The sequence below is a fragment of the Canis lupus genome, chromosome 6 (genome assembly GCF_048164855.1).
Source record: "Canis lupus baileyi chromosome 6, mCanLup2.hap1, whole genome shotgun sequence".
NCBI lineage: Eukaryota > Metazoa > Chordata > Mammalia > Carnivora > Canidae > Canis > Canis lupus.
The window spans coordinates 39,613,689-39,749,663 of NC_132843.1; the positions used below are offsets into that span (position 1 = coordinate 39,613,689).

The 135,975-nt window shown below is 53.3% G+C and overlaps 7 protein-coding genes and 3 long non-coding RNA genes across 39 annotated transcripts; 5 read left to right on the plus strand and 5 right to left on the minus strand.

Moving 5' to 3' along the window:
* The first annotated feature begins 5,961 nt into the window (after positions 1–5,961).
* Positions 5,962–6,852, plus strand: LOC140635355 (uncharacterized). Its single transcript, XR_012032690.1, has 3 exons — positions 5,962–6,076; positions 6,519–6,628; positions 6,735–6,852. It is a non-coding gene; the product is annotated as an uncharacterized lncRNA (long non-coding RNA).
* A 7,620-nt stretch (positions 6,853–14,472) lies between these two features.
* LOC140635361 (uncharacterized) lies at positions 14,473–17,664 on the plus strand. The gene is made up of 2 exons (XR_012032691.1): positions 14,473–14,783; positions 15,159–17,664. It is a non-coding gene; the product is annotated as an uncharacterized lncRNA (long non-coding RNA).
* ARHGEF2 (Rho/Rac guanine nucleotide exchange factor 2) lies at positions 17,204–63,842 on the minus strand. Of its 13 annotated transcripts, none has more exons than XM_072829894.1 (27): positions 63,824–63,842; positions 56,121–56,401; positions 54,758–54,875; positions 46,623–46,740; positions 46,020–46,059; positions 44,579–44,672; positions 33,323–33,467; positions 31,217–31,284; positions 30,857–30,920; positions 30,152–30,281; positions 29,818–29,927; positions 29,567–29,713; positions 28,780–29,030; positions 28,501–28,626; positions 28,045–28,162; positions 27,601–27,849; positions 25,814–25,890; positions 25,096–25,265; positions 23,818–23,885; positions 21,272–21,469; positions 20,880–20,999; positions 20,721–20,788; positions 20,562–20,597; positions 20,340–20,390; positions 19,719–20,162; positions 19,302–19,485; positions 17,204–18,387 (listed from the first exon to the last, which is right to left on the minus strand). In XM_072829894.1, exons 2-27 carry the CDS (start codon positions 56,378–56,380, stop codon positions 18,314–18,316), a joined length of 3,528 nt encoding a protein of 1,175 aa, XP_072685995.1. In that variant the 5' UTR covers positions 56,381–56,401; positions 63,824–63,842; the 3' UTR covers positions 17,204–18,313. The 13 variants fall into 13 exon arrangements, with proteins under 13 accessions (XP_072685995.1, XP_072685996.1, XP_072685994.1 ...); XM_072829895.1 differs by lacking the exon at positions 63,824–63,842 and adding an exon at positions 61,750–61,766; XM_072829893.1 differs by lacking the exon at positions 63,824–63,842 and adding an exon at positions 56,558–56,575 and having other exon boundaries at positions 29,567–29,707.
* A 3,693-nt stretch (positions 63,843–67,535) lies between these two features.
* SSR2 (signal sequence receptor subunit 2) lies at positions 67,536–78,728 on the minus strand. Of its 8 annotated transcripts, none has more exons than XM_072829911.1 (7): positions 78,550–78,667; positions 73,267–73,421; positions 72,091–72,189; positions 70,960–71,068; positions 69,175–69,252; positions 68,636–68,722; positions 67,536–68,092 (listed from the first exon to the last, which is right to left on the minus strand). In XM_072829911.1, the coding sequence occupies exons 2-7, from the start codon at positions 73,419–73,421 to the stop codon at positions 67,982–67,984; spliced, it is 639 nt and encodes a 212-aa protein (XP_072686012.1). In that variant the 5' UTR covers positions 78,550–78,667; the 3' UTR covers positions 67,536–67,981. The 8 variants fall into 8 exon arrangements, with proteins under 8 accessions (XP_072686012.1, XP_072686010.1, XP_072686013.1 ...); XM_072829909.1 differs by lacking the exon at positions 78,550–78,667 and adding an exon at positions 73,913–74,033; XM_072829912.1 differs by lacking the exon at positions 78,550–78,667 and adding an exon at positions 73,790–73,814.
* Positions 74,089–80,932, plus strand: LOC140635358 (uncharacterized). Of its 3 annotated transcripts, XM_072829907.1 has the most exons (5): positions 74,089–74,600; positions 76,338–76,397; positions 78,367–78,566; positions 79,042–79,170; positions 80,516–80,932. In XM_072829907.1, the coding sequence occupies exons 3-5, from the start codon at positions 78,396–78,398 to the stop codon at positions 80,909–80,911; spliced, it is 696 nt and encodes a 231-aa protein (XP_072686008.1). In that variant the 5' UTR covers positions 74,089–74,600; positions 76,338–76,397; positions 78,367–78,395; the 3' UTR covers positions 80,912–80,932. The 3 variants fall into 3 exon arrangements, with proteins under 3 accessions (XP_072686008.1, XP_072686007.1, XP_072686009.1); XM_072829906.1 differs by lacking the exon at positions 76,338–76,397 and having other exon boundaries at positions 74,090–74,600; XM_072829908.1 differs by lacking the exons at positions 74,089–74,600; positions 76,338–76,397; positions 78,367–78,566 and adding an exon at positions 78,767–78,936.
* Positions 80,933–90,541: 9,609 nt separating this feature from the next.
* On the minus strand, positions 90,542–104,851 carry UBQLN4 (ubiquilin 4). Of its 4 annotated transcripts, none has more exons than XM_072829917.1 (11): positions 104,684–104,849; positions 103,126–103,277; positions 102,544–102,761; positions 101,704–101,966; positions 100,000–100,158; positions 95,940–96,165; positions 94,765–94,904; positions 94,240–94,323; positions 94,020–94,135; positions 93,629–93,815; positions 90,542–90,717 (listed from the first exon to the last, which is right to left on the minus strand). In XM_072829917.1, the coding sequence occupies exons 1-11, from the start codon at positions 104,789–104,791 to the stop codon at positions 90,559–90,561; spliced, it is 1,812 nt and encodes a 603-aa protein (XP_072686018.1). In that variant the 5' UTR covers positions 104,792–104,849; the 3' UTR covers positions 90,542–90,558. The 4 variants fall into 4 exon arrangements, with proteins under 4 accessions (XP_072686018.1, XP_072686019.1, XP_072686021.1 ...); XM_072829918.1 differs by having other exon boundaries at positions 90,542–92,250; positions 104,684–104,848; XM_072829920.1 differs by lacking the exon at positions 94,020–94,135 and having other exon boundaries at positions 104,684–104,851.
* A 760-nt stretch (positions 104,852–105,611) lies between these two features.
* Positions 105,612–108,357, plus strand: LAMTOR2 (late endosomal/lysosomal adaptor, MAPK and MTOR activator 2). Of its 3 annotated transcripts, XM_072829922.1 has the most exons (5): positions 105,630–105,838; positions 105,999–106,161; positions 106,435–106,501; positions 107,860–107,949; positions 108,174–108,357. In XM_072829922.1, the coding sequence occupies exons 1-5, from the start codon at positions 105,771–105,773 to the stop codon at positions 108,242–108,244; spliced, it is 459 nt and encodes a 152-aa protein (XP_072686023.1). In that variant the 5' UTR covers positions 105,630–105,770; the 3' UTR covers positions 108,245–108,357. The 3 variants fall into 3 exon arrangements, with proteins under 3 accessions (XP_072686025.1, XP_072686024.1, XP_072686023.1); XM_072829924.1 differs by lacking the exon at positions 106,435–106,501 and having other exon boundaries at positions 105,612–105,838; XM_072829923.1 differs by lacking the exons at positions 107,860–107,949; positions 108,174–108,357 and adding an exon at positions 106,853–106,987 and having other exon boundaries at positions 105,625–105,838.
* Positions 108,358–110,072: 1,715 nt separating this feature from the next.
* On the plus strand, positions 110,073–116,004 carry RAB25 (RAB25, member RAS oncogene family). 4 transcript variants are annotated; one of them, XM_072829928.1, is made up of 5 exons: positions 110,073–110,372; positions 113,026–113,221; positions 114,360–114,601; positions 115,167–115,247; positions 115,486–115,637. In XM_072829928.1, exons 1-5 carry the CDS (start codon positions 110,330–110,332, stop codon positions 115,491–115,493), a joined length of 570 nt encoding a protein of 189 aa, XP_072686029.1. In that variant the 5' UTR covers positions 110,073–110,329; the 3' UTR covers positions 115,494–115,637. The 4 variants fall into 4 exon arrangements, with proteins under 4 accessions (XP_072686029.1, XP_072686026.1, XP_072686027.1 ...); XM_072829925.1 differs by lacking the exon at positions 115,486–115,637 and adding an exon at positions 115,644–116,004 and having other exon boundaries at positions 110,075–110,372; XM_072829926.1 differs by lacking the exon at positions 115,486–115,637 and adding an exon at positions 115,644–116,004 and having other exon boundaries at positions 110,076–110,372; positions 114,384–114,601.
* A 3,218-nt stretch (positions 116,005–119,222) lies between these two features.
* On the minus strand, positions 119,223–126,890 carry MEX3A (mex-3 RNA binding family member A). The gene is made up of 2 exons (XM_072829930.1): positions 125,981–126,890; positions 119,223–122,458 (listed from the first exon to the last, which is right to left on the minus strand). The coding sequence occupies exons 1-2, from the start codon at positions 126,432–126,434 to the stop codon at positions 121,353–121,355; spliced, it is 1,560 nt and encodes a 519-aa protein (XP_072686031.1). The 5' UTR covers positions 126,435–126,890; the 3' UTR covers positions 119,223–121,352.
* Positions 126,891–127,682: 792 nt separating this feature from the next.
* Positions 127,683–128,185, minus strand: LOC140635367 (uncharacterized). The gene is made up of 2 exons (XR_012032692.1): positions 128,015–128,185; positions 127,683–127,898 (listed from the first exon to the last, which is right to left on the minus strand). It is a non-coding gene; the product is annotated as an uncharacterized lncRNA (long non-coding RNA).
* Positions 128,186–135,975: the final 7,790 nt, after the last annotated feature.

Below are 135,975 nucleotides of genomic sequence, written 5' to 3' on the forward strand. Positions count from 1 at the left end.
CTTTTCTTGTCAAAATTTAGGCCATACTGCATTCTTTGCCATGCTAGATTTTTGTGATACAGCTAATGCACTGATTGGCCACGGCTCTTGACCGTTGAGCATGGATTTCTGGGAGAGCGGAAGAGGTAGGGAGCCCCTACCATCTTGGCTGCTCAAAAACACTTCTCAGTGCAACACTCCCCCGCCAAATCATGACTTCTCATAGGGTTATAATGAGTAGGCTCAGAGGCGATATGTAAAATATAACAGTTCTTAAATGCAGTTTCTCATCAGAGCTGTGAGGAGAAGAGCAAGGGGGTGGGCAAAATTCAGGTATGTGTTCCTGCCAGGCAACAAATTCTCGCAGGACTAAATGTCCTAGAGAAATAACACCTGTCAGGAAAAAAAGCTATGGCTTTAACACCGCAGCATCAAAATCACCATTTGGCAACTATTACAGTAATGATTGATTCAGACAAGAATCATCAATGGATGCTAAAGATAGTGGGTCAGTGGACACCTGGGTGGCTCAGTGGTTGAGTGTCTGCCTTCAGCTCAGGTCATGATCCTGGGGTCCTGGGATCGAGTCCCGCATTGGGCTCCCCAGAGGGAGCCTGCTTCTCCCTCTGTCCATGTCTCTGCCTCTCTTTCTATGTGTCTCTCATGAATAAATAGATCCTAAAAAAAAATAAAAATAAAATAAAGGCTATTGGGTCAAGGTTAGAGGAGTAACAGGATGCTTACATAGTCTCAGAGCAGCTCCTCACAAGATATTTAGTTGCAAAAGGGAGAATGGTACAGTAAAGAAACCTCACAGATGCCACCTTAATGATGGAAGTTAACGTTACCAGTAATAGATGTCATGCGCCAAGTGATATATTACTCTTAAGTGAACATGGTGCCAAAAATATTATAACCCAAGTCTTTTTTTTTTTTTTTTCTGGAAAAACCCCACATCTTTAATTTTTCTCCTTGCCTGGTGCGGCCCAGACCCGAGACACCTGAGCTTCGCGATACAAACCAAGTCTAATCATAAGGAAATAGTAGACAAACCCAAGTTGAGGAATGTTATACAAAATAGCTGATCTAAAAAAAAACAAAAACAAAAACAAAATAGCTGATCTTTAGGGTGCCACTGGGTGGCACAGTCGTTTAAACTGCTGACTCTTGGTTTCAGCTCAGGTCATGATCTCTCAGGGTCGTGAGATTGAGCCCCACTCTGGACTCCAAGTTCAGTGGTGAGTCTGCTTTGGATTCTCTTTTTCCCTCTCTTTCTGCCCCTACCCCCTCCAAAATAAATCAATCTTTTTTTTTTTTAAGCAACTAATGTCTACTCTTTAAAGATATGTAACATTTTAAAATGTCATAAAAAAGAAAAAATTAAAAAAATAAAAATATCATGAAAGACAAAACTAGAGGAACTGTTCATCCCCAAGGAGACTGAAGAGATGCCAACTGAATGTCACACATCTGAGATTTCTTTTGCTACAAAAGACACTACAAGGGACATTTGGCAACATCTGAATGAGGTTTCTAGATTAGATAATATTATTGTAGCGTGTTAATTTACTGATTTTGATCATTGTACTGTGGTTATGTAAGAATATTCTTTTTGGAGATCCCTGGGTGGCTCAATGGTTTAGTGCCTGCCTTACGCCCAGGGCGTGATCCTGGAGTCCCGGAATCGAGTCCCACATCGGGCTCCCTGCATGGAGCCTGCTTCTCCCTTTGCCTTTGTCTCTGCCTCTCTCTCTCTCTTTCTCTCTCTCTCTGTCTGTGTGTGTGTGTCTCTCATGAATAAATAAATAAAATCTTTAAAAAAAATTTTTTTTTCCAAAGAATAGTCTTGGTTTTAAGAAACACACTGAATAATTTAGAAGTAAAAGAACATCATGCAGGGTACCTGGGTGGTTCAGTCAGTGTAATATCTGCCTTCAGCTCAGGTCATGATCTCAGGGTCCTGGGATAGAGTACCAAGTCTGGGGAGGTGGGGGGGGGGGGGGGTCTCTGCTCAGCGGGGAGTCTGTTTCTCCCTCTCCTTCTGTGTGCTCACTCTCTCAAATAAGTAAATCTTTTATTTTTTTATTTTGTTTTTAAAGATTTCATTTATTCATGAGAGACACAGAGAGAGAGAGAGAGGCAGAGACACAGGCAGAGGGAGAAGCAGATTCCATGCAGGGAGCCTGACATGGGACTCAATCTGGGTCTCCAGGATTAGGCTCTGGGCTGAAGGCAGCACTAAACCACTGAGCTACCAGGGTGGCCCATAAATAAATCTTTTAAAGAAGAACATCATGTCTGCAACTTTCAGCCTTCAGGGAAAAAAATATGTGCTTATATACAGAGAGAAAAGGACAAAGCAAATGTGAAAACAATGTTAACATTTGGGAAATCTGGGTAAAGGGGATACAGAGATTCTCTGTGGTATTTCTAAGTCTGAAATAATGTCAAAAGAAAAAATACTAAAAGTGAAAAAAAGAAAGACTGTAACAGTGGGATGCCTAGGTAGCTCAGCAGTTGAGCATCTGCCTTTGGCTCAGGGCATGACCCGGGGTCTGGGATCAAGTCCCACATTGGGCTTCTTGTGGAGATTGCTTCTCCCTCTGCCTATGTCTCTGCCTCTCTCTCTCAATCTGTGTGTGTGTGTCTCATGAATAAATAAATAAAATCTTAAAAAAAGACTATACAACAGTAAAAAAAAAAATAGGAACATATGAGGAATCCAATCAGCTTTATCAGAAGAACGCACAACTCTTGATCTCGGGGTCGTGAGCTCAAGCCCCACACTGGGTGTAGTGATTACTTAAAAACAAAATCTGTATTAAAAAAAAGAAAAACGGGATCCCTGGGTGGCTCAGTGGTTTAGCACCTGCCTTTGGCCCAGGGCGCAATCCTGGAGTCCTGGGATCGAGTCCCACGTTGGGCTCCCAGCATGGAGCCTGCTTCTCCCTCTGCCTGTGTCTGCCTCTCTCCCTCTCTCTATGTCTACCATGAGTAAATAAATAAATAAATCTCTAAAAAAATAAAAAGAAAAAAAGAAAAACATACAACAATTGTGCCCTTAAAAAGTACAAAGGAGGGATCCCTGGGTGGCGCAGCGGTTTGGCGCCTGCCTTTGGCCCAGGGCGCGATCCTGGAGACCCGGGATCGAATCCCACATCGGGCTCCCGGTGCATGGAGCCTGCTTCTCCCTCTGCCTGTGTCTCTGCCTCTCTCTCTCTCTCTCTCTGTGACTATCATAAATAAAAAAAAAAAAAAAAAGTACAAAGGAGCGGCAACCACTAAAGTTCTGTGGGGGGGGGAATCCCTGGGTGGCTTAGCGGTTTAATGCCTGCCTTCCATCCAGGGCATGATCCTGAAGACTCGGGATCGGATCCCATGTCAGGCTTCCTGCATGGAGCCTGCTTCTCCCTCTGCCTGTGTCTCTGCCTCTCTCTCTCTGTGTGTCTCTCATGAATAAATAAATAAATCTTTAAAAAATATATTTAAAAAAATAAAGTTCTGTGGGAATTGATTGCCAGAAAAACACACGGCCTGAACCATTGGGTCCTACGGTTGATTCAAATCAACACAGCAAGGCAGCCTCCCAACAATTCTTATTCCCGAATACAAAGATAATGGCAGAAAAGAACTGTTTTAGGAACTCAAGTCCTTGGTAGGGGCCGGGGCGGGGCAGATTTTTTAAATCAATGACCATCTCGGGGGATGATCTGAAGATGAGTGATAACAAGGCCGATTTGATGATTCTGCAGCCATGGTAACAAGTAGCCATCGGAACATATTTTAAACCTGCTGAATCAATCCAACAGCCTGTCTGAGTGAATGCCATGCAGCGTTAGCCTCTTGCTTCTCAGAGTCAGATGGTCTTCCTTAAGTACGCTAGCCTCAGAGTGCCAACCACAGGCTCACCAGAGTGGTCACTGTCTGTGGAGGATGTCCACCTGCTCATGCCTCTGAAAACCTGCCCATCCTGAACTCCAGCTTCCCCCCAAACTCTAGGTGGCTTTACAGTCTGTTCTGCTCAGAGGATTATGCCCGAGCAGCCTCTCTCTCTTACAACAGCAAGCAATACACTCAGTAAATATTTCTGCTTCCTTCTGCCCTAAAAAATACTATTCACCAATCTTGTATCCCCTTGAGTGAGGATGCTTCTCATAAGTAACAGTAAACCTACTGACAATGGCTCCAACAATAATAAATGTCTTCTCTCCTATAACTAGAAGTCCACGGATAGTGCATGCTCTGCTTTTCTACCCTGCCTGCCTGCTCAGGATGGTTTTCCTTGGGCTGGCCTCCTTTGCTGCCTTCAGAAGACTGCCAACACCCACTGGGGCACATGTTTCTGCATTTAGGTCCAATAGGAAGAAGAAATCTCTGCCCTTCCTAGAATCAAAATTCTTCTCTCACTTCAGTCTGATTGGACCAACCTGTGGGCTAATGACAATTACCAAGTGATGTCAGGTATTGATTAGCGTAGCTTAAGCCTTAGCTTTTGAGCCAATTGCTGTCCAGAAGGATGGTTGTATTGTGATTGGCCTTGATCTGGGGTGAAGTTAGCTTCCTCCAAGTCATCTGGACAATGTGGGGGGTGGGATACTGCAACAAAATGAGGTTCTTTAGAAAGCCGGAGCAGTGTGGATTCTGTGAAAACAACCCACGGGTCTTGCAGAGCTACTGGGCTTCTCTTCCCAGGGCTCACCCTTTGCCAGCTCCCATTGAAGAACCCTAAATCCAGACCTTCAAGACCAGGCCTCTTTCCAGACCCTGTGGTCAACTTCATGTTGGATCACTACACCTATATGGCTCACAGATTTTCAACCTGCTCTTCTCTGGTATTTGTAATTTTGGACATGGTACCATCCCAGCCATTGGTTCATGCAACTTCCATGCATTTAATTCCTCCAGCCTGTAAACTGGTGGCCATTAATTCCTCCCTCTCCTCAATCATTTTACATCCCAGTCATGGACTCTGTTTTCCAAATAAAATCAGAAATCAATAAATCAATAATAAATCAATAATCAAATAATAAATCAATAAATTCCTTCTCTCCTCTGCTTTCTGCCTATCCCACCCCCTGTTTACAAAACCCTTTAATTTATATTTCTTCTGCCCCTCTCAGCCCCCTTGAATGGTTCTTTGTATTGTCAACAAATAGATAATTCTAAAAAACAAATCTGATTCTGTCACTGCTTAGATGAAAAGCTTTTAGTAGTTTCTCCATTTTTTTTTTTAATTAAGTAGGCTCCACGTCCAGGAAGGGGCCTGACATGGGGCTTGAACTCAGAACCCTGAGATCAAGACCTGAGCCGAGATTAAGTCTGACACTTAACGGTCTGAGTCACCCAGGCACCCCTAGTGACTTCTCATTCTGAAGGATAAAATCCAAGCTTCTTTGCCTGTGCTGGGGTCCTCTGTGACCTCAGTTTTGCCTCTCCCCCATCTCTCCTGGTCCTTCCCTTGGCACACACACTACTGTGCCAGCCACACAGAAACGCTTGCATTTACTTCCCCAGATGTTATGTGTGGTCTCATGGCTCCATGTCTTTGATCATATTGTTCCCAAAGCCTGAAATGCTCTCTCTTTGGACAAACATCCACTGATTTTTTTTTCAGTTTTATACCTTTATTTGACAATCAGCGATTAGTTCTCATCCACATTAACAGTCTGTAGACTTTTGAAAGTAGTGACAGGTATGTAGGTAACAGCGTGTAGAGCTTGTTTGGTGAATCTTCATCCTCGTTATATTTTATGGACAACTGCACACGGATACAGTATGAAACATTCCTTATTCCTTTGGCCCAGACAGCTTTGTTCAGCCTGGTGGTAATGTGCACATCTGGAGTTCCCATCTCCTTCATGGCAAGTTTCCGGATCTCTTTGAGTGCCCAAGGGGCATGCTCCTTGAAACCCACTCCATGGATACGTTTGTGAATGTTGATGTGTATTCTCTGGTCACTACCTCGCTGATGGCAGAACGGCCCTTCTTCTCGCCAGCCTTCTTTGCGGGAGCCATTCTGCTGGGCCCTAGTTGGAAAGGAAGCCATCCACTGATTTTTGAAGGCTCAGTTCAGAAATGATCTCTTTGACCATAGCAGGTAAAATGAAACTCCCTCCTTCATACCCCTGCTGAACTCTCTTAAATCTTTAGTCTATGTTGGCAAATTGAACTCCAATTAAAAAATATAAATAAATAGGGATCCCTGGGTGGCGCAGCGGTTTGGTGCCTGCCTTTGGCTCAGGGCGCGATCCTGGAGACCCGGGATCGAATCCCACGTCGGGCTTCCGGTGCATGGAGCCTGCTTCTCCCTCTGCCTATGTCTCTGCCTCTCTCTCTGTGTGACTATCATAAATAAATAAATAAAAATTAAATAATAAATAAATAAATAAATAAATATCTTTAGTCTAACACCTTTCATGCTCAGTTTACAAGGATTATGTTTCCACTGCCCTTACTGAGAGTGAGCTCTTTGAGGGCAGGAACTGTGTCTGAGTCATCTTTGTGTACCCCATGCCTGCACAGTGCCTGCCACTTACCAGATGCCTGAGAAGTGCCTTTTAGATGAAGATGTGAAATATGAAGCTAGCTGAGGACATGCAAAAGGATTGCTGAGCATCACTGAAGCCTCACCTGAGCCGGACTGCAGACTGTAAGTTGTGGTACAGACCCCAACGTTAGTGTAGAATATAGCAGGGTGTCCCACTGAGGACTTAACTAGCAGTGTCAATTGCTGAAGACTTAAACACTCGTTTTAGGAGAGTGACCCAGGAAGAGCCTCTGCTTAACCCCATGGACAGGAAGCCATCTGCCCCTCCCCTCTTCTCAGGAAGCTGAACACCCGACATCTGAAATGGAAACTTACTCGTGTTTATGGCCTCCAGGCACTTAGAGCTGCAGCCTGGGCAGCCCGTGGAAACATTATAGAGTAAACCTGGGCCAGAGCAAATGCAGTTAGCACCCAGCAAGGGCCGGAGGCTGCGTCCGGAAGGACTTGGCTGCAGTGTGGACAGACCAGCAGTGCTCAACAGGTAGGGAAGAGGAATGGATGCTTCCATGAGGTGAACAGGGAGGGATGGCAGCCTTGGCTTGGCAGCCATCAGGACTCTTTCCTCCATGCTTGTTGGTGTGCGCAGCAGTAACATACCCTGTTTCAGTGTTGAGTGGCATTCCATTGTATGGATTCACCGTTATTTATCCATTCACGTGATGGATAAGTAGGTTATCCATTTGACTTATTGAGCACGTTAAGCTACGTCAAATAGAGAGGCTGTGCACATTGGTCTACAAGTCTTTATGTGAAGGTATATTTAATTTCTCTTGATAAATACCTAGGACTAGAATGGCTAGGACTTATGAAGTGTATGGTTGCTTTTTTTTTAAGAAACCACCGAATCATTTCACAAAGTGATTATATCATCTTATTTTATCACCAGCAGTGCATGTAAGTTATGCTACCGCATTTCCTGTCTAGCACCTGGTGTCATCAGTTCTTCATCTTAGGTGTTCTTTTTTTTTTAAGATTTTATTTATTTATTCATGAGAGACATAGAGAGAGAGAGGCAGAGACACAGGCAGAAGGAGAAGCAGGCTCCATGCAGGAAGCCCAATGTGGGACTCCATCCCCAGACTCCTGGGTCACACCCTGAGCCAAAGGCAGATGCTCAACTGCTGAGCCACCCAGGAATCCCTGTCTTAGGTGTTCTAATAGGAATGTTGTATTAGCTTGTTGTGGTTTGAATTTGCTCTTCTCTAATGGCTAATGACGTAGAGCATCTTCTCATGTGCTTATTTGGTATCTCCATATCTTCTTTGGTGACGGATCTGCTTAAATCTTTTGTCCATTTAAAAAATAAAGTTGTGTTATTACTGAATTTTGAGAGCTCTTTAGATGTTCTAGTAACATCCTTTATCAGATCCCTGGTTTGCAAATATTTTCTCTCGGTCTGTGGCTTGGCTTTCCATTCTCTTCACACTGTTTCTCAAAGAGCAGAAGTTCTTAATTTTGGTGAAGTCCAATTTATCAATTTTTACTCTTATACATTATGTTTTTGATGTGTGTAAGAAAATCTCTGCTTACTTAGCTCAAGGCCACACATTTTCTCCTTTGTTTTTTTCTAGAAGTTTTGGATTTTTAGCTTTTATATTTAGATCTATTATCTATTCTGAGTTCATTTTTGTGCATAGTGTGAGGTAAGGATTGAAAGTCTCTTGTACACACTCTTTTTTAAATGTGGATATTCTACTGTTTTTTTTTAAAGATTTTATTTATTCATCTCACACACACACACACACACACACACACACAGGCAGAGACACAGGCAGAGGGAGAAGCAGGCTCCATGCAGGGATTCGATCCTGGGTCTCCAGGATCATGCCCTGGGCCAAAGGCAGGCACCAAACCGCTGAGCCATCCAGGGATCCCCTATTCTACTGTTATTGAACCATTTGTTGAAAAGACTATGCAGGGGCACTTTAGTGGCTCAGTGGTTGAGCGTCTGCCTTTGGCTCAGGTTGTGATCCCAGGGTCCTGGGATCAAGTCCATCATTGGGCTCTCCATGGGGAGCCTGATTCTCCCTCTGCCTATGTCTGTTTCTCTGTGTCTCTCATGAATAAATATATGTGCTGCTGAAGCGAGCACCCTCATGAATAAATAACATCTTTTTTTAAAAAAAGGCTATGCATTCTTCAATGAATTTTCTTTGCACTTTTGTAAAAAAAATAAAAATAAAAATCTGACTTGTAAGAGTGCCTGGATGGCTCAGTCAATTGGGTGTCTGACTTTGGCTCAGGTCATGATCTCAGGATCCTGGGATTGAATCCTACATCGGGCTCCCTGCTCAGCGGGGAGTATGCTTGTCCCTCTTCTGTCTCCTTCTGTGCACTCCCCTCATGCCCTTTCTGTCTTTCAAATAAATAAAATCTTTAAAAACAAAACAACTGACTAGATGTGTGGGTCTATTTCAGGACTCTCAATTCTGCTGCATTAATATATGTCTGCCTTTTTGCCAATACCATACTGTCTTGACTACTTGCTTTTTATAGTAAGTCTTGAAATCAGGTAGTTTGAGCACACTAACTTTACCTTCTTGCAGAATTGTTTTGGCGAGTCTATGAAATTGTTTGGCTGTTTGTTTCCATATGAATTCCAGAATCTGCTTGTCAATTTCTATTTCTAAAACGCCTGCTACAGTTTTGATTAGGATTGAAATCTACAGGGCAGCCCTGGTGGCGCAGCAGTTTGGCGCCGCCTGCAGCCTGGGGTGTGATCCTGGAAACCCAGAATCGAGTCCCACATCAGGCTCCCTGCATGGAGCCTGTTTCTCCTTCTGCCTGTGTCTCTGCCTCTCTTTCTCTCTGTCTATGAGTAAATAAATAAAATATTTTTAAAAATAAATAAAATAAAACCTTTAAAAAAAAGGATTGGAATCTACAGACCAATAATAATGAGAACTGACATCTTGTTGAGTCCCTCGGTGCATGAACTCAGTATACCTCTTCATTTATTTCGGTCTTTTTTGATTCTTTATTTACTTAATTTCCGTACGTAAGCAGTCTCTACACCCAGAGTGGGGCTTGAACTCACAACCTGGAGATCGAGAATCAAATGCTCTACTGACTGAGCCAGGCAGGCACCCCGATTCAGGCCTTTAATTTCTTACAGTAGCAGTTTGTCATTTTCAATGTACCAGGATTGTACATTGTCACATTTATCTCTGTTTTTATTTTTTTTTTAATTTTTAAAGATTTTATTTATTTATTCATGAGAGACACAGAGAGAGAGAGGCAGAGACATAGGCAGAGGGAGAAGCAGGCTCCATGCAAGAAGCCCGACATGGGACTCGATTCCGGGACTCCGGGATCAGGCCCTGGGCCGAAGGCAGGTGCTAAACTGCTGAGCCACCCACAGATCCCCAAGATTTTTATTTTTAATGCTCGACCAGCTTTATTCTTTTTAAAAGATTTTATTTATATGACAGAGAAAGAGAAAACAGGAGCGGGAGAGAGGGGCAGGAGAGGGAGGAGCAGGGAGCCCAATGCAGGGCTCTATCCCAGGACCCCAAAAGCATGACCTGAGCCAAAGTCAGACAGAAGCTTCACCAACTGAGCCACCCAGGTGCCCCAACTGCCAGTTTTATTTTAATGTGGACAATGAAAGAGATGGGTGACAATCACTGCCTTTGTAATGTTTTGTAAGTCTAAACTATTCCAAAATATAAAATTGAGAGAAAGAGAGAGATTGATTTGGAACTTGCGCATGAGCACTGAAGCTACCCACACCCCTTATCGAGACCACAGGATTTTCTGCAGTGGGTCTCAGCAGACATGTGGAGGAGCGGGGAGGCAGCTGGCTGGGTTGATGTGAAGGGAGCATTTGGATTAGAGTCAGGTCTCCTGCTCCTACCATTTGTAGTCCCTGAACACCTGGAGGATCTGTCTCCACCACAAGTGCAAACACAAAGCTTCTTTCTCCTTCTCTCCAGGGTCCTTCCTGCCTCCCCAGTTCCTCTTTGCCGAGGTTTGGGAGTACAGGTGCAGGGATGCAGAGCTGGAGCCCCACAGAGACTAGGGGAAGGGGGGATAGTCAGGTGACCGAGGGGGAGGCCCAGCCATTATAAGTCCTTTTCCTGTTGGGCAGACACCATAATCTACCTCTACAGGTCCTAGGACTCTGAGAGAGAAAACCGGGCTGGTAAGGTTCTAGCTGCTCCTCTTGCCTAGTAGTTGTGAATGAAAACCAACTAGAGAGGAGTTGTCACTGTCCCTCTGGCCACATCCTGGTGCCGTTCCCCTTGGCAGCCTGGGAGCTTCCCAAGGGCAGGTACTGGCACTTGAGGCTGAAGGGAAGGGGGAAGAAATGCCTATGGAATTTTGCGATGTTGTGGAGAGAGCCAGATTCCAGGAGTCAATAGACCTTTATGTCAGATCTTGACTCTGCCGCCACTTCTCTGGGGGCCTTGGCCAACTTACTTTCCCTCCTTATAAACAGAGAAGTTGGGAATCCCTGAGTGGCTCAGCAGTTTAGCGCCTGCCTTTGTTCAGCCCAGGGCGTGATCCTGGGGTCCTGGGATTGAGTCCCACATCGGGCTCCCTGCATGGAGCCTGCTTCTCCGTCAGCCTGTGTCTCTGCCTCTCTCTCCGTGTGTCTCTCATGAATAAATAAATAAAATATTAAAAAAAAAAAACAGAGAAGTTGAACTAGATGACCTTAGAGATCCCAAGCATCTCAAAAAGCGTATTATACTTTATGAGAAGACCATATATTTGTGATTGTCTCCCCAGCATCTAGCACAGTGCCTGGCACATAATACAGGTTCAAGAAACGCTGGGGTTAGTGAATGATTGAATGAACAAACCTATGAACTAACAAAATTAGTAGAAAAAAGAAAAGGATCCAAAGTGGAGTTCTTGGACGAGCCAGCTGGTGGCATCACCTCTCTACATAACCGCAGGGGTGCAGCTAGTTTCAGACCAAGGAAAGGATTCAGATTAGAAATGAGTAAAGAGAACAAGAACAAATGGTCAGAGGACCTGATATTTCAGATAGATAGCAGACCCCTGGAATCCTTCCATTCTCAACCAAGAGAAAAATAAGTCCAGGGCATGAAATAGATGTCTTTGCTGCCAGACTGGTGAGGTGATGCTGGGCAGCTGGAAGAGTAAACACAGCCCTAACAGAGGGACTCACGGAGAGTCACACAGGAGCAGTCCCTAAGGCCAGGAGGGAGCCCGTGGAGCTTGGACGGGGCATTCCCCTTCTGCCACCCTCTGCACACCCATCCCTTGGTGGAAGACCCAAACATCCTGGCACCCAGTCCAGGTCTCTCCTACAGGGCTCATCAAACCCACTGCTGCTTGATTGTCCTGTAGGGCCCCTCTCCTCCCCCAGCACCCCAAGGAAATCTTTTTTTTTTTTTTTAATTTTTATTTATTTATGAGAGAGAGAGAGAGAGAGAGAGAGGCAGAGACACAGGCAGAGGGAGAAGCAGGCTCCATGCACCGGGAACCCGACGTGGGATTCGATCCCGGGTCTCCAGGATCGCGCCCTGGGCCAAAGGCAGGTGCCAAACCGCTGCGCCACCCAGGGATCCCCTAAAGATTTTATTTATTTATTCATGAGAGACAGAGACAGAGACAGAGATGGAGGGAGAAGCAGGCTCCATGCAGGGAGCCTGACGTGGGACTCAATCCCAGGACTCCAGGATCACGCCCTGGGCTGAAGGCGGCGCTAAACCGCTGAGCCACCCAGGCTGCCCAACCCCAGGGAAATCTTAATTAGCCGGCAGAGAGCCGGAAGGTTTTGAATATTTTGGAATCCTTGAAAAGGTCTCTCTCTCTCATCTCCGCGCCTCCCGCCTTCTCTTTTTTCCCCATCCCAGCACATTCTGCAAAGGGTTGGCATATGTGCACAAAAGGGGAAGACCCAGTATGGCGTTTTTTTCCAGTTAATACTGAGATCATGGGGAGACAGGATGAGGCATGGTGAGGGTATATCTCAGGACCCATACCTCTGACATGAGCTTGGGGATAGGAGGAGAGGGTGGGCGTGCCTAGGCCTCTGACTCCAGACTGGAGCAGGAAAGGATGACATGGCAGTGGGATGAAAGGCTGGCAGGACTGCTTCATACCCAGGAGCAGGCACAGAACTGAGGGCATGCCACTCAGCTCCCCAAAGGCTGTGCTGGGGGTGGAGGGGCAGGAAGCTGTGACTTCCTCTGCCCTTTCCCTCCCAGCCCTCACCCTCGAGGTCACTCGCTGCAGTGAATCCTGACCTGTGTTTTAGTTGGCACTCTTCCAGGGGCATGGTGACAATAGATATCTATGCATGCCCAGCTCCTTTCCACGATGGACACCCCAAACTTTCCCTTGGGAATAATCACCATTCATGCAAATAGCAGTGGACAATGTGCTTTTTTCACATCTTTTATCTCACAATTCACACCAATCCTGTAGAGCAGAGATTTTTTGTCTGAAAATTTTAAGAAAACTGAGGCTCAGGGGGGTAAAGTGACTTACCAAAGCCACACATGTAGTGAGGAGCAGACCTGGGACCCTGGAATCTCTGCTCTCTTTCGGATCCCATCCTGATTCCATGCTTCCGGGTCCCCCCACCCCTGCCCCCAGGCCCCAAGGGAGCACTTTCTGCAAAGAAAGGGGCCTCTGTCCATGGTCAGGAAGAGGGGGCTCCAGTTTGGTTCCTGGCATTCCTCAGACGGGGTATGTCTGGCCCCTCCCTGCGTGGAGGCCATGGGTGCCCCCCCACAGTGGGTAATTCCCCCTTGGCCCCTCCCACTCTATCAGGCAGGGCCCAGCCCCTGCGCAGGTGCACATGCACCCCGCAGCGGTCCTGCTCCCTGGCAGGGTGGGGCAGGGGCAGGGCTCACCATCACCCTGGCCCCCAGGGAGGCACCTGCACCCCAGCCCCCGACAGGGACACCAGGGCACCAGCTCTCACCCCTGGTGGTGCCCACCTCCAGCAGCTCTACCCTGTTGCCTGCAGCCTGGGGTGACGCCTCAGAATCAGTGTGCTGAGTACCGGCCATTGCTGAGCCTGTCCAGTTCCTATCCCTGAGGGTTGTGGTCGCCCTGGTCTGTGGGCCTGGTGGTGGGGCCAGCTTGCTGGGAACCTGACCACACTCTGGGTGCTGGGCAGTTGCGCTCGGGGAGCTCCCAGCCCCCTTCTGACACTTTTGTCTTCCACTTGATATGGTAGACAGGGCAGGCCATCGCTCTCCCCTTTGGGGCAGCTGAGTCCACCCAGGACTAATGCTGGCCCTTCAGAGGTGCCCTCTGTGACATGGTCCCGAGGGTCAACGTCCTCAACATCCATGCCAGCATCTTCCTCACTCCCGCTCGGTGTTGCCTGATACTGGCGATGGCCACAGCTGCAAAACCAGATGCCCACCCCTCACCCTTCCGGGCCTGTGTGACCCCCCAGGCAGTGTGGGTGGCAGCTCTCCTGGTGACAGTGCCCCCAGCTGTCTTTGGGGCCCTGAGCGGGGTGTCTACTAAGCTTCCCCAGTGGGTCCCATCTGGGGGCCCACCAGCTGCAGAGGACAGTGGGGGCCCTCACGGGTGCCCCCCTGAACGCCATCACCACCCCTGCTGCTGCCGGCCTTCCTGGGCGGAGCTGGGATAGGACAGCAGGTTTGTAGCCCATTCTGTCTGAACCCCGGAGGCCTCCTTCCTCTGCTGCTTCCCTGACCATGTGGCCCATTGCTGGATGTCCTGGTGACATTTGACCTGATGCCCTGGGATGGCATCTTTCTCCACTAGCCATGGCTACATCTGCCCTGTCACCACCTGCTGGCACACCTCCTGAGGCAGGAGGCTGATGGGCCCCAGCAGACGCCTTCAAGAATCTGCGAGCCAGGCTGTGGCCGTGGGGCCAGCGCAAGGTGGAACTGGGGCGCCCCAGGGACACAAGCAGGTGGTGGGTGGAGAGCGCACCCCCCACCCTCAGCAGAGGGGCCCTCCTCCCGTGGTCACCTGGTCACCCTGCTGCTCTGGGCTCTGCCAGCACCAGAACCATTCACCTGGGGAGGGTTGGCATCAAGGCGTGGGGGAGTGTGGTGGGCAGGTCCGGGTGGGGGCCCAGCTGAGCCTAGGTCTTCCTCCATGTGGTGGAGTGCATGGCAACGGGGAGGGGCTTGGAGAGGAAGCCTCTGATCACCCACGACGACGTGTGACCTGTCACGCTTCTACTGTCACTGCAGGGCGGATGAAAGGATTCTCTGTCCGGTTTCTGCCTCCTGTGAGAATTCTCAGGAAAATTTCCCAGGAGTTCCAGAATGACAGTCCAGAGGTTAGTGCCTGTTTCCCTCTGTCTGTCCCCTCACCCCCACCATCACCTTCATCATGGTATTCCCTTGCTCTTGGTGCCAGAGCCAAAAATTCCCCCGCCCTGGCATCTCCACCTCACGCACCTCAGTGGTGCCTGCAGACCTCAGCGGAGGCAGCTGGAGCCCCTGCAGGGACATGCCCGTGTGTAGCCCAGCCCCAAGTTAAGAGCTCTGCTTACCTATCCTTAGGTGGGGCTTAGAGAAGTGGAGAGAAGTCAAGGATTGGGGGCATAAGGAGGGGAGAGGTGGGCAGGGATTGGGGGAAGTGGGGCCACAGGTGTGTCCAGAGAATGGGAACCCAGGGTAGGAGACTGGTGTGCGCGTCCCTCCTTTCCTAGTGCGCAGCTCGGATCCGGAGCACCGGCTTCACGTCCCAGCTCCAGCACTAACCAGGGAGGGACCTCGGTGAGTCAATCCACTTCTCTGTCCCGGTTTTCTCATTGGTAAAATGTGTTGAGGACTCAACAGTGCCTGAAGTGGTGTGTTGGCTACTGTTCTTAAAACTGCACATAAAATGGAATCCAAGAGGAGAAATAGGGGACCTCTGGGAACCAGAGATGTCTCATCTGGAACGATGTGTATACTCTGGAGTGAAATCAAAGTTTTAAATCAAGAACTGAGGCATTGGCCCCTCGTGTCCCTCTTGAGGTGTGTTTTCCAGGGCAGCAGGTTCGCCTTTGGTTTCCAGATCCATGGAGACCCAGCAGTGATAAAGGAGAGTAATCAGAAGGGATTTTCTGGGGGTCAGCCCCTGGAAAAAGCTAGACGGGGCAGAGCTCCTGCTTCTGTGGCCCCCAACACCATCCACCAGGCCACCCCCCCCCAAGGGCCGCCTCTGCACCAGCTCCTTTGAGGCACCCAGCAGGAGAGACTCCCAACAGCCGCCCAATTCACAACACATTCAGCAATGTTAACAAGATCTAATTAGTTTCTTGATGTTTAATTTCCTCCCTTTCATGTTTAAACTAGTTCCCAAACAGTTCTGTTTCCAGCCAATTCAGGATGGAAAATCCTCCCTAAGTAACCTCCCTATTTCTGGCCACCCCCTGCAGCTCCTCTGCGGGCTCCCCTGGGGGGATCTCTGCAAATGGGGCCAGGAGGTAAATACTGACGAATTTAATCAGGTCTGAGTCCTAGATGAGTGACAGGCTGCACACCTCCCCATGGAGAGGAGAGGTGTAGGGGCAAGGGAGGCCCAGCAGAGGACCGGGCACCAGGCCAGGTGCTCCTGGGAGTGGAAGGCAAATGTTGGGGCACAAAGCTAGGCCCTGGCTCCCTGCAGTGAGTAGCCAAAGAGCTTTAAATCCCAGTGGGAAGGTTGCAGGCCAAGACTGGGGCTTCTGAAGGCTTAAGGAGGCACCTTGGCCTGAAAGGGGAATGCCACAAGAGACTCCTCCCCAGAAATAGCCACATCAAGAAAGGATGTCATGTCTCGGGTCAAGGAGTGGTAGAGGGACAGTGCTGCTGGGAGCCACCAGTGCTGACCCCTGAGCTTCTCCGCACCTACCCTGGGCCATGTCTCCACACGACCCCTTCTCTTCAGGCCAATATCCTTCACTGGATCTATGTGACAGTGTCAGAGAAGCCTGCCTTCCCCTTTCCTTGTCTGAGTGCTGGTATCAGCCACCCTGGCGGTCCCCTCTCCATTCCACCCTGCCAGGTTTGGGGTCCAGCTTCCAGCTGCTGAGCCACATGTCAGTGAGCTCAAAGCCCAGCATCCGGAGGGAAGTAGAAAGCTGCAGTGTGGAGGGCGGGGCCTGCCTGGCTCCAAGGCCCAGCCTTCCCATTTCCCCATCCACCTCATAGACCCCGTAATAGATGAGAAAGCACCTGCCGAAAGCCAGATACCGTGGACAAGTACAAGAGGGCAGTGCTGCAGCCCCCATGCCCACTCCCCAGGGGATTTCAGTTCCTTTCCCCCACGGATGTGTGTGCGTGTGTCCAGCGTGTTGCCAGCGCCAACCGCCCTCCCCCAGCTGCAGGGGGTAGTCACCAGAAACAGGAAGTAAAATGAAGCAAAACCCAGAAGTGAAACCAACCTAATCTCTCACCACATCTGGAAGAGGTGGCCTAGGGGCTCTGACACCACGAAGACCCAGGGCAACCTGGGGGCTGCATCTGAAGATGAAAGGCTCTGGGGAGAGGCTGGTAGGAACAGGTGGGGAGGGGGTGATAGGCTGATACCCCATCTGAACCAGGCATACAAATGAGACTAAGCAAAGTTCTCTAATTCTGGAATCCCCAAAGTGCCCTTCCAGTTGATCTCTGGATTTGTGCCCGTAGATGCCAACAAGGGCTTATGTTGGGGGAGGCAGCCTGCCCCTCCTCTGGGGTAGCACCCCCTCAGCAGCACCCTCAGTGCTTGAAGACACAGAGACAGCACTTCGTGGGGGTTCCAGGTCTTTAATTTTCCCTGCTTTATCGTTTTTTGTTTGTTTGTTTGTTTTTTTAAACAATCAAATTGGCAGAAAATGGCTGGGGCTGGTGGGCACTGGGGGTCCACCAGAAAGTCCCCCAAGTTCACACTGAGGCTTCAGTCATGGTTGCTGAGGTGGGGATGAGGTCAGGGTTCACAGAGATGGCCCAACTCACCCTACAACATATTTTTCAAATGGCTGGAGAAGAGGTCAGAGGAGGTCCCCCATTACTGCAGATGAGGCGACATGGATCCCCCTACCCCTCAAGCTCTTCTGATAAGTGGAGATAGAAGGCTGTGATTTCTAACTGCCTACAATCAGCTCTTAAAAATACAAAACACGTGCAGTTGGCTTTGGTACAAAAAAGAAAACAACAAAAAACATTCTGGTCCCATGGGATTTCCCCTCACACACACACACACACCCCCCCCCAACAGAGCCATTGCAGCCACCTCAACTTCTACTCCATCACCCCCCAACTCTGTAGGGCCAGATGGTTTCCCTGGGTCTCCACTGAGGATGGAGAGACAGGGGAACAGCAGTCAGCGGGGAAGAGGGACATGGCCCCATCCATGGCCCTGATAGAAGGGCCCAAGGTGCACGTGGCACAGCCTATCCTCAAAGACGGTGTTCTTGGGGAGGGGTGTCAGGGCTAGAACCCAGCAGCTGCCTGGTTAAGCCTGAATAAACCCCAGTAGTGTTACAGATCAAGGCCCTCTGATCCCTATGGCTTGGTTCCCATGTCCCTGGTCCTCTAAATCTCCCCCACTCCCTGGGTAACTAATAAACAATAAATAAATAAATTTTCCTAAAGTAGAGGGAAGAAGGCATGAAAAATTGGCATCTGTGGTGTAGCTCCTGGATGCCAGCTATACCAGCTACTCCTGGTGCAGCAGGGGGGCACTGTGGCCCAACTCCCCCAGCTTCCCAACTGGCCCCAGGTGTCCCAGGAGCCTGCCAGTTGGCAGGGACCATCAGCAGTTCTTGAGAATGTTCCCATTGGCAGGTTAGAGTCCCAAGTTTGCCTCCCTCGGTGTGTTCTTCCTGGGGGCGCAGGACGAGGGGTGGGGGCCCCCTTAGCTCTCTGAAACCATAGGCTCCCCGTCACGACTCTCTGTCTCTTCAGGGATGTCTTGCATTCGGGTGAAATCTGAAGGGGGATGGGGCAGAGTCAGGGGCAGAACACAGGCTCCCTCGAGCAGCGACCCCCACACTCCCGCTGCCCCATCTGGGCTGGAGCTGGAAGGAGGAGTCCTTGGGGACTAGCCCTAGGGCCAGCGAAACCATGGCTACATACTTTGTACCCTCCCTGAGGACAGAAAGATACAGTCTGGCTAATAAAATACAAAAATATTTTAAGATGACTACATAAAGTCACACCAACTTTTGGTTATTTTGTATTTCCTAAACCAACTATAAGAACTTTGAAGGTCAAAAAAAAAAAAAAAAAAAAAGAACTTTGAAGGTCTTAGAAAAATTTTACTTAGAAATCTATTTCTAGGGGGATCCCTGGGTGGCTCAGCGGTTTGGCGCCTGCCTTTGGCCCAGATCCTGGAGTCCCGGGATCGAGTTCCGCATGGGGCTCCCGGCATGAAGCCTGCTTCTCCCTCCTCCTGTGTCTCTGCCTCTCTCTCTCTCTCTCTCATGAATAAAGAAAAAAAAATCTATTTCTAGGGATGCCTCGGTGGCTCAGTGGTTGAGCATCTACCTTCAGCTCAGGTCATGATCTTGGGGTCCTGGGAGTGAGTCCCACATTGGGCTCCCTGCTCCGTGAAGACCCTGCTTCTTCTCCCTTTGCCCCTGCCTCTTCCCCCATGCATGCTCTCTCTCTCGCTCACTCCATCTCAAATAAAAATCTTAAATTTATTTCAGCTTGAAAAGGTTGGCATCACAGACTTACTGGAGAGGCTCCTACAGGCTTTGTTTCCTAGAGGTCCACTGCTGGATCACCATTGCAAGGCAGGAAGTGTGTCATCTGTGTCCCTCCCAAGAGCTCCCGAACCACCCCAAATATTGCCCCGAATGTCCTGTGCACACTGGGACACACTTCCATTCCAGCCTCACCTCGAGGACTGTGGGGTGGGGACAGGCGGCCGCCCCCTTCCTCCTCGCTGCCGGTATCAGGGTCACTGCTGTCCTGCAGCCGCTCCTCGGGGCTGCCCAGCTCCTGCCTCTCTCGGTCCTCAAAGGGTCGATGGACAGAGCGAATGGTCACAGACAAATCCAGACGGTCGTGGCCTCGGCTGGGCTGTGACGGGCCGGCAGGAAAGGCAGCAGGCCAGGGAGTGAGCTCGGCCAGGGGGTCAGGGGAAGGCTGCAGGGCTGGTGGCCCCCGGCCTGTAGCACCACCGATGGCTCTCAACCTCCCCTCCCATCTCTCCAACCACAGCTTCAGGCTTTAGGTGCAAACCCCAGATGGCCCCTGGGCTGTGTCCCAGACCCTCTCACCCACCGAGGTCAGCCCTCCTGAAGCCTCCTTACCTGTGGGGGCGTGAAGCTCAGGTACAGAGCATCGCCTGCAGGGAGGCTGCGCCGCCGAGGGTCCAAGGGCCTGCGGGCCCAGGGGGCCTCCGCCGGGGGCGGCTCACTCTGCCCCAAGATGGCCAGCTGCCTGCGGGCCTCCTCCGCCTCCCTCTCCAGCAGGGCCCGGGCCTGTTCACTCTCGCGGAGCCGGGCCTCCAGGTTGCCCGCCTCCGTGGCGCGCTCCTCGCCCAGCCGCCGGCAGCGCCGCAGCTCCTCCTGCAGCAGAGCATGTTGCCGCTGCAGGAGCGCCAGCTCGGTGGCCTGCTTGTCAGGTGCCACTGGGGCGGGCCCCACTCGGCCAGCCTCTCCATCCCTGGAGTTGGCTCTGGCCAGCTTCTCCCGCCGCTCAGGGCCCTCAGGGAACCGGGCTTCCATCAGGGTGTCCTGCTGGGCCACGGCCGCCTGTGGGTGTAGGGGGCACAGACAAGCGTGTCAGGACCCGTTTCCCTGACCCTTCACCCTCACCTCCCAAGACCTAGGTTCCAGGATGGCTCCGCCTGGGGAAAGGCCCAGAAGGCCGGTAAACGGGCAGCCCTGCTCTGGCTCCAATCTGCCAGCTCCAGCCCTGGGCCCACTGACCTGGAGGCCGTGGAGGAGTCCGTAGAGATTGACCAATCGCTGTAATGCTTCCTGCAGACAGAGGAGAGGGTAGGGGCAGAGCCCAGGCTTCAGGATGGGAGAGTTGCCCAGGAGGTGACCAAAGGCAGCCTCTTACACATAGACACCCCTCCAAATGGGGGTCCCGTTTCTCAGACACAACACCCTCCCTTCAGCCTGCTCCACCCCAGGTCCCCACCTCACCTCCTGGGGGGCTCTCAACTGATTCCCATTGCGGTCCTGCAGAAAGAGGCAAGGATAGGGAATCACAGGTGCCTGGCCCCTGCAGCTCCGTGTCAGGGATCCCCAGGCTAGTTGCCCCTTCCAGCCCTCTCTTGAGTCCTGACACCTCCCAGGACCCACCTTCTGACTGGAGTCAGAGTCCGTTCTGCAGAGCTCAATGGAGCCATTGAAGTTTCTGGCCTCACCATCTGTGGAGAAGGAAAAGGCAGGGCTGAGCTCTGGTCCCCAAGGCAGTTGGCCCCTCCCACCCTCTGCCATGGCCCCAGCCCAGGCACTCACTGGCTGTGACCCCAGGACTCGTGCTACCGCCACTGTCTGGGTCCACAAGCAAGGCCGGATCCCGCGGTGTCAGGAGCAGCTCTACTCCAGGCCCCACCAGGAGGTCTTTGAGGCCCTCCACTACAGGGAAGGGAGGAGGTCAGGGGATGGTGTCCAGGGGGGCCCCTGTGCAGGTGCTGGGGCCTCATTCATGCCACCCCCCACAAGGCAGAGGTCACTGAAAGGCACCAAAGGGACAGCACAAATGTATGTAGGACTCAAACAGTGACAGCGCCCATGCCTCATTTCTGCCCCCTACACCCCACACGCCAAGGCGTTTATGGGTACTGGGGCTGGCACCCCCCCAGTCTGTGTGCTTCCAGGCCTGGCCTCATCCCCAGGGGTTCCCTTACCCTCACGGATGGCATCCTGCAGCAGCCGCTCGCCACGAGGGCACTCCAAGGACTCGGAGCGGAAAAGACCCCTGGGTAGGGCGGGCAGGGCCACCCCGCCACTGTCCTCCTCCACTTGGAAATGGGTCATCTCGGCAAACAGTCCCACCTTCTCTCGCAGCAACTCCACCAACGCCTTGTCTTTCTGTTGCAGCTCCACTGGGGGTAAGGAACAGGTGAGCACATAGCAGGGGGCGCGGGGGTGGGGGGACCCCCCTAAGAGCCCACGGTGGGGTGGAGGGTGGCCAGATGGCTTAGGGGCCACATGGGGCTGTGTGGTAGTACTTAATTCTGGAGTATTGGCATTTATGAAAAAGAAAACACTTTTGGGGGGAAAAGTCATACATGCACTTTCCTTTTTATAAGTAAACTCCATGCCCACCATGGGGCTCAGAGTCACGACCCTGAGGATCAAGAGTTGTGTGCTCCACCGACATAAGTGGCACCTTTGTTTTGTTTGTTTATTTAAAGATTTTATTTATTCATGAGAGACACAGAGAGAAAGAGAGGCAGAGACACTGGCAGAGAGAGAAGGAGGCTCCATGCAGGGAGCCTGATGCAGGACTTGATCCCAGGACTCTGGGATCACACCCTGGGCCGAAGGCAGGCCCTAAACCGTTGAGCCAAAGGGATCCCCGGCACCTTTGTTTTAAAACAAAACCAGTGACGTCTGGGTGGCTCAGGGGTTGAGTGTCTGCCTTGGGCTCAGGTGTGATCCCATTCTGGGGATCGAGTTCCACATCAGGCTCCCTTCCAGGAGCCTGCTTCTCCCTCTGCCTCTCTCTGTGTGTCTCTAATGAATAAATAAAATTTTTTAAAAAATGAAAATAAAAACAAAACTAAAACAATCTGTGGCCGGGACTGCAGGTGGCCACCACTTTTCATTCTCCCATCTTCCTTAAATGTAGAATCCTCATAAATTTCATCTGGGCACCTGGCTGCCCATTTAAGACCATATTCCCAGGGCAGCCCAGGTGGCTCAGCGGTTTAGCGCCACCTTCAGCCCAGGGTGTGATCCTGGAGACCCAGGATTGAGTCCCACGTCGGGCTCCCTGCAAGGAGCCTGCTTCTCCCTCTGCCTGTGTCTCTGCCTCTCTCTCTAATAAATAAATAAATAAAATCTTTTTAAAAAATAAATAAAGTAGCCATCAACTGAGACCTCATATAATGCAACAGTCACCAGTAGATTCATGCTCTGTTACATTAAAAAAAAAAAAGACCATACTTCCCAGCCCGACATGAGGCCAGACATTGTCATGGGACCAGACTGTGGTCAATGGACATGAGTGTCTCTCTGGATCAGTCCTTAAAAGAAAGGGGTATACAGACGGGTGCCTCCCCAGCTCAGTCCATGGAGCATGTGAGTCTTGATCTCAGGGTTGTGAGTTCGAGCCCCACCTTGAGTGTAGAGATTACTTAAAAATAAAATCTTAAGGGGTGCCTTGCTGGTTTAGTCAGTAGAGCATGCAAGTCTTGATCTCAGAGTCATGAGTTCAAGCCCAACGATGGGCATAGAGCTCACTTAAATATATATATATATATGAATCTTTAAAAAAAAAAGATTTTATTTATTTATTCATGGGAAACAGAGAGAGGCAGAGAGACAGGCAGAGGGAGAAGCAGGCTCCATGTAGGGAGCTTGACGTGAGACTCAATCCTGGGTCTCCAGGATCACACTCTCAGCTGAAGGCAGCGCTAAACCACTGAGCCACCCAGGCTGCCCAAAATAAAATCTTAAGAAAAAAGAAAGGGGTGTAAACTCTCCCTGTTCCTTTCCACCTCCCTGCTAGCCAGGATACAGATGTGATAGCAGGAGCTAGAGTAGCCACTTTGGGCAGGTAAGTGGGGAATCTTTATGCTAAAGATGGCAGAGATGTACTGACACCCTGTACTTCCCACTTGTGGACTAAAGAGAAATAATCTTCTATCTTGCTTAAGAAACTGATTTTTGTTGGTCTTTTTGTATAGCAGTTAGTTCACACTCTAATAAAAGTAAAAAAAAAGTAGATTAATGTCTCAACCCTGGTCTTCCTAGCTCCTTTTCAGGAGATACTACACACACACACACACACACACACACACCACATGTGACACAGACCTATCCCCATTATTTTTACACCAGAGTTAGCATATACTCTACATTGTTTTAAACCTTGCTCTTTTTACTCAACAATACATTCTGGTTATGGATCTGCATTAGCCCTCATGAGCTTTCTAAACAGTTCCACAGGGGAATCCCTGGGTGGCTCAGTGGTTTAGCACCTGCCTTTGGCCCAGGGCGTGATCCTGGAGTCCCGGGATCGAGTCCCACATCGGGCTTCTCCCTGAGTGGAGCCTGCTTCTCCCTCTGCCTGTGTCTCTGCCTCTCTCTCTGTGTCTTTCATGAATAAATAAATAAAATCTTTAATAAATAAATAAATAAATAAACAAACAAACAAACAGTTCCACAGTATTCCATCTCGTGGGTGTATTATAAATTACTTAACCAGCTCTGGGGGTGGACTCACTCTTGATTCGGCGCAGGTAAGCCTCGTCCTCTGTCTCAATCAGGGGGAAGTCCTCTCTGGATGGGCATCTAGAGGGGTAACAAGTAGGGTGGGGTTGAGGGATCAGGAATCAGCCTCCTTCCCCCAAACACGCTCTGTGCTTCCCTATAAGACTCTCTAGCCCCATGCCCTGACTTCACTCCTGACCCCTATCATATTCTAGTGGACTATGCACCCTTCCATGGGCCACCTGCAGGGGTAGCACCGTGCAGATGGGCACTACAGGCTTTGGCGTGAAGCAGACTGGCCCAAATCCTGGTCCTGCCATTTACCAGGTGGCAGCTTGTCTATTTCTCATCTGAAAAATGGGTATGACATTTTTTCTCTTCACTGTTTTTTTTTTGTTAGAATTAAATAAAGAAATGTAACAATGCTTCAAGCATGGCAGAAGCTCAATAAATCGATGACAAAGAATATGAATTATGATTTTCACAATTACAAATATTAATACTGTTCACAGAGAGGCCACCATGGATCCATTGTCAATGGAACAGGTATTTTGCACTGTTTTCCTACAACAGGCAATGTCATACTTTTGTATGAATTTCTGAAAAATCTGTCCAAAAGTCTAAGTTGCAGAAATATAAAAAAGTTTACACATTACAGAGTGGAGAAAATCCATTTCTAAAAGCTAAAAAAAATTACAAATATCCTGACTGAGTTCATTTTTTTTTTGCATAATCTTCAAAAATCCATTTTGAATGTTTTACATGCATTTTTTTCCGTTGTTTTTTGTTTGTTTGTTTGTTTTTTTAATCACAAGAGACACATAGTCAATGGCCTCAAAGCTTATGCACATCCCACAGAAGCTCAAAGTCCACTGCCTTGGCAGACTGAACAGTTTACTTCTTGTCTCAACTGGGTGAGGTTTGGCTCTAGTGTCAATGCCTCATTCCCTCTTTCATTCATTTTTAGAAAATAAAGGTAAAATGCAATACAATCCAAATAATAGCCCACTGCCTCCAGACTGAGATGTTTCTGTGCCTGATACTGTCCTGTTGGCTGGCAGGCGTGCCCCCATGTGACAGCTCAGGGTACCCCTCTGCTTGCCAGCTCAGGCTCCTGAAAGATGCTCGGGGTTGTCACGGTATGTCTGACCATCCAGGATACGATGGCCCTTGCCTCAGGACACTGTGCTTCTCTCCCCCAGCCTCTGCCTCCTGCTCCGAACCCCAGGCTCTTTCCCCGGAGCCTGCTGTGGCCTGGCTGCAGACTCCCTGAGGCCATACACACACTCACACGCGCACACTCTGCTGAATGACCCGGATCCAGGTGCTCCGGTCATCCCGAGATGCGGTGTGGACCTCATACATCTCAGGGGGCGCCGCACTGATCAGAAACATCCCTTTCTCCTGGTTGGCGATGTCCCGTACAATCAGATTCTGCAGTGATACCACTGAGGGCTTGTCCTGCAAGTCAGAATGGAAGGACTCAGCCTGGGAACCTGACCCTGGGATCTCAGGGTCTTCAGTCTTGCCAGAGTACCTGAAGGACTGAAGAGCCAGCCAGCAATATAAATTTAGAGTCCCTGGTTTTGGTGCAGCCAGAGGGGACTTAGGAGTGCATGTGACCTCTGGTGGGTTAATTAACATTAAGGTTTACCAGGGAACTTGGCTGGTTGAGTTGGGGGAGCATGCGGCTACTTCAGGGTTGTGGGTTCAAGCCAAACATTGAATGTAGAGAGTACTAACAAAACAACAACAACAACAAAAAAAAACCACATAAAAAAAAACCCTTTAAGGTTTCCTCTCCTCATCTATAAGGAGGGATCCTAAGAGGCCCTCCTCACAGTCATAATAACCTGTTAGCTACTTCTATTCCTTATGATATTATAGCAATGGTCACAATAGCCATTTGACTCTGGAGGATTCTAGGGTTCCTTCCAGCTTGGGGAGAAAAGCAAGAAGAGGCTGTGATGCTTGTCCATGCCAGGAAAGGAGAAGGAGGAAGATCTCACCAGGGCAGGAAAGATGTACTTCTGGTCCTTCTCCTGGAGAAATACCAGCACGTCTGTCATCAGGAGCATGAGCACATCTGGCCGAGGGGACAAGTGGGAGAATGGTCAGCAGCAGAGGTCTGGGCAGCTGCCCACCTCTTTCTCAGGGTCCAGGCGTAACCTGTCCGTTCATGGCTCCTGAGGAGCCCCTTCCCGGCCTCTCTTCTCTCCAGGTGCTTCCTCTTACCTCTGTGGCCTCCACCTGCCCATTCTTACAGCTCAGAAATGCCAGGGGAAAAGATCCGTGTGCTACCAGACCAAAGAGCTTCTCGGCTAGAGAAGCTGCAGAGGGACACCCATGCATCTGAAGGAAATCCTCTTTGCCCAGCGGATGCCAATTTCTTAACCTGGGGCCTACAGACCCCTAGTATGTCCACTGCTGGGCTTCAAGGGCTCTGCAAACCTTCTGAAGTTGCAGAAGCAATTTTACATATTATTGTAACGCACACATGCGCTTTTCTGGGTGAAAGGGTCCAGAATTTTCATGAGAGTAAAATGTATTCCCGCAGCGGGAGGAGCCACCCTTTCAATTCTGTGCCTAGCAACTGACATAAGAGCTTTTCGGCTGTCTGACCTAAAATCCCCTGGCCCCCTGCAATGCCAGGGCTCAGGAGGCAGGAGACAGGCAGGCTTATCCACCCCTCCTGTCTTCTCAGACCCCAGAGGCACCTTGGCTGTCTTCTACACCCCCTTCCAGCCGCTCCAATCCTGAGTCCCACACTTTAACTTGACAAAGGTCAAGTCCCTAAAACTCAGATGGCACAGCCAAGAAAACACAGGCTCACCCTTTGCCCTTGGATATCTCACTCAACTGTGGGCACATAGAGGGGAGGGCTTTCACTAAATGCTTCAGAAATAAAGCTCTCCAGCCCTGCTATTTTTAACCCCCATGGTTTATATTCTTAGTTGCTGTGTGGGAGGAACAGAAAAGAGAAGGGGATGAAGGAAGGCGCCGGTAGGCACCGCCATCCCCCAGCCTGTAAAGGGGGATTTCACAACAGGGACACAGCGGTGGGGGGGGGGGCAGGCTCAGTCCCGGGGTACAGGCCTGCTGTAGCCAGCACTCCTCACACCCAAAGCAGGCTATTCCCTGTGTCTCACTTTAGGGAGGAAAGCTGCAGCCAGAGTGGTCTGGGGACAGGGGCTGGGCAAGTGTGACTCCCCACACACACCCCCACTGCTCTTTTCTCTCATCTCCATGCTGCCTGTCCTTCTGTCCTGCCCATCCTTCTGTCTGTCCTGCCTGTCCTCTCTGTCCTCCTTGTCCTCCCTGTCCTTCTGTCTGTCCTGCCCATCCTCCCATCCTGCCTGTCCTTCTGTCCTGTCCATCCTCCTCATCCTCCCTGTCCTTCCATCTGTCCTGCTCATCCTTCCATGCTCCCGTCCTGCCTATCTGCCACTGGGCCCTCTCTGGCTGTCTTCCTGAAGCACCTGCCTAATCTGCAGCCCGGCTAGCTGCCCCTCTCTTGCCCCCCGGTCCTGGAGATTCTCTGTCTTCCTCATCAAAACTGATAGCTCTCTGGGCATGCATGCAAGGACCCAAGAAAGAGGCAGATCCTGACAAGGAGCCCCTGTGTGGCCCATGAAATGAAATGAAGAACTGGGACTTTGCTGCAACAGAGACACACATTTCTCTTGCACTGGGCCCCCGGACGGTGTCTGCAGAATGTGGTCCTACAGGCTACCTGCTCGTTCCTCCCTCTCTCTGACTCTGGGCTCTTGCCCGGCCCGCCACACTGAACACTGACCTTTGAAGCGACCTGTCGCTGTCTTCCAGAGCAGGCAACCATCATGGATGAGCTTGCGCCGCAGAAGCTCCTCTCTGCCAAATGGGCCCTTGCTGGGCACTGGGGCCTGGGCCCGAGGGTCCATCCGGTGGTAGATCTCCTGCAGGCGAGCTCCTTTCTCCAGCTCATGCACGTCCTGGTCCACATTGGACAGGAGCTCCTTCACCAGCCCCAGTGCTGTGGTCAGGTCCTGGCGCTCCTCGTCGGTCCCTGGTGTCCAGGGTCGGCATGAGGCACAGTGGGTCCGCTTCAGTCCCACCCCAGCTCCCGCAGAATCCCGATCCCATCTGCAGAGGCCGCCCCAGGCCCCACAGCTTACCTCATCCTTTCCCTGGGTTACCCTGGAGAGCCCTCCTTGCACTCTCCCCGCCCTCCTTGTACTCTTCCCAGGGCCTGCCCCCTCACCATGGGAATGCTGTAGGATCCGGTTGATGAGTACCGGGTACTTGGTGATGCGCTGGGTCACCAGCAGGATGCACTCCTGCACCCCATGACGCTTCAACACAGCCGATCGGGTCACCTTCTAGAAGGGCAGAGTCAGGGCTCAGGGCCAGCCTGCGGACAGGGCCTGGCCACAGCAATGCTGGACTCGGACCCTGCACTCCAGTGATGGCCCCAGTATGGCCATCTACCTCCCATTGGCTTAGGTGACTGCATGTGGGACTGGGGAGCACGATGCCATGACGAGGACTGAGCAGATAAAGTGGGGAGAAGCACTTGCTGTAACATCCCCCTCCATGGGGGTCAGGGAGCACCTGGTCTCCATGTGGCCGCAGCACTTGATGCCCCCCAGGAAAGGGGAGGCCAGGCACAGGCCGCCAGAGGAGGCTCTGTGCATGAGTCTTGGAGAGGTGTGCTCACCCGGATGAACTGCTGGAACCTTTTGTCCCGGGCATACAGCTCCTTGTAAAGCTTTAAGGCCTTAGTGTGGCGGCTGCAGAACTCTGAGTAGGCCTTACGCATCCGCTCCGCACTGGGACCTGAGAACTACACGTCGGGGAGCCAGCCTCAGTCAGCATGTTCCTCAAAGCCACGGCCCATCCCCTGGATGCCCTCTGTCCTCCGCCCTCCAGCTCTCGTGGCTGTGCCCCCCAGACTTTGCAGGTGACAGCACCCACTCTGATCACACCTCTGCCCCACCTGGCTGATGAGCAGGTCTGCCAGGCGATGGATGACGAAGTTCCGGGTGCTTCCAGGGCACAGGGCTTGGCGTCGGCGTTCTAGGAGCTGGCTGAGGAAGCGTGTGTGGATGTCACTGAGCTCATCCACGCAGGGGAACAGACCCTGGACCACTCCGGGCTCCAGCTGCAGCTCCTCTAGCATCCCCGTGCGGAAGAGGCGGGTCATGATCTTCAGCGTCCGCACATGGTGCAGCTCCGTCTGGATGAGCTCTGCGGGCACAACAGTTCATGTGGACCTCATCCTGTCTTGGCCACAACTGACTCGGCTGGGCCCTCAGGGCTCAGTGGGATTTCTAAAGTCCCTTCCAGGTTGACATTCTGCATTGTTATGGTCTTAAGATTTTTTTCTAATCGTTTTCTGTCTTTATGCTCTGCTACATCAAGCTGTGAGCCATTTAGGGGCAAGAACCACATGTTCCCACATGTCCAGACTCCCCACAGGCCCCAGTGTGGTGCCAGGCATGGTACAGGCCAGGAGCAAAGGCAGAGAACCCACTTGAAGGAAGGGGTGTAAAAATGGGGCCTGGAGACCCAGAACCCCAAAAGGCAGGGGCCTTATAGCCACTTGTGGGCTGGGGGAAGGGTCTGGGGGGGGGCCCATGGACTAATAGGGTCAGGGGGCCTTTGGGCTAAAATGGTCAGGGGGGCCCACAGACTAACAGGGCCCATGGGTTAATGGTCTGGGGGGTGTGGGCTGGCAGAAGAAAGGCTACAGACAACAGGCCTGGGCAATCTTCTTGGCTCACCATAGATGACATCCTGCTGCTTCATCACCTCTTTCTTCTGCTGCTGCAGGAAGCTGCTGTCTACTGCCAAGCTCCATGAGTCGGCTGCAAAGTCCCTCTCATCTGTCTCAAAGTCACTCATGAGCTCACTGTAGATCACTTCTGCACCTGGACGCCAGCGGGCCAGACACTGAGCTCAACTCTCCCCATGGGGTCCTGGCCCCTCGGGCCCCTCCCACGCTGCCCCCACCTGTCCCGGGGCCAGCAGTAACCTTCGTCAATGAGGGACTCCACGGATAGGGCTCGGTTCCGCATGTTGAGGGAGTCTGTGGACTGGGACAGGATTCGGCGCAGCCCCAGGGGTGACTCGTCACTGAAGTGGCTGAGGGAAGAGGGCCTGCGTCACCCTGACTCGGGCGAGAGACCCCCCCGCTCCCCCGCTCTGCCAGACGGGGAACCAGGGCTGGGGTCTGAGGGGCACGCAGCCCGAGTCCTCCCTCCCTGTCTCTGGTTCTGAGTTCAGGGTTGGGAAGAAGCCCTCAGGCCTCCTGGTCCCCACTGCTGCTCTCACCCACCTACTGTTCCCTTCCCCAAGCAGAGGCTCACCCGGCAATGTTGGTGGTGGAGACACTCTTGGCTAATGACAAGGAGGAGCGGCCACGGCGGGAGCCGAGCAGGGACTGCCGGAAGCTGTCAGAGGGGTAGATGGCAGAGCTTGGCCGCTCCCGGGGGGTGGCTGCAGAGGGGTAGCCAGCAGGCAAGCGTCAAAGTTGCTGCTTCCCAGACTCCAGGCCTCCCAGGCTCCAGACTAGGAATGTGGCCTCCTCTCCCATCCCATCCTCCACCCAGCCCTGAGTCAAGGAAAGGTCATGGCAGCGCCTCCTCCCTTGGGCACTACTTCTAACGTTTGTCTTGTCTCCTCTCTTCCCCGAAACAAGCCTGTGAGCAAACCAAGGCTCAGGAAGGTTAAGAGACTGGTCCAGGGACTCAGACTCCGCTCTTACTGTGACACCAAAGCTGTCTGAATGGCACTTGACAGCTGCCTGCAATGCTCCCAAGTGCAGTGGAAATGCTCAAACCACCAGCCAAGCCTCACCCCCATTAGATTTCTGCCCTGCCCCTAAGACCAGGAGCCTGGACACCTCTTATGGCTCACCATCCACTTCCAGTGGGGGGTGGGGAAAGCACCATGCAGGAAATGAACCTCAAGGGGCAGGAGAGCCCACAGGCTGAGGGGCCTGGGGTCCCATTGAGGGTCCCGGGGAGAGGGGGGATCCTGCACGGGGTCTTCTGCGTGCCCCCACTACTCACTCTTACTGCGAAGGGAAACAGACTGCAAAGCAGTGCTGTTCTTCAGCAGAGCAGCCTTCTGTTGCTGTGAGACAGAGCAAGAGAGACACCAAGGACAGCTGTCACCAGGGGTTGCCCCCACAGGCTTGGGCAGGAGCTGGGCAGCTAGCACCTCGGGAGGAAGCCAGCACAGCGGTCATGGGCATGAGGGTGGCTGAGCCCCACGCTAGGGGGCAGGTGTCCAGAGCAGCGGGCTGGCCGCATGGGGCCTGGGGTGCAGGGTGTGGGCTGCCCCACAGTGAGGAACACAGAGTGAGGAGTGAATGGGAAGGGCACACTCACTACCCTCTCCCCAGCCCACTGCCCGCCCTGCCATCTCACCTTCTGCTTGACCTTGGTACAGTTGGCGAGCGTGTCTTTACAGCGGTTGTGGATAGTCACATTGCAGGCTGGGAGGGTGGGGTAGAGAGGGTGAAGGGGGGGCCGGGTGGTACAGGAGGGGACACACACCCACAAGCAGGCACCCGTCTCCCCCTGGCCACACAGCCGCTGAGGCACCTCTTCCCAGACCTCACAGCCACGACCAGACCCGTCCCTCCCCTCGCCACCTCTGCCCCCTTCCTTCCAGCAGGAAATCAGGTGAGGGGATAGAGGTGGCGACCACAAGGAAGCAATGCTGACTCAGAGGTGACCTGAGGGGTGGGCCAAAGGAATTGCTGGCTGCCAGAGATGAGCTCAAGGAGCACAGGGGTGGCTGAGAGTGACAGATGGAAGAGGACGCCCACGGGACAGGAGGTGGCATAGAGCAGCTGGGATGGGGGCCAGGGGCAGGGGGCGGTTAACATCCCCGGAGCACATAGCATGTGCTCCACAGTTACTTGATCCCAACGACCCTTTGGAGCAGATTCAATTTTCCTCATTTTGCAGATGAAGAGCCCGCCACCCCAAGAAGTCAAATCACCTGCCAGAGGCCAGGCAGCCAGCAGCACAGCTGGGCTTGAAACCCAGGTGTGCCTGGACCCAGAGGCCACGCTCCTGCTGTGCACCACACATGCACCCACGAACTATGGCCAGGCCCAAGCATTCAAAGGCTGGTGGACCCACTGCTGGAGCATGGACAGGCCCTGCCCCATCTGTCTCCAATGCCCACCAGCCTTCCCCACTGCTCCCCTCTGACTCCTATCTTCCCCTTCCAGGCCCGGGGCCTGTTCCCCACCCGGGGCAAGCCCGCAGTTCCCCACACTCCACTGGTTCCTGCCCCATCACCCACCCTGCCACAGGGGGAGGAGGGAAGAGAGGAGCGGTCAGGCCTTGGCAGCAGGACCGCTGGCTGTCTCTGTCCCCAACATGCCTCAGCCCTCTGCCCTATCTTGCTTCCTCCACCACGTCCAACAACACAGGAAACTCTGCCACCTTCTTCAGACAATACCCAGCACCAGGCTCACTTCCACAAATACAAGGCGAGCAGGGTGGGGTGGAAGGGAGGACCGGAGGGGGCTGGGGCTGCCCCACTCCCCTAGAGCTCCCTTCTACCCCCGGCACCCAGTGTCTCTGGATCAAACCTCCGCTTTCCACCTGCTCTCAAAATAGCGCTTGCTGCCTGCCTCCCCGGTTCCCCTGGCAACAAGCTTCCCGATAGGGAACTCTGTCAGGTCTGGAGGGATCTAGACCAGGCTTCCCTCCTCATTTCCCCAGTCTAAGGTGGCTAGTGAGGAAGCAGGAAGACCTTGCTGGTTTTTCCATAGGGAATGAGAGGCTAGGGCCCTGGTCCTACCATCAGCAGCAGGGCCAGAGGCAGCTCAGCTACAACCTGGGGCCGCAGGGGCCTTCTGCACCAGCACGTGGGCATCCCAGGGAAGAATGCCCCGTTCTGACTTCCTAAATACGGACGTGCTGAAGTCGGGAGCTCTGACCCCTCTCCCCCAACAGAACACATTCCTGGTATTTTCCCTCTTTCTCCCTGTCTGTTGGTCACACCAGAAATTTGAGACAGATGGTCCTCATCCCGTCCTCTACTTCAAACTGCAGAGACTAAGATATTTCAGGCTCTCCCCAGTTGATAGAAAGGGAGGAGCAAGGGGTCCCTGAAATCCTGACCGTCCAGTTCTGCCCAGGAAGACAGGCAGAAGCAGGTGCAAGGCTGGCTTGACATCCCCTCCTCCCCAGGACATTCCTGATCCTTCTTTAAGCAGTTCCCGGAACCCTCAGCAGCTGCTCAGTAAGCCAGGGGACACCCAGTGGACGACAGCTGCAAGGGGAGCCACCCCAGCACCACCCCCCGGGCTCCCAGAGAGCCCAGCTTGAGCCCCAGTCCAACCCACCCCCACCCCCCGCCCCTCGGAGGCAAGAGGCACAAGGGATCAAGCATCTGGCCCTGCCAGGGCTCTAAGAGAATGACCCAGGGAATCCAGGGCAGAAAGGACAGATGGCAAGGTTAGGGTCAGTGGGCACCGAGTCAGAATGACAGTCAGGATCCCAACAACTTACTTGGGCAGATAAGGGCTTCCTTGGCTGTGATGCTCTTGTTACAGGCATAGCACATGGTCATGCCCGAGACGGAGATGGTGGTAAAGAGGTGCCCGTTGGTGTAGCGGGCGTCCTTGGCTTCCTTCATCTTCTCCTTTTCCCGATTCTGCAGAAGGGGTGAGAGACAAGAAGTGAGGCTCAAGATGGCAGGTGCCCAGCGGTGCCCCAGAGACAGGTAGAGGGCAGAGGCCAGGTAGCGATGCCTGACTGGGATTGCCGCAAGGACGGCACTTCCCAGAGAAGGGCCTGCTGCAGAGTGTCACAGGCAGCTGTCCAAGGGTGCCCGGGGCCAGCCCCAAGGGCCTGGCTGGCCCTCACCTACCTGACCCCTGCGGCTAGGCTGCCTCCTGTGGCCACTCATCTCCCCGGCTCTGGCCCTCACGTCCTCCCTGCACTTCCCAGCCCTGCTCTGCTCGCCCCCGGGCTGCTGTACGCTCTCCTCTGAGCTGGGGGAAGATGCGCAGAGAGGAGGGGAGAGCAGGCGAAGCAGAGGGTGCCAGCTCACCAGCGCTTTCAAATCTATGGGAGTTAGCTGCTCTTATAACCATGACAACCAGCATTGGAGCCCAGGCTCCGCCGTCATAGTGGGGGGCAGGAGGGCCCTTAGTAGATTGGCTGGAGGCCAGAATGCCTCCGTGGCCACCCCCAACCCAGAGGTCAGATCCCAAAAGCCAGGGCCTCTGTGAGAGGCTGGAGCCTGGCTTTGGCCTCTTTGAGGAAGGAAACTCAGCCCACGGGTCTCCTTGCTTCCGGCAGGAAGTCTGACTTTTATTCCTTATGCTCCCCTCTGAAACCTGGGAGAGCTCTTGCTCCCCCCACTCTCCCTGCTCCCCCATCTCCCATCTTGAGTCCTTTCTGGCATCTACCCTCCATCCTCTGGCTGCAATGCCATTCTCTGGGCTCTAGCAAGATGGGGCACAGTGTATGGTCCCCAGAACCTCAAAGGCTGGTGGCTCTCATCCCTGCTGCACCAGCCACTGCAGGTCAAGCCACACTCTCCCAGTACTCTCTGGCCCTCAAATCCCTGAGCTTCCCCAAGAGCCTGAGAAGATGTGCGATGCCTTCCTTCTCTCCTATTGCAGGACCTTCCTAGGTGGTCACCTCAGACCCCCAATATCCCTCTGAGATGGTGGCAAACAGGACAGGGCTGGCGAAACCACTCCCCTCTCCTCGACTTCTGAGCTCCTCAGGAAGAGAGCAAATTCCACACTGCTGAGGCCAAGGGCAGGTGCCCAAGGTGGGGGACACTGACTGGCTGGGGCCCTGAGACACAGAATGGAGAGCCAGGGGACAGCCCTTGGCCTGAGCCTGACTTGGCTCCCACACACCAGCAGCTGAGAGGCTGGGGGGGAACCACACTGGGCTGGTGCTGGGCAGGCGCTCTGCTGGGACAGAAAAAGGAAGTGTGCAGGAGCTGAGTCAACAGTGTGGGGGCCAGAGGGCGCTGGGCCATGGTACCCTGAGCCTCCAGGCCAGGGTCCTCTGTCCCCTGGCTCCCTGCAGAAGCACCAGCTTTGTGTGCAGAGCCTGGAGCTCTTAGGGTCCTTCCCCACCTCCCCTACTTCTCCCGTCTCCGTCTCCTCCTCTTCCTATTTCCAGGTCTCCCCGCCACCCCCACCCCACGGCTTCCCCACTGCCCTTGGCTTCTCCCTCCTGACCTTCCCCCCTCCTGCCCCCATACCCCAGGCCTTGTTAGGGAAGCCTACCTTCCAACCCGAGCCTCCAGTATTCTGGTCTCTGTTCTGCTCTGATACCTACCTATAAGACCACTAGAAAATTCTCCCTCTGCTCTAAATTCCATCTGTCTTGCTCCAAATCACAGCTCTTTAGAAGATCAAATCCTCCTCTGAATGAGGGAAGGCCTCAAAGACCAAGTCCCAAGGTCTCTCCTCATGCCATACACCCTCCCTCCTCTCCTGTACTCCTGGCCTCCTCTGGGACACAAATAAGTTTGAGTACTCACTACGCTTGAATTGAAAGCAGTGAGCCAGCAAACAGAAAAATCACATGAAAAAGACCATGTCTGGATCAGGATGAATGCCTGAGGAGGGAGGGCTGCTCCTAGTCCCTCTGCCCTCTGCCTTCCTGGAGACTCACCTGGGAAAGAGGTGGGAGGAGGGAGGGGACTGGGCAGCCAGAGCACAGTGTCTCAGGCCCTTCCCTCCCTGGCACCAGTGCCCCACAGATGACCCCAGTGCTCCAGGCCGGCTTCCTCTGCTCCCTTCACTCACCCTCTCTCTGAGGGACCCCGTCTGGAGGTGAGCCAGCAGCGGGCAGCAGCCACAGCAGCACATCCCACCTCAGGCCCTGCCCAGCAGCAACGGCCCTGGCACTGCCTAGCGCTATTGTCCCAGGCGCAGTGTGTGCCCGCCCCAGGGCTCGGCCAGGAGGATGGAAGGATACAGCCTGGTCACTGGGGGTGGGGCAGGGGCTGCTCCAAGACGCGGGGACTGGGCTTTGCTCGGTTCTGTCCTACTTCCCCCAGGTATCCTTAAGATGGTCCCACTGGTCTCCCATTGACTTGCCTACCAGCAGGACAGCCCTTCACCTCCATGCCCCAAGTACCATGCAGAGACACAAGCCACTATATCCATCCATGCTGGCTACCCCCAACACTCAGAAGCCCTTCCTGCCAGGGCCAGCCCTCTACCAGCCAGTGTCCAGTCACTTCTGCTCACACAGCCTCAGGGAAGCCTCTCTGGCTGCTTGAGGAAAGGCACACAAAGGCACCTGGCTCAGTGGCCTACGTACAGGCAGGTAGGTGGTGTGCGCTCCTTAGGATGGGAGCTGAGTGGGCAGAAGGATGACAGACACGAACACATGGACATAGACACACAGGTCCCAGCAGCACCCTCGCCCTGCTTGGTCCAAGTCCTCCATCTCTCCATCCCATTCCTCCTCTGCTTCCTTTGAGCTTAGACCCTGCAGGGTTTCCTCCGGAGGCCAGAAAGGGCCAGGCCCAGCCTTTCCTCCATTGACCTTCTATTTCTTGGTCACTTTGAGGAAAGAAATTTCAGATGGGTCAAGGTCGGGGGCACTGCAGCTGGCCTCTCTAAAGCTCCAGGGCAGAGGCCGTCTTTCCCCATCTCGTCTCAGCACTTTGCCTCCCACGGTGACATAGGTGAGGGAGGCGATCCCATAGCTCAACTCCCTGGGCTCCCGACAGGTAGCAGGAGACGGCAGCACCCACCCAGGAGGGCAGCGCCTCTCCCAGCAAGGCCCAAGCGCTCAGCTGCGCTTGCCCCTCCATCAGGTAGGTCCATACTCAGACCTCCGGGGGGGTCACAGGGTGTTCGGAATCCCCTCTGCTCCAGCTGTGACTGGCAGCGGCCCCTTCCCAAGATGGTGAGGCCTCTGTATGGTGAGCACAGGGCCCCGGGGGTTCCACTGGGAGTCAAGTCACCTGCGGCTCAGCAGGCATAGGCTGTGAAGTGCACTGAGTCAGGGGGATGAGCTTTGGGCTGGGAACTGAGGAAACAGTGGGTCCCTGGTCACAGGACTGAGATGAGGGCTCGGGATGGCCTCCGCCAGGCTCCGCTCCCTCAGCTTCCAGGGACTAGATGAAGGGAGCAGGCAGAGGAGAAGGTGGCCAAACAGAAACACTAGTACCAAAGCCATAAACATAACACAAAAAGCCATCACGGCACACACAAAGGCACTTAATAAATGTTCACTTGATGAATGAGGATGAGCACTGGACAATGGGGGTGGACACGCTGGCAAGGAAGAGGCGCGTTGAGGGCCACAGAGAATAAAATCAGGCTGGGGACCCTGAGACGCAGGCATCCTGGACCCTGGCCTGCCCCCTGCCTGGCCACACCTGTCGGGTCAGGAGAGAGACAGCAGAGGGAGGGGAGTGAGGCAAAACAGACGGGCATTTGTGCAGGGGAACAATAGCTGTGCCAGGACTCCCTGCCCTCCTGGCACAGGGCAGGCCGGCTGACTTGGGAGGGGGCAGCTGCTGCCGGCACCCCCCCTTCAGGAGACACAAACAAACCCAGAAGGGTCCAGCCAGATCCTCTTGGCCATTTCTCTCCCCAGCTCCAGGAATCCTGACCAATCTGCTCACTCAGGGCCCTCACACCAGAGGCGGAAGCTAAAAATGGAACTAGTTCCAGAAAGCACGAGCCCCCTAATCTGGTGACCACCACTCAAAACAGTAACCTGGAGCACGTGGGACAGTGGGACACACATACCCAACACACGGGTCACATGTACACAACAGGAGTCACACACTCAGATCTGTCCCCTCCTGGATCCAAGGCCAGTTCCAGGGAAGCTAGGACTAAGCCCAGGCCCCTCTCTCTCAATCCTTCACTGAACCCAGTCGGCCTTTCCCCAGACAAAAACAGCCTCCTGCAGCACTGGTGACTTGACCCCCTCTTGCCAGCTCGGTCTCGAACCTTCATGACCCCCAGAATCTCTTTCTGTACCCCTAAAAGCCTCAACCTCCTAGGGTCCCTCTTAGGGACCCCCAATTCCTGCAAAACTTCCTTGTAAAACTGCCAACCCTGCCAGCCCCTCCCTGCTCACCCACCCCTCCGCTCCCAGTCCATCCTGCACACAAAGCCAGCCACCTCTCCTTACTCAGAACAAAGAAATCGCCTCTCCCTCTCTCCCACTCCACCTGCCCCACATACTCCAATGCTGGGGTCCTGCAGACTCCAAGGGGACCCCAGCCTCCAGAGCCTTCCTGAAGGCCCCTGCTCACTCCTAGACAGGAAAGGACCCTTTGTTCTGAGAGATTTGTAAAGGTTAGGATTTAGGGGAGGAGGGGGAGAACAGGGGGCCAGAGGGAAAGAGGCCTGTGGGGTTTGGGTCTGGGAAGGTGGGAAGCAGAGCAGAGAGGATGAGCAGTGGAGAGAAAGAGAAGATAAGACCAGAGGCTTGGGGAGGGGGCCACACAGCCCTGGGGAGGACTGGGAGAAGGGGCATGCTCCCCCGAAATTTCTCCTTCTCTAGGGAGGCTCATGGGTGTCAGACAAGGAACAGGGCAGGGGTGTGGGCTCAGGGCTTGGTCTGACCCATCCTTCCGAATAGGTAGCAGGGGAGACCATCTTCCTCAAATAATCTCATTTCCAACAGGGCCCCCTCTACTTCCCACCACAGTATAAAAAGAAAGGAGACAGCTGGTGTGCTGGGGGAGGGGGGAGAGGGGATCCAGGGTTTGTTGGCCAAGCACCAACTCCCCCCTTCTGTAACCACAGCTTTCCGGAGGCGGCCCTCCCCTTCCGACCAACCCAAACCGTCAACCACCCTCCTCCAGCAGCCGCTTTGCCCTCAGATCCACCCACTCAACCCCCCAGCCCCGCACTCCCCAAACCGGCCCCAGGACAGAAAGAGGCAAGCTGCCGGAGTTCCGGTCACCTCATACCAAAAAAGACCAAGGCCTGAGGACCCAGGTATCTGCACACACCCCCCTCCGGGCTTCTCGCAGTGAAAAAGGACCCAGTATCCACCCTTCCAGAGGCCCTCTCTCCAGCCATCTCCAGGTCTGCCCCCCACGGCTCCCTCCTGGCTTTCCTTTTCAGGGTGGAACCAAATTTCCGTGGATTTTAAAAACCTCTCCGCCCCCCCTGGCTCTACTCCAGGGTCTCAGCTCAAACGGTTGAAAAATAAACAGACTTTCAGGGCTGGGGCCTGGCCCAGGCAGGGTTGAGAGGAGCCCAGCTGCTACCCCTCCTGTTCCAGCACACTTCCTGTCTCAGGCCCCACTCAAATCCCCAGTTGCGTTCCTGTTGCAGGCTCTCACCCCAGCCCCTGAAGGAAAAGTTCCAGGATGGAATCTCTCCCAACTTAGCCTCAAGACAGGTAGCCAGGCTAGGAGCTAGGAGGTATGGGGAGGGCTTTCCACCATCTTCCAGGGCTCCCAAAGGTCACTGCCCTCCTGCCCAGTGTAACGGTGGTGGTGATGAGCACAGGCTGGGACTCGGGGCAGGGCACCAGAGTCAGAGGGAAGCCAGAGATTAAACCAGACATTGGTGGGGTCCTGGCCCTCCTGAAAATGGGTACAGGGTGTGTGTCCAGGGCAGCTGGGAGGTGCCCTGGGGCAGGTACCAATGCTCCCAGCTCTAACTTGTTCACCTACACCTCATTTCCTGGGGCCTGGGGTGTGCAGAGGTCATGGCCTTTGAGAGAGGGCCTGGGTACAAAGACAGGGATAAAGGATACTTGGGATGGAGTAAGGGCCAAGGGTAATTATACCCCAGACTCTGGAAATGGTAGGTGAATGGGTCCCAGGATGAACAGACAGAGCAGAGGAGAGGAGGAGAAAGAGGAGGAGGAGGGAAGGGGGCACAATGCCTGCTGCGGGGGTCAGCCAAAGAGTTTCACGCCAGGAGAGCAGGGGGCTCTTGGAAGCCTGGGGGCCAGACAGTCACGGGGACCTAGACCCCGAGTCCCAGAAACAGGTGTGCTCAGGGCCCCTAAGGGCGGAGGGAAGGGTCCCAACTACACAAAGACCTCTGCTCCCGGCGCCCGCGGGTGAAGTCTCGGAGAGGAAGTGCGCGGTGCCTCAGCCGCCCCGACCCCAGCCACCCGCCCACCCGAGGGGAGAAGTGAATCACAGCTGGAAAGTCCATCTCCGGGGGGAGGAGGGGCTGACTTTTGTCTCGGAGGGGGGGCGGAGGGGGGGAACCGGGAACCCGGCCCTGCCGGGCCCTGCGCCGGATGGCGGGGACAAAGGGGGCCGACCACGCCGGCGACCGCGGGGCGCGGGGCCGAGGGGTGACCCCCGGACACGCGCACCTCCCTCCGCCCGCCCGGCCCCTGCCCGGAGCAACTTTCTTCCGGGGCGGCCGGGCCGGGGGGCAAGGTGGCGTGATCGGCGCGCCCCCCCGCCCCGGGCCCCGGCGCTCCCCCGCCCCGGCGCTCCCCCCTGCACCCCCCCTCCCACCCCTCCCCGCCCCGCCGCCCGGAGCCCACCTTGCTCGCCAGCTCCCGGCTCCGCTCGGTCCGCGCGCGCGTGAGCGACTCGATCCGAGACATGGTCGGGGCGGCGGCGGCGGGCGGTCCCGGGACAGGAAGGCGGCTCGCGCGCGCGCCCCGCGCAGTTCCTCAAACGTGAGCCTGCCCGCGGGCCGGGGCGCAGGGGGGGGGGCCCGCCCCGCCGCCGCCGCCGCCCGCCGGTCCTGCGCGCCCTGCCCGCGCCCCGCCCGTGCCCGGCCCGCGCCCCGCCGACCTCGGCTCGGGAGCCCCGCGGCCCCCGCCCCGCGCGCTCTGCAGGGAGCCCCGCCGCCTGCGCCGCCTGCGCCGCCAGGCCCCGCTCGCCGCTGGGGGCTGGGCGGGGGGGGCGGGGAGCGCCAGGAGAAGCAAAAGGCTGGTCTCTACCGGGCGTGGAGGCGAGGGTGCTCGCCCGAGAGCTCTCCCGCCAGCCCCCCGCCCCGCCCCGCCCCGGCCCGGCCCCGGCCCCGCCCCCTCCTCCGGAGGCTGGGAGGCCGGGGAAGTCCTTCCTTGTGTCTAACCCCGCTCTCCAACGTTGCCGCTCAGGCGGGGTAGCAGTTGGGGTCTGGCCAGTCTCCCCGCAACCGGCAGGGTGGAGTGGGGCATTCTTTCAGGACCTTTTGCCGCAGCCTGAGCCAACCTCCACCTGTGTTGAGTTTCCTGATGCTGGACCCCTCCCCCTCCCTGCCCATAACCATCCAAATTGCAGTTCATTTCTGCCTCTCAGGCTGTCCATTTCTTTGGAGAGCCTTGGAACAGAGCATCCTATGTTCGCAGGGTCCTGCCTGAAGGAGGGAGAGGAGGTACAACCCAGCAGCAGCGCCAGGCAGCAGGTTCCCAGCCCAACTCAGCACTCTTGTAGGTGCCAATTTTAGCCTCAGCCACTATTTTGGGCTCAGTGCCTCACCACTGGCTGAGCTGGTTAGGCTCCTCACCCCCCAGCACCACCCCCACACTGCTCCAGTCTCCCTCCTGCTTCACAACTCCTTTATCACCTTCTTCACTGCTTCCACTGTTTAGGATCCGCGTATAGCAAAGACCAGAAAAAAGGAAAGGGGACGGACCCATTCTAGGCTGAATGGAAACTAGATAGCAAAAAGGACTTTCCACGGGCCAGGAGGGAGGCTGGTTCCTGCAGGCTCCTACCTGCAGGGGCAACCTTACAAGAAAGCCCTAGGAGCTCCCCAGAACCCCAGACTTAATCTCCCCCAGTGGGCAGGCAGGGCTGAAGAATGTACTAAATTTAAAAACAGACAACCAGAAGCTACAATCCTGGCCTCACTGCTCCGCCCACTGGGGACCCATAGGCCAGGGGTGGCTGGGATCTCAGCTTTTCTCCCAGGCCTGTGGTGGAAGAGTGCCACAGGCTAAGGGTAGAATCTTAAAAGGACATATTGCAGTCTGGGCACCCAGGGGCACAGCCATGTGGCCAGGACCAGGATCTCACAGTTTGGCAGGGCTTTCAGGCCCCAGACTCAGAAGGTCTCTGAAAGAAGCAGATCTAAATTCCAGCCTTTTTCTGCCTCTGCCCCCATCTTCAGGGGGCTTTGCATCCCAGCTGGCCCCTGACCCTACACACCCACATCTTCCCCTTGGGAGATGAGTGGCCAAGAAGGGGCTTAGGCATGAGTGTAGAAAACCTGTCTATCCTGGGAAACACCTGGGCTTTTACTGAGCTAGGCCTGCTGCCTGACTTAGTAGTCATCTTCTGTATCCCCGGGAACACTTCCAAAACCAAACCACTTGCATCCTAATCCCCCCAAGCCCATCCCACTTCTATCCAGTGATACTTCCCAGATTTTCAGAAACTATTTTTTTTAGATGGCCCAGAATGAAAGGCAACTCTAATTTCTGCCAGAATCTCAAAGTAGCCACCACCAGAGCATGTGACTCTTGATCTCGGGATCTGTGAGTTCAAGACCCACTGGGTGTAGAGATACTTAACAAATAAAATCCTAAGGGGCACCTGCATGGCTTAGTCCGTGGAGCATCCAACTCCTGGTTTTACCTGGGGTCATGATCTCGGAGTGGTGGGATCAAGCCCTGCCTGGAGACTTGCATTGGGCTCCATGCTCAAGGCAGAGTTTGCTCAAGATTCTTTCTCCCCCTCCTTCTCTCTCCCCCTTGTCCCTCCCCCAGTGGGCGCTTTCTCTCTCTCCCTCTAAAATAAATAAATAAAAATCTCAAAAATAAATAAAATCTTTAAAATGAATACAATAAAATAGCTCATTTAACTTGACAAATGTGTTCCCCACACTTCATGGGTGGGGAGGCTGTCCCAGGCAGGAGCTTCATGTCAGAGTCTAGGCCACCAGATGGATAGTCAGAGTCAGAAGGATTCCCCGGGCCCAAGTGCTACAGAGCCCACGAGTGTGTGTGGGTTCTTTTTATCGCTCCGGACCCTGTATATTCCAGGACAGGCTGACTGAGGCATAGCTGACTCCAGTGGCCATCCAGCTGGAGATGGTGGAAACAGGGAAGAGGGGGGAAAAGCAGGTTAGGGAAGTTTCCAGACAGAGGCAGAAGCATGGAGTCAACGCTCTGGCTCTGCAATACAGCTCTGCCTCATAATAACTGTGGGACCTCTAAGTTATCTTGTCTGCAAAATGGAGATTAAAATATTTCTCTTTAAAAATAAATAAATAAATAAATAAATAAATAAATAAATAAATAAATAAATAATTTTTCTTTGCCAGGGTGTTATAAGAATGAAATGAGATGACCTCTGGAGAAGTGTTTTGTTCACCATGATGACTCTGGTCAAATAGGAAGGAATAAGCCACTTCCTCTCTCATTGCTGGACTTCTCTCCAGCCCCACCCCCATGTTTACCTGCTCAGGAGCTATCCTAGGCTGGGAGGAGGGGCAGAGGAGGATTAGAGAGGCAGCCACACACATTCAGGAGGGTGGAAGAGGACTGGACCAGAAACCCTGGTGAGTAAGGGCCAGTAGGCCAGGTCTTGACTGCTCTGGCTCTTTCCTGCCACCTGTCTGGGCTCCATACAGCCCACATTCCCCTCCACCTAGTTATTTAACCCGCACCAAACTTGAGCCAAGCCTGGGCAGATGCAGGATCCTGAGGGCCCAGGGCAGTACCGACTCCCCCTGCCCATTCTGACCACAGGAAGAGAGGTGGTTCCACCAGCACACTCTCCTACCCTGAGCTGAGCTGGCAGGTTGGCCCTAGGCCCCAGGTCTCCCCATTTGCCTTGTTCCCAGAGAGCTTGGCCCCCACCATGGGAGAGAAGAAGCCTCCCTGCCCCACTGCCCTCACCCACCCCAAACTTGAAGATTCTCTGGTTGTTCCTCCGCTTCTCAGACCACCTGGTCCCATGCCTCAAACTCCCCACTGCAGCATGTGGTGAGAAGCTGCTAGCAAGCGGGTGTCATCTCTGCCTTCTCGGTGCACCCAGAGAAAGAGGAGCCCTGGCTATAAGGCTGGCAGAGGAGCAAGTCCTGGCACCGGGGGTGGGGCCAGGAGGAGCCCAGCAACCTTTCTGGGTGAGAATCCCATGCTCCCCAAGGTGAACAGGAGGATGTTTTCTCTGGCACTCCTCCCAGGGCTCAGAAGCCACCCCAGGCTGGAAAGTACTTGTATACCTGGGGAGGCTGTGAGAAGAAAAGGGGATGGCTCATTCTGCCAGTAAATGAAGAAAGTGGAAATGCATTCAAGCAGCAGGCAGAGCGCCTGGTTTCACGGAGCTGGGGTTGGTAATAGAGGAGAGAGCAGAATACCTGCTCCTTCCTGGGCTCCGAACTGGTCATGGCCCCACACACAGGGTGTGCATGTGTTTCCATAACCACATACTTTCCAGGCCTTCCATTCTGCCTGTGGTCTAATTTCACTCCGTCAGCTGCCACATCCACCCATACAATTAGAAGTGTAAAAGCACCTTGCAAACCCTAATACTCTGCAAAGTAAAAGGTATTGCTATAATTATTATCATGATTTTATCCAATGCTTAAGATCTCTGCTGCCCACCTCTGTAGCTACTGGAGGCCTTGAGGGAGGGAGGGCTGGGCCACAGCTTAGCTTCTGAGGCTCCTTCCCTACCCCCTCCTTCCAGCCGTCTGCACCAGGAGAGCTGAGGAAATGTGACTCCGGGGATGTGGGACAGAGACTGGAAGAACTGGCAGGTGGCCCCTCAAACTGAACCACTGCCTTGAGTGTCTGTCTCCCCAGGAAGCTGGGGAGGGGAGCGGATGGTGGGGTGAGGAGGAAGGGAAGCAGGGAGGGGAGGGGGGCCAGGCCTCCTACTTCCCCACCGACTCCTACCTTAGCCTTTCCGGTCATGCTCAGGAAGAAGCTGAAGGTACGCTGCAGCGGGGAGCTTACCCAGGTACCCAAGCCTCCTTCCAATTGGCCACAGCTGCAGAGAGAAAAAGAGGTGAAGAGGTGGAGATGGAGACGGGGAAGAGAAAGATGATGCTCCCATAGCCATGGCTGGTGAAGGTGCCGGGCCCAGGATGGGAGAAAGGAGGTCCAAGGACGGCCTGGAGAGAGACCCCTCAGCCCACCCTCACCTCCCAGACAGGACAGATGTGGACAGGACACTGTTGCTCAGGCCCTTCACCTGGGAGGGAAACTCCAGGCTCCTCCCAGATAAAGACAGACCACCCCCTTCCTACCTAACTCAGGCCAGATCTCTTCTTGCACTGCTCTCCCGTGAAAGATATGGGGTAAGGGCTCTCCGGGGGAGGGCATGTTCCCCTCAAAACACAAGAGCCCTGTGTACGACCCTCTGTGCTGTTTGGAAAGGGCCTCTGGGCCTGAAGCCAATGAGGAGTGGATTTCCTGGGATTTCATCAGCCCCATCCCATGAGCTAATCCCAAACGCAGAGCCAGCAGGATGTGTCAGCTAGAGATTTTCAGGACCACAAATCAGAGCTTGGCATCTTAAAGGGCCATGGCAAGCGCATCCAGCCACACTGTCCGGGGGCCCAGCGGCTCTCACCAGGCTTCAGCGCCAGGAGCCAAACAAACAGGTGCCGATTTTGTGTGCTTTATTTTCCTGGCTACAGAAATCTCCCAGACTCCTCCATGATTCCTGAGCTAGGCCCACAGCCCCTGCCCCCCACACAAACCCCCAGCCACCAGAGCTCTCCTTAGGGCCACTCTTCATTGGTCAATTATCTGAACCTCCGAAGCAGATCCATGGGGTCCTTGGTCCCTGTCTCTCCGTAAGACTGTCCAACAGCCAATCTGCCCACTCACCTTTCTGGCACTGACAATAACAAGCAACTCCCCCTGTCTTACTCATCTGTCCACCTGGGGTCTGGATGCTACTTTTCCTTTGGGGCTACTGGGAACCTTCTAAACCTTCCCTGGCCAATGAGGGAGAAGGCGGTGAATTCTTGTGTTGCTCAGGGAGAAAGATATCTGGAGGCTTTGATCAGAAGTGCTAAGGGGAGGGGCGCCTGGGTGGCTCAGTGGTGAGTCCCACTCTTGATTTTGGCTCAGCTCATGATCTCGGGGTTGCAAGATTGAGCACTCCACACTCAGCAAGGAGTCTGTTTGAGATTTTCTCTCCCTCTTTCCCTCCACCAGCTTGCACACCTGCTCTAAATACATACATACCAACATAAATACCTAAGGAAAACATTAAGTGGAACAAGATTTCAGAAAGCAGAGACCCCGGGAATCACAACATCCGTGGTCCAGTCCCATTGCCCCTCTTCTGGCTAGGCCTTTGAAGGGCTCTGGGTCTTGAACTCACCTTTGGCTAAGGTCAGTGGCAGAGGACTGGTATAAATTCCCTGCCAACACAAAAGGAGACAAGAGGTGTCCAGCTGAAGCTGGACGAAGTGATCCAGGCTTGCCTCCCCCACCCCCTCCACCTGGATCAGGGTCCCAAGCTGCAGGGCTGTGCTGCCTCAGAGGACTGGCGCTGGGTGGGGTGGGGGTGGGGGCAGGGAGGCATGGGGTAAAGGGTGGGGCCTGACCCCAGCAGAGTTGAAGAACTTAGGGGCCCGGGAACTGAGAGAGCGCAAGGGCTCCATGGAGCACAGGCCTCAGGGCCTGAGGTCTCAGCTGTGTTTCTGCAGAATGGAGAGAGCAGAGGTTTCACCACAGTGCCCAGTGCCTTGTCATGGGGACAAGGTACATCACAGGTAACTGTCCTCCATCACCCATGACAGAGGGAACTGCAGAGCCACAATCTCTCCTATGTCCTCCTTCATTGGAAGGAGAGTCTCAGAAGCCAAAGTCCTGAATTCAAAGGGTGTGTGGTTAACCAGAACCCAGGACATGCAGACTCAACAGCTGGCTCTGAGGGGTAATGGTGAGACAGATGGGGTGCCTCTCCCTCACCCCTACTCACCAGCTGGATCAGAGCTGCCCAAGAGGCAATTGATGCCACTCATGGATACAGACTTGGAAAGCATGCCAGTGGCCGAGTGGTCCAAAGGGTCAGCAGATGGATGACAGCAACTCTGACCCTAGAATCATGTCAAGAATCCTCACACAAAGTCAGGCCTCATCCCTCTCCTGCTCCCACTCTCCATGCTCCCACTTTTCCGCAGGGGGTCTGTCTTCAAGTCCTCAGGTCTACAGCCCTCTGCACTACCCACATCCTCAACATTCCACCTGAATCACTGGCAAGTCATTTCTGCCAGCTCTCAGCACTCTGCTGCAGTCTAAGCCCAATGCAGAAAATATCTTAGAAAATATGTAACCCTGAAGAGTTTCCAGGCATGACAAACTCAAACTATGGAAGCCAGTCAGGTAATAGAAAGGAAATGATAGACCTGGACAGTCTGGGTTTAAGACAAAAGGGAGCAGGAATATTCATGAGCCATACAACCAACCATTAGGAAAGAAAGATTTTTCTCAAGCCTACATGAAGCGTTACAAAAACTGGTCACATATCAGGCCATAAGGCATATTTTAACACATTTCAAATCATCCATATCAGAGAGATCACAGGTAACAAGCCAGAAATCCCTTCCTAATGGACTGGATAAGGAACTTGTGATATATTTATACACCAAAATACTAATCAGCAATGAAAATGAACACACCACAGCTCACCTGACAATATGGATGAATCTCACAAACATAATAGTGAGGGGAAGAATCAAGACACAAAAAATATATGTCCTCTATGGTCACATTCACGTAAACTTTAAATACGCAAAACTAGGGGTGCCTAGTTGGCTCAGTCAGGGGAGCATGTGATTCTTGATCTTGGGGTTGTGAGTTTGAGCCCCATGTTGGGTATACAAATTACTTAAAAATAAAATCTTAAAAAAAAAAGTCAAGAAAGTGGTCATTCCTGCCAGGAGAGAGAAGGTTATGAGTGGATTATGAGTGCGGAGGGACACAGGGCATCTAAGTTTTGGTGATGCTCTGGTTTTTCTTATGTAACCTGGAATGGTTACACAGCTATTTGCTTCCTAATTGTTCATTACTTTGTACATGTAAGTTTCATTTCCTTTTCTGTATGTTTGTTATATTCTTTCTTTTAAATATTTTATTTATTTATTTGAGAGGAGAGAGAGAGCACGTCCACAAGTAGGGGGAGAGACAGAAAGAGAGGCAGACTCCCCGCTGAATAGAGAGCCTAATACGGAGCTAGATCCCAGGACCCTGAGATCATGACCTGAGCTCAAGACAGATGCTACACCAACTGTGAGCCACCTGAGTATCCCTGTTTGTTATATTTTAAAAATGTGTTGTTTTAAAAAAAAATCTCTATAGATTTAGAAATGTTAAAATACTCTTCTAAGTAGGGACATCTGGGTGGCTCAGCGGTTGAGCATCTGCCTTTGGCTCAGGGCATAATCCCAGTCCAGGGATTGAGTCCCATATCAGGCTGTGAGGAGCCTGCTTCTCCCTCTGCCTATGTCTCTGCCTCTCTTCCTATGTCTCTCATGAAAAAATGGATAAATAAAATCTTTTTTAAAAAGGAATCTGTCCTCTTAAAAAAAAACTCTTCTGAATAGACTTACTAGACAAAGAAATTGTAATAGAAATTAAAAGATATTTTATGGGGCACCTGGCTGGCTCAATCAGTGGAGCATGTGACTCTTGACCTCAGGGCTATGAGTTCAAGCCCCATGTTGGGTGTAGAGAGTATTTAAAATCTTAAAAAAAAAAAAAAGTTATTTTATAACAACAATAGTGAAAATACTATAGAACTGTAGAACAAAAGTTGTGAGACATGGCCAAAGTGGTATTTCTGGGGTAATTTATAGCTTTAGAAATTAAAATGCTTACATTGAAAAATTTTAAAAGCTGAAAATTAATGAACTATGCCAACTTTAAAAAATTAGAAAGAGAACAACAGAACAATGTCCAAGAAAACAGAAGGAAGGATACAATAAGGAGGAAAGCAGAAATCAGGGCACCTGAGTTGGTGGAGGATGTGACTCATGATCTCGGGGTGGTGAGTTTGAGCCCCGTATTGGGCAGAGAGATTACTTTAAAATTTTTTTTTAATTAGGGGATCCCTGGGTGGCTCAGAGGTTTAGCACCTGCCTTTGGCCTGGGGAGTGATCCTGGAGTCCCAGGATCGAGTCCCACATCGGGCTCTCATGAGCAAATAAATTTTAAAAATAATAAAAATTTTTAAAAGAAATGGAATTGGTAATTTTTCTTTTTCTTTTTTTTTAAAGCTTTTATTTATTTATTCATTCATTAGAGACACAGAGAGAGAGGCAGAGACGTAGGCAGAGGGAGAAACAGGCTCCATGCAGGGAGCCCGATGTGGGACTTGATTCCGGAACCCTGGGATCGCGCCCTGAGTTGAAGGCAGATGCTCAACCGCTGAACCACCCAGGCAGCCCGGTAGTTAATTTTTCTATAAACAAAACAAGGACGCCTGGGTGGCTCAGTGGTTGGGTGAGTCTGTCTTCGGCTCAGGGCATAATCCTGGAGTGCCAGGATCGAATCCCATGTCGGGCTCCCTGTGTGGAGCCTGTTTCTCCCTCTGCCTATATTTCTGCCTCTCTCTCTCTCTGTGTGTCTCTCATGAATAAATAAATAAAAGCTTTAAAATAAAACAAAACAAAACAAAACAAAACAAAACAAAACTCACCAGGCCAAAAACATTTTACAGGCAAGGCACAGATATCTCAAGGACTAGAGAACAGAAATCCTATGTAAACTCTTCAAAGAATAGAAATGAAAACTCTCTAACTCTCCCTATAATGTGAGTATAACCTTGATTCTTAAACTGCACACAGACAGTGTGACCAAGATTTGGGTACAATTTCTCTTATTAACTTAAGTACAGAAATCACTAGCAAACCAAAGTAGATTTTCAATGTCTACAAAGCATTTGCTGCTGCCTCCACCAAGGAAGTATCCATCCACTCCTTGAACCTGGGCTGGCCGGTGACTCTACTAGACGAATAGAATGTGGTGGAAGGAAAAAAAAAAAAAAGAATGTGGTGGAAGGGGCTTAGATGATTTTTGAGCTTTAACCTCAAGAAACCTTAAAGGTTGGGGCACCTGGGTGGCTCAGTCGGTTAGGCGTCTGCATTTGGCTCAGGTGGTGATCTCAGGGTCCTGGGATCCAGCTCCACATCAAGCTCCCCTCTCAGCAGGGAGCCTGTTTCTCCCTCTCCCTCTGCCCCTCTCCCTGCTTGTTCTTTCTCTTTCTCTCTCTCTAAAAATAAATAAGCTCTAGGAAAAAAGAAAAGAAAAGAAACCCTGAAGCTTGCACTCTTGTCCACTTGCACTGCTATTTCCATGTGAACAAGTCTAAACCAAACTCTGGAGAGGCCATGTGAATGACAACCAAGGTATCGCAACTTTCAGCCTGACAAATGGCAGATGTGAGTATGGCCAGCCTTGGCCACCAGCCATATGCAAGCCACCAGCCACCTGCAGCCATGTGAGTCCAGGTGAAGTAAGCAGAATACTCAGCTGAGGTCAACCCAAATTATTCACCCACAGAATAGTGAGAGGGGGAAAAAAGTCATTTTAAGCCATTAAGTTTGGGGTTGTTTTGTTATGCGCTGTATAAAAAAGATAATCTGGGGGATCCCTGGGTGGCTCAGAGGTTTGGCACCTGCCTTTGGCCCAGGGCATGATCCTGGAGACCCAGGATCGAGTCCCACATCGGGCTCCCTGCATGGAGCCTGCTTCTCCCTCTGCCTGTGTCTCTGCCTCTCTCCCCCTCTCTCTGTGTATCTCATGAATAAATAAATAAAATCTTTAAATAAAAAAAAAGATAATCTGTCATGACAAAGTTGGATTCATTTTAAAAATAAAAGGGTGGCATATGAGAAAAGTCCTTACAGTTAATTTACCTCAGTAATATATTAAAGAAGAAAAACATATAACCATCTCCGTAAAAGCAAAAAGCATAGAATAAAATTCAATACCCACTTACTGTAAAGTGAAAGCCTTAGGAATCAAAGAAATCTTCCTTAACCTGATAAAAAAAAGTGTCCTTTATAAATGTACAGCCAAAAATCAATATCAATAAGATGTACTTCCTCTGAAGTCAAAGACAAGGATACTATACTCATGAAAAGAAGCATTAAAATAAACTGCACTGGTGCTATTTCATTAAAAAAAAAAAAGACAAGGATACCCGTAATCATATTTCTGCCCAACACTGCAGTAGGATCCCAGCCAGCAGAGAGGGCAAGAAAAAGAAAGAAAAGGAATAAATCTTGGAACAAAAGAAACAAAGCACATTTAAAGATGACATAATTGTCTACTCAGGAAAAAAAAATCACAGATAAATTTTTATAACAGAAAACAAGAGAGAGCTTAGCAAGATAAGTGAGTATAAGACAATTATACAAGGTCTAATTTATTCCATTTCTGTAAACGAAAAAAGTTTGGAAATGTAATTTAAAAATAAGAAAGAAAAAAAAAGCATTCATAATAGCAACAAAAACTGTAAGTTACCTAGAAATAAATATAATAAAAATTGACAAGACCAGTATGAAGAAAACTCATGCTTTGATAAAAGACATAGTTTTCTTTAGAATACCTAACTAAATAGAGACATATATTATTTTTCCTGGGTAAAAAGATTTAATATTAAAAAGATGTCAGGGGCACCTGGGTGGCTCAGTGGTTGAACATCTGTCTCCGGCTCAGGTAGTTGATCCCAGAGTCCTGGATCAAGTCCCACCCACATCGAGCTCCCTGCAAGGAGCCTACTTCTCCCTCCTCCTATGTCTCTGCCTCTCTCTGTGTGTCTCTCATGAACAAATAAATAAAATCTTTTTAAAAAAATGTTAATTTGTCCTAAATTAATTTTTGAACTCAGTATAATCTCAATAAAAATGCAACAAGAGGGGCACCTGGGTGGCTCAGTCAGTTAAGCAACTGCCTTTGGCTCAGGTTATGATCCCAGGGTCTTGGGATTGTGTCCCACATCAGACTGACTTCCTGCTCAGAGGGAGTCTGCTTCTCTCTGTGCCTTTCCCCTGGCTTGTGCTCATTCTGTCTCTCTCTCTCCCTCTATCTCTCCCTCTCAAAAATAAATAAAATATTTAAAAGTTTTTTAGGACAGCCCAGGTGGCTCAGCGGTTTAGCGCCACCTTAGGTCCAGGGTGTGATCCTGGAGTCCTAGGATCGAGTCCCTCGTCTGGCTCCCTGCATGGAGCCTGCTTCTCCCTCAGTGTGTGTCTCTGCCTCTCTCTCTCTCTCTGTGTCTCTCATGAATAAATACATTTAAAAGAATAATAATATGTTTTTTTAAAAAAGTTTTTTAGGGCAGCCCTGGTGGCGCAGCGGTTTGGCCCCGCATGCAGCCTGGGGTGTGATCCTGGAGACCCCGAATCGAGTCCCACATCGGGCTCCCTGAGGGGAGCCTCCTTCTCCCTCTGCCTGTGTCTCTGCCTCTCTCTCTGTGTCTATGAATAAATAAATAAAATCTTTTAAAAAAAGTTTTTTAAAAGAAATATAAAATAAAATTCACATGGAGATGCATAAGACCTAGAATAGATAATATGGTCGTAAAAGGAAATAACAAAATGGAGGATTTACACTACCACATGTTTAAGGTTAACAATAAAAGCTGCATTAATTAAGACAATGTGATACTGACATAGGGACACCATGGCAATTCGATGGGAAAGAAAGGTTTTTTAATGAAGCAACTGGATCTTTATATATAGGGGGGAAAAACACAAAACCTTGATTTCTACCACACTCAAGAATCTAGATAAATCATACAGCTAAATGTGAAAGCTAAGTCTATAAAGCTTCTAGATGAAAACACTAGAGAAAAATCTTCACATTCTTGGGATAAGCAGGATTTCTTTTTTTTTTTTTAGTCTTTATTTATTTATTTATTATTTTTGTTTACATTTGTTTTTATTTAAGTTTGATTTGCCAACATATGGGATAAGCAGGATTTCTTAAAAAGGACCCAAAGCACTAACCATTAAAAATTTAATAAATTGGGGATCAGGTGGGGAAAAATAAGTTGATATATTGGCAAAAAAATGTGATAAAAAAATGTGATAAAATTGATTTTATCTAAATGAAAACTTAGGCTTATTAAAATACACTATTAAAGTAAAAATGCAAGTCAGAGGCTGGAGGAAATATTGACAGTACTTATATCTGACAAAGGACACAAATCCAGAATATATAAAGACCTCTTGGGGCACCTGGGAGGCTCAGTCAGTTAAAGTCCATTAGGGCTCCAACTCTTGATCTCAGCTCAGGTCATCATCTGAAGGTTGTGGGATCCAGCCCCACCCAGGGCCCCGAGCTCAGCAGGGAGTCTGCTGCTCTCTCGCTCTATCCCTCTCCTCCCCACCCTGCCCCCTGCTTGTGCATGCACATGCGTTCACACTCTCTCAAATCAATCAATCAATCAATCAATCTGGGACACCTGGGTGGCTCAGTGGTTGAATATCTGCCTTTGGCTCAGGGAGTAATCCTAGGGCCCCAGGATCAAGTCCTGTATCAGACTCTTTGCATGGAGCCTGCTTCTCCTCCTTCTAGCTCTCTGTTTTTCTCTTTGTGTCTCTCATGAATAAATAAATAAAATCTTTAAAATAAATAAATAAATAAGTAAATATTTTTTTTAAAAAATAAAGAACTCTTACAAATCAATAAGAAAAAGAGAAGCTGTTAAAAAATGGGCAAAAGGTTGGGGTGCCTGGCCAGCTTAGTCAGAGGTGTTGAGACTCTTGGTCTCAGCAGTGGTTTGAGCCCCATATTGAGTACAGAGCTTAATTAGAAATAAAATCTTTTGGGGGCAGCCCCGGTGGCCCAGCAGTTTAGCACCGCCTTCGGCCTGGGGTGTGATCCTGGAGACCCGGAATCGAGTCCCATGTCAGGCTCCCTGCATGGAGCCTGCTTCTCCGTCTGCCTGTGTCTCTGCCTCTCTCCCTCTCTGTGTCTGTCATGAATAAATAAATAAAACCTTAAAAAAAAAAAAAAGAAATAAAATCTTTTAGGACGCCTTGGTGGCTCAGTGGTTGAACATCTGCCTTTGGCTCAGGTCATGATCCTGGGGTCCTGGATTGCACTGCATTGGGCTCCCTGCAGGGAGCCTGCTTCTCCCTCTACCTATGTCTCTGCCTCTCTCTCTATGTCTCTCATGAATAAATAAATAAAATCTTTGGAAAAAAAAAAAGAAAATCTTTTTAAAAAGTGAGCAAAGGGGATCCCTGGGTGGCGCAGCGGTTTAGCGCCTGCCTTTGGCCCAGGCCACGATCCTGGAGACCCGGGATCGAATCCCACCTCGGGCTCCCGGTGCATGGAGCCTGCTTCTCCCTCTGCCTGTGTCTCTGTCTCTCTCTCTCTCTCTCTCTCTCTGTGACTATCATAAATAAATAAAAATTAAAAAAAAAAAGTGAGCAAAGGCTTGAACAGATATTTCACAAAGGAAGATATGTACATGGCCAATAAGAATATGAATACATGGGGTGCCTAGGTGGCTCAGTCTGTTAAGCAACTGAGTTTTTTAAAAATATCGAGCAGGCCCAGGGGGGCCTCCAGAGGCCTTGTGTATCCTCAGGGGTCCCTAGGTCCTGGCTTGGGATCCCCCAGATGTGCTCCCTTAGGCCAGAAGCCTGGGCAGACTCTATACCCTTTCTCACCTGATAATTCTATGATTATATCCTTAGAAATCCACTGTTTTTCAGGGCACCAGATGCCTCATTTCATCCCACACATCGAAAGTTCAGCTCCAATGTTGAGAAACGTGGGGTCCACAGAAAGAAGTGGATGTCACAGTGAGGGGAACAGAAGCCTTTTCACATCAGCGCAGAGCTCAGACACAGAAAGATGGGGACAGAGAATCGTGGAGAAAGAGGCAGAGACAGGGCACAGAGACCAGGGAGGCAGACAGAGAAGTGCAGACAGTAGACATGGCTTCAGCCAGATGGAGTCAGAAGGATGCCTGGGCACAGACAGAGCCACAGCTGGCAGGACGGAAGAGGCACAGAGTAGTGGCGGAACAGGCAAGGGGGCAGGGGTGGGTGGGTGAGAGGAAGGCGCTGGCCTCCTTGGGGACTCTTGTCATACCCCGCAGGAGGGCTGGCCACCTTGGCGCTGCAATCCCAGAAAAGCGTCCAGCTCCTCTTGGCTCTGCGATGAGGGGGCCTCCTGGCAGCCCATACATCCCGAAGCCTGCAGTTCGCTCCTGAAACACACATCACCACCACTGCCCTCTGTACCTAGGGGCTAGTGCCAGGCACCAGAGAGGAACACCGCTCAGCCCAGCCCTTCCTGTCGGCATAGATGTGGCCCAGACCCGTACTGCCTGCCCGCAGGGCTGCACTGTGGCAAAGCTGCGGGCAAGGGTGGCCCCTGCTGGCCACGGGACAGAACTATCCTCCAGAAGGAAGCCAGACTTGGCAGAGGCCAAGGGCAAGGGCAAGCTGGAAACTCATTCCTTGCCTGGTTTCTGATGCCCAGCTTTGCCCTCCTCAGCCCAGGACTCCAAGGGGCAGAGTTAGTGCCTGGCGGTGAAAGGTGACCCCTCAAAGACCCTGAGATACAGCTGGCACTACATGAGGGGCACCCATGGCATCTCTGCCTTCAGCTGGCTGCTCTCGGAAAGGTTCCATGACCCCGGTGGACAAGACTTCCACCTGAGTTGCCACCCAGGTCAGTTCAGGGACACGGCACAGAGTCCTCCCCTTCCGCCCAGCTCAGCCAGCTGTGCCAGGAGTGACTCACCTGAGCTAAGGGAACCTTTCCGTGGGACCGCAGCCAGAGCAGAGAGTCAGTGCCCCTCCATGGCTGGCGAGCCCTCTCAATGACCACCCACACTGAGCTCTCCACATTGACCCCCAGATCTTCTCTTTCTGACTTCCTCTGTCTTTGGGGAAGTGGTCAGGGGTTTTCCAGAAGAGGAGGAGAGCTGGGCCCTGTCTTCTGCCAATCAGACGCACAGGCCTGTGAGCAAGAGTTGCTACTCCTCTACTGTGCAAGGGCTCTACTGTGATGTCCAAAACATCCCAGGGCTGCGTCAGCCTGGAACCAGCAATGCTCCCCCCTACCCCGGGGGCACTTCTCAGGAACCTCCCAGTTGTCTGTGCCTCGCTTTCCTCTGCTGTAAAGTGAGGAGTTTGGGCCACATAATACCTGCGTCCCTTCCAGCTCTGATTCCTTTTATGGTTCTATGAAACCCAGAGTGGGAGGTGGAGGCGATATCTCCCCAACCCCGTACCTTCCCACCAGCCCCTGAGACCAGGTGGAGGAACCAGGACCACAGGAAGAGCTGCACTTTTAAAGGCAGGTCATCCTCAACAAGAACCCCAGAGACACGGGGTCTGGACTGTCCAAGGAGTGCCCAGGTGTCCTCAGCTCCAGGCGTGCCTTCCCAATCACCTTCTCCTAGGTCTAGGTCTAGACAGGAGGCAGGAGGTCCCCCGTGGGTTACCTGCTCAGTGGATCCCGGAGCTCCCTGCCTGGCCCCCAACTGTGTCTCTTGAAGGGGTTGTGGTTGTGGGCGTGGGCGCGGAAGGCCCCCGATCTTCGGAGGGGCATGGGATGAAAGCCATTCCCCTCCTCCGTATTTCCCTCCTCCTCTTCTTCCTCCAGCTGCTCTCCAGACTCAACCACAGACAGGCAGCGGCGAGTGTGGCCTTGGGGCACCAGGTCTCCACCGGCGAGGAACACCTCTGGGATGTCTCCGTTCATGGGAGGCACACACAGGCCGGTCTGTGTCAAGAAGACAGAGATTGGGTGAGAGGAGTTCTAGAATCCTGGAACCTGGAACTGAGGAGTGTCATAGCCGGCTCTCCCTTTACAGAGGCACAGCACCGGACAGCGGCCGGCTCCAGGACACACGAGCGTCTAGATGCCAACTTCTCTGACCTGCAGTCTAGTGTTCTCTCTGGAGCGTGATGACATCCTCATTCACTCATTACCCTTCTAGCTCCTGGGCACCGCTATGGCAGAGAACCTAGCCAAGCAGAGAGAGAGATAGCATTCCTGTCCTCAAGGAATTCACAGTGATGTGTGTGCGTGCGTATGTGCATGTGCGCATACACAGAGACCAAAGCCCACATCACAAATGACTAAGTGGCCAGAGTGGCTTGTGCCACAAGAGAAGATGCAACAGAAGGCTTTGTGCATCCAAGGATGAGCCATTCGGAGAGCTCAGTGAGACAATGGAAGGAAGGCAGCAGCCCCTGAGGGCCTAGAGGGTGAGAGGTAGGATCTGGCCAAGCAGGGCAGGAAGAGCCTGGGTGGACTGAGGAGCAGCAGGAAGGCTCACAAGAAAGTGTTCTGGTTTCTTCCTTCCAAGGCTGGTCATATGGGAAGTGACAGAGCAAAAAGTCCTTTCTCCAGGGAGAGGAGAGAAGGCACTGCCAGCAGCTCACAATCTCTTCTCCCGTGCCTCCCCACATCACCCCAGGGGTTGTTCTGGTCACCCAGCACTCCTGGTGGCCCCCGCGGCCTGTCTCGGTGTGTCTCGGAGTTAAGAACCCTCAGGAACTCTCAGAGTTGAAGTGATAAGCCCCACTCCAGAGAGAAGTAACAAATACCTGAGTACAAAGGTGCTTGAGGGGGGCTGGGGCCTCTCCTCTATCATGGCAGGCATCCGTGCTGCTCACTCCTGGCCCCGTCTCTGGTGGCCTTTTGCAAATGAGGCTCCCCTTCTTCCTGGTCCCGGGGCACCCCCAGCTCCTGAGCTGTTGGCAGGGCCTAGAGGGCCCAGGAACCACTGAGCCAGAGCCTTCCACCTCCTCCCAGGCTTTCTGCCTTCCCCAGGTCCTGTATTGTTGGAAAGTTGATCCTTCAAGCCACTTTTCCTACTGTCACTGCCACCTGTCCACTGCTGAGAGGCGCTGCACCATCCCTGTCCGCCACAGGGAAGGAAGTGGCTGAGCAGATGGCCCCTGCGGCCCCACTATGGCTCTGAAGACAGACCAGGAGAGGCCTGGGAAATCAGTCCATGCTCCCCACACCTGGAGGCCACGTAGAGGGCCCCTCGGCTGACCACCAGGACAGGTGCCCTCTGTGTGTCTGTCTGTGACAAGGCCTTGTGCCATCTGATGTGCTCGGGGGAAATGGGAGCTCCTTGGGGAGCAAGCAGTTTGGAGGGCCAGAGCCCAGGCCTCCATCCAGTGGTCCCCAAAGCTGATACTCAGGGGCAGGGAGGGTGGAGTATTGTGAGAGCCTGGGGTGGAAGCCAGAGGAGGAACCGGGGTGCTCACCAGGAAAAGAAGAACAGAGGCTGGAAACAGGACAGAGACCTCACGGAAGTGGCAAACGCACTGGAGTTAGCCAACCCCAGCTTCTGCCTGCTGTTCCTGCCTAGTGGGGTCTGTGGGGCTGGATTGAGTGAGCTTAGTGAGATGCATGGACTGAAGCCTTGCCCTCTCCATCCCCAGGGATATTGCCGGCTGGAGAGAGTACTTGCTGCCCTGGCCTGCTGGGCACATATCTCTGATCCTGAAATCTTGCCCTTCTTCCTCTAGCTCAAACCAGCTGGAACTTGGCCTCTTCTGGGGACCCACCTTTTCCCAGCACTCATGTTGTTAATTCCTGGCCTCCGCCCTCTGTGCAAATGGAACCTGTGCGGCTCCTTCTGCCTCATATCTTCATGCCATTTCTCTCCATATGTCCTGTTCTCTAAACTCCACCCATCCCATCCATGCTGCAATATCAATAATTTCTATTCTGTCCTTCAAAGAGATGAAGTATAGCAAAGCTGCCTCAACCTCTCCCAGAGACATTCCTTGTCCACTTTCTGAAATGCAAGCTGGCTTCATGGTTGTGTTCTCTCCCTGACCTCTCTTCTACCAGCTCCCACCAGGGCCCACCTGTCTCCCCCAGCCTTCTGAGCTTAGGAAATGGTGCAGGGCAGCAGCCAGGGCTGGCTCTCACACAATGGCTTTATTTAGCACCCAGATGAGATCCCATCATGTCACATCACTGCTTCCACAGATCAGAGATCAGAGATTCTGAAATAGGTCTGGGGTCAGATGCTCGAGAGGAAGGCATGAGAGGAAAGCAAGGAGTCTTCTTATCTCTGGATTGAATGGCTTCCCTACCAGCATCTCCTGCCCCTGATCCGATCAGTGGATGGTTGGGCACGCCAGAGTGCTGGGGTCAGAGCACACAATACTTTAACAGAGAGAGAGGAGGGGCAGGGAAGAGACCTCCGTTATTCAAAATCCTGAGGCCATAATTTCCTCATGGTGCTATTGGGGCTCCAAAACCCATTGGGCTGGTTAGCTCTGCCACTTTCGTGAGCCACATGACCTGGGAAACTTGCTCAGCGCTTTCGAGCTTCAGAACCATCTGTACAATGGGAACGATACTGACTCTGCAAGTTGAGAGGCTTGATGATACTGTGTACAGAATGTGACTGACGTGGTGCTGAGTGTGTGCTGGGGAGGGACATCAGAAAGGCTGGTCTCATGGTTTTCATTTAGAGGCTGGGAATGGAGAATCAGAGAGCTAGGGACTGAAAGGCCCAGGGAGAAAGCAGAAATAGGCATCAAAAGATAGCCATCCCGCAGCTCTCTCTCAGAAAAAGGACAGCATGTTGTGGGCTGATGGTAATGCAGCTATGATGGGGACTCCTGGCCCTGAACAACTACTGATGGGAAGACCTGGAGCCACCCGCATCCAACACATCCAACGAGAAGGGCCGGGGACCCCCACCAATCAGCTCCTGATGGAGGGAGGGCTGCTCTGGTAAAGAGGTGGTGGCCTGCAGACTAGAGGACTGTGGGCCAAACCCATCCTGCGATCTTTTTTTTTTTTTTTTTTTTTAATGGCTGGGGAAAGAATCAAAGACAGAACACTACTTTGTGATACATAAAAATTACATGAAATTCAAATTTCAGTGTTCATAAATAAAGGTTGTTTTGGAACACAGCCATGCTCATTCACTTACATATGGTCTGTGGCTGTTTCTGCATTACGACAGCAAAGTTGTAGCTGCGACAGAGACCATATGGCCCACAAAGCCTAAAATATTTATTATCTGGGTCTTTACAGAAAAAGTTTGCAGACTCCTGATTTAAAGCAACTGGGTCTCAAAATCTCAGGAAGTACGAAGAAGAGACCACAGATGTTGAGGCTCAGTGCACACAAAGCAGGTGTTGGGTCACAGGCTGGAGACAGAGGCTTTGAGGTCCCCAATGTCCATTTCCTCCAGCATCTGGAGCCTGCAGGAGAGTGGGATCTTCACAGCCATCTCTTGAGATACACTATTATCCCCATTTTACACATGAAGGAACAGCACAGAGAGGTTCCCTAACTTGCTCAAGGTCACGGGGCCAGAGGAGGAGCCAAGTCCTCAAAGCACCTATGTCGGGATCCCTGGGTGGCGCAGCGGTTTGGCGCCTGCCTTTGGCCCAGGGCGTGATCCCGGAGACCCGGGATCGAATCCCACATCGGGCTCCCGGTGCATGGAGCCTGCTTCTCCCTCTGCCTGTGTCTCTGCCTCCCTCTCTCTCTCTCTCTCTCTGTAACTATCATAAATAAATAAAAAAATTAAAAAAATATTAAAAAAAAAAAAAAGCACCTATGTCACACTACAGAGCAGGAGCTCTTTCCTCACCCAGAAAACAAGCTCCTGAAGACAGTACACGGCTAGCTTTGAAAGAAATGGTGCAACACTGTTCTTCACCATCACCCCCATACCTGTCCCTCCACCAACACAGCCAAAGAAAGGAAGCAATTAGATGGGGGTCCTAGGGAAATTAAGTTTGTCCTTTTACTCCCTCTGCTGTCTTGGAAACCTGAGTGAGGTGCTGGGGCAGGTGGGGCTCTGCCAATGTGGGCTGTCAGCGAGCACTGGGGTAGGAACCACTCCCTGCAACCACCCCAGCTGCCCTGCTAGGCACAGCGACTGCCTGGGGGCTTCCTGGGGCTAGGCCTGGGGCCCTAGGTCTCCTAAAGGGGGACAACCAGAGGAAGATCCCCAAAGAGCCGGATAATAAAGAATGGGAAGAAACAAAATCTTTAAAAAAAAAAAAAAAAAAAAAGGATCCCTGGGTGGCTCAGAGGTTTAGCGCCGCCTTTGGCCTAGGGCGTGATCCTGGAGACCGGGGATCGAGTCCCGCATCGGGCTCCTGGCATGGAGCCTCCTTCTCTCTCTGCCTCTCTCTCTCTCGGTCTTTCATGAATAAATGAATAAACAAAATCTTTAAAAAAAAAAAAAAAAAAAAAGAATGGGAAGGAAGGAAGAGCCAGATACCCTGATCCGCTGCCTTCTCCCAGCCCTGGCGGGGACAGGGACACAGAAAACCCTTTGATGGTTCAAAATTTAACCTGCTTGCTCCTTCCCCCTGGAGAGTAAACCATTAATCCACCAGGGTCCTGCAGGCAGGGCTAGAGCTGGGCTTCTCCTAGCCTCAGATCAAGAAAGCCCTAGTAAGCACAGTTACTTCCCGCCCTACTCCCCAGACACCCCGTTCCATGGTAGGTACCCAACACCCCCGCCCCCTGATTCAGCTGTAGGGGCTCTGTCTCTCAGTGTGAGGCACAGGAGATTTCGCTGTGGGCAGAACAGGGGGGTCCTGAAACTCCCTCTCCTCCTCTGATCTGCTTGTCAATTGCCATAGACTAGCAGCCCAATTCCAAAAGTCGAAAGGCCAAACAAACAAAAAAAAGTCAAAAGGCCAAAGGCATAAGCAGAAGGCTAGTGGTCATTCAGCAGGCGTTGCTTGGGCACCTACCAGGTGTCGGGCATGGAGAAGAGGACCCAGGAGGGTCTATGCCGGGCACTGTCCCTTAGTGGCACAGGGGTGAGTACAGACAAAAGCCACCTATCTGTCCACGTCAGCTTCCAGGTTGGCATTTTTTTTTAATTAAAAAAAATTTTTTTAAGATTTTGTTTGAGAGAGAAGGAGCGCTTGCGCATGAGCTGGGGGAGGGGCAGAGGGAGAAGCGGACTCTGCTGAGCCGGGGTGGATGGGTGGGGACTGGGCTCCAGGCTCCATCTCAGGACCCCGGAGATCATGACCTGAGCCAAAATCAGCCGCGAAACCAACTGACCCCCCCCCCCAGGTACCCCCCCAGGTTGACTTCTGAGAAGGACCTACCTGCTTGCAGGACTCACAGGACAGAGTTACCGATTTTATTGCTAGTACTTAATTCCGGAAGTGCAAAGCCCAGGAGCCCAGCGTCCCTCTAAGGCAAGCACACCTCCCTGTACTTAAGACAGCAGTTAGGCATCTATCTCAAACACCCGCCCTAAGTCACTCCCTCCTCTTGGATATGCCAGGCTCACAAATCAGTCAGGAATTGTGCTGCTTTGGGCTTCTAAGTGTGACCACTTTTTAAAATTGGTTTGCCCCGCCCTCTTCCTTCCCACTGGGCCTGTAAACTCATCCTACCAGGGTCTCATCTGACTGCAGATGTGGGGCAGGGCCACCGTCCTCTTCCATCTCTGGCCCATTGGCTCCTTGGCATGCATTCAGGATATTGTGCCAGAAGGGTGGGGCGAGAGAGGGTCTGAGGTTCAGAGGGACACACCTGAGAAGACTTTGGCCACTGCGTCCCAGAGAATTAACCCATCAGATCTCAGGGAACAGCTACGGTGGCAGGTGGAGTGGGGAACCCCTCAGTTGCGGGGTGGGGTGACCTAGAATCTGGGCTTCCCTAGCTCTCAGGTGTGAGTCGGCAGCCCCTTAACCCTCACAGTTAATGCCCAAGGATAAAGGGAACCACATCAGACCCAGGAGGGAGAGGACCCTGGATGAATGAGGATCTCGAGGCTCTAAACTGGCGGCAGGGCCAGACTGCCTCCCATACCTCCTAAGAAAAAGAGATGAAACAACATCATAATGGACTTTGGTGTCAGATGGGCTTGTGTCTGAACCCCCAGGGCCACGGTTTACGTCTTCATTGTCTGGGGTTATTTAACTTCTCCAAACCTCTTTTTTTTTTTTTAAGATTTTATTTATTTATTCATGAGAGACACAGACTGAGAGAGAGGCAGAGACACAGGCAGAGGAGAAGCAGGCTCCATGCAGGGAGCCCGATGTGGGACTCAATCCTGGGACTCCAGGATCACACCCCGGGCCGAAGGCAGGCACTAAACCACTGAGCCACCCAGGGATCCCCAAACCTCATTTTTAACACAGGGATGACCATATATCAACCCCACAAAATCGTAAGGATGAAGAATGCACATAGAGGGTTTAGCATCACTTGTCACACGAGTAGTGTTAACTCTTGGCCGTGCTTGTGATTTGCTGTTTACACACTTGCACCCCCCCCACACACACACACACAACAATCTCTAATTAAAAGTGGGAGCTGAGGGATCGGCCTCCCTGCATGGAGTCTGCTTCTCCCTCTGCCCGTGTCTCTCTGCCTCTCTCTCATGAATAAATAAATAAAATCTTTTTTAAAAATGGGAGCTGGGGCAGCCTAGGTGGCTCAGCGGTTTAGCGCCACCTTCAGCCCAGAGCCTAATCCTGGAGATTCAGGATCGAGTCCCATGTGGGGCTCCCTGCATGGAGCCTGCCTCTCCCTCTGCCTGTGTCTCTGCCTCTCTCTCTCTCTTTCTGTGTCTCTCATGAATGAATAAATAAAATCTTAAAAAAAATAAAAAAATAAAAAATGGGAGCTGAATGCAGTAGGCTAGTGGAGAAGCTACAAATTGCTCTGCCACTTCCTGGGTGTTGAAGGGTTCTTTAAAAAAAAAAAAAAAGATTTTATTTATTTATTAGACACAGAGAGACAGAGACAGAGAGAAAGAGAGGCAGAGACACAGGCAGAGGAAGAAGCCGGCTCCATGCAGGGAGCCTGACATGGGTCTCGATCCCTGGTCTCCAGGATCACGCCCTGGGCTGAAGGCGGTACTAAACCGCTGAGCCACCCGGGCTGCCCCCCCCCCCTTTTTTTTTTTTAAGATTTTATTTATTTATTCATAGAGACACAGAGAGAGAGAGAAGCAGAGACACAGGCAGAGGGAGAAGCAGGCTCCATGCAGAGAGCCCGACGTGGGACTCGATCCAAAGTCTCCAGGATCACACCCTGGGCTGCAGGCAGTGCTAAACCGCTGCACCACCAGGGCTGCCCTTGTTGAAGGGTTCTTGAGGAACTTGCTTCCAGGGGTATCCCCGTTCTTGGGGTGAGGACCCAGGGAAAGTGAAGAGGGAAACTCACCGGATCTGGGAGATATCCCCGTGGGGGCCCTGCTCCTGCTCCCACTGGCAGCTCCAGTACAGGGAATAGTCTTCTTCAGGGAGCCCCTCTCAGAACCCAGTCCAGCACCTCAGTGGGGGCACCTCTGTCAGTCCTTTTAGGGTTACTGCTCATGATCCAGAAGTTTGCATAGGAGACAGGGGGCACTTCTTCCAGCCCAGACCAGCTGCCTCCTCAACTGCTCCAGCCCTTCCCTGCCCTGCCCTACTTCAAACACCCCAAGGATGGTGCTGGTGCTGTGCCCAGGCCTTTAACCCCTTGGATGCCATGGCAGGTGTCAAGGATCCCTGGTCCTCCTGTCCTCAGCACTGCCTGAACAAAGGGCAGGCACTGGCCTTAGGCCCATGTGAAAACAGGTACAAGAAGCCAAGATAGGGTCACCCTGAGACCCTGCAGACACCTGATACCCCAGGGAACCTCTACCCTCCCTCCAGCGGGACAGAGTGAGCTGAGGAGGGGAGAAGGAGAGCATCCTGGGAAGGCCCACAGCTGGAAACCTACTCAACCGCAGGGTCCTCCTGGGACCCTAGGAAGAAGGGAAGAACTTTGCCTGCTCTCGAATTTGTCTGCAAAATTGCTGTTGGTCCCTTTAAGGGGCAGATTACAGGGTAGGGGCGATTAACTGGGCAGCATCAATTACCTGGAAGATGGGCTTGGGCCCAGCCCCCCCAACCCCTTCCTCATCACAGCTTCTGGGGGGCTGAGTCCCCTCTCCGCTTCCCCGCTTCCCCAGCTGGCAGAGGACATCCTGACCTAGGGGCCCTCCTGGCCTCCTCCTGTGGCCTGGTGGCCAAGGACACATCACCATCCGCGAGCCGGGGCCTCAGAGCCACCTTGCAGCCTCTCTCCTAGTCTGCCCAGTGCGAACCTTGGAGGGGATAGGTGCCTACAGTGGGACACAGACATTTGGCGTGCAGCCCTTGTCAGGAAAGGTCAGCTGCCCCTCGCTGTCATGGGACCTGGGCGAGCCCTGCTGTCTCTGTGTTTCCTGGGCTAGGAAACCAGAGGATGGAGTTCAATGATCCACAGTGGATCCCTCCTCTAGGTGACAGGAGGGCAGTTGCTGCCCCACATGGAACCTGTGTCCTTCCTGCTGGCTGGCCCCCAGACCACAAGAGCGATGGTGGCTATTCCTGGCCTTGTAGGAACTCAGGGGGACACCACCTCATTTTACTGGTGTGGAGGCCTCGGAGATCCTCTAAACCTGGTAGCATTCAGATAAGGACACGGGCTCAAGGCAGGTGTGATTTACTGGCTGTCACAGCGTAAATCCCAGAGGACCCAGGGTGGCTGCCTGGCTCCCAGGGGATCAAGGCTTGAGGCTTCCCATCCTGCCAGCTTCTTGAGAATTCCTAGACCTGCTCCCCATGGACTTTCTTCAGCCAGAGTCCCAAGGCCTAGTATATAAAGTGGGTGGAAATCTGGGCACCTGGCTCCTCCAGGCACCAGGGAAGGGTGTGGATGCATGAGCCGGTGCCAGCTAGACATCTGTACGTCGTGGGAGGATAGAGGGCTGGTTTCCAGGGGGTGGAGGGCATCTGGACCACAGTGATAGCTAAGTCACTAATTGTACTGCCTTTTTGGGAGGAGGCTCTCTGTTTGGTACTCAATCTTCAGGAAAGGTATGGGACCAGCACTTCTCTCCATCTCCCTCACAGACCTGCAGGCAGTCTCCAGGTCGGGACCTCCCCAGGATGGTCTCCATTAGGGTGGAAGAGCGCTGTCTGCTACTCACTTCCCATGAAATCTCTTCGAGAAGCTCAGAGGGCTCAATCACAAAGCCAGCTATCCCAGCTCAGCCTGTCTATAGGTTTCACCGGCTCTTATATTCTCCAATACTCCATGACTTACGGGAGGCTCACATTCCACCCAGACTCCAGGGAACCTGATCTCTCCAGATGAAGTGTCTGGCTCTGGCCTTTGTTCAAGGTGCCTGTGACACCAACTGCCTTCACAATGCTTCTCTTGTCACCTGCATCAGACCTGGGTTCCCCCAGCTGCCTCCTCCACACTGAGTGCCAGGACAAACACTGCGGAGCTCTATGGAAGGAGGGCCCCAGCTTTTGGGAAAGGAGTACCTCCTCGAGTTCAGACTAGGAAGAAATCTCCCGGGGCACCTTCCACAATTAGCAATTTATCCCATCTTCTACCCAGAACCCCTCACACTGCAGGTGAACTCCTCATTGTTTCCAGTAGAGACTACAGACTACTCGGACATATTGTTCCCTCTTCCAAAGGCTGACATTCCAGCCCCAGATGATGCCTATCCAACCAGCCCCCTGCTCCTTCTCTGTGGAGCTTCCCCACTTTCCCCACTCTCCTGAGGAGGTCCCAGGTCTCCCCCAGAACACAGCGAATGAGCACAAATGTATGGTCCTCGTCCTCTGACCTGACCAGTCCTGGGGGGTCCGAGCCGCAGCCCCTGAAGCAGGGAGGTGAGCTGGTGGAGGGCTACTCCATTTGGAGCCTCCCGATGTCTCCATGTCCTTTTCATCCTTCCTGGGGCAGGCTCAGGCACTCAGGCGTGCTGGGCCCAGGAAAGGTTAAACCGGTTGGGCAGTCTCTCCCCTTCTCACCCCCCCCACCACAACCCCAAACAGCATCTAAACTGGGCAACTTGGTGGCAGGAACAAAGCCGGTGTTTGTTGGGTTTCCCTCCTGCCTGGGAGGCTGTTCTCGGACCACGGCATTCCTGGCCTGGACAGAGTCAGCTCAGAGTGGCTTCTCCCGCTGCTACAGCAACAATCACTCCTCTCCACAGGCCATGCCCAGGTCACAGCTCAGAGGGCTGCAGGTGCTCCCACATTAAAATGAATTTAAGTCAAGAAAAGCTAGTTCCTGGGATCCATGGGTGGCTCAGGGGTTAAGCGTCTGTCTTTGGCTTAAGGGCGTGATCCTGGAGTCCTGGGATCCAGTCCCACATCAGGCTCCTTGCATGGAGCCTGCTTCTCCCTCTGCCTAGGTCTCTGCCTCTCTCTCTGTGTGTCTCTCATGAATAAATAAAAATTAAAAAAAAAAAAAAAAAAAAGCTACTTCTTGAGATGCCCAGGTGGTTCAGCTGGTGGATCCTGCAACTCTTGATCTCAAGTCTGCACACTGAATGTAGAGATTACTTTAAAAAAAGCTACTTCTTAGGCAGAATAAGGCCTAGAACCAGGCGTCGACATAATAGCTTTTTCGGGACGCCTGGGTGGCTCAGCAGTTGAGCATCTGCCCTCAGCCCAGGGCGTGATCCTGGAGTCCTGGGATCGAGTCCCACATTGGGCTCCCTGCATGGACTCTGCTTCTCTCTCTACCTGTCTCTGACTCTCTCTCTCTCATGAATAAAGTCTTAAAAAACAAAAGACATAGCTTTTTCAAGGTCAGTGAATAAATCAGATCAGAAGGTCTCACAAGGCCTAAGAACAGCTGCACGTGCACCAACCTTCCCTCTTCTCATCTTGCATCCTCTAGCTGTGGAGAGGACTCATAGGCCAGGAAGGGTCAGGGCGAGATGAGCTGACTGGCCAGAGCAAAAAGGAAGGGATGGATGGAAGCAAACGTGTTCAGGGGCAGACGTCCCTTTGCGAACAGGACCACATGCCTGCAGCAAGGAGGCGGGAAGTCAGCTCACTTGCCCAGCACCTGGGTGCCCAGTGCCTGAGCTCACCCAAGTGACAGGAAGGCAGACAAGTCAGTGTGGCATGTTTTTATTAGAAAACTCCATTTGGTCAGAGCTCCCCTGACCCAGAACAGAGATTGGGTAGCCTCCGAGTCACTTGGCCTTCATCTGATCTTCCACCCTCTTCCGAGAGGGGAGAGCAGGGGATGGGGGTAGAGTCAGGCAGTTTCCTTAGTGCCCCCTCCTGGGCCCCTCAGTTCACACTGCAGCACCACAAGGCACACAGATGAGGTCCCGAGGCTTGTTGCTGGAGGCATTCCTGCTCGTTCTTGCTCATATGGCTTTGGGACAGAAGGAGGAGGCTTTCACAGACACCGAGGCCTGGTCCCCGACTCTGGTTGAGAGCAGGCAGGATCCTGGAGAAGGTGGCAGGGGCTGGGGATGAGAGACCGCACTCCAGAGGCCCTCCGGAGTCTGGAAAGCACCTGGATCTCCTAGGCAGCGGCCTCGGAAGCCCCTCAGTTCTTCTTGGACTTGGGAGTGTCATATTTCCTCTTGCTGGAGTACCACAGCAGCAGGGGGATGCCGATGGAGGGCAGGGTCATGACTCCGAAGGCTGCCCAGTCCAGCTGTGGAAGATGACACAGGCCCTGCTTACAAGTCTGGACGAGGCCTGGGAGGGCCAGAAAGGAGGCGTGTAACGAGGAAGGGAGCAGCACAGCCCAAACGTTCAGCAGAACCTCAGCAGAGAGGCTCCTCTGACCGCTCCTGATGGGAAGGCTCTCTACAGACCCCCCTATCTTCCAAGCTACAGAGCCCAAGGCCTTGTCCGACCTCACCCAGACTGGAAGAGAAATTCTCTCTTCCATTCTATCTTTGAGGGAGGTGATGCCCGGGTCCTGCCCTGACCGCCAAGCCTCCTGTGAGCCCAGTCCTGCCCATAGCCCAGCCCCCTCTTCAAGTCTTACACCTCCCTTTCTGCCTTTTTGCCTTGAGGTACTAGTTGCCGAGCCTTTTTCTCCCCCGAGCCACTCCCTCTCCCTAAGATGCCTGCCCTGACTTTACCTCCTCTGATTGGTTGAATGCCACCTCCCCCTGAAAGCCCTCCAGGTCAGAGGCTCCCCCAACAGCCTGTCTGTGGTCTCAGTCACGACACTTTTCTCCCCGCTGACCTGTCCTGAGGTCTCTACAAGCCCAAGATCTTTATGGGAAGGGAGTGTGTCTTGTTCACCTTTGTCTTCCTCAAGCAAAGCACAAGCCTGGACACAGAATAAGGAGCTTCATGGTTATTCACAGAACGAACACATGGATCTCCTTGGTTAGTACTTTAAGCAAATTTTCAAAGAATCCTCTCCCAGACTAGACCACAACAGTGCTCCTACCCAACCTCCCCAATGCTCTACAACTCTCGGAGTCTAAACACATATTCTGTTAAGATTCAAAATAGACCCAGGACTCCAACATGGGACTCAACTCAAGGCCATATAGTGAAAAGGGGCAGTTTTTTTGGTTCCCTGGTAATTGTGAGCTCATTGGCAACAGTCTGTCATCATGGGTAAATCAGGACATTTGGTGGCTGTGTCAGACCCCCAAAAAACCGATATGATGAGAACCAACAACAAACTAAACAAATCTAAAGAGGCGAAAAGTTCCCACAACCAAAACCCGTTATCATCCTGGGGGAAGGGGAAGAGAACACTGCGGAGCTTACAAAATGCGGGGAGAATCTCCTATCAAACTCCCGCTGGGCCAGGATCCCTCCCTGTCCAGGGGCGCTGGTAAAGCCAATCTGAAAGGAAGACAAGAATGATGTTAGGGCAAACCCAAGTCCTTCTCAGGTGAGGAAGGGCAGTCCCAACCGACCCAATTGGAAACATGACATTTTCAATTTTCAAAGGTGTAAGAGGCTTTAAGGAGACGCGCAAAAGCTTTTGAACTAGAAAGAGCTGGATGATTTTCAGCATGTCGTAAAGAGGAATAAACCAGAAACCAGAAGACACAGGAGGAGCTTTTTCTCAACAAGGGAGGCCAGGAGTGCAGGTGATGTTAAACCAGACCTTTCCTCTTTGCCTCAGGCTCTGGAAAGAGTGGCTCACACCCCAAGCCCCTCTGCAGGACCAGTGTGTGACAGAATGACTGTCCTTGGCAATCGTTTCCCTGTTCCTCCAGTGGAAATGCTCATCTACACCTCACAAATTGACACGAGGCTCCAACGACATAAGGAGCATTCTGAGAAGCACGAAGCCCCACCCAAAGGCACACACTAGAGGAGAGGCTGGGGCCGGCAGCATTCCTGCCCCAAGAGCAGGCCAGGAACTGGAGCACACTGCAAACAGCCTTGCTCTCAAGTGGCAGCTGGGCCTTTGATTTTGTGTCTTTTAACCTATCAACTACCAAGGAGAATCAGAGTTCTATAGTTGGTTCTGATATAGATGTGAAAACCTAACTAGGATTATAAGAATGCAGTTCCGTGTGGTTTACAAAAATAATCTGATAAGTGTGGTGAATGTCAGAGACTCCTTCAGCTGATGTGAGAGTCTTCCCTGCTGGGTACTCAGTATGCAGCCTACAGCCCACCTGAAGGTCTTGTCAGACGCCTTCATAAATTCATGGCCCCAGTGTCCCAATCTTCTCCCGGCACACTCTGGGGCTCAATGAATGTCTGTTGACCTTTTCAACAATCAACCAAAGGACTATTTACTATTGATTTTCTATAATATATGAGAAACAGAGAGACATCTAAGACAAAGTCCCCAGGCAGGAGGAGTTTATGATTAAACTGGGGAGGGGGGCATGTAAAGACCTACACAGAAGAAAAAGGGGGTACTGAGACAGCTCACAATGAAATGTTTGAGTGGCAGAGGCTGTCAGGGCTCTAGAAGTTTCGATGCAGTCAGCAAACGCTTGCTGAAAGAGGACAAAATCGTGAGGTGTAAAAGCAGAAGACAGAAATGAAGGCATGCAGTCCACAGCTCGGCCTGGAGAGGGGACACTTCTAATAGAGAAAGAATAAGAACGAGAGAGGATGGGGAGTGAGGAAAGAGTGCAAGGCCTCTGTGGGAGGAATGTGCCAGAAAGCTGGAGGTAGAGAACAGCTACCCCACCAGAGTGTCTGTGGCAGGAGTGGTCCAAGCCAGAGAAAGACACGGACACAGCGGAGACTGGGAATGAGCCAGTGGCGGTGCAGAGAATGGGGGGGTAGGGAGGTGGTAGTGGGCCGGGCAACCACATACTGGGTGGCAAGTGGTGAGGTCCAGATTAGAAGCAGAGCAGGAAGCAGGAAGAGGAGGGGAGGTTACAGTTCTCCCCTCCCACCATCTCAACTGCTTCATTCTGGATCTCTACAATTTGAAACCTCCTTCCTTCCTAAGGGCAGCATCCCAGCTTCTGGTCCTTCTCACCATTCTCAGAATTTAATGGGTGCCTTGGAAAGTTTCTGCAAGGTTCCAAAGACAAGCGGATCTTGGCCCATCCAGCTAAGGTTTGAGGAACTCACCACGACAGGCCCATCCTCCTGAGCCAGGTAAGTAACAGTAGCCGAAGTAAAGTTGAAATAGCCAGCCTTGAGCGGGCGCAGGACCACGGTGTGGGAGACATTGCTAGCACTGACCTAACAGTCAAGGAAGCTAGAAGAGGAAGCTGAAGTGGAAACATCCTTTCAATGTATACACTAAATGCACCATTCACAAAACAGGCAGCCCATACATGTGATTTAATGCCTGCCATCCTCTGCAGCAATAATAAATATATGCCATCCTCTAAGCCTGGTACTTCCCAGCCAAGAGGAAGGGGTCTCGGAGATACTCAAAATCCAGGCTCTTCACACTGTACTCAGGACTGAGGTTCTTCAAGTCAGCTTTCAAAGCAATACATGTTACAGATGAAAAATCCTTCTTACAGAAACTCTTTCATTGACTAAATGAAGGAAGACTGAAAATACAAAATGAAAACCAAAAATATGGGATCCCTGGGTGGCGCAGCGGTTTGGAGCCTGCCTTTGGCCCAGGGCACGATTCTGGAGACCCAGGATTGAATCCCACGTCGGGCTCCCGGTGCATGGAGCCTGCTTCTCCCTCTGCCTGTGTCTCTGCCTCTCTCTCTCTCTCTCTCTCTGTGTGACTATCATAAAAAACAAAACAAAACAAAACAAAAACAAAAATACCACTAAGAGAACACTGACCCTTCCCAGAAAATCTAAACATTTTAATTCACAGGGAGAAAAGTTTAATTCCAAACACTCAGGAAACAACTGGTGGATGCCAGTAAAAGACACACTGAGTGAGGAACACCTCCAGAGGCCACAGGGGCTGGGGGGCTCCACACTAGTGGCCAACAGACTTTCTTCCAAAAGCAGTCTATGTACCCTCGTCCAGCCACAAACAGCCTACTATGTGTCTACATCCTCCCCACACAGTGTGTCGTAGGGCCTTCTAATCTGAACTTGAGGAACCTCCTTCCTTTTTCTTAGGTCTACCCTCAATCACGCCCAATTCTCTCTTGTCCTATCTTATCCAGAGAGGTGACAGAAGAATGGCGGGCCACAGCCAGACTATGTGAAGTAACCTGCTGCTCTGAAGGCTGTGTGTCTTCCCCAACTTCAGGCTTTATCACCCACTGTCAAGGATACGGGGCAATCCGGTCCCATTTGACATTGAGCATTCCAGACACAATGCCAAAGTCCTCTGGGGGAAAGGAATCATCAGATAACTCCACGTCTAATGCAGCACTGCAAAATGGAGTGACAAACAGGTTAGTAAGTGGGGCACCAGGGTGGCTCAGTGGTCGAGGGTCTGCATTCAGCTCAGGTCATGATTCCAAGGTCCTGGGATTGAGTCCCACATAGGGGCTCCCTGCAGGGAGCCTGCTTCTCCCTTTGCCTGTGTCTCTGCCTCTCTGTGTCTCTCATGAATAAATAAATAAAATCTTAAAAAAAAAAAAAAAAAGGTTAGTAAGTAATGATGGGGGGCTCCTGGCTCGCTCAGTCAGGGAAGCAGGCAACTCTTGATCTTGGGGTTCTGAGTTTGAGCCCCACGCTGGGTGGGGAGAGGACTTAAAAATAAAAATAAAACCTTAAAAAAAAAGTAATCGGCAATTAAATCTGCCTGCTTGTACTAAAAAATCATCAGGGATACCTGGGTGGCTCAGCAGTTAAAGTGCCTGCCTTCAGCCCAGGGCGTGATCCTGGAGTCCCGGGATTGAGTCCCATGTCGGGCTCCCTGCATGGATCCTGCTTCTCCCTCTGCCTGTGTGTCTCTGCCCCTCTCTCTCTCTCTCTGTTCTCTCATGAATAAATAAAATCTTTAAAAAATAAAAAAATAAAAAATTTTTAAAAATAAAAAATCATCACGAGAGAGATAGAAGTCACATAGTAACAGGTTTGTTGCACTGAAGAATCTAGGTCAAGGACTGGATTCTATGGCTAAAAAGCACCAAGGAAGGAAAGAGCTTAAATTCTCTCTTGTCCCAATTTCTGTGTCTACGCGTGTAGGTACAGAGAGAGAGGATCAAGACACATATGGAAGAGAGAATGAGAGCGAATAAAATTAAAGAAAGGCAACACGCATGCTTACAGGTTGATGAAAGAAAGGAAGCTAAAACCTGCAAGCCCCATTGCTTCTTCCTCCTCAGAAACTCTTCCAGCTCCAGAAAGTGGGAGAGGTTTCTCCGAGCTTAGGTGAAAGCAGGTCCAGAAGGGCCGGCACTCACAATACCTGTTGCTGCAGGAACCCCAAAGCTCTCCGGTCCCGCTGGGAAATCTTAAGAATCGTTAAAGGGCCCAACCTGCAGCCCCCGGCCCCCTCACCTTGAGCCAACATTGTAGATGTTGTACTGCAAGGTCAGGTCTCGCCCCTCCACGGCGTATCTGTTCAGCAGTGACTTGGAGGCCAGAAGCCGGGCTCCTTCCTCCGCATGACTGACAGCAAACAGGGCCAACAGCACAGAAGCCAGAAGCCTCATCTTGGGGGGACGGGGGGGGGGGGGGTGGGGACGTCAAGTGGGCAGTCAACCCAAACATGGAAGCACTCGGCCACCTGCCTCGTAGCGCCCCCGCACCAAATCTAGCATTACTCTCTTAATCTCCTCAACACTGGGTCCTCCTTCCCCAACAGCCGGGAGGGCTGAGCCCCCGCCAGGACCTCCCACATGTCCTCCCCGCCGCCCTCTTCCTCGGCTGGTGGGGTCGACCGTCGCACCGGCCTCTTCTGCTCAGCCCCACAGGGTCCGCCCCACGCCCCCTGCCTGGGCCCCCACATCCCAGCCGTGGGCCCCTTAAGGGCTCAGTCCGCTCGGCCCTCCCCCTCTTGCCAGGAAGACACGTCCCCCACCGACGCGGCGCGCCTCTCCCGTCCCTGCCGCGGCTGAGCGGCTCCTCCGCCGCCACCGCTACCGTCGGGCGCCGTTCCGACCCTAGCGAACACCCGCCCGCGCCCCCAAGACTCAGCGCTCACCGCGCGCACCCCACAGTCCTTTCAGGGGACCACCGAGACCGGAAGAGAGCGTCAGCGGCCCAAAGGCCGGAAGTGAGGTCGGGTCGGAAACCCGGATGCTCCGCGCGATGCCTCCTGGGAATCGTAGTTCCCAGCCACACCCCACCCCCGGCTCTGCGGCGCCGGCACGCGGCCGGATGCCTCTGGCCTGCGCTTTCAGTTGCTGCCACCCGGGCCAGGTGCCCCGCGGACCCCATAGGAATAGAGACTGAGTGTGCAGTCTGCAGCGCCCGGTGCGCCCGCGGTCCTGGAACCAGGGGAAAGCTCTTTCTCTCAGGGCTACCGGCATCTTTTCTGCTTGCAGAGGACAAACGTGGTCCGCCCTACATCCAGGAAGCGCCAAGCCCGGAGCTTTGCTTACAAGCCCTTGGAGAGAAAAGCGGTCCTTTCTTTTCCGTCCAGCCTGTAACCGCTCTGGCTCAGGCACATCACTGTGTGCTGTGTTCTCTGCAGTGGGCGCCCTGTCTTGGCTCTTTCCCTGCCCTTTCCATCAGCTGCCAGACAGATGCCCACAAACAGCGAACTGGAAAAGGATGTCCGTGGGGTTCCGCGTTCGGTTCCGCGTTCGTGAATTCAGGTCTTAAGTCTGCTACTCGCTGGCTACCTAACCTTAAAACAGCTGTCACCACTGTAAAGCCTTGCTGCTCAGGTCCGTATAATGAGATGATTCTAACACTCTCCAAGTGTTGGAGGTCAGATAATGTTTTAGTGTAAAACACTAAGCATATTGTCTGGCACAAGTATGTGCTTGGCAAATGCTGACTACCAACATTATTATTCTGCACCTCCACTGCGGCATTTCTTCATCCGGTTGCGTTTATGGAGTCCGTAGCTTGTGCCTGCACTGTTATAGGTCATAAGAATATGGTGAGGAACAGGACACAGAAGATTTCTCCTTTCTAGGGACTTAGTTCCTATGGAATAATACACATTTCCTGTATTTGTTTTAGCGTGCCCTGCATTCCCAACCTCACACACTAGAGCTCCTTGAGGACAGGTTGTCTGTTTTGCTTTTGCTCAGAGTGACAACTCCTCTACACACACCCTCCAAGCGACTACTCTCTTCTTATTCACATCCAGCCCAGCGTTCAGGTCCCTGTCCCAGTCTCATCCCCCCTGGGAAGCCTACCATGGCTTTGCCAGACTACATTGCTCTGGTGTAGCGCTGGAGTTTACTATGTTTTTTCCCAGTTTCTGCCCTGAAAAAGCCACCTTAATGATTAGATGCTATTTCTCCAGTGTACACTTATCTAAAGGTCCTACAGTGATGCTGAGCACAAAGGGGGTGCTCAAGAAATACTGCTGATGGTGGTAGTTTTTATTTCTTTTTTTAGATTGATTTTATTTGTTTGTTTATTCATGAAAGACACAGAGAGACATGCAGACATAGGCAGAGGGAGAAGCAGGCTCCCAGCAGGGAGCCCAATGCGGGACTCAATCCCAGGACCCTGGGATCATGCCCTGAGCCAAAGGCAGATGCTCAACCACTGAGCCACTCAAGTGCCCCCCCCCTTTTAGATTTTATTTATTTATTTGAGAGAGAGTAAGCAAGACAGAGAATACGAGCTGGGGTGTGGGGGCACAGAAGGAGAAAGAGGAGCAGACTCCCACCTGAGAAGGGAGCCAGATGCAGGACTCAATCCCAGCACCCCGGGATCATGACCTGAGCCAAAGGTAGATGCTTAACCAACTGAGCCACCCAGGTATCCCTTTATTCCTTTCCAAAGCATTGTTTTCATAGCAATATCTCCAGACTTTGAAAGATATGAAGTGTGGATGTTCCTGTTCCTCAGACTCAGCTGCACACAAAAGGAATACATCTTCAGTGCACAAAGTACCCTACCAATAGTCACTCTGGATTCAGGAGAGAAGTGTCTCCATCCTTACTTTGCTCCTTTATACACTGACCCTTCTGCCTCTGCCCCTTTCAGTCAAGTCCCTTGTTCATTCATGGATACATTGAGTATCCATTTTTCTTTTTTAGATTAATTTTTTTGTGATAAGTATATGTGTAACATGGAATTTGCCATTTTAACCATTTAAAGTGTACAGTTCGGTAGCCTTAAGTACAATGGCATTGTTATACAATCATCATCACCATCTATCTCCAGAAAATTTTCAACCTCTTGAATTGAAACTCCATACCTGGGGATCCCTGGGTGGCGCAGTGGTTTGGCACCTGCCTTTGGCCCAGGGCGCGATCCTGGAGACCCGGGATCGAATCCCACATCAGGCTCCCGGTGCATGGAGCCTGCTTCTCCCTCTGCCTGTGTCTCTGCCTCTCTCTCTCTCTCTGTGACTATCATAAATAAATAAAATTTAAAAAAAAAAGAAAAAGAAACTCCATACCTATTAAACATTAATGCTCATTCTTGTTCCCCACCAGTCTTGGCAACCACTACTCTACTTCCTGTTTCTAGGAATTTGATGACTCTAGGTGCTTCATGTAAGTGGAATCATGCAATAAACTCACTTTACACAAATAATGCATACTTATATTCTCAGTGAAAAACAAATCAATGGGCAGCCTGGGTGGCTCAGTGGTTTAGCGCCACCTTCAGCCCAGGGCGTGACCCTGGAGACCCGAGATCGAGTCCTGTATCGGGTTCCTTGCGTGGAGCCTGCTTCTCCCTTTACCTGTGTCTCTGCTTCTCTCTCTGTCTCTCTCATGAATAAATAAATAAAATCTTTTTTAAAAAAATAAAAACAAATCAAGTACTGAAATAGTGACTATAAATGTCCAGATGCAAATTTAGATGGCCAAGAAATGTTAACTATTTTATTTTTCTGTAATCAAATCTAGTTTCTGTTTCCAGACTTCTCCATAGAGGAGCAGGGACTCACTAGCCATCTTCTCCAGAGGTGCCTCTAATTTTCTAGAGGGCTCCTGATGTGCCAGAGGCATGGGGCTTGGTTATCAATACTTTTTTTTTTTTTAATTTCTCTTAGCTATGGGAAGTCCTTAGTAATAATCAGATTTTTTAAAAGATTTTATTTATTTATTCATGAGAGACACAGAGAGAGAGAGAGGCAGAGACACAGACAGAGGGAGAAGCAGACTCCTCGCAGGATGCCTGATGCAGGACTTGATCCCGGGACCCCAGGATCATGCCCTGGGCTGAAGGCAGGCGCTAAACCGCTGAGCTACCCAGGTATCCCTAACCAGATTTTTAAAAAAGATTTTACTGGGATCCCTGGGTGGCTCAGAGGTTTAGGGCCTGCCTTCGGCCAAGGGCGTGATCCTGGAGTCCCGGGATCCAGTCCCGCGTCAGGCTCCCTGCGTGGAGCCTGCTTCTCCCTCTGCCTGTGTCTCTGCCTCTCTCTCCCTCTCTCTGTGTCTCTCATGAATGAATAAATAAAATTTAAAAAAAATAAAAATTAAAAAGATTTTACTTAATTATTTTAGAGGGAGGGAGAGAGAAAAGGAGGGGCAGAGGGAGAAGGAGAGAAACTCAAGAAGACTCCCTGCTGAGTGTGGATCCCGATGAGGAGCTCCATTTCAGGACCCTGAGATCATGACCTGAGCTGAAATCAAAAGTTGGTCGCTTAACTGACTGAGCCACCAGATGTCCTCTGGTTATCAATATTTCTCCTTTCTGGCATCCACTAAGACATTCAATCCTGTCTGCTTTCAGGTGTGGGTTCCATGGGAGCCTAGCCACACCCTCCCAGCCTTACCCAGATGCTCTGTAGGCACAGGGCCTCTTCCCCTTCCCCTTCTATGTTCCACCTCCTGGAGCCATGGGACACTTCACTTCTTCCTTGCTACTCGAGAGCATTCCTCAGTTCTGCCAACTGGATTGGGACTGGGGTGAGCAGAAATCTTAAAGAATGTCTTAGGCCACCTCCCCAGGCACGGCCCAGGGCTGGCCAAGAACAAGAACATTCTCTTCCATAACTACAAAAACATTATTATACCCATGAAGTTCAACATTAACATAATACATTATTTTCTTTTCTTTCAAGAACTTATTTATTTATTCATGAGAGACACACACAGAGAGAGAGAGAGAGAGGCAGAGACACAGGCAGAGGGAGAAGCAGGCTCCATGCAGGGAGCCTGAGGTGGGACTCCATCCTGGATCTCCAGGATTACGCCCTGGGCTGAAGGTGGCGCTAAACCGCTGAGCCACCCGGGCTGCCCCAATACACTATTTGCTGATGCAGTCCATATTCAGTTTTCTTCAAAATGCCATCTATGGGGATCCCTGGGCGATAAAATCGGGACGCCCTGGTGGCTCAGCAGTTGAGCGCCTGCCTTTGGCCCAGGGCGTGATCCTGGAGACCTGGGATCGAGTCCTGCATCAGGCTCCCTGCATGGGCCTGCTTCTCTCTCTGCCTCTCATTCTGTGTGTGTGTGTCTCTCATGAAGAAATAAAATCTTTAAAAAAAAATGCCGTCTATGATTTTCATAGAGAATCCAGGGTCCTACGAAGGGTTACATATGGCAGCATGGCATGCGAGGGAGAAGAGACGGGGAGAGAGGCCCAGCAGCTCGATCTCTTGGCACAGATGTCTGAGGGGCCCTTCTGAGTCCTTGGATCCCCCGAAAATCTCAGACACCCGAAGTTGTTGGTGGACTGTTATCTGCTTCTTACCAAATGTGGATTCCAAGGTAGATTCTGCAGTCTGCATCTGCCATGTCGTCATGATGCCCTTTGAGGGTCTGGGCCATGTTCAAAAGTAGATCATAGTCTACTCTTTTTTCTGCTCACCCAGGTGGGTAGGGGTTGGGGAGGCAGTGTCTCCAGCCTTCTCCTGATGAGAAGTGAAGCAGTGGGGATGTGTGCGGGTATCTGTAGACCGTGCCCCTTGGACCCCACCCTCCTATTGCTATGACAACCACTTCTGTGAGGACATGGGGACAAGAATTGTGAGTCTGCTGGGTGGGAAGCAGACATGCTGGAGGATCATCACATTAGTGATCATAGCACTTTATGATCATGAAGAAGAAAGAGAATGTGTCTTTATCTTCCATCGGCAAAGTAAGGGGGCAGGCTGGGGCATTGGCAGGAGCAAGGGTGCTGACCCTGAGGTCCTGCTTGCTGTGAGCTGCTCCCTCCCTCCTGACTTCTCTTTCTCTCTCTCAGGAGACCAACGGAGTGTGGGGACCCCCAGGGGCAGAAAATCCGTCCTTTAACACCTTTGACGCATCCTTGACATCCATCTACAGCTTCGCTGATGACCTGGGCTACCAGGGGAGCCAGGAGCTGACCAGTGTGAGTGCTTCCCACCCTGCAGGCCCCTCCCCTGGGGTCCCATGCCCCTTGCCCCACCACTATGTGGACACTTTTCCTCACTGACCTCCCCCAGGATGTCCTGCCGCGACCTTCTGTATCTTCTCTGCATCCTTCCAGTTCACATCTTCACTAAACATGGCTCCAGTTTACTGCTTCCAGAATAAAACACCAACAGTAGTAACAAACACAGCTTACATTTACTGAATACTTACCATATGCTGCTCTGGAAGGTAGAGACTATTATTACCTCTGTGTTTCCAGATAAAGAAACTGAGGCACAAACAAGTTAAATAACTCTCCCAAGAACACACTAGTAGGAAGCAGAGATGCTAGATGCTGAGGTGTGTGTCTGACCTCAGATCCCCCCCAACAACTGCCTCCCAGTTTGAGGCCCTCTCTTTACTGTCCTCCATGGCTTCCTTTCCTTTCAACATTTCTGGGCCGAGAAACACACCTGGTGTAGGAACCTAGCTGTTCCTGATCAGAGGGAGGGCTTAAGCGTTGGCTCTGTTCTTGTTAGTAGTCACTGACACAATACACTGCTCATATTTAAAAGGCATAGTTTTTTTTTTTAAGTTTTTTTTTAAATTTATTTATGATAGTCACAGAGAGAGAGAGAGAGAGAGAGAGAGAGAGAGAGAGGCAGAGACACAGGCAGAGGGAGAAGCAGGCTCCATGCACCGGGAGCCTGATGTGGGATTCGATCCCGGGTCTCCAGGATCACGCCCTGGGCCAAAGGCAGGCGCTAACCCGCTGCGCCACCCAGGGATCCCTTAAAAGGCATAGTTTAGCGTTTTGACATGTGTAGGGACTCATGAAACCATCACAATCAAGATAACAGACATATCCATCACCCCCAAGTATGAACAGCCAGGATTTCCACAACAGATCAGTTAGAGGGCTGGTGTCTGCCTCCCAGAATAAATCTGTATTTAACTGAAGTATTTGCATTGGGATCCTTTGAAAAGAACCACCTGTCTCCTGCTGAGTTCAGTTCAGACTAACCCTGAGCATGTGTGCAGGGGTTGTTTGGGGTCTTCCCTGCAGTCTTCTCAGTGAATGTCCCCTGGGAGGGGGCAGGTCTTCTGGAGGGCAGGCTTCCTGGGGGGACAGGCCTGGGGGGTGCAGGTCGCCTGATGGGGCAGGGCCCCAGCAGGGGCTGGCCCTCTGAGGGGAGCAGGCCCTGCTAAGGCCTGTGGCCTGAGTCTCCCCTCTGACTTCAGCCCCTCTCTGCCTCACTACCCCCCTCAGACACAAAGTCCCGTAGGTAACAGGCTGGGTCAGTGGAGAGCACACTTCATTCCTTGCTCTCGGATTCCCCAAGGAAGAAGACCCCAGCCTGCCGCAGTCCAAAAGGCAGAAGCGGAGCAAGGTGGCCAATGTGTGCATGAGGAAGGATAAGGTGAAGGAGGAGGAGGACGAGGAAGAGGCCGAGAGTGCCACTCTGCCCCGGCGATCCTTGAGGGTGAGACGCAAGCTGCCCCTGTACTCGCGGGCGTGCCAGCTGGGGCAGAAGAAACAACCTAGCACCCTGGGAAGCAGCCACAGCACGCCCACATCCAAGACCAAGTCCTCCCGCTGGAGCATAGCCGGCTTCCTCCAGTACCTGTGCAGCTGCTGTAGCTGGTGGTGCCTGAGGCCAGGGCAGGATGAGCAGGGTGACCCCTATGAGGAAGGTCCGGCCAGGAACCAGGAGAACCCCAACAGTAACCCTTTGTAAATAAAGCAGTTTATTTTTGAAGATGGCCTGTCCCAGCCCTGTGATTGCAGATTTGCCTCTGGATTGATTGGATGATTGGTGAGTGGGTTGATTTGGGATCCACACGTCCACTTTTGTCCTCCCCTTCTGCCTTGTGGTCCCAAACCCTTCCTCACCCTTCCCGGCTCCATCTGAATTCCTGTCTCTAGTGGTCCAGGCCTCAGAAAGGTGACCCTGAAGCCTGCAGCTGCCAGAAGCACAAAGGGCCAAGGGCCAAAGGCCTGGCTGGAGGGCACCTCGGGGAAGCAGCGAGGCCTCGCTCTTTAGGGCTCCCTTCTGAGCCGGGCTGACTCTCAGCTCAAAGCAAAGCTCCAGGCTTCTAACTTTGCAAATGATAAGCTGGGAACAAAAGCAGTTTGTCCAGTCAGGCAGCAGCCATACCTGTCTGGCCTTCTTCCTCTGGCTAAGGCCGAGAGGGTCCTCACCCTGCAGAACCTCACCCCTGCCCCTGCCCCACATGCTGACAGTTGGGAGAGCCTCTCTGTGATAGAGAAATGGGGAAATGCAGCCACCCTAGATCCATCTCCCTGCAGGCACTCCCTGAAGGTGGAGGCTGAGGCCAAGGTTCCTCCGAGAGAGGGCTCTGAGAAGGGCTGTGGGGGCCCAGGGCCCAGGGTGGGGCAGGGAGAGGGCTAGGGGGGCTGTGGCCTGGAGCCCTGGAGCAAGAGTCACCCCACAAAATAGGTCCCGCTTTTGAAGCATATCAATCACTGCGAGCTGCCCAAGGTTGGGAGGTAGGTACCTTCCCCAACAAGGCAGCCCCTTGTTGATCAAGGGTCACCCCAAAGGAGCTGGGAGTGAGGGTGTAGCCAGTAGAGGGATCCTCAAGGTGCCATGACAGCAGCCACTATAATTCATTGAGATCTCTTCTATTTTCCAGTATATATTTAGTTTTTGTAAATGCCTCCCGTGTGCTTGAAAAGTGTATTTCAGGGGCGCCTGGGTGGCTCAATCGGTGAAGTGTCTGCCTTCCTCTCAAGTCATGATCCTGGGGTCCTGGGATTGAGTCCGGTGTCTAGCTCCCTACTCTGCAGGGAGCCTGCTTCTCCCTCTGCCCCTCCTCTTGCCCTGACTCATGCTCATTCTCTCTCAAATAAATAAATAAAATCTTAAAAAAATAAAAAATTGAATAAATGCTCAGTTTAAGAACTTACAGTAACCACTGCTCAGGTCAATAAATGAGACATTATTATCACTCTTGTGTCCTTATTCTGAATCACAACTTCTGACTTCTCGTACAGGTGACCACTGTGATGACCTCTGTGGTAATCACTTCCTTGTTTTGCATCATGGATTTTCCTTCTAGATAGCCATCCCTAAAAAGTAAACTTTAGCTTTGGGGCACCTGGGTGGTTCAGCTGGTGGAAGCATCTGCCTTTGGCTCAAGTCATGATCCTGTGTTGGGCTATGATCCTATGTTGGGCTCCCTGCTCAGCAGGGTCTGCTTCTCCCTCTCCCACTGCTGCTCCCCCTGCCTGTGCTCTCTCTCTCTTTGTGTCAAATAAATAATCTTAAAAAAAAAAAAAGACACCCTGCTTTCAGTCCTTTTGGTGTATAGGTAGTAGTGGAAATGCTGGATCATGTGGTAAGTCTATTTTTCATTTTTTGAGAAACTGCCACCACCCTGTTTTCCACAGAGGCTCTACCATTTCACATTTTTGCGGACAGTGTAGACTTCCAATTTCTTCACATCTTCACCAACACTTGTTTTCTGTTTGTTTTTTTGTTTTTTTTTTTTTAATTTTTATTTATTTATGATAGTCACAGAGAGAGAGAGAGGCAGAGACACAGGCAGAGGGAGAAGCAGGCTCCATGCACCGGGAGCCCGACGTGGGATTCGATCCCGGGTCTCCAGGATCACGCCCTGGGCCAAAGGCAGGCGCCAAACCGCTGCGCCACCCAGGGATCCCCCTGTTTTTTTTTTTTTTAATTGCAGCCGTTATAATAGGTATGAAGTAGATCTCATTGTAGTTTTTTAATTAGGATTTTATTATGTATTTAGGGCAGCCCAGGTGGCTCAGCGGTTTAGCGCCGCTTTCAGCCCGGGATGTGATCCTGGAGACCCCGGATCAAGTCCCACGTCAGGCTCCCTTCATGGAGCCTGCTTCTCTCTCTGCCTGTGTCTCTGCCTCTTCTGTGTGTGTGTGTGTGTGTGTGTGTGTGTGTGTGTGTGTGTGTGTGATGAATAAATAAATAAAATCGTTAAAAAAGATTTTATTATGCACTTATTTTTTTAAAAGATTTTATTTATTTGTTCATGAGAGACACACAGAGAGAGAGGCGGAGGGAGAAGCGGGCTCCATGTAGGGAGCCCAACGTGGGACTTAGGTTCTCCAGGATCACACCCCAGGCTGCAGGCGGCGCTAAACCGCTGCCTCACCAGGGCTACCCAGGATCACGCCCTTAAGCCAAAAGCAGACTATCAACCGTTGAGCCACCCAGACGTCCCTATTATTTATTTATTTTAAAAATATTTTATTTATTTGAGAGAGAGAGAGCCACCCAGGGGCTCCCTATCCTTCTACATTTTTGGAGTATACTTTACTACTCTTTTTAAAAAACTTCTTGAGATGGTTACTTATGACTTTTCAACCTTTCAATTTTTCTAATATATGCATTTATGGCTACAAATTTTTTTCTATCTACAGCTTTAACTGTATTCTATCAGGAGCGCCTAGGTGGCTCAATGGTTAAGCCTTTGGCTTAGGGCGTGATCCCAGAGTCCCAGGATTGAGTCCCACATCGGGCTCCCTGCATGGAGCCTGCTTCTCCCTCTGCCTGTGTCTCTGCCTCTCTCTCTCTCTGTGTGTCTCTCATGAATGAATTAAAAAAAACAAACAAACAACAACAACTGTATTCCATCAGTGTGGGTAGATAATTTTGTATAATTGTTTACTTTTAAAATATTTTATAAAAAAATAAATAAATAAATAAAATAAAATATTTTATAATTTACATTATTGTCTCTTTTTATTTTATTTTTATTGTCTCTTTTTAAAAAAGATTTTATTTATTTATTCATGAGAGACTCAGAGAGAGAAAGGCAGAGAGAGAAGCAGAGAGAGAAGCAGGCTCCACGCAGGGAACCTGATGTGGGACTCAAACCTAGGACTCCAGGATCACGCCCTGGGCCAAAGAGTAGGTGCTCAACTGCTGAGCTACCCAGGCGTCCCTGTTGTCTCTTTTTTGACCATGGCTGCTTAGTAGTATATTTCCTTATTTCCAAAAATCTTTTTGAGTTCTAGAAAACTGCATTATGATTAGAGATCATACTTTGGATTATTTCTATCCTTTAAAATGCATTGAAGGGATCCCTGGGTGGCGCAGCGGTTTGGCGCCTGCCTTTGGCCCAGGGCGCGATCCTGGAGACCCGGGATCGAATCCCACATCAGGCTCCCGGTGCATGGAGCCTGCTTCTCCCTCTGCCTGTGTCTCTGCCTCTCTCTCTCTCTGTGATTATCATAAATAAATAAAAAAAATTAAAAAAAAATAAAATGCATTGAAAATTGTTGTACTTCCCAGTATATATTTAATTTTTGTAAATGCTTCTTGTATGTTTGAAAAATACATATATTCTATACTTCATTAGATGTGGCATTATATATATTGTATTTTATTGAACCTAAGGTGCACCCTTTGTCTGTTAGGACTGCGTTAACAAAGTACCCCAAACCCCAAACCAGGTAGCCTAAACAATAGAAGTTCATTGTCTCACAGTCCGGAGGTTAGGAGTCCAGGACAAAGGTGTGGGCAGGGTAGGTTCCTTCTGAGCACTGAGGGAAGAATCTGGGTCATGCCTCTAGCACCTGGAGGTTCGCCAGTAATCTTTGGTGTTGTCCAAATTGTACAAGCATCACCCTGATCTCTGCCTTCATCTTCACCTGACATGCTCTGTGTACCCGTCTGTGTCCAAATTTGCCCTTCTATTTTTTTTTAATTTTTATTTATTTATGATAGTCACAGAGAGAGAGAGAGAGAGAGAGGCAGAGACACAAGCAGAGGGAGAAGCAGTCTCCATGCACCGGGAGCCCAATGTGGGATTCGATCCCAGGTCTCCAGGATCGCGCCCTGGGCCAAAGGCAGGTGCCAAACCGCTGCGCCACCCAGGGATCCCAAATTTGCCCTTCTAATGAGGGCACCAGTCTAACTGGGTCGGGGGCCACCCCTACTCCAGCATGATCTCATCTTAATTAATTCCATCTGCAATGACTCTCTTTCCAAATAAGGTCACATTCTAAGGTCCTGGGGGGTTAGGACTTGAATATATGAATGTTTGAGGAACGCAATCCAACATATAACATGCTGTTACTTTATTTACCACCAAAAAGTTATAAAATGCTGCCAACTGAACTCTCACTCACTTCTAGGACACCAACAGTTATTTAAAAAAAAAAAAAAAGTCCTCCTTTCAGAGATGTTAAAATATGAAAAAATCTGTGTTTAAAAAAATATTTTATTTACTTATTTGACACAGAGAAAAAGAGAGCACAAGCAAGGGGAACAGCGGAGGGAGAGGGAGAAGCAGGCTCCTTGTAGGGAACCTGATGCGAGACTCAATCCCAGGACCCTGGGATCATGACCTGAGCTGAAGGGAGATGCTTCATTGACTGAGCTACCCAGGTGTCCCTCAATTTTTTTCTATTTATATATTGGGGCCATGTTATTAGATACACAAATACTTAGGATTACTCTATTTTTCTGGTAAATGTTACTTTTTATCATTATAAATTAACCCTCTTTATCTCTTAGAGGTGCTTTCTGCCTGAAATTGTCTGCCCTATTATTAATAAAGCTACTCTAGTTTTCTTCTGGCTTGTGTCTGTAGTTTATCTTTTCCCAGACTTTGACTTTCAATCTCTCTGTTTTCTTAGGTTCTATAAATGTCTGTGGTAACTCCCAGCCCCACCCACAGGGAATTCAGAGTGTTTCACATAAAAGGGATTGATTAAAACTAGTCCCTTGGAAAAAAAAAAAAAAAAAAACTAGTCCCTTGCCATGACACTCTGGGACCCCAGCGTCTCCTGGAGTCTGGGCTGAGTCCCTGCCTCCCTACTGTCTGCAGGCAGGGCTAGGACCCAGGAAGTGGTGAGGGATCAGAGGCTGCTCCTCCCGCCTGGCAGCTGTCCTGGGAGTCACCCACCCTGGGCTCTGTGAGGCTGCTCCCAGCCCCTGGAGTGTCTGAGTCTCTGCTCAGCATCAAGGATGGTTCTGTGCCCCCACCTCCTTTCAGAGGAGATCGCCAGGAGACCTGGGCCTTCTGGGCTTGGCCTCGGGTCCTCAGGAGGTGGGCTGAGGAACCCAGTGCCAGGGGGTGGTTCAGGCTGCCCTGCAGGCTCACATTGAAGCCTCCATGTGCAGGATCTTTTGGCCTTGTAGTTAGGCCAAAAGATTTTATTTTATTGACTCAGCCTGACAATCTTTGACTTTTAATTGAAGCATTTAAGCCATTTCCATTCAATAAAATTACTTCTATAACAGGATTTAAATCTGCCATATTGTGTGTACTTTATCCTATTTTCTCTCTTGTCTAAATAAACTTTTTATTTTGAACAAATTTAGATTTATAATAAAAATTGGAACGACAGTGAAGAGGGTTCTTATATACCACACACTCAGTTCCCCATCATTAACACCTTACATTAGTATAGTATATCTGTTACAATGAGTGAATCACTACTGATACATTACTATTAACTAAAGTCCAAACTTCATTCAGATTTCTTTAGTTTTTAGTTAATATCCTTTTTCTGTTTCAGGATCCCATCCAGGATGCTATGTTACATTTGATTGTCCTGTCTCCTTAGCTCCTCCTGACTGTGACCGTTCTTCAGACTTTCCTAGTTTCTGATGACCTTGACAGTTTCAAGGAGGATGGGACATGTGGAGTGTTTTCCTCGTGATTAGACTGGGGTTAGGAGTTTTGAGGAGAAGAGAACAGAGGTAAAATGCTGTTTTTATCACATCATCTCGAGAACATTCTGTGAACATGATTCATTGTTGACCTTGGCCACCTGGCTGAGGCAGTGTCCCCTCTAAAGTCACCCCCCATACCCGTGTTCTGGAAGGGAGACCTGTGCAGCCCACACCTGAGCAGGGAGTTATACTCCATCTCCTATTAGGCAGTATATTTATATAAGTTGTTTGGAACTATTCTGTACACGTTTGTCTTTTTTCACCCATTTTTCCCTTCAGTTACTTATTTGTATCAGTACAGAGTCACGAGCATTTACTTTACATTTGGTTAAGTTCTTTATCACTTTATTTGTTGGTCACCTTATTCCAGCCTTGGCCACTGGGATGTCTTTCAGGGGCTCCTGTGTCCCTTTGTCACACCTCTGTCGTGGTGGGTTTTCACTTCCTTACTTTCTGTACGGGATGCTGTGGGCTCATCTTGCACACCTCCTGCCCCAGTCCCAGCATCAGCCATCCCTCCAAGGACCTCTGGTTGCCTTCATTGGAGATGGTGTTAGAGACCAAGGCCTGGGCATCAGGTGTGCTTGATGCCATCAAACGTCATGACTCCAAGGCCCCCTCTGCGCTGAGAGTATGGACAGAGGTGTGTGCCAATTCACACATCCACAAATATCTCTATCTGTATCTGTATTAAGCCACACATGGGTTCATACTTATGTCTCTACCTCTAATTCATCACTATGTGGGTCGTCCTGGCCTCATCCCCTTGCTTATCTAGAAACTCCGTGGCAACAGTGAGAAACCTCATTTCTCGTGGAGGTCCACCATTTGATTAATTGTTCAATCCTAGCACCTGTGTATAGCAGTATCAGAACTATTAACAATATATCTATGGGACACGTATCAACTAGCACACATTGCTAGGCTTCTTTCGCCTTTGCTTTTACAGATTCCACTCATTTCCAAGTTATTGGGGTCCACGTCTATGCCCCTCCTCCATGAGAATATTTCATACATTCATAATATAGATTCTCAGGTTATATCTTCATCCGGTCCTAGGGTCCCCTGACCCCCTAGATGACATGTGTGCTTCCAGTTTGCATGTACTAAGGTTTACTTTGCTGGAAAGTTCTACGGGTTTCAGCAAACATGGCGTCACGTACCCACTAGTGTGGTATCGTGCACCATAGCTTCCCCATCAAGAAAAATCTGGACTGCTTCATGTGGTATTTTTTTCTTGTCTTGCTTTTGAGCCCTGACTTTATTTTCTCCTTCTGGCTATTTGGTAGGTCCATGCTGTGCTTCTGTCTGCCGGGTGAGAAGACACCCACCCCTGGCTTCCTAATGGCTACCGTCCCTAGGCACTTGGCCACCTTCCAACCCAAGGCGAGGACAGTAGCCACCCCAGCCCTTGTGGCCTGGCTCCTGAGCTGCCGCGTCACGAATCCTAATGCCATGAGACATTATCGTTTTTGTTTTATGGAATCAATGTTCCTTTAGATTGACACACATATTTAGCAATTTCAGTGTTCATCAGTCCATTCTCTTTTTTCTTTTTAAAAAAGATTTTCTTTATTTATTCATGAGAGACACACAGAGAGAGGCGGAGACACAGGCAGAGGGAGAAGCAGGTTCCCTGTGGGAAGTCTAACGTGCAGCTTATCCCAGGACCCCAGGATCATGATCTGAGTCAAAGGCAGACACTCAACCACTGAGCCACCCAGGAGCCCCTCTTTTTTTTTTCTTTTTATTACCATGAAAGATCACTCTAAGTGACTCGGCTGGTGGTGGTCTCAGGTTTGAATTGTCTAAAAATATCTTTATTTGACCTTCATTTTGGAAAGCTGTTTTCACTGGGACTGTATTCTGAGTGGGAGTTATCTCCTCCAAGTGCAGGGAGGTGGTGTTCCCTTTACCCAGCCCGGCCTCTGTACCATGGAGATGGCAGTGCTGACCTGCGGCTCCTCTCTGTGCCAACTGCCCTCATTCTCTGGTGGCTTTCACACTATTCGCTCTTGGCTTTTGCCTTTCTACAGACTGCAAGTTGATTGTAATTTGTTTGCCTTCTAAATCTGTGAATCATTGACTTGCATCAGTTCTAGGTAATGGTGATATTATTTCTTCAGGTTGTCCTGCTTCTCTCATCCCAGGGCTCGTTGAACACCTGCTGGCCCAGCTTCCCCATGTCCTCCTGTGCATTCTCCATTGCGGGAAATGGAATTCCAGTGCTCATCCTTGTGGTCTTGTCTCCAGAGGGCTCCCCTCAGCCATATGGAACCTGTTGGCACGTCTGTTCACTGACACCCTAATTTCATTTAGCCCATTTTCTTCACTCAACTCTCCACTTGGTCCTTTCACAATTGTGCCAGGTCCGTTTTTGTACAAAGTCTCCGGTGTCTGCTGAAATGTCCAAGTTCGGTTTCTGTCTGTGGTTCCAGCTGATGGAATCACTGTGGGTCCATCTATTGTCCCTCACTTCTGCTTGGTCTCGTGTGCAGCACCTTATCTCACTGGGGCTTCATTCACTTTTGCTGTAGTTGCCGTTACGTTCCTCAAGATTTCTACTGGCTTCTACTAAGCATCTGGAGATGCTAGCAACCTGGGATCATCTTACTCCAAGTTTGAGGTGTGAGAATTTCCAGACCACCCAGAATGGTGGCTGCACTGCAGAATATGTGAGTGGTTTGTTCCCAGTTCAACCTTTGGGGCCCTGGTCCATGTGCTGGATCTTTACCGCATCCCCAGACCCCATCTCCTGTTTCCTTATGGCTCTTTCCCTCAATGCTCTCAAAGCACAGCTCAGGCCCTTACCACGTCTTCTCAACAGGCAGAAGTCCCCAGGTCCGTGACGTCCCCGGCTCTGAGGCAGAGATTAGGGCCTTTCCTCCTCCCTGCCTGCCCCACCCGTCTTGTTGGCCTTTTGATGCTTTTTCGGTATTCTTTGGTTTTCACCCAGCTTTTAAAACTTCGAACGATGCGACACCTGGGTGGCTCAGTCATTGAGCAACTGCCTTTGGCTTGAATCATGATCCTGGGGTCCTAGGATCGAGTCCTGCATCAGGCTTCCCACGGAAAGCCTGTTTCTCCCTCTGCTTACGTCTCTGCATCTCACTCTTTCATGAAAAAATAAAATTTTAAAAAATAAAAAACTTTCAGTGAAAGTGTTGGTGTGGAAGATCCAATCCATGTTATCCGAAGCCAGGGCCTCCCACTCATGGTTCCCTTGTGTTGCACAGAGGCCTAGTCTATACCCTCATGCATAAGACAACGTCATCAACAGGCAATCTTCAGTTCACATGAGCAGTGGGATGAGCCAGCCCGGCTTGGCCTTAGAGCTCCTTAGAGCTCCTTAGACCAAGAGCTCCTCCACTTCACTTGCAGAAGGTCTGGATGCAAGGGTTTCCTCTGTTTTGATCTTTCTAGCTGAGGTGAAGGGAAAATAGTCTTGCTGTAGCATCAGAGGACAACCTTTCTGCACTTCCCGGCTCAGTCCTGAGTGGGGGACAGGGAAGGTGGAAAGCAGCCCTGCCTGGTCGTGAGCCCCAACAAAGGCTGGGCCGGCTCTCCCTTCATCATCAATGCCCCGAGCTGAACAGATCCTGCTGTATAAAAACCCCCTAAAACCAGGCTGTCTTCAGCCAGCCTCCTTTCCCTCCGAAAACAAACCCCAAGACATCCTGACAACAAAGACCACGTCATTTATTTACAAAGGCCAGTGTGGAAGGTGGGGGAGGCGGGGGAAGGAAAGCCACACGGACATCCTCTCTGGATTGCTTGGGACCCTTTCCCACCTGGAGAAGAGTCTGCTTCTCTTGCTTCCAGACTCTCAGCTGTGGGTCCTCCAAGCAGCCGGGCTAAACAGCAGAGAGAAGAGACTGTAGGAGCCTTCCTAGCACTCCAATAGAGCAACATCCAATTCCAGAGCAAAAGCATGATTGCGGCCCTCCCCTTCTCTTCCTCAAATAGAACTTTCTGGCCTGGAAGCAAACAATGAAGACTCCAGAGGCCAGGGCTGCAGAGGGCAGGACTCTTCTCCTGTTCCCCAACAGCGAGGAGGAGAGGGGTAGTAGGGGTGCTGCCACAGCCCCGACAGCTTTGGAAGGGGTAGCCACGCTGCCCTTGGGGTACCCAGCACCCAGGGGCCCAAGGGACCTAGCTCACTGGACTGTATGTACTCCTACCCTAGACTGGCCCTTCTGCCTACTTCTCTGTGGTGGGAGAGAGCTCGGGACCAGTCATCAACAAAGAATCTACCCTCTTGTGCAGCTGAGGTGCATGTGTGTGCCCACTGGCACACCCCCCTGCTGCTGACACAGACCCCAACTCCTTCATGTCTTCTGAGGGGTGCTCAAAGCCCTGGTACCTGGGGACATAGGCAGGTCCTGGAATGGGGCTGGCAGGAGCCCCAGGGGGCCCTTTCCTCCAGCTCAGATTCTGTTAGCATCTGTAGGCCTTCTCTACCAGGCTGGAGCCTGGGCCCCCTGCTTACAACAGCTACTAGGGCCTCCATTCCCTAAGTGTCAATTCTAACTTCAGAGCCATTCCCTTCCTCTAGCAAATCCCAGTTCCCCTCCTTTGCACAGATCTCCATGGGGCTGGTCCAGGGCTTGCTAGCTCCTTGCACGGAGGGCTGTCTCCCCCTCTAGACAGGCAGAACAGGCATCGTCCTCTCCTGGGACATCCTGACAAAGCTTAGATGAAGGGATCAGGGCGGGGCGGGGGGTGAGTGGTGAGGAGGAAAAGATAGCCTGTTCACCTGCCCCTCCTTCCGCATGTGTGACCCTGGCACAGGTTGGGCTGCAGGTGGGAGGAGGGACAGAGAGAAGGAAGAATCACCACAAGTAACCATACAACAAGCAAATCCCTAGTGGGACACGGAAAAGACCCCGTCCCAGCAGAGCGGACAGCAGTCCCTCCAGAGCCTGCACTGCCGCTGGGACATCGGCGGGCTGTACAAGGTGGTGGTGGGGTCAGGAGCTGGAGCCGACCAGTGAACTGTGAAGACGGCTTACACAGCCCCACTAGAGCAGGGCCGGAGAGCACTCCATAGAGATGTGCAGGTTAACACCAAAATTCTCATAGCTCTGGGGCCAGGCCTGCGCCCCTAAAGCCACCTTGCTGTCTGGAGAGGACAGGAGAGAAGAAGGGGATGGCAGGCACAGAGGGCAGGGGCTGACAGAGGAGCCACGAACTGGTGCCCAGGGGAGGGAGAGGCAGGAGGCGCGGCCAAAGGGTTAGGAGAGCTGCGAGCCCAGGAGTCTCTCGATGGCAGCATTGACGTCCCCTCCCGTGGCAATCAGGGCCTGCAGGTTGGCCTCACGGTTCATGAAGCCCATGGAGTTGAGCTGTTCCAGCTGCTGCTGGAACCTCACTTCTGGCATCTGCACCTGCAGGGACAGGCCTTGTGAAGTGCACGTGCGAGGGACTGGCCCTGGGCCCCCAAATTTCAGGTTTACATAGGAGGAAGATGAGCAGTAGGTCTTCTGGAACATCCACAGGGTCAACCAGTGGGCAGGGAGGGGTGAGCTACAAACGGTGCTGAGGAGCCTGCACCCTGGTCTCTACATGGCTGTGAGGAAGACAGAGGGGGTGTATCTCCGAACATCTCAAAGGAATAGACAGGCCCAGATCAGCTCTCTGTCCATCCTCTGGGATGTTAAGGGCATTCTGGAAGCCAAATGCTCAGGGTTGGGACGATGCAAGCACTGCACAGTCTCCACCCCACCCACCCTCCACCCTTCCGTGCTCACACACAGAGCGCAGGAGGGGCGCAGGAAGGGCTGGGGAAAGAAAGAACTTGTTAGGTTTGGTTAGCCAATCAAAAGATAGGGTCATTCACAGAAGAGAAAGCTTTTCATTTCTGACGCTCCCGTACACATCTCCTGGAAGTGCTTCCCTGAGGGATGTTGGGCAGCACTGGCAGCAATCACAACTGGTCTACTGGAGCTGGGAGGGGCCTGGCAATCCCAAGCCACCAGGCCTTGGGCACAATGAACATGCCATCCCGAGAAGGAAACGACGTGCCCCTGACATTCTCAAGGGTTCTGTGCTGCCTCCTGTCACAGGCCACAGAATCTACGCTGGCCTGACCCTGGCGACTCTCGGGCCAGCCCTCTGTGGGGTCCTGCAAACGGAGCCCTCTACAGGGCTGTGCACACTTACACTTCCCAGATGACTTACAGAGGTCAGAGAAAGGTTAAGGGTCTCAGCTGAGGTCAACCCTCCCCCTCATCCAACCCCCTGGCTTTGAATTTGTGACTCAGGGCTCTAGTGACCTCATCCCCTAGAGCCCTCCTCTCCAGCCTCAGAGGTGGAGGCTGCTTCAGTTACCAAGAAAACCTCCGACTGAAGTACCAGTGGTTGGAGCAGACACTCAGGAGCCAGCATGCCTTGGTTTGCATCTTGGCTCCAGTACTGACTTATTGGTTATGTGACTCTGAGCAAGCTACTTCACCTCTCTGGGCCTCAGTTTCCCCTTTTTATAACAGAGAGAGCAGCTTCCTTACAAGGCTGTTGTGAGGAACAGAGCAGCCATGCTTATCCATAGAAGGCACTTAGAACGGTACCTAGCATGCAGGAAGGACTGTCACTATTCTCACTTCTATTTCACGGCTGTGGAAACAGATCTGGGAAAGGCGGCAACCTGCACAAGGCCAGCGAGGGGCCGATGGGGACTTAAAGGTGGGGCTGGCTGACCCCGGGCCTGTTCCGCTGTCTTCATTCTGCTGCTCTGCCCCCCAGTGCCAACCCCTCTGCCCCACATACCTGTGAGCTCCCACCCCCGGCCAACAGCTGGACCATCTGCTGCATGAGGTGCTGCTGAGCACTGGAAGCTCCCGCTGGAGAAGACGTGGCGGGGGGTACTGGTGAGGAGGTGGGAGCCTCGGGTATGGAGCCGGTGTTGCTGCCTGCCAGGGGTGCTGGGGTCCGGGACATCCCAAAGGAGCCAAGGCTGTGGGGAAGAGAGACCAAGAGGTGGGAGGCAGCCTCTGAGAGAAGGATGGGCACGCGAGATCTAGAAGGAAGAGTGGAGGGAACTGGAGAGCACAGCCTGGGAAACGCACTCTGGGAGACACATGGTGGCTGCAGGGAGCAGGGGGATGGGTAGGAGGGGGAAGGAGCCCGGACCTTGCTGCCCACCCACCCCCACCCTCACCTGGGTACCAGCCCAGGGGCCTCGGTCTGTAGGGTCTGCAGGCCCTGCTGGATCTGGAGCAGTGCCTGCATGGCACGGGGGTTGGTGAGGACGGAGAGGGACTCTGGGTTCTGCATCTGGTGGGAAACAGGCACAGGAAGATGATGGGAGGCGGCAGGAGGCCGCCCAAACCTGAGGCCAGAGCTCTGTCCCCACTGCCCGCTTCAGGTGCCTCACTCACCTGCTGCAGGAAGACAGGGAGCTGAAGGCGGAGCTGCTCCTGCAGCTGGGGGTTCCCCGCAAAGAGCGGCACATTCACCATCATCTGCAGCGGGGGAAGGCAGCAGGGGAGGCCTGGGTCCACCCACCCCCGCGGCACCCCCACCACAGTTGGATCTCAGAGCACCCCGAAGGCCTACATGGGGCAGTGAGAGGACACGGAGCCACACCCTGGGCTGCGAGTGGAGGTATGCAGCCCCATGTCTGGCATTGACAACAGCATCCATAAGGACAGCTCTCACTATGTGCCGCACCAGGATCTGAGCTGCCCCATGATCTGGGCATCTTATTCCTATTAAGTCCCTGACCCTGCATAACTCTCTAAAGGAGGACCCACTGCCACACCACTCACAGGCAGACAAATGGGCTGAGCCTATGCAGCCAGGGGGCAGCGGGCCTGAGACACACGCCCAGCAGTCCGGCTGGGGCCCAATCTGACCCGCTGAGTCACTGTCCCCCACAAGCTCCCCTTGTGGCAGCTCCATACCTGAGCAGCAAAGTCGGGGTTCTGAGCAAGCGTCTGCATCATGCTGCGCATGTAGGGAGCTGAGATCACGTTCTGCATCAGTTGGGGGTTTTCAGAGATCTGCTGGAGGAGGGCCTGCATCTCTGGGCTGTTGAACACCCCTGGAACGAGGAGGAAGTCAACGGAATGGAGAAAAGGGGTCCAGATGGAAACCAGATGCCTCCCTCCGCTCTCCCTCCTTGCAATGCTGGGTGCTTCCAAAACTCAGAAGGGCAGCAGGAGCACGGGCTCCCAAGTACAGGGGCAAGGGTCCCTGTGGCTTTGGGCCAGCCCCTTCCCAGCTGCTCTGCTAAGGACAAGCTAGTGGGAAAGTGGGTCTCATTCAAGCCCCCCAGGCTATTCCTGCTGAAGGTCAGGGTTGGAAAGGGTCTGATAGAGGTCACCTAGACTCATGGGTTGCAGACTCGTCTTAGTGGCAGAGGCCCCTTCCTCCAACCAGATCCCACTCAAACATCAAATATGCCAACAGTTTGGTTAAAGCCTGGCAGGATGCCTGGAGCCCCCCCACTCGGTCCTTCCTCCTCCTGAGGATGGTCCAGACTCCCCAGGACTCAGGAGTATAATTTTAAAGCCACGGATCAGGTTCAAATCCCTTATTTTACAAAAAAGGGAATTGAAGCACACAGAGAGGAAGGGACTTTCTGATCACAGTGTCCCCGCAGGGGTACACACAAATCAAAGACATCCCCAGGGTTACATGTACGATCGCAATCCAGATAAATGGGGCTTCCCCAAGGATTATGCAGTGCGTAACCCCCACTTCTATCCAGAAAAGCTCTGCACATCCCTCTCCCCCCGGGCCTCCTACCTGCCTGCCCCAGGCGTGCCCCAATTCCTCTCCCACATGCCCCTCCCCAGGCCAATCCGTTTACACTGGACAGTTCCAGCAGGGCTGTGAGAGCTCTGGAAGCAGGGCCTGCTTTATTGGTGAGCCATCACTCAGGCTACTTCCACGACAGGAGGACACAGCCCAGTAGAACCCTTTCGTCCTCTGAGGGGTGGAGCTACTCCCCCAGGTGGCTTCAATCCGGTCTCACCTGTCTTCAGTATTCTGGAGCATCGTGAGCCCCAATCAGTCCTGGGGCAGAGGGACTCCCCTGGTGACCCCACTAAGCTCCTTCCACCCTAGGACATACCTGACCCCAGGCTAGCCGCATTGATCCCAAAGGGGTTCGAGACTGTCGGGTGCACCTGGCTGGTCCCCGATCCTCCGGTGCCCTCCCCCCCGGACCCGGGGGCCTGGGAGGTGGGGGGCGAGGGGCTCCAGGGGTTAGGGAGGGGCTCTCGGTTTTCAGTCCGCAGAGGCTGGGAGGACGAGCTGTCGGAGTTCCCGGCCAGGGAAGAGAAGGGATTGTTGCCAAACTGGGAGGAGGGAAAGGTTCTGGGTTAAGGGCTGAAACACACCAGGGGCAAGGGCTAGGCCCTCTGTGTCCTCTCACCTAACGGCTTCCCCTCCCCGGGCAAGGGAGAGGGCTCTGAGACCCGGGAGGCCCTGTGCTCCAGTCCCAGCCGCACAATGGGCAGCTACCCCCTCGTCCTGCAGGGTGGGACCTGGCCAGTGCTGATCACTGGGTCACCGTCTCCCTGGTGGCTCTAAACACTGGTCTCTAGTGTCCTCTGTGCCTGATGGTACTCTATACACGCTCTCCCCGCCATGTAACGACACAGCTGTCTTCCTTAGCTCCTCAGGGACAGAGACAATGTCATCTATGCTCCCCGCCTGACCCCTCTCCTGACGCAAGTAGGTGCTCAATAAGTAACTGTCGGCTTGATGGGAGCTGTGACCTGCCCTGACGCTTCCCCTTTTTGAGCCCTCTTGGTCCCACGGACTCTCCAGACCGTCCCCTCCAGGTCCCCTAAGTGGTATTCTATGTACCCAGGCACACACAGAGGAGCCCATCTCTGGCTGAACATGCCTCACACATGTCTCCTCCTCCCCAGCCTCCTTCCTTTCCCTCAACAGGCCCCCGCTTGTCACCCAGAATCACTTCCGGGTCTGCACCCCATTGTGTGGTGTGCTGCCCAAGGCAACCCTGAAACATCCTCTCTCCGGATCCTTGAGCACCCAGGAAAGAGCTCTGTCCAGGGGTGTGTCTGCTGAAAGAGTCTACACCCTACTTCCCTGCTCAGGCTCCCTTTCCTGAGGTCCCGGATGGTCCTCACTTGAGCAGCTTCAGCCCCTCCTCACCAGGGGGTTTCCTGCTCATCAAAGTGGGTCATGGGGCCCAGAGCTCACCCAGGGCCCTCCAGCTCTGAGGTGCACTTCCTCCACCTGACCAGATGTCTACTGAGAACAGGCCAGCAGGCCAGGGTTCGTGTACCACACAGCCCCAGGCTGTCCCGGTTTCAGATATCCTGTCCTGATGACTCACCCTGCTCCCACCACCACTGGGTTCTGCATCCTGCTGTGTTTCTCAGGACGCTCTATGCACCGAACCCCTTTCTGACCTCCCTCGAGCAATAACAGCTGCCACTTATTGAGCACCTACTATGCACCTGGCACGTTTATGCTAATGTTTACAATAGCCCTCCAATGTACCAGTTCTCAAAGTGTGGTCCTGGGACCCCTGCGAAGCTTAATGCTGTTTTTATAGTTCTGAGGTGCTATTTCCTTTTTTTCACTTTTGTTGTCTCCGTGAGTGGTCAGTGGCCTCTTCTAGAGGCTATATGACACATGACATTGCAATGGACCAAATGCAAAAGTCAAGCTGGGAGTCCAGCTGTCCTGAAGTAAGCCAGACATTAAAGAAGTCTGCAATTTTTTTTTTTTGAAGTCTGCAAAATTTAAAACAATGCCACTCTCCGCTAAAGTTTTGTTTAGGAAATTAAAGTTATTTTTGAAAAGAATACGCTGTTTACATTAACATATAGTGGATTTGCACTTATTTTAAAACAATAAATAAACACTCCTTAGGTTTCTCAGTTTTAACTTCTGATGCAGTGAATATTGATAGCTCTAACCCAGAAAAACAAAAGCTTTTTGGGGCCCTCAATAATTCCTAAGTGTATAAGGCAGTCCAGAGGCCAAAACAATTGAGAACCACTGCTTTAATACATTGCCTCCAGTTTGGAAATGTGAACACTAAGACTCAGAAAGGTGAAGCACCCCACTTTCGCCTGCACACTAAACGTGGCAGAGAAAGTATTTGAACCTCGGTTTGCTGATGCCAAACCTCTGTTCTTCCAGCTATTATAGTGGGTCGTGCAACTGAGCCTGCATCAGAATTAGCCAGAGTGCTTGTTATATAATCCATCCTCAGCTCAATTTCTTTTTAACCAGATGCATGCATTACTTTGATATACATTTTATTTTTTTTTAAGATTTTATTTATTTATTCATGAGAGACACACACACAGAGAGAGGCAGAGACACAGGCAGACGGAGAAGCAGGCTCCACACAGGGAAGCCCGACGTGGGACTCAATCCTGGGTCTCCAGGATCACGCCCTAGGCTGTAGGCAGCGCTAAACCGCTGAGCCACCGGGGCTGCCCTGATACACATTTTAAACTAAACGTTTAAACATAATTTAAAATAAAATATTTTTTCTTTATATACCTTATTAAAATAAAGTCTTTTAAAAACTCATAGCTGTGATGCCTGGGTGGCTCAGCGGTTGGGTGCCTGCCTTCAGCTCAGGTCATGATCCCAGGATCCAGGATCGAGTCCCGCATCAGGCTCCCTGCGAGGAGCCTGCTTCTCCCTCTGCCTGTGTCTCTGCCTCTCTCCCTCAGTCTGTGTCTCTCATGAATAAATAAATAAATCTTTAAAAAAAACAAAAACAAAAACAACCTCATAGTTGATCCCTACAAACACTTTCTAAAATTTGAAAGAGCAATGCCAAGAACCACCAAAAAGACGGTGGAGAATAAGGTGGGGGTTTACTCTGCCAGATGCCCAGACTGAATTAAGACAACATGACACCACTATAGGGACGGACAGACCAGTGGAACTGCATAGAGTCAGCAAGACACACACTTCTTTGTGGAGATCTGGTGTAGGCCAGAGGCAGCATGAGCAACAAAATCTGTTAGGATAGCATGGGCCACTCATGATATGGGGCTTTTTCTCTTCAACAAGGAAAAAGTAATGTGAAATCCCATCCTCCCACCTGGGCACTGGTTTGGGGGAGGTGTTCAGTTTGTGAAAATCCATTAAGCTATCCACTTATGATGTGTGCACCTTTCTGAAGCTATATTATTCTCTGATAAAAGATTTTTAAAATTTTTTTTTTTTTAACATTTAAAATGTTTTTAAAAAGCAAGTTAAAAATTATACGAACAGCAGGATACCACTTCTGAGGCTTAAAGTATGCAAATCAATGCTGTGGATTATTTATGGATACAAACACAGGCCATAAAAGAATCAAAATGGTAAACACCAATGTCATGGTAGTGGTTCGCACTGGAGAGGGAAAGAGTAGAATGGGGCAGAGATACCTGATGGATGCAATTCTATCTGTAAGGTCATATTTGCATATATTAAAATACTAACATTAGCTACCTCTGGGGTGGAAAAGTGGTGGCCGGGAGTTGGAAATAGAAGGAGTCCTTTTGTTTACTTTGCGTAACTTTGGAACTGTGAAGCGTGTAAATGTATAATGTATTTACTGTAAATTAAATTAAAAAAAAAAAAAAAGAGCCAAAAAGGCACTGAAACTATATCGGCTACATGGATACAAAAGAATGCTATATTTTTGTCTATACTTTTTATATACTCGAAAGAATTCATAAGGCACTTTCAAAAGTGCGTATTACCAAGCCTGATTCCAGAGACTGAGTCAATCAGTAGCTCAAAGGTGGGGACCAGGAATCTCATTATTAGTAAGTTCCCTGAGTGATGCTGATGCAGGTGATCCATGGACCACACTTGAGACATGCTGTGCTGAGGTTGGCTGTCACACCCCAGGTCTGCCCCACAACCTCTGAGCCCCTGGTGCAAGAAGCTGTCAGATCTGTGGACGCTACGCCTCCCCCACTTCCCTTGGGAATTCTGCTCTACTTTCTGCCCTACCGCCTTGGCCCCGTGCCAAGCTGGACCATCCCTGCCCATGCCATGAGAGCTGTTCTCCAGCCCAGGCCTGCTCTTGGAGGGCTGGATATAGGAGGAGGAACAGGCAGCACCCCAGGCTTGCCTGGGTCTGGGGCAGGAAATCCTGAGCCCAAACAGCCCTCCCACAGCCTAGCCCCTGGCCCCACCTGTTCCCGGGCAGCACTGAACATCGGCTCTTGGATGTCTGTATACATGCGACGGAGGGCATTATACCCTCCAGGGATGCTCTCCAGATTGCTCAGGGCTCGGTCCTGGTTCCGCATCATTTCTTGCATCATGGCTGGATTTCGAGCAAGCTCCATTGTCTGGTAGAGAAGGGCGAGAAAGGAAGAACCAGAGGAGTACCAAGCTTGGGCGAGGGTGGGCCCAGCGAAGGAGGGTCTGCATCAGGACCAGGGTCCAGCGCCCAGGAACTGCCCCACAGTGGGGAGTCAACTAAGGTGGACTTCCTCCGTCTGCTGTCACCTTGGCTCCAGCCCTGCCTCCCTGTGGGGGTCCTACGCAGCTTTCTGCACCATGGTACAATGATCCCAGATAGGCAGAGGGCAGCAGCTCCGCTTCCTTGGGGGTCAGGAGGCCACACAAGTGTCAGGGAGCAAAAGGAAGCTGAGTAAGAAAGGACGTGAGAAAAAGAAGGAGGCAGCAGATGCTCAATCAGCATCTATTAAGCACCTACTACATACACATACTGGGCAAAACAATTTACACGACTGAAATCATAGGATCCCCACAATACTTGTCCCAAGGAGGTATTTCTTTCCCTATTCTGCAGATGAGAAAATAGGCTGAGACTCACTGGGGACACAGAGCTGGTTAGTGGTGGAGCTGGGTTTCCAGGCCAGGTTGGTCTGTCTGCCCCAGACTGTACTGTGGCTCCCCGCAAGTGACCACAAGTCAGGGAGGGAAAGCATTCACGCCAGGACAATGCTACTGACACCCTCTAATCCTGGCCCTAGGCCTCTGGCCCGGCCACATCTTGATAAATGGATGGGGGCTTTCTCTTTGGAACCAACAGCTTGCTGTCAGTGAGGGCTGGCCTATGCAAGCTCCAGGAGACAAGTGGAGATAGGAGGTAAAGCTCCTTGTCTGCACCCAACTTGGGATGCCTTCCATGTCCTCATTCCCAAGTCTGCTCCACACTTGCTCCTCTGAAACACCCTTACGACTCAGACAGTACACTGATTCCTTGCCCCATAATTCCTTCCTTCACTAAGTGTCTGCTGAGTGACTTCTACACTCCAGGCAGTGCAGAAAACACTCGCAAACCCTCGCTCTAAAGGAGCTTATTTTCTGGCAGACCCAGCGCTGATGCCCACAGCAATGCTGACATCATCTATCCTTGTCCCGTGCCGGCCTGGCCATAAGACGCAGCTCCCAAAGACCAACACAAACTTGTATCTGCGGGATCTCCCTCAGCCACCGGCCCTGCCTGGGCCCCGCTCCCTGAACACCGTAATGCCTTTGCACCTGCGGTCCCACAGCCCTGAACACTCTCCTCTTTTTCCTCATCTGGGTCTCAGCTTGGGTGACACTTCCTCCAGAGGCTGCTCCGGGTCCCGGGGTAGGGCTGGGAGGCCTTTCCTGTGCTCCCGGGGTGGTCCCACGACCATCTCTATAATAGCACCAGCTGCACTGCATAATAATTGTGCGCTTACTTGTCCCGCTTCCTTTTGAGACCAGAAGTTCCTGGAAAGCTAGGCTACTACCCCTTCAGTGTTCAAAATGTAGCTGCTGATGAGTAAGTAAACCAACAAGCCAAGGCAGGACAAGGCGAGAGAAGTCAGCATGGCTGGTATGCTCCACATCTTGTGTGTCCTGTCCACCTGCACCCCACCTTCTCTCATACCTACCTGCCTCATGAGCTCTGGGTTGTTGAGCATGTGGCTGATCTCAGGATTCCGCTCCATCAACTGCTGCATCTGGGGGTTGGCCATGATCATATGGCGCATCAGGTCGGGGTTGGACATCATGTCCTGGACCAGGGGGTTCTCCATGATCTGGGACAGCATCTCAGGATTGGACATCAGCTGTCTCTGCATCTGCTGCTGCAGCTCCATGAAGTTGGCGGAGCCTAGGCCCAGGCTGCCCAGGCCCAAGATGCCCCCAAAGCCAGCTGCAGGGAGGGGCCAGGGTCACAGTGTGCCGCAAGACCCTGCCCCCGCCAGGCCACAGCCACTGGTCAGGTCTCCGGATGGGCCTTGTCTGCTTCTCACATCTCCCTTTCCAATCCTTCCCCTGGCCCCAGCCCTGCCCCACTGCTGGCAGAGATGGGAGCCTCAACAACCAAGACCTCTCTGGCAGCAGACGCTGAGAGCCAAGCCCAGCACTGTGCACAGAGAGGGCGACCGACCGTGGTGGCCTGCTGAACGAGCAATAAATATTCCCCAACTGGTCACTGCTGGATCCCCCTGGTCCCTGCACACCCATATCCTCACCCCGAGTTCCCCACATCCGCAATCCCATTTCCTCCCTCCCCCTTTACACTCATCCATGCTCTTTTCCTCTGGGAGGGCCTCATAGACCAGTTTTTCCCTCCTCTGCTTTGCTCAAGTACCAGTGTCTGGAACTCCATGTCCAGGGGTCCCCTATCCCCATCAGACTAGGAGCAGGGACCGTGTTTCTGTCTCCTCTTGGCTCTCCCCTAAGCCCAAGCCCCACACAGGACTGTGATCTCCTCCCTAAGGGCTTACAGAGTATGGATGCAGTAGCACTGGGGGGTCCCTCCCCAGCCCCAGGGGAGGGACCCCCCCCACTGCTCCTCCGGCTTCCACTGCCAGCATCTGAAGTGGCGCTGCCAGAGGTGGAGGGCTGTGCAGGGGTAGCAGGTGAAGCAGGAGTGGTGGAGGGTGCTGAGGCAGGGTCTGGAGTGGAGGGGGAAGAAGCAGTAGCAGCAGCTGGATCTTGAGCCCTGAGAGACAGAGAGATAAAGTCCAAGCTGAAGTGAACAGGAAGGAGAGAACAAGGATCTCCTTTTGGTGCAGCTACTGCCCTAATGCCACCACCTTCTCAGCAACCCTGGGCCAGGTGGTGGTGGGGTAGGGGGGTAAGGGGGCTCCCCCAGCCACAGGGGTGCCGCTGGGGGCAGTATCATCTGCCAGCATTCTGGGAGAGCTACATCAGGTTCCTTTCCCCTGTAGGGGAGCCGTCCAAGGGCCACCTTCCTGGGCACTGGCATGGCCCTCCAGGTAGGTGAGCGACAGGTAAGAATGTGAGTACCAGAGGAGGAAAACAGGCCCAGTGAGAAGTTGGATCTACTCCTCTCCTGGACTTACTTCTGAGGGGTCTTGATGACCAGATGGACAGTGAGCCCATCCTTGATCCCATGCTGGTTCAGTGTGTCCCCGTCCTTGAGGATCTTGCCTGCGAAGATCAGGACCAGCTGATCCTGCTGAGCCTTAAACCTCCTGGAGATTTCCTCTTTGAACTGTGGTCAAGAGGCAGAGGTCACTGCAGAGGTTCCCTGGGCCCCACCCACCAGGGACCCTGCCTCTAGTTCGGGAAGTCCCTTCTGCAGTATAGACTCCATCCATCCAGCTGCAGTGAGCTGTGCCTTCATTAACCAGAGATGGACTAGTGACAGGCTCCCCTGGGCTCAACCCCAGGGTCTCCCACCCTAGAAGGCCCAGCCTTCCCTGTGACTCTCCCCTCAGTCCCTCCCCGCTGCTCCCTGTGGTGACAGCACTGCCCTGGTGGCTCTCTTGGTCCCAACTCCTTCAGCAACCTTGGACTCAGACCCTGACCCCTGCAGCCTTCCATTCTAGCCACCAGGTCTCTCTGCCCAGCCTTCTCGTAACAAGGACAACACACGGACCCCACAATCATCGCTAAGAGCAGCGACCATTCAGAAGTGAAGGGTCGCAGACTGATAAGATACACATGGGTCGTTATCTCCACTTTCAGGCGAAGAAAACTGAGGCTCAGAGAAGTTATGTAACTCACTCTGGGCAGACTGGAATTCGGGTCCTGACACCAAAGCCCTGGCTCCTGACCCAACACTCGGCCTCTCCACTCGGTTAAAGCTGATTCCAAATTGAGCTCTGCAGGGCAGAGGATGCACACTCTGGAATGTGGTCATTTCACATTCCAGGGGGGCAGTGATGGCACTAAAGTTTGGCTTGAGGAGAGGCAGGCCCCCAAATCTACTAGCTCTCCCTCAAACCAAGCCCAAACACGTCAAACAGGCCACTCTCTGTCAAGAGAGTGCACTTGCTAAGCCAAGGCAGCGTCCAGATCCCTGCCTTCCAACCAGATGGCCTCTCTAAAGCCCCGCCTATGTGAAATTCTGGAGCAGCCACAGGGGGTGGCGAACACAGGAGGTGTTCCCTCATTCACTCGGTCAACACACTTTTATTGAGCACCTACTGCACACAGCAAGTTCCGGAGGGGCGAGGGCCAACTGTAAGGGCCTTGATTTGAAAAGGTAGGACGGATCAGGGCGGAGGGAAACGCTCCCCCAGCACCCCGCGCCCCAGTCCCGGGCGCCCCCGGGCGCCCCCGCCTCCCGCGGCCCCTCGAACCCCGGCCAGCCCCCGGACGCACGCGGCCCGCATCCCCAGTGTTTCTCCCCTCCCCGCTGCAAGGGGCCCCCTCCCCGCTCTCCGCCACGCCCCCAGCCCAGGCCACAAGGCCAGCCCCGGCCTGGCATCCGCCGCACGCGCCGCGTTGGCCAGCGCCCCCCCAGGGGGCCCCCCAGCCCCGCTCCTGCCCCCCCGCCCCTCCGAGAGCCTGCGGGGCCCCCGCCCCCTCCGCCGCCGGCCGCCCGCCCCCCCCGCCTCGGGGCCAACCCCTCTCCGCAGATCCCTCCTCCGCCACCCTCGCCGCTCGTACTACCTCCTTGACGGAGGCCCGATCGCAGATCACTATTTCCTCCTTGTCCTTGGGGGTCTTGACGGTGACCCGAATGGGGGGCCTGGCCTCGTCCCCGCTCGGCTCCGCCATGCCGCCGCCGCCACCCGGCCGCCCGCCAGCCCGCCCCGGCCCCTCCTCCCCGCTCGGCCGCCCGCCCGGCCGGCTCTGCTCCGGCCTCCGCCCCTCCGCCCTCCCCTGCCCTGCCCTCCCCTCCCCTCCTCTCCCTTCCCCTCCCCTCCCCTCCCCTTCCCGCGGCCGCGCCGCCCTCCGGACCAGTTGCGCTCACAGCGCCCCGGGCGGCCTGGTGGGGGCACTGCAGCCGGGACCTCTCGGGGGCGGGGCCTCTCTGGGCGGGGCGGGCCTCTGGCCTCCAGCGTGGGCGCTCCACCATCCCCGCCCGCCACCTACGCGGGGACTCAGGCTCCGGGACCTGACGCAGTCCCCGTGGCCGCCCCATTCTCGGGGCTCCCGGGCCGGAGTCCTTCATGCCTGGACGTCCCCCCAGAGTCTCACCTCTGGGACCGACCGTCCCCCCAGGGGTCGTGGCCTGCACGGGGTTGGCTAAGGACGGCTCCCAAGGGAGCCAGCGTGGGCTGGGTTCGGCCGGCGTGGACTTTCTGAGCCCCGATCCCGACCCCCAGGGTTGTGCACGGCGTAGGAAACTGCCCCGAAGAGTAATCGAACGTGTGCCTGACCAATACTGGGATTTCTTTTTCAGTTAGTGGTCAGGGATTGTAAAGCGGGCATGCTGACTCTTCTTTCCCCGGGATGGGGGTAGGGGGTGTTAAACGTCCTTCCAGTCCTGCCAGGTCCTTTCGCTCCCGCTCTTCCCGCCCCCCACCACCACCGCGTGGTTCCCCTGGAAAGGCGAACTACACTTCCCGGGGTGCGCCGCGAGGCCGCATGAAACTACAAGTCCCGGCGCCTCCCGCGGCGGAATGGCGTGGCGGCGTTGCGTCGCCGCCCCCGAGCCCGGCCGGGACCTCCGGAGTTCGGGGAGGCTCCCGCGGAGGCCCGCGGGAGGCAGCTCAGGGGCTGGCGTGGAAGCCCAGACCTGGGAGCCGCAGGCATGCTGCGTCCCAAGGCTCTGACCCAGGTGCTGAGCCAGGCCAACACCGGCGGTGTCCAGAGCACGCTGTGAGTGCGACCGGGGAGGACCCCGGGGAGGGAGGGTCTGGGGGGCGCGCTCTGCCCTGACCCCCGCTTTCTCGAGGCGCCCGGCGGGAGGCGGGCTGAGAGCGCAGCCGCCTTTGTCGCCGCCCCCAGCCCATCTGTATCCCTTGCCGCCGCTCGCCAGGCTGCTGAATAATGAGGGGTCCCTGCTGGCCTACTCCGGCTACGGGGACACGGACGCCCGGGTCACCGCGGCCATCGCCAGCAACATCTGGGCCGCCTACGACCGCAACGGGAACCAGGCGTTTAACGAAGACAATCTCAAGTTCATCCTCATGGACTGCATGGTACGGAGCAGGGCCCACCCCCTGTCCCGAGGGGTGCCATGGGGCCACCTGGACCGCATCCTGGGGTTGGAGGGGCGGGGACGGGATCTCCGAGGGTGGCTGAGGGCTGGTCTGCTGCAGCAAGCAGTGGTGAGGAGGGAGCCGGCCACCTAGTACTGACCGGGCTTCTGGTCCGCCGGCCATGGTCGTCGGTGGAAGCCTGGGCAGGCAGGCCACTGCAGCTCTCTGAGCTTCCTTACCGCATCTCACCCCCACACGCGTGTGCGCTCACAGGGTGGGTCTCAACATCAGACGAAAGGATGTGAACTGAACTGCATTGTCACCCCAGAGTCTCCAGACGGTAGGCCGGACCCTAGTTTACAGAAGAAGGCACCGAAGTCCAGAAAGGGGAAGTGGCCATTAGACTGAATTTGCAGAAACAGAAACTGTTTCATTCACCTTTGTATTTGTTCGGCCAACAAATGTTTAGGTCCCTGGGGTGTTCTGGGGACTAGGGACAAAGTAGCAAACAGGACGAACAAAAACTGCAGCCCTAGTTTCTTACAGAAGCTTACAGTTTTACATATGCTGTAAAATATGTATGTAAGTCAAAGCAGTAGGGTGTTAGATACTGAACATGCTACCGGAAACATAAGTGAGGTGGGGTGTGTATCAGGGACAGTGTCACTGAAAAGGCAACACTTCATTAAAGGTCTGAAGGAAGTTGGCAAGCCATGTGGCTGTCGAGGGGAAGAATATTTCGAATGTTTCCCAGAACAGCAAGTGCAAAGGCCCTGTGGTGGAATGACGTCTGCTTGAGGATCGGCAAGGTTGATGTAGCTGGAACAGCATGGGAATATGGGAAGGTGAGGCCAGAGAGGCAGGGAGTACAGTACCTGGTTCCCCGCACACAGCAGAGGCCTAATGAAAGTTTGCTGAAACAAACTGAAAAGGTCCAAGAGCGAACTCTTCCCCAAGGATTTCTACTGTAACTGGGCTGCCAACCTCATCCTCCCCCCACACCTGACCAGAGACGCCATTTCATTTCAGTTGATGACTCGTATTTGGTGCCTAACCTAGAGTTGGTGCTATAGGGCAATAGCTTTCCAAGGCCTTGTCCACATCACAGCCATAAGAAACACCTTTTCAGTCAGAGCCCATGCCCCCCAGCTAAGACAAAAGTTTCACAAAATAGTACTTCCCTTATAACATGTGATACACTCTTTCCCGTCTTTTCAATGCTGATCCATCTCCTTAATTGATTGAACCCAAGAGTCAGATCTACAATTTGAGAAACTTTACCATGGGAAAGAGAACTATCCATTAGGCTATTTGCTCCCACACCCCTTACAGTGTCTTTGGGGTTAACCAATAATAATAACATCACCCATTTGGACAGCCCTTTGCAGTTGTGAAACTCTCTCCTGTGTACTAGCACCCTCATCAACTGGGAAGAGGTAGGGATCACAGAAAGAGAAACCAAGTGTCCGGGGGATTGAGTGTTCCAGGGGAAAGCTGGTTAGTTAGACGCTGTGCTGATGCTGGAGTCTGAGCTCAGGACCCCACGTCCAGGGCTGTGGCCAGAGCCCCTCCTCTGAAGTTCCTGCCATGCCCAGGGCATGGAAGGAAGAAGGTAGTCTCTCTGAAGAGGACCTCTTGGGGAAAGAGGGCTAAGGGTGCCAAGCAGGACATCATATCCCACAATGTCACCCCCACCAGGAGGGCCGCGTTGCCATCACCCGGGTGGCCAACCTTCTGCTGTGTATGTACGCCAAGGAGACAGTGGGCTTCGGAATGCTCAAGGCCAAGGTGCGTAGGTGCCCGATCCTCGACAACCGTGGGCCTAGCCTTTGTGCTGTTGGCTGCCCGCTCCCACCTCACCACAGTCCTGGAGTCCTCTCATGACCGTCACTGGCTGTGGACTGACCCTAGGAGTGGGTGGGAGCGGGGTGCTCAGCCAGAAGTGGGTCTGCATTGGGGGTCCCTCTAGTGGCAGGCCGCGTCCGGTCCTGATTTCTCTTCCCCTCTTGCAGGCCCAGGCCCTGGTGCAATACCTGGAGGAGCCTCTTACCCAAGTAGCAGCATCGTAATGATCCTTGTTTGAAGCTGGGGTCAAAAAGATAAATGAACATTTACAGGGGCAGGGCCCCCTTGGGAACCTTTCTGGGTTGGGGGGGACTTTGTTTTTTCCAAGAATAAACTGTAACTCCTATCTTATGTGGTGACTGCTCTTTTTTAAAAATAGACTTATTTTACTTACTTACTTTTTTTTTTAAGATTTCATTTATTCATGAGAGACACAGGTTGAAGGAGAAGCAGGCTCCTTGTGGGGAGCCCAATGCAAGACTCGATCCCAGGACCCTGAATTCACAACCTGAGCCAAAGGCGGACACTCAAACACTGAGCTGCCCAGGCGTCCCTATTTTACTTACTTCTTCTTCTTTTTTTTTAAAGATTTTATTTATTTATTCATGAAACACACAGATAGAGAGGCAGAGACACAGACAGAGGAGAAGCAGGCCCCACTCAGGAAGCCCGATGTGGAACTCAATCCCGGGTCCCCAGGATCATGCCCTGGGCCAAAGGCAGGCGCCTAACCGCTGAGCCACCCAGGGATCCCCTATTTTACTTACTTCTTAAAAAGAGTTTATATATTGGAGGGAGAGAGAGAGAGCGCGCGAGCAGAGGAAAGGGCAGAGGGAAGAGGGAGAAGCAGACTCCCCCACTGAGCAGGGAACCTGATGCAGGGCACTATCCCAAGACCCAAGTCGTGACCTGAGCTGAAGGCAGACTGAGCCACCCAGGAGCCCCTGATGACTATCTTCTTGAACGGGAGGAGCCCAGGGAGGTGGCAGGGAGCAAGGGTTGCTCAGGAGAGTCCTGAAGGCCCACCTCTTCCCTTGCCCTCTGATGGCCACGTCATTTCAGTGGTAGTGCCTCAGCGCCCTCGGCCTCTCAGCTATAGGAGCATCTGGGCCCTGCCACTGTGAGCAAGTGTTTGCCCACCTGAATGGCACACCTTTGGGAGTGATTGCAGAGGAGCTGGGACCGGTGGGGGACTGGTTGGGGGTTGTATTGGGCAGAGAAAAAGGGCCCTGCAAGTCTAGTGACCTTCAGCCCCAACCTGGGGAGATGCCTTTTCTGCTCTTGTGGGTGAGAGTGTGCACAGCTGTCTAGAGGGGCCACCCCCACTCACATAGACCCTCCAATCTTGAAGCCCTTTGCAGTCAATATGGCTCTATTTGGAGACCTGGATGTTGGGGAGGGAGTATTAGGAGGCGTCCATCTCCAGATCCTGGCCTACACTCAGACTCCTCACCCCAACTGTCCATTTTTGCTCCAGGTTCCCCCTCCCCGGCATCCTTAGAGCAGGTCTGGACAGGGAGCTAGCAGCCCCTAGCCCAGTACCATAGGAAGGGACCCATCCCAGGGGAGAGGTGGGTTTCGAGTTTCTCCTCCACCCAGGGTGAGGAACACTGCCCATCCCAGGCCCTGGGCTGTAGGGAGGGGCAGAACCATGACGTGGTTCCCAGAATTCTGCACTGTAGCAAGGGGATTGGCACCTGTCAGCCTCAGCCCCTCGCCCCAGCAGCCCTTCCCCTGGTGCCCCCAGTCACCCCCCCACCAGAGGCTCTGAAGGAAAAACAGGAGGCCAAGCAGGTTTCTGCTCCCTGACAGGCTGTTTCTCACTGGTGGCTGCTCAGGTAGGTCCCTGGTCCCAGGAGCCCTAGCACCATGCAGTTAGTCCAGAGCTGGCTCTCTGAAGGTCCTCCTGGGCCTGTCCCAGCTCCCCCCACCCCCGCTGTCATCCTTTCTGCCCCCCCTCCCTGTCCCAGCCCGCCAGGCCACCGTGGGAGCACCGGCTGAGAGCAGACACCCAACCTGCCTAACCTGTCTGACGTCATCCTCTCTCCACCCACCTGGGCCCCAGGTCTCTGCTGCCTGCTCTTCCTGTTCTCAGCTTCCGTTCTCTTGGCTTCCTTGCAGCACCCCCACCTGCCAGAGCTGAGCCTCCCAGGCCCTGCCTAGCCTCTAGTCGGCCCTCAAGCCCACAGACAGCCTGCGGAGGTTTCTTTACCCCCAATGAGTGGAGCAGCAGATCCGGGTCTCTGGAGAGCTGAGGGTTGAGGGCATTGAGACGTGTCTCCCCTGCCTCCGAAGCCACTTATACCCTCCATGCAGAGCCAGGATGGGGAACAGAACCGAGGAAGATTATAACTTTGTCTTCAAGGGTGAGTTGGGGTCTGTAAAGAGAGAGACTGACTGAGTCAGAGTGCCCCTCCTCTTTTTACCTGGTACCAGGACCCTCTCAGGGCTCCTCATTCCTTTGGAGTAGAAAGGAAGCTGCAGGGAGTGGGGGAGGGTCTGGTTACTGGGGCAAAAGTCCTGGAGCTGCTGCTTCGAATGCTTTGCTTCTGCAGATAATGCTGTTGATCAGTCCTGGGTGGGGCCAAGTTAGGCTCCTCTGCTCCATTCGCAAAGGAAGCCATGTCCCTAGGAACTGTTAACCACTGCAGCACAAGAGATTGAGGTCAGACTTCAGAGAGGACTTCCCTCCTGAGAAGAGGGGGCATAGCCTTGAAAGGAAGAAAGTCTTGTTTCTCAGTGGACATGCAGGAAAGAAGAGAAAGGAGAGCTCTGTCCCTTTTGCAGTGAGGACAGGGAAGATAGCTTAGATGGAGCACAGGATCTAATAGAACTTGGAGGACTCCGAAGATTAGGGCCTTGTCTGCTGTCCCTTGGCAGCCTCTTTGGGCCCAGATATAGGGCGCAGGGTCAACTTGACTGACACTGGAAGTATGCATGCATCTCTCCTGCTCCTTTCCCTCGGCCCTGCGTTGGACCCCAGTAGACCCCAGCCCCCAAGCACTCCCACCTCCACAGCTCCTTCTGGGTGGGGTGGACTGGCAGAGCTGTGAGTCCCCGTCCAGCCACCCCACCCCGCTGCCTCTCCTGGCCTAAGCCCCACCCTCACTGGGGCTAGAACTCAAGCCACTCCGGTTGGGGCACCTGTGCTCAGCCCTCCCTCCCAGGAAGGGGAAACTGGGGCTGTGCTGCTACTGGTGACTGCCCTTTCCTGAGTCATTAGTCACCAGAACAACCCCAAAGTGTATCTCTCGCTTTGCAAGCATTGTGGTCAGGAGCCAGACTCCCCGCTCCCATCCCAGCTCTGTCCACTATTAGTCGTGCAGGTTGGGGTCTCCAGAAGCAGACACTAAGTTTGGAACATAAGGAGTCTCATCTGGCTCAGCACCAGTGAAAGGAAGGGAGAGGAAATGGGGAGAAACCAAACTGCTGCACAGGGTCACAGAGCCTCAGCCAAGGGCAGTGCTGGAAGCAGGCCACCCTGAGAGGGACGGTCTCTGCCGAGGCAGCTCTGTGCACCAGGGCAGGGGCAGAGGGAGCTGGCGGCTAGAGTCTGGCTGCTGGTGGTGCTCTCGTGGCCACAGGCTCCACCTTCCTCAGCACAGATAGGGGCAGCACACTCTGTCTGAGGCCGGCTGCTACTCCCCCAAGTGCCTGCTTTTCCTCAGCTGTAAAAATGGGATGACCGTGACCATGGTACGTGCCTCGTGGTGCTGTGCTGGGGGTTAAATGAGTCAGTTCGTGTAAGGCTTTCAGGATGGTGCCTGCACATAGTAGGTACTCAATCAACACCTACTGTCTCCCTTTTACTGACAGCAAGTGGCTGACAAATGGTCACTAAAAGTCAGTACTCAAACCCAAGTCTTAGCATATTTTGGGCCTGATGGCAGGGCTAGAAGCCCACCCACTGGCAGAGGTGAGGTGGGATGAAGTTCCCAGCGCGGGGAGGCAGGATGCACACCCACACCCACCTGCTCTCCATTCATTCCTGCCCTGCACAAGTTCCAGGGGGCTTTATAGATTTTACAAACAAGGAAACTGGAACCTTGAAAAGCTGAGCCACATGTTCAAGGTCACCAGCTAGTGAGAGACTGAGTGGGGACCAGAGCCTAGAACATGTGGCTCCCAGGGCACCAGCCTACTTTTCCAGAACCACCCTGGGAGTTGTCCTGTCATCCTGGACGTTCACTCAGCGTCATACAGCTTATTGGTTGTACTTGCATCAGCCCCCATTGCCCTGCTGCAGCCCCCAGCTCACCCGTGGTGAGGACAGCTGGGCCCTGGACGTTGCCCACCAGCCCAGAAGCTCTTTGAGTGCTCCTCTGGTGGATCCGGGTCCCTGGAAACCTGACAATGAAAGCACCAGCCTGCCCAGAGCAATCTTGATGGTGACAGTCTTCTACACTCACTACAGCCGGGGCAGTATCTCATTTACTTCTCAACAATCCGTGAAATAGTGTTGTTACTGCCATTTTTCATACGAAAAAGAATGTCAGGATAGGCCTGTCCGACACCCATCCCGTGTTCTTAACTGTGTGCCTCCTTGGGGACAACTGTATCCTAACTTCTTGCACACCCCCAGTGCTTCCCTCCCTCCCACGATGTGTCACCTGCCAAACGTGCTTCCCCCCCACGTTTGTGTTGGCACAGTGGCTTCCAGCACACGTGCCGAACCTTGAGGTCCTCCCAGCTCGCCACAAGCAGGCACAACAATGTCACACTGCCTAGTTGGGAAACGTGTGCCCTCCCCAGACCTCCTACATCCCTGTCCACTTCCATGCGCCCTGCCAACTTCATAGCCCCTGAATACTGGCACCCCACCACCGGAAATGCAGACTGACTGTAGCCACATCCCCACAGACCAGACCAAGAACCCTTCTAGGCCTGCAGCCCAAACTCTTGGCCCTTCACCTGGGAGGTCTGGAAATTTCTGGCTGGCTCCCCCCTCAGTTTCCTGGGCTCAGCTCCCTTTCCTGATGGGCAGACTCCGAGCTCAGCCCTGTGTCTCCACTCTTGCAGTGGTGCTGATCGGCGAGTCAGGCGTGGGGAAGACCAACCTGCTGTCCCGGTTCACACGCAACGAGTTCAGCCACGACAGCCGTACCACCATTGGGGTCGAGTTCTCTACCCGCACGGTCATGCTGGGCACGGCCGCCATTAAGGCTCAGATCTGGGACACAGCTGGCCTGGAGCGGTACCGAGCCATCACCTCCGCGTGAGCCTGGAGCCAGGGGGCGCTGGGGGGGATTAGGGGGTGTCCCTGGAGGAGAGGCCATGGGGCCATGGTCTCCCTGAGGGGATCCCAGGGCTCCATGGCCCCTGTGAGCCCCAGGTGCTGTAAACCACACAGGCTGAGGCAAGACCCAGTGATACCAACTGCTAGGGTGGAAAGCAGCAGCTGCTGGACCACTTCTTGAGCCTCTGCTACATGTCCTAGGAGGCACGAGGCACCTTCTAAGTGCCACGGGACCAAGATGCTGTAATTAATCCCTGCTTAATACAAAAACCTGGGGCTCAAGCAGTTGAAGTCAGGGAGGATTGTGGATAGGGTAGGTTGTGGGACCAAGAGGGCCCTCACTTCTGCTTTGTGCTCAGCATCCTTTGCCATTTCCCCATGAACCTGGTGGGGGCTGGACCCCTCAGCAGCATCTTACAAACACTCAGAGGGGACAGAGGACTTTCTGCCTCCTGATGGCCATGCAGAACAATTCCCAGGGAGCGTCAGGCCATGTGTGAGGATGGTGGTCTGTGTGTGTGATTGGGGACAGCACCTGCTGAGGAACAGCAAGCAGGAGCCCAAGGCTTCAGTCAAACACACACTCATGGCTCCCAGACTGGTCACCAAGCGCTTCTGAGCCTCAGCTGACATGTTGCTAAAATGGGAAGAATGAGTTATCACAATGTGAAGGAGCCCCAAGTACCTCCGGGAGTGAGACTGGATGCTTGCAAGGACGTCTCAGATGGTCAGCTCAGGGACTGCCACATGGGGTGGACATTCAGCTAGTTCTAGGGAGATGGCCACAGGACAGAAGAGGGTACCATGGCACAGGAACCATGTGAGGATGAGCCCACCGAAGGTGTGCCCCTAGGGGGCTGTGTTAATTGGGGCTCAGGTGCGCATGGGTGGACAGGGAGGGCTAACCTCAGAGCAAAGCACCTAAGGGAGCCATGGCTAGAAAGGCAGGAGGGAGCCAGAGAAGGAGGGGGATGCTCTGAGTCTCCAGTACCAGTAGCCCTAGAGGGCTCAGCATCGGGCTCAGAGCCCTGAGTTGCCCTGACCCGATCTGGGTCCCTGGACCCCAGCGTTCATATCTCTCCATCCCTGGTGCTCATCTGTGATGTTTTGGCTCAAGGGCTCTTCTCTCACCTTGCCTCAGTCGCCCGCTCCACCCCAACCCCAGGTACTACCGTGGTGCGGTGGGTGCCCTGCTGGTTTTTGACCTAACGAAGCACCAGACCTACGCCGTGGTGGAGCGCTGGCTGAAGGAGCTATACGACCATGCTGAGGCCACTATCGTTGTCATGCTCGTGGGCAACAAGAGTGACCTCCACCAGGCCCGGGAGGTGCCCACTGAAGAGGCCCGGATGTTTGCAGGTGAGAGCTCCCCCCCAGTCCTCCCCAACCTTCCCCCCGCATCTGAACTGTGTAACTTCCCCCACCCCAGCCCCTGCTCCCACCCTAGGACCCCAGCCTGGACATCCTCCGTGGGACCCCCTACCGCCTTCACCTTCTCCTTAGAGCTCCCGGCCTTTCCTTTCGGTCACCCTGTGTCCCTCGTTATGTCCTGCCACTTGCCCTAAGATCGTCTCTATGGGCAATTATTTGTGGTTGACTAAGAGATCCGCAGTGTGGCAGGTGCGCTCCCCACAACTGTCTCCAGTCATGCTTTCCCTAGGAGGCCTCTGGGGTCAGAGCAGCAAGATGCAGTGGCTAAGCATGCAGGCCCTGGTGTCCAGTGGTGCAGCCTCACATCTCCTGGCCAGCCCCAAGTCCTTTGTTCAATCTCTGTGCTTCAGCTTCCTCTCGTGTATAAAAGCCTTCTTGGTCAAAGCTGCCTCACAGGTGGTTTCAAACATGAAGTGAACCACACACACCAAGGCGTGAACACATAGTAAACATTAGGTAAATGTTATTATTATTGTGTTTCCTTTCCTGCCAGAAAACAATGGGCTGCTATTCCTGGAGACCTCGGCCCTGGATTCCACCAATGTAGAGCTGGCCTTCGAGACAGTCCTCAAAGGTTAGAACCCCTGCCTCCCATTTGGCACCTCCATTCCATCCCCGAGGCCTCTGTGGGCAGTGATAGGAATGCAGACACCCAGCCCTTGTGCACCCTAGATGATTCTTCAGCCCATCCATGGGCCCCCAGTCCCTCGTCAAAGCCTCTGTAGGGCACCCCTCCCCAAGCGTGAGGCCTGAGGAAGGAACAAGAAGGCCATCCCTCCCAGGGAGCTGAGTGTTAACCCTTCTCCACCCAGGTAAATAGAAGGGATGTAGGTGCCCAAACTCTGCTTCCTTCCAGCAAAAGCTCCTTCAAGTGTGGTCACACCCTGTGCTTAGCGAGGCAGTGTCCTGTGTGTATGGGGAGCGTGGGCTCTCAGGCTTCTGACCCTGCCACTGCCCTCCACCCCCTCAGAGATCTTCACCAAAGTGTCGAAGCAGAGGCAGAACAGCACCCGGACCAATGCCATTGCTCTGGGCAGTGCCCAGGCTGGGCAGGAACCAGGCGCTGGTCAGAAGAGGGCCTGTTGCATCAGCCTCTGACCCCGGCAAGCACCAACCCTGCCCCCACTGGCTTCCGGTGCCCCATCACCACCCCAGCCCCAGGACCCTTTCCTGCTCTGTGGTTCCAGATGTCAGAGACACTGGCTCCCTGCTCACTGCCCCACAGAGCTCTATCTTCATGTTCCCTGCAAACCCCCTCATTTCTATTACCTGCTCCCCCCGCCCCGCCCGCCCCAGATTTGGCCTTCAAATAAAGCTGTGTTTTGTACCAACGTCTGGCCATCCTGCTGGTTCTCCTACATGCCTCCCTTCACCTCTGGCCCCTCCGAGTTCCTATTCCCCACCACCTCCATCCTCCCCCCAACACCCACCACCTCCCAGGGCCAGCTGCCTCTGGAGCCCTGTGGTCTGGGGACGGTGCCAAGGGGGGGGGTGCGTGCCCACCCTTCCCTCTGCCAGCCCCCAGGGCAGGTGGGGGAGGGAAAACATGGGAGGGGGGATCTGCAAGGAGAGACAAAGGAAATCACCGGGCAGGCACCATCTGGTGCCCAGGGCCCTGGTGCCAAGAACTGAGGTCACTCCAATGCCAGCGGTGAGGGAAGGAGGCTGGGGAAGGTGTTGGAGATGGGGGGTCAGGGCCAGCCCTGTGCGCATGTACCCAGGAGGTAGAAGGTCCAAGCCTCCTAGCCAGGGTGCTGCCTGAGCCCTGAGGAAGGAGGCATGGAATGTAGGGAGGGACTGTCCAGTGGAACGAATGGGCGGGGGGGGGAGCAGCACTCTGCTGTGGAGCCCGCTGTCCAGGCAGGGTCCCCCTTGGCCCGCCTGGCCTTCCCCACTGCTGCAGGACATCCTGCAACCTCCTGCCCCCAACAAGAGAAGGTAGTACCTGGGGAGAAAAGGGAGGGAATTGGACAGCTGGAGACTCAGGAAGGAAGGGAGCTGTGGAGAACAGGTGTGAGCACAGGGTCCTGCCTGGGGTGGGGGGCCCATGTCACCCTGGAGAAACCCCCCACCCAGCTGCAATTCCCCAGGGGCCCCCTCTCTGCCCCACCTGCCAGGGCTCAGACCAGCGTGTGCACAGAGAGGCTAGAGCCTTAATTAATAATACTTTTAATAAAATTAAGTTCTTAATAGCACATTTAATACATTAACCCTCCCCCTTCTTGGTTTCTTTGCATTTTGTGCAACATCACTTTGACTCGATTATTCATGGGTCCGTTTTGTTTCCCGCCTTTATTTTGCTTTTGAAAACTTTTTCCTTGATGGATTTGTGTGTATCTTCACTAGATGCCTCAAATTAAGTCTGACCACAATCCTACTCTACTTTCTACAGTGGAGAGACCATCCCCCTGCCCCAGGGCCGTCTCCCTCCCACCCTACCCCACCCGCACCCTCCAGCAGGAAGGGGAAGTCCCCCCCCCCAGACTCTACCATCCCAAACTAGCGGGGTTTCTAGGACAAAAAGAGCAGGGGGGGGGGGATCTCCCTAGGTGGGGTGAGAAGAGTAAATCAGGAAGAGGGAGATGTGTTTGGGGCTTAGGGCCTTGGAGGGGCACAGGACGGAGTCTCAGGTGTGGTGGAACAGGCCTGCTCCACATCCCATCCCGCATCCTGCATCCTGCATCCCGCATCCCGCATCCCCACCAGGGAGCACCCGCCCTGAGCCAGGGCCAGTTGAAGGCAAGTGCTAAAAAACATTAGTTGATTCCTCACATGCAAAAGCCAAGCTCCCTAGTTTTCTGAGGGAAGGGTGACAAGTGCCCTCAGGCCAGGGCACATGGGTGGCCCCGACCCAGACAGTTACAGGTTGAAATGGACTGAAACACAGGGTTAGGGGCAGGGTCCCCCAAAGTCCCTGCTGCCCTGCCCCTGCCTTCATATCGCTGGGGGCCCTGTTCTCCCAGGCCTCCAAGGATAGCATCTCCGCGGTACCTGGTGGGTGGGAAGTCCTTCTTGGAGTCTAACTTCTATGAAACAATAAAGCAACCCGGAGAGCACAGTCATGCTTTAAAGAGCCATTATCTTTGTTACCTCACCACTGCTGCAGAGGCCAAAAGGCCCAAATGGGTGGGAACAAGGACAGGGGACTGATCCCCTCAGTCCTCTTGAAGCTCTGAGGAAGTGGGAAGTATGTGCGTGTCTGTTTCTACAATGACCCACCAGGCTCTTGAATCAATCCGTGCTGGGGTGGATTAAGGTCACACTTCAAGGAGAACTTCCCTGGGGCCTGGGAGAAGTAGGCCCCGGAGGGTCTGAACTGAGCAGCCTCCACCGTCCCAGAGAGCCCCAAGAGGACACAGCATTTTGGAGTAAAGACTGCTCTGCAGAAACCAGGGCTGGACAGGGTGGTGGCCCCCAGGCACAGGGGTGCAGGCAACCACACTCACTCTCTCTGCTGGCCCCATCCAGCTCCTGTGCGGCTGAAATGATCAGTGTCCATCTTTCAAAGACCCTGGGGACCGAGCCCCTCATCTATTTGTCCTACAATTCAAAAATCCAAGGATTCTCAGAATCGACCCCAGCAGACTGGAAGGTCCGACCCGAACTAGCATCCTGCTCCCACCCTGGTACCTGGAGACGTGGGGGGGGGGGGGATTCCTCACATGCAGGGTGGACTTGACCGCTTCCCTCATCTACTTTCCTTTTCGTTACAACTTTTATACATTCTACTGGACCCAGGGGCCCTCGATGCTACTAAACTTTAAGCTATCTGAATATCGTCTACTAAGTAACTAGTAATTCTTTCTTTTTCTCTAGGATTATATGAAATAAATTTGAATTATTATTATTATTAATAATTATTATTTTGTAGTATTTTTTTCTTTTAAACCCCTCGGTCTTTCTTTTTCTTCTCTTTCTCTCTCTCATTTTTGGTTAAACAAAACAAAACAAAACAAAACTATTTCTCGCACCTCTCTGAGGGTTCCCACAGGCCTCTAGGCCTCAGTTCTGGACTTCCCCTCCTCACTTGCCCCTGGGACAGGGCAGGGGAAGGGGGGGCAGCCCAGGATCCTCAGTCCAAGCGTCTTCCTTTCTCCTTAATCCCTTTCTTTGTTTGGCTCTGCCGGCTCCCCCGAGGGGGAGGGGAGCGGGGAGGGGGCCCATGGAGTGAAATCCAATCTACTAGCGGGGCCCCAGAGGGACCAGGTTCCCCCAGCCCCCCTGTCTCCACCACACATCCCAGGATGCTCCCCACGAAAAGCAAAGGACATTCCTCCCCAAAAAAAAGTGGGGGAAAAAAGGAACGTAAACCCGAACATATATTAAAAACACTTTTTTTTTTTAAGATTTAACTCTGAATACAAATGTATTTTTTTCTTCTTCTCTCCCTACATATATTCTAAACCTTCTAAAGTTTTTTTATTTTTTTTAAGGATCACTTTATCATAAAATAAAATATCCTTTTCATATAATAAATTACCTAATAAAAAGTCTTTTTTTTTTCATATTAGCCCAGGTTCTTTGCTACATTTATACGGTAATAAACGCCTTTATTAAAATAGAATATTAAATTATAAAGAACTGCTTTTTTTTTTTTTTTTTTTGCTATTTTTGTTTTGTCTCCTCTGTGTTGGTCGCCTATCTCGCTCCCTCTCACGCTCTTTCTCTCCTCTGTTTTGTCTTTCACTATGTGTGTTTTGCGTTGGTTTCTAGGTTTGGCTCGATTCGATTCGTAAGGGTGGGACTGAATTTTCTGAGCCCCCTAGCGTAACAGTCTTCTGCCTTTGTGGGTAAGAAGTGGAGAGGGGGAGGGGGATCGACAGACAGACATCCCTTCTTCCCACCCCCCTCCCCACCCCCCTCAGCGACCGGAGGGCGCCCATTTGGTTTGGTTTCTATTGTACAGACATCTCAGGATGGCTCACATTGGCGGGAAGGAGGGAAGTTGTCACAGGCCACTTTCCTGACTGTGACCTCCTTCCTCTCCCCTCCCTGGCTGGTGGTGTGGAGGGGTAGGCCGAGGAGAGGTGGGTGAATTCACAACAGGAGGAAGGAGAGGAGGAAATCCCCCTCCGAACCTCCATCCCTGCACCCCCTCTCCATCAGATAGAATGGGACTTCCAAGCAAGAGTGCTCACAGATCAGCTAGAAAAGTCCACTCCACTATATACAAGAATCTCCTGGGACCCCCAGGGACTCCCATCCCCCACCTGCTCCCGGCCCGCCCGCGGAACCAGGAGGGTGGGAGGCTGGTGGCAGCCCCAGTGAGCCTTAGGGAAGCAGTGGAGGGGTGGTGCTAGGCCTGTTAGCAGTACAGGACCATACTGCACCCCAATCCCGCCTGTTCTGTGGCCCAGCGCCCTCTGAAGACCCAGCCTCTCTCCTCAGCCACAATGGGGGGGACAGAGACTTCATGATTTGCTCGCTAATAGGGGTTCAGGTCAGGTCCGGAGAGGGGGGCGGCTGGGTGTGGGAGCTGCATGGGAGGGGCAGACCCTAGGTCCACCAGCCTCTCTACCTGCCTCAGGCTCCTCCCTGCCCCCTGCACAGCACACACTAGCCTGACTCTCCGATTCCACCGCCAGAAGTTCCAGCCCAAGAACTGTTCCCTAAATACAGTGCCCAAGGATGGGAGAGGCAGATGTTTGACCCTTAATGTACCCCCCGCATTTGTCCCCTCCTCAAGCTTTCACTGAGATTGGGGATACATTCCATCAAGAAATTCAGGGTGTTTCTTTGGAGGAGTGGGGAGGGCCTCCAGATGCTAGAAGAGGAATTAAGGAGGGGTCCATCCAAATGCTCTTCTCCCCTAGGTCTTCCCAGGTGGGTGGTGAACCCAAAGCTGCACTAGAAGGGGCAGGGGGAGGGGGAGAGGGAGGAAAGAGACTGAGGAGGGCAGGGCTGGGAGCCACAGCCATCAGGGGGAAGCAAAGAGCACAGCTGACGGAAAGAGAAGAAGGAAGAGGAGAGCCCAACAGGAGGAAAGATGGTGAGGAGCGGGGGCAGGGGTGGGCGGGGCAGAGAGGGGCTCACTCTCCGGATCCCTGCACCCAGCTCTGTGGGGAGATGAACACTGAGTCCCTTGTGGATTGACATGCCGCCCCACCCCAGAGAATCTGTGCAGACTTCTGGAAGGGCCCCAACACCCTTATGCCACTGGAAATCCAGGAGCAGATTCCCAAACTGGATTTCTCAGTGGAGGGTCTAAAGGGTCATGTGAAGAGGTCAAAGGCCAGGGCCAGCAAGGGCTGGAGGGTTGGACAGAGCACCTCTAGATATGGATGGTGATTCCCCCTCTGCAGAGGAAGGGGTAGTGTGACAGAGATGGGGTTAGACAGAGGGGGTCAGGACGCCTTAACGGCCACCTCTGGCAAAACAAAAGTTTCTCGTAGCTGCTTCCAGATTGAAGGGTGTGTTGAGGTATCAGAGTTGTAACTCTAGTAAAACTTCCTGCCTGGCTCCCTTCCCTCCTTTCCAGGATGGGGCAACTAGAGGCTCTCCAGGCGGCCCACCCCCACCCCCCAGCCACCGTCGCCTCCCCTCCACCTCCCCATGGAGCGAGTATCTCTAAGCACCTTGCCCCTTCGATCACTGATTTCCAAACCCCACCCCCACCCCGTGGAAAACAGATCCAGGGCAGGCCCCTGGGGAGGGACCCCGGAGGCCAGGGGCAGGGGACTTAGGAGAATATTCTGATGGCTTGCGTGGCTGTGATGTGGCAGACGGGACACTCCGGGTCCGTCCTCTCGCAGATGCGTACTGCACACTCCATGCAGAACAGGTTGTGTCCGCAGGGCACCAGCGCCGCAGTCACCTCGCTCTCGAAGCACACCATGCAGTCCCGCCCGCCGCCAGGGCTCCGCAGGCCGCCCCCCAGTTTGGAGAAGCCCTGTAGCGGCTCTCCGGGCGGGCGTCTGGGCAGGGCGGCCAGTTCCGGCCCTGCAGAGGCGGCGGGAGAGCGGTGCGCCCCCGGCGGCGCGGCGCGGGCCTTGGCGGAGGACGACGAAGACGAGGAGGCAGAGGAGAAGAGCACCGAGGTGGGCGTGGCGTTCTCCTGGCCCGCCCAGAGCGGGGGGCTGGTCTCCGCCACGCTGTAGTACACGTCTTGCTTGCCCACACCGTAGCCCGGGAACAGGTAGCCGCTGTAGCCAAAGTCGCTGCCCTGCTCTCCCAGACGCGGGGCCTCGAAGCCCGAGTCCACGGCGCACTCGCCGATGCATCCCAGACTGTTCTGGCGGAAGGTGGAGAGCGGCTTGCAGCCTGGCGGGTGCACGCGCCAGGCCTCGGAGTAGCGGCTGTCCAGGCCGGCTTCGGGGCTCCCCGCCAGGAAGTCGTTCTCGTTGTTGTACTCGAGGATCTTGCCCGTGCGCACTGCAATGTGCGTCTCGATCTCCTCGCGCGCGCGCTCCACGTTCCCCGGGGCCCCCGTGATCTCAAACACCGGGTCGCGGTCGCGGCTTGGCGTGATGATGTACGTGTTGGTCTGCTGCTGGATGCGCTTGATGGTCGCGCCCTTGGGGCCCACCACCAGCCCCACCACGCGGTAGGGCACCCGAACGCGAATGGTCACCTGGCCAGGCAGGGCAGGCGCCACGCCGAAGGCAGCGCCTGACTTGTTGCGGGAGGCGCGGATCATGGAGAAGTGCTCTGCTGCCGAGATGATTTCCCGTCGGGCTGTGGCCACGTCCTCCCGCCTCCCAGTCACCATGAACACGGGCTCCTCGCCTCGCACCGGGGTCTTGATGTACGTGTTGGTCTTGGCCCGCAGAGCCTTAATCTTGCAGCCTGGGATGGGGGAGGGAGAGAGAAGGGAGCTCACAGGCCAGAAAGGTCTGCGCTGGGGCCATTCCGCCCCTGCTCCCCACTCAAGGAGCGGCCGGCTCCTGGATGGTGGCTCCACGATAGTCACTTGCATATCTCAGATCTCCCCAACGTCAGCCACAGATTTCCACAGATTTCAGCCTTTCCCCGGTTCCGTTCAGGGCCCTCCTAAACCAATCATTCCTTGAAGCCAGAAAATTATCACTGACCCTCCCAGACAAGCCGCTTACCTCAAACCTATGACCTTCTCCCAGCCTTGTGCTGTTACCTCAATTTCTGTACTGGGTCCTGGCGGCTCGCAAACTTCCAGATCACTTCATCATACACCCCTCCTTCCACCAACGTCTGTCACTGACCTTGATCTTAACATAGAACCCCAAAGTACTGGACCCCACAACCTAACCCTGACTTGACCTGCATTCATGCAGAGTGTCCTCCAGTCTACTCAGGGACCCCTGACACCCATTTGCTGTATGATCTATGACCCACCCCCCATGGCTTCCACCCATTAGTGTCTCTCAGAAGTCCCCAAATTCATAGCAAGTTTGCAGAAACTGGCAGAATGTGGGAGACCCGGAAAGGTCTGAGAATTAGAGTCTCGAGAGGGAAGAAGTATGAAGATGCAAATACTGATGTGTGAGGTATAGCACCTGACCCCCATGGACACTCCCACCACCCTGGCTCCAGAGGGGGGTGCAGCTGAGCTGGGCTGGGGGCTGACGAGGGGAGGGACCCACGCTGGTGCTCTGAAGCAGGAGTGGGTTACAGCTGGGACACTGCAGGGAGAGGCAGGAAGGGAAAGAGGAAAGCCGAGACAAAGAGAGACAAAGACGGAGAAGGGAGGAGAGGAGTCAGGGAGGCTGGCACTGCTACAGCATCTCTCAAGGCTGCAGACCTCCGACGGCTGGGCCTCCCTCCGTTCCCTCTCCCTGCTACCAGCTTCCCACACAGCCGGGCTCAGGAGCTTTCTCGAAGCACACATGCCACACATCACATGTGTGAGTTTGCACATACATGGACCTAAGAGCCATGATGCACTGGGTGCCATTATCTCAACAATATTTGTGGTGCAACCCCAGGGTGCACGCGCATGCACACACACACATGGATAGCCCGTGTTCTAACCCATCACACACTACTCTCCCACCTCCATCATCCACGGCCCTCAGCAGGCACATTCCTCTGCACGCCCACAACTTTTGCCCCCCTGCACATGTAGACACATTCACACCCTTCTCCAGGTACGTACTCACTGTACCCTTTCTCATCCCACCACCCCAGGCCCTCTCCCGCCTCCAAACCAAGGCCAGCAGTCAGAGCTTTCTGACTCTGCCCCAGCCCTCCAGCCACAGGCCTGAGGGAAGTTCTCACTGGCTTCCTCTCCTTGCTTCACTCCATATGGCTTCTTCTCCAATCCCACCAGATTGGCAGGTGAGAGGATGGAGTGGGTTGGAAGCAGTGCTCCTCACCTTCAAGAGACCTCAGGAAGGAGAATTTGCTCCTCCCTTTTTGTCTTCAGACCTCTTGGCAGTTGAGAAGTTCTACCTGTTGTCAAGCCCACATCCTTGCTGCTTTAATGTCAGTCAATGTTTGTCCTATGTGTGAGGCACAGAGGAATGAGCAGCAGTGATTCCCTCTCCTACAACTTCTGCTCATATAGCCTGGTCAGCACCTGGGGACTGGCTCTAAGTTCTGGATCCCATAAACTTAAGAGAGAGCTGGGCATCTGTGGGGGTGGGGGTTGGGGTGAGGCAGACAGGCCAGGCAGGAGAAGAAGAAAAGCTAGGGTCCCAGAGGTACGGAACGGGTGGGCCTCATCCTGGGGTATGGAACTCTGGAGAAGCATCTCTGGGAGGGAGGACCACGGGCTTCACCTTTGTAGAGGTCAGAAAGAGGCATGTTGGCACTGCAGCGGGGGAGGGAGGTTAGATGAGAGGGCGGACTTCCCTGTACTTAAGGACCCGGGGGAGGCTTCTCTTCTCCAAATAGGAGAAATGCCCCACTTGTATGAGAGACAGGCCCACCTGCTGAGAGGCAGAAGAATGACTCCATGAAATCCTGGGGCCTCCCAAGTCCCACCCCCACACCCCTGAAAAGATATCGGTGTCCCCACCCAATTCCAGGGCTCTGGGTCCCTAGTTTCTGGCAACAAGAGGAAATCCAACTTTTTGAACCAGAAATCTCAAGAGATGGAGCGCCCCAGGGGGATGAGGGCTGTGCAGGGGAGTGGCATCTTCCCCTCCTCCATTCTGGATCTCCCCGCAAAATGCCCCCAACCCCCAAGCACTTCGGGTAGATGATGTGGGGTGTGCTGTAGGGGCCCCCCCTGGCTTGCCTCCCCTCTTTCCCCCGGCCAGCAGCAGGCCTCCTCCCTCACTCCCAGCCGGAATGCAGCTTCTCTATTGTTCCCCACTGTGGGACAGCTCCTCCCCTGCTCCTCCCCCACCCCATACCTCCCCAGCCCAGCCCCCTTGCAATTTCCAAATCCCTCCCCCCCACTCCCCTTTGGGAAGCTGGGAGAGGGAAGGGTCCCCAAGATCCCGTCTGCTCAATCTGGACCCTCACCAACATACCCACCCCCATCCGCCCAGGGATGCTGGAGCAGAGGAGGGTGTGGTATCAGACACACTACATTGGATTAATTCTACACCCCCCACCCCAACAACACACCCAAACACACGCCCTCTAAGCAAACCTCCACGTGAAGGCTCCTCACCCCCCCAGCACGGCCCCTCCTGCCCTGTCCTACTCTCACACTACCAGAGACCCCTCTCCAGGCCTCTGGCCCCTGGCCGTGGCCAGCCCAGAACAAAAGCCTGAGAGGGAGGAGAACAGGTCCATGCCAGGACGTGGCACTTCGTTGGAGGCACCCCTTCCAAAACCCCACCACCGTTCAACTTTGGTGTGTGGGTGACCACAGGACTCCCTCCTCCCAGCAGCCCCCCTCCCCACCTCTCCCCTGGGCTGGGACCCTCCCATGAGCCACACCCCCTTCCATTCCTGCACTCAGCCCAACAAAGAGACAGATACTCAGTCTAGCTTCCGGAGCCAGGTCTCCCCCAAAGTCTGTAACTCCAGCTGTAGGGGGTCCCAGGGGTGCCCCCTCCCCAACCCACTAACAGATCCCGGAGCAGGGGCTTCTGAGTAACTCTGCACATTCTACCAGCTTTTCTGGCTAGGAGTGGACATCCCCTCCGGACAGCCTCCCAGGATTGGGAGAAGGATCCCCTCCCTTTCCCTCTCTCTAGGAGGGGATATTTCTTTGTCTAAAAGCAGAGCCCTAGGGAAGGAAGGATCTGAAGAACAGTCCCGGCTGGGGGTAGCAGGGAACTTTGTGGCACTTGGAAATCGGGGTAGGGGGCGGGTCCCCCTTTGTAGGGAAGGGACAGAGCCAGAGGCGGGCAAGGAGAGAGGAAATGAACTTTCCGTGCTGGGATGGGGTGCCCCCCACTCCAGTCCCTCTCCGCGGTCCCGGCGCCCGCTTACCTTGCCTGCCCACGATCTCGGCCACGTGCTCGGAGGTGGGCACGGGGACACACTCGGTGGTGTTGCTGCTGCCCTTCAGGCGCAGCTCGGCCTCTTTGTAGAGAGCGCAGAGCTTGGCGTCGCTGGCCCCTTTGGGGGCGGTGGGGGGCTGGGGCGTCTGCGCCGCGGGGGCCGCCGGCGGGGCGGCCGGGGGCGCCGCGGGCGGCGGCGGCGGGGCCGGTTGCGGGGGGGCGGCTGGCTGCGCGGGGGCGCCGCCCCCCCCACCTCCCCCGTCCTCGCCCGCCGTGGGGGCGGGGGGCTCCCCCAAACCCAGGAGGCAGAGTTGATCGAGAGCCAGCTGAAGGGCGCGCTCGTCTTCCAGCAGCCCTCGGTCCTTAGCGCTTCCCCCGAAACATCCTAGTTCTCCAAAGCCCCCATTTCTTTCCATTATTCCAGATACCACTAGACTAGGCATGGCGAAACAAAAGCTGGGGGAGAGAGGGAGAGAGGTGGTGGAAGGGAAAAGAGGAGAGGAGGGGAGGGGAGAGGAGGGGGGCGTGTGGGGAGGGGGGAACAAAGAACTGGGGAGGGGGGAAGAAAGCGAGATAGAAAGATAGACCCTCCCCCTAAGCCCCCCTCCCCAAACACCCTGTAACCCGACTCCCCTCGCCCCAGCCCCCGGGGTGGGGGTGGGGGGAAAGAGAAGCAAAACCGAGGAAGCAGCTCTCCTCTCCGCTCCGGGGGTGACGGGGGGCGGGGGGCTGCGGGATCTCTGCCCCCACCCCTCCCGCCTAGGACCCGGGCGGTCCTAGACCCCGCCGTCCAGACGCCCCCCTCAGGCTCCCGCACCGAGCCCTGGTCCGGGAGCGGCGCCCAGTGGCCCCCAGTCGAGCCCAGCCCCTTCCAGCGCTCAAACTCTTTTGTTTTAAATGAACTGGATGGAGCAGCATGGAACTGCGGGCGGGGGGGGGGGGGCGCGGGGGCGCCTGGGGCATGCCGGGAGTTGTAGTTTCCCGCCCTCGGGGGTGCGGGCTCGGGCTCCGCGCCCGGCGGAGGATGGGGACGTGCCTTGGGTCTCTAGCCCTGCTCCGAGGCCGAGCTGGGGGCGGGGTGGAAGGCGAGGTCCCTAATTTCTCCGAGGGGCGGGCGCGGGGGACGGAAACGGAGCGGGTTGGAAAAGGCTAACCGAGCGCCCCCTCCCCAGACGGGCTCCCCCCACCACCGCGCCCGCTTTCGCCCCCACCCCCCTCCCTGTCCTGGCCTGCCCGGGGTCCCCCCTTTCTTATGGTAATGAGGGGGCGAGGGGGCGGGAGCCGCCCGGCTGGGTGGCCGCGGCCCCCTCCCCGCCTCGCCCCCTCCCAGCGCGCTGCCTCCCCGCCCCTCCCTCCCCGGAGTCGTCCCGGCTGCGGGCCGCGGGGACGCCCTCTCCACAGAGCAGACAAAGCCCGCAGCGCGATGCGGGCGCCGCCGGGCAGTGCGCGCGGTGGAGGCCAGGATGGGCTGCGGGGCTGGAGGGCGGGACCCGCCGGCCAAAGACGGGGTCCGCTCCCTCCCCCGAGCGGCCAGCCGCCCCCATACTCTCCCGCCCCCCAGTCTCGGAGATCTGAGCTGCACCGACTGGGAGGTGAGTTAGTTCTCGTCCTTCCGAGCGGCCAGGGGAGCCGGCGGGCCGCGGAGGATGGGCGGGTGGAGGGCCGGGCGGGGAGGCAGTGGGAGTCTTAAAGCAAGATGTGACTTCACAGTTTCGGGGGAGAGCCCAGATCTCGGGGAGCGACAGGAGGAGGGAGGAGGGCCCGGGTCGACTGGGGACCAAACTTCCTTCAGGCCCTGGCCGTCCACACACGCCTTGGGGGTAATTTGTTCTCTGGCCTTCACCATCATTGCACTTGGCTTCACCCGCCTCTCCCCGCAAAGCCCGTTAATTCAGCTCCTTTGGACTCTGGACATTTGGTGAAAGTAAAAATAAGTTTTTAAGGCATGAATTGGACAGTTGGGTACTTCTAGAGGGACTTCAGGGAAGTCGAAGCATCTTGCAATCTTTTCTCCTCCCCTTACCCCGTATCTCCAGCATTTCTTTTGTCACCCTTTTTATCTCTGGGCCTTTCCCAAGAGGAGAGAGGGTGGCACTGCAGCTTGAGGCCTTGAGGGTGGGCTTTAAGAACTTCCCAAAATAATTTTATAAGAATGGGTGGGTGAGCCACAGTAGTAAGGTGTCCTTTTCTGGAGTGCCTTGGAAACCAAAAATCTGAACTGGTTTGTGAGGTAAAGTGCCTGGAGGCAGGAAACATGAGATGACCTCACAGAGCTGGCACTGTGAGGCTGTGGGGGCTGAGCTTTGAAGCCCAGTTCCCTAAGTCACTTCTTGGAAAGAGTGGATGTGGACACCCATGGGAGAGTGGGGGCCAGAGTGGAGGATCTCACAAGGGCTTGGCACACTGCAGGACTTTTGCTCCCACTCAGCAGGACATCTAGAGGGAAGGGAGCCATGGCAAGGAACCCCCGGAGGACCCCAGAGCGGGGCAGGGGTGCCCCCCCCCATTGGAGATTTAACACAACATTAACAACAAGCTTTATGGCTTGAGTGGGAGAGGAAGCGGAGAGATGGGCTCTTGTGCCCTCTCCTGCTGCCCCAGAGACATGGATTGGTGGACCTGTGCCCCTGGGAATTACGGAGCTCTCCCCAGCTGGGCGCGGGCTCCTGCTCTGTGGACCAGATGACTGTTTTTCACCTTGATAGAAATAGCAAACAGTTGCATAGGACTTATTGTGTGCCAGGCATTTTTGTCACCAGCTCGTCTGAGCCTTCCCATCCCCATTGAAATGAGATTCCCCCTTGATACCCACCCCTGAATTTGTCCTGTTTCCCACTTTCCTCTCCAGTAAGCTAATTAAAGCAGGAGGTTAATGACCGAAGAAGCCTTGGGGATTTGGCCAGGGTGGAAAACAAAGGACCCAAACAAGTGTGTGTGTGTTGGGGAGAGGACAACTGCTAAATGGGAAGGGGTAGACTACGGAGTGGGCTAGGGAAGGCGGAGGTCCTGCTGGACCCACCTCACAGAACCAACAAAGACATCAGCCCCTGGGGTGTGTTTCTGCACCATGTGTCCATCCTTAGGGTCCTGCTGAGGCTCCAGACAAATACCCAAGGTGGGAGAGGCAAATGTGAAGGTGTGCCCCTGGAGGCATGGTGTGTGTGTGTGTGTGTGTGTGTGTGTGTGTGTGTGTGAGAGTGGACTTGGGTCCATGGCGTGGGTGAACATGCACACTGTATGGGGTATGTCCATCAACAGTGGGGACTCCCTGGCTGCCCAGCTGGCTGAGGAGCCCAAGGGTGGGCACCCAGAGGAGCCCAGTTCTATGGGGCTGGCTTTTGATGAGTCCTTCCTGGGCTCCCCCCAGAGGCCGATGGCCTCCTTTGTTCAAGGGACTCCCCTCCGCTGACACTTGTGTTGGCCAAGCTAGGTTTCCGCTCAAGGGCCCTCCTCTTCCTCCTTCCATCTGCCTGCCCAATCCAGAATTAAGGCTGAGGGCCTTAGCTAAACACTTTTGCTTGGAAGGAGACAGCGGTGCCCACCCCCCAGCCCCTCACTGTCTGCCTTATGACCAGAGAGTTACATAGGTGGCATATTCCTCCACTCAGGGACTCAGAGGACAGGACTATCTCTCCTCTTTGTCATTGCCCACCATCTGGCCCCCCACTGCCCGGCACACAGTCCTGCCCAGAGCAGAAGCTCAGTAAGGGTGTGTTGACCTCACTGCATATTCTAAGCTTCATAGTGTCTGAGAGAGAAGCAGGCCTCTGGAGGCAAACATGCTGCTTGCCAGTTCTACCCTTTGGATGATCATTTCCTGCTGAGCCTCGATTTCCTCATCTCTGAAATGGAAAAATGAGCCCCTAGCACAGCGCCTGAGTACTCCTAGGTGTTCCATCAGTGTTGGTGTTCTGGCCCTGGCTCCTGGCTGGTTTCTTGTTGAAGGACTTGAGCTGGATTGTGATCCTCAATAATTTTCATTCATTCATTCTCTCGGCTGACTACTTCCTTTTGAGCTCTTAGGGTGTGCCACGTAGTGAAGGAGACTATGACCCACCCCGAGGCTCTGGAAGCCAGTTCTAGATCTAGCCTTGCAGGGAAAAGATTATCCCAAACCACCAGCAGATAATTCCAAAAATAATTCCTGTCGAGTACTGGAATGCAGGCAAAGTCTATGTCTCTGGCGCACGGGTGCACATGCGGGCCAGGCTCCTAGCCTCAGGCCCGAGGAACAAAGGACTCTGTGGAGCTGTTGCGTTGGCTGTATGTGCAGTGTGCATCTATTTGCAGGTGTATCTGTGTGTGCGTGTGTGCGTGTCTGTGTCTCCACACAGGCCTGACTGCAGAACACAGGCAGGGAAGGCAGCCCAGGGTTCACGTGGAGGCTGCAGGACAGGAACTGGGTGGCTGCTCCAGACTGCGCCTGTCTGTGTGTGCAGCTGTGTCCCTTTTCTGAGCAAACCTGAGCACTCTTTATCACCATCTATGCAAGTACCAAGGGATGGGGCCCACACCTAGCACTTGACCCTCCCATGCTCTATTCAGAGCCCCCAGGAGCTGCCCCACAGAGCTGACTGGCCCCCTAACAGAGGTCATAGCCTTCTTCCTCTCCTCTCCTCTCCTCTCCATCTGTGTGGGCCAGCAGGGTCTCTTCTCCCATGTGTTATGGGGGCTCCCTTTTCTCTCCTGAATACAGTGCCCTATGGGAAGTCCACCTTGCTATCTAAACACCATGTTTCCTGCTGAGAATGCAGCCAGTTTTCTCTCTGTTGCTGGAACCCACTAACTCATTAATTTCAATCAATGAGAATGTATTAAGTAAAATTCTTTAGGACACACAAAAGAAATATCAGATGTGATCTCTGTCCTCAGCAAGACACAGAAACTAGACTATGTGACCCAGAGAACACAGCCCAATAGGATTAAGCCTGAGGGCAAAACGGTCTTTGGGACTTGGAGGGCCACAGAGAGAAGTGAGGAGGCCACTACAGGTCCTCCTGCTGTTCTGGACTGGTCTCCAAGGACTCTGAGGCCAGATCCAAGGTTTGGACCTGGACAGACGCCTCTGCCCTTCCCCTGGGCCCGCTCCAACACCACCCTCACCAGGTTCCCTGCACTCTATGATTTCTCTAGGGAAAACAGCTCAGAGGGGCTGGAGTGGAGCTAGGGTCCCCCTAGGACAGCTGGCTGACAGGGCCCCTCTGAGACTCAGGGCGGACCCTGGCGTCCGGGAGGTGGGTGATACTGGAGCTGTGACAGTTGGTCCCCAGATTCCTCTCCCAGTGGCGCCAGCTCTGGTTTCGGGCTCTCTTGGGGCAGGGAGGGGGAAGCCGTAAACGTGCCCTTGTCAGGTTGCCTGGGAGGGACTTTCCCCAGCGCCCTTTCCATGCCAGGCACAGACCTAGATGCCAACAGGGGATACTGTGCTTAGGACACAATCCCGCACGGGTGAATTAGCGGATATAAACCACGTGCTTGTTGCAGAGAATGTCATAGGTGGAATGACATAGAAGTTGAATGAATGAATGAATGAATGAATGAGTACTCGAACATCAATTATCTAATGGCCTCACTTTACAGAGAAGGAGAACCCAGGACCTATGACTGTCTTTTTTTTTTTTTTTAATATTTTTGTTTATTTATTCATGAGAGGCATACAGAGAGAGAGAGGCAGAGATACAGGCAGAGGGAGAAGCAGGCTCCATGCAGGGAGCCTGATGCGGGACTAGATCCTGGGACTCTAGGATCACACCCCGAGCTGAAGGCAGATGCTGAAACAGCTGAGCCACCCAGGCGTCCCAGGACCTATGACTGTCTTGTGTCTTCTTCTGTTCCATCATGCTGTCTTTTTTTAGGAAAGGGAAGGGGAAGTCAGAAAGAGAGGGGCTGGAAGGGACTCACCATTTCTTGAGTGTCTGTTGACTGCCATGCTCTCTTCTCGGCCTCTACAGACTTGATTTCACTGAATCCTCTTTACAACTCTGTGAGGCTGGAGATGCCAGCTCTGCTTAATTTTAGGGACCTATGGCTCAGAGAGGTTAAGTAACTAGCTCAGGTCATACAGCTGGTCAACAGATCCTCTGGTGCTGGAAGCTAGTTCTATCTGACTCCAGAGCTTGGGACCCTGGAGGGAAAACGGTGACACCCACTGAGTGCCTGGAGGCAGGGAGCCGTCACTGAATCTGGAGCGGTTTGGAGAGGCTTCTGGGATGAAGTGGATCTGGAAGCCCTGGAATATCAGTGAGGTTAATCTTTAGGGAGATAACTGGAGGGACGGCTGGAGGCTGGTGCCAGAGGTGCCCAGGGAGGCCTGCTAGCTGGGCAGGTGGCTAGCTTGCCTGGATGCTGAGGATCAGGGCACAGGGGGAGGACACGCAACTTTGAACTTTGACCACGAGGTGGCGCTGCAGGCCGACCGCTGGGAGCGGCTCCAGCCTGGACTGGACAGGGGCCCAGATGTTTCTTCCCTGCCTGCCACAGCTCCATGCCCAGCCCTGCCTCCTCAAGTGTCACCTGAGCTCCCATCTTGCCCTTTGCTGGTGGGGCATCCAACATACGGGAGACCAGTCTATTCCTGACTCAAGGAGAAAGCCCAGGTGGCGGAGGTTGGGCATGCCCATGGTTGCACCAGCTGCTCCAGGCATCCTGAGCCCCCTCTCACTGCTTAAAGCTGGCTTCGTGTCCAGCTGCCCTCCCGAGTTCCTGTGAAACACTGTTCAAGGAACAGGCCAAGGAAACCGACATTAGACGCCAACTGACCTGGGTCTGAAAGGCAACAGCAATAGTAATGCGAGCCTAGTAAGGAGTCAACTGTTTCTATCTAATTAGCGTATGTGAACACTTGCTGTGTCAGGTGCTGTTCTCGGCACTGGAGATTCGCACTAAACAGGATCTGCTGGTGCTCTCTCGGAGCCCATGTTCTGGGGTTGGGGGTGGGGGGAGACGGGACACAAGGACATAATGTAGTTTCTGGTTGCCATGGTCCCTATGAAGATAAATAAAGCAGGATGTGGGGTAGGAAGGCATGAGGTAGCAACTTGTTCCCTCTTCTCCTGCCCCCTTCACCCCCGTCCTCTTCCTCTGTCCCACCTTCCTCCCTCAGCCCCCATGGGAGAAACAGGAGCCTTGGGCTGTGGGTACAGGGTCTGCAGCGGCACCTGCTCCCCCACCCCCACCGCACCAGGCATCACCTCCCACCCTGTGGTTCAAACTGGGAATCTGGAGCAGGCTGTGATTCCTGCCTTCCCCTAGCCTCCTCCCATCCAGGCCATCCACCAGCCCTCCCAGCTATACCTCTGGATGTTTCCCAAACCCATCACTTCCTGCCCGTGCTGGTGCCCTCCTGATGAAGCTGTCACCATCTCCAGCCTGCAGCCGCCTCTCTACTCTCCCTCCTACACTCCTGCCCCATCTCAGCACACCCTCTTCCATCCATTCTCCACACTGTGGCCAGAGAGATCACTTTAAAAATGAATCTGGTCATGAAATTCCCCTTCTTAAAACCCTGCATTAGCTCCTTGTTGCCATTAGATTTGAGACCAAACTCCTGAGTGTGGTTTAGAATGACCTTCAGTTCTGGCCCTGCCCACCTGTCCATCTGGCTCTGCCCTTCCTCGCACTCTGCTCCAGCCACAGGGGCCTTCTTTCAGGGCTTCAAGCAACTCCCAGCTGTGGTTCCCTTGACCTTCACCTGCCTAATGCTGGCTCATCTTGCAAGACTCAATCTCAATATCAGTTTCCCTGGGGAACCTCCCTTGCCCATTGGGGGTCCCTTATCATTCACTACCCTGTGTTACAACCATCTTTTTACGCTTCTGTCTTCCCAGTCTCCTGGGCGCTCCTTGATCCCAGGGACTGGATCTAGCACACTTCTGTTCCCAAGCTCCAGGCCCAGGGCCCTGGCACACGGCACACAGTAGATGCTCAGTCAACATCTGCTGTTTGGAGGCTGGGCGTGCTTGTTCATACTTCCCTCCACCCCGCCAACCCCACGAAATATTCAACTTGTCCATCTTACCTACCACCCTCCACACCCAGCTCTATCCCTCTCTCCTCCCCACCTATGCCATGCTGGGACCCTCACTGCCCTCCCTCATCTCATCTCTAAGGGGGTACTGTCTGCATAGGCTTGGCATGGACTTTCACTGGTTCCTCCCATCTAGCATCTAGTCTGGAACTCAGTAATGGCCCTGACTCTGGTGTGAGTGCTGACTGCTGGCTCAGAAGGGACCTCTAAGCATGTAACCCTCTCAGCCACTGCTGGTGAAGGAAGTCTCACATGTGGTAGGCTGAGAGTGCCAGATGTACCTGGGTCGTGCACTCCTGCCAACCCTGTCCACCTCCGAGGCCTTCATGGCTGCTGTCTTCTGTGTCTTGAGCCCTCTCCCCCACTCTTCTTGGCTATCTGCCATTCATCCTTCCGAGCTGAGCTCAGGGGTCATGCTCTCTAAGACGCCTTCCTGACCACACTGACCACATCAGTGTTCCTCCTGGGCTTGCTATGGCACCCAGTCCTTACCCCTCCATCATCACCTAGTTAACTTGAAGCCCTTTTACTTGTTCTGGAGGCCGCAGGACAGAACCCCCACCCCTAGGCCGGGAAGTGTCTCTCCAGAGCCTTGCACCCCTGGTAAAGATTTGTTGAGTGAATGAGTGAATAAAAGGAAGAACATTACTTTATGGTACTGAACAAATCAACCTCCATCTTTGGGCCCAGTTCCCTTTTCTGTAAAGTAGGGGCAAGAGCATGTAGAACAATGATGTGCTTATACATGTCTAATAAGCCAGAGGAGAAAGAGCCTAGGTGTGTGGCAACTGCCAGTGCCCATGGTGTAGAAATCCTCTCGCGGTGGCTGATTTTGCTGGAACGGGGGCACTGGTGGACTGGTAGGCGGGCTGGCTGGGGCCAGAGTGCCTCCACAGCACTCATGATTCCAGCGTCCTTATTGCCTCCAAGTGGGGCCAGGTCCAGTCTGTTTCCCTCTTGTGTGACCTCTGACCCTGCCATCTGCCCTCCTTCTCCTAACTCTTCACTCTCTCCCTGCCTTCTCCTTTTTCCGCTCCTTTGTGCACCTGTCCTCTAGAGCTGTGGGCCTGCAGTTTCCGGTCCTGCAGTCCCTCCTGTCTCACACACCTGTGCGCAGCTGTACCCAGCAGAAGCCTGGGTGTGGCTATCCTACCACCTGTGGGCCCTCTGCAAATTCCGTCTCTCTGAATCTGTTTCCCCATCTATAAAATGAAGATAATAGCAGCAATTACCTGTCGGGATTGTTGTGTGATCAGTGGGAAGAGGCATGTAAACTCACTGGTGTTGTGTGCACAGCAAGTGTTTAATAAATGTTCAGGCCTCACCTTCGGCATTACTTCCTCTGGGAGGCCTGTTCCAGAACTGCAGGCTGGCTGTGGTGCCCGGTTCTGTGCCCCCTGGCATCCTGAGCTGCCCCGTCAAGGCACTCCTCGCAATGTCTCTGCTTGTTCCACGAGGGCACCAGCCCTTTGGGGCGCAGGTGGTGAACTAGGTGAAGGAGGGGAGACTGGCTGTCCTGGGAGGATCCCCACCCCCCACCCCACGGGCCCAGACACACCCACCCGTCATGAGGCCAGCAGGTGGCGCCCGTGCCCGCGGGGCTCTGCCCCTGGCCACCTCCCTGCCTGGGCCAAGTGGTCCCAGCGGGGCAGGAGGGGCCAGTCCTGCAGTGACTCTCAGGGACAGATGTTTCCCTACAGGTGCCCAGCCTAAGTTGATGGGAAGGGAGTGAGGGCTGCCGGGGCAAGGAGTCTGGCTGAGGGGGTCAGGGCACCCACCCCGGAGCGGGGACATGAAGCGGGAGGCCATTCAATCAGTGAGTCAGAAGCGGAGATCCAGGAACCAGACACAGTGAGGGGACAATGCGGTGAAATCAATCAGTGAGAGGAAGGGGAGGCCCGGTTTCTATGGCAATGGTTGTGTTTGTGGCAAGCTGGGGATTCCTGGGTCCCCAGGCC

Excerpts from the sequence above, each read along its gene's own strand:
- UBQLN4 (XM_072829917.1), bottom strand. The coding sequence starts at position 104,791 with ATGGCGGAGCCGAGCGGGGACGAGGCCAGGCCCCCCATTCGGGTCACC. Across the intron at positions 96,166-99,999 it reads TCAGTGCTGCCCGGGAACAG|TTTGGCAACAATCCCTTCTC; the intron begins GTGGGGCCAGGG and ends CCCTCCTCCCAG. Across the intron at positions 94,324-94,764 it reads ACCCCGACTTTGCTGCTCAG|ATGATGGTGAATGTGCCGCT; the intron begins GTATGGAGCTGC and ends CCCCCGCTGCAG.
- LOC140635358 (XM_072829907.1), top strand. The coding sequence starts at position 78,396 with ATGGCAGCATGGCATGCGAGGGAGAAGAGACGGGGAGAGAGGCCCAGC. Across the intron at positions 78,567-79,041 it reads TACCAAATGTGGATTCCAAG|GAGACCAACGGAGTGTGGGG; the intron begins GTAGATTCTGCA and ends TCTCTCTCTCAG. Across the intron at positions 79,171-80,515 it reads GGAGCCAGGAGCTGACCAGT|GAAGAAGACCCCAGCCTGCC; the intron begins GTGAGTGCTTCC and ends GGATTCCCCAAG.
- RAB25 (XM_072829925.1), top strand. The coding sequence starts at position 110,330 with ATGGGGAACAGAACCGAGGAAGATTATAACTTTGTCTTCAAGG. Across the intron at positions 113,222-114,359 it reads TACCGAGCCATCACCTCCGC|GGCTCTTCTCTCACCTTGCC; the intron begins GTGAGCCTGGAG and ends TTTTGGCTCAAG. Across the intron at positions 114,602-115,166 it reads AGAGGCCCGGATGTTTGCAG|AAAACAATGGGCTGCTATTC; the intron begins GTGAGAGCTCCC and ends CTTTCCTGCCAG.
- ARHGEF2 (XM_072829894.1), bottom strand. The coding sequence starts at position 56,380 with ATGAACGGAGACATCCCAGAGGTGTTCCTCGCCGGTGGAGACCTGGTG. Across the intron at positions 46,741-54,757 it reads GTGGCCAGCCCTCCTGCGGG|GGTCAGAGTTGCTGTCATCC; the intron begins GTATGACAAGAG and ends ACATGATTCTAG. Across the intron at positions 29,714-29,817 it reads GGAGTCCCTCATTGACGAAG|GTGCAGAAGTGATCTACAGT; the intron begins GTTACTGCTGGC and ends GCTGGCGTCCAG.
- LAMTOR2 (XM_072829922.1), top strand. The coding sequence starts at position 105,771 with ATGCTGCGTCCCAAGGCTCTGACCCAGGTGCTGAGCCAGGCCAACACC. Across the intron at positions 105,839-105,998 it reads GGCGGTGTCCAGAGCACGCT|GCTGCTGAATAATGAGGGGT; the intron begins GTGAGTGCGACC and ends GCCGCTCGCCAG. Across the intron at positions 106,502-107,859 it reads CACCCCAGAGTCTCCAGACG|GAGGGCCGCGTTGCCATCAC; the intron begins GTAGGCCGGACC and ends CACCCCCACCAG.
- SSR2 (XM_072829911.1), bottom strand. The coding sequence starts at position 73,421 with ATGAGGCTTCTGGCTTCTGTGCTGTTGGCCCTGTTTGCTGTCAGTCAT. Across the intron at positions 71,069-72,090 it reads AAATGGGACCGGATTGCCCC|TGCTAGCAATGTCTCCCACA; the intron begins GTATCCTTGACA and ends CTGTTAGGTCAG. Across the intron at positions 69,253-70,959 it reads AGGAGGATGGGCCTGTCGTG|ATTGGCTTTACCAGCGCCCC; the intron begins GTGAGTTCCTCA and ends TCTTCCTTTCAG.
- MEX3A (XM_072829930.1), bottom strand. The coding sequence starts at position 126,434 with ATGCCTAGTCTAGTGGTATCTGGAATAATGGAAAGAAATGGGGGCTTT. Across the intron at positions 122,459-125,980 it reads CGAGATCGTGGGCAGGCAAG|GCTGCAAGATTAAGGCTCTG; the intron begins GTAAGCGGGCGC and ends CCCCCATCCCAG.